The following is a 144,179-nucleotide window of genomic DNA, read 5'->3' as shown; positions in this document are numbered from 1 at the left end:
TTTTGTTATGTTATAATTTGCATTGTATTTCATTAACTACGTTATACACCAATAGATGTCTGATGAATTTTTCATGAAAAGACGTATAAAACGACATTTCTGATAAATGAAACCTAGCTAGATCGACTTATCGCCCCAAAAAACCCCTACATACTCATTTTCATGAAAATCGTTGGAGCCATTTCCAAGATCGTTGATATATATATATATATATATATATATATATATATATATATATATATATATATATATATATATATATATATATATATATATATATATATATACAAGAATTGCTCGTTTAAATATATAAGATATGATTCAGTTTTATAACTAAAGAATGTAATTAATTGTTAATTTAACAAACAGAAATTCGTTTGATTTACTAGCGATCATCACGCGTTCTTCAACATGGAAAAAAATAGTCAGAAATTAGTCTTAAAATTCATTATCAAAAATTTTTCCGGCTTTCGTACTTCGATGTAGATGATGTTGTGGGTCATAAGTAGTTTTTACTAACTGTAATAGTGAGAAATTATCATATAGACTCCAGAATTATCCAAAATTACAAAAAGAGGCAATTTAACTATTTTTATCATATTATGCCTTCAAAAATTATGATTTAATAAAATCACTTTAATGGGTTAGCCAAAATATCAGTGGAAAGGAGAAAAATGGTTAATTTAAAATCTTGGACTGGAATGAATGATACATGCAGAGCGCCGGAAAAACGAAAAAAAATCGAAATACGTAGTCTCCAATATCTCATAACGCGATATCGCCCATGACTAAAATAAAGTTAAGCATTTAGAGCAAAGATTAAACCATTGGAGAAAATAAAGAAAATCATTAAATCAATTGCCTTTGTAGGAGTCTTGTTCAGTAAGTGAAATTGACCTCTCCTACCAAGGTAGTGCCTATTAGTAGTATAATATAAATACATATTTATTATTTATGCCTATTAGTACCTATGTGGTTCTACTACCTAAGAAAATAGCCTTTTAAAAGATGAAACTATAACTGTTAAAGCATTTGGAATTCGTCGAAACTTAACATATTAAAGTAATGTAAAAAAGACAACGAACTAATCCTTCCCGATTTTTAATCACCTGTATTATATTCCATTGAATTCAAATGATTGAAAATAATATTATTTCAATTATTATTGTATCATACGAACGTAAGACGCTTGATTTATGAAGATTGTATGTATTTTTTTTTAATTAAATAAAATTAATTAGTCAAAAATTAATAATATTTTGTTTATAATGAGGTGTTAAAATCACAACCAAATGTTAACATGAAAATTATATATTACTTATTAATAATGAAATATATTATTAAATAAATTTAATAACTAAGTATAACTGCTTTAGCTATAATAAAATATATTTTATGCGTAAGTTATTTTAACAAATATTTATTGGATTAAATAATAACTTTTTGAATTTTATTTTCAGAATATACTTCAATAAAAAATTAATCAAAATTTTAACCTATTTATTTTATGACTATGATTTCATCAACAGTAGATTGATTTCAACAGTGCATGTACAGAATTAACAAATTTTAAGCAACGAAACAAAAAAAAAACTACACTTAAATAAATCTGCACTTAAAAAACTACTTAGTGAATAAGGACTAGACAAGTGAAATTTACAAAATTTAAAAAACCCTCGACAAATGCGATTTTTTTAAACCGATTTTTGGAAACTTAGCTATAAAAGGATCTCAATCAAGTCACATCAACCGTTTAAGGGCTACGATGTCACTCAGAAACACACGAGCGTACAAATAAACACTTTAAACACTCCTTCTATAATCAATATCAAAGTGATGGTCAAGGACATCAGATGAAATGAAAAGGATACTTAGAGAGCTATCATTTTTTGGGACAAATTTTTGGAAATATTTTAATTGAAATTGAAATATTTGAGCTGACTTTGTTCTTTTGAATTATTATTTTGAATTACCTAATTATTTTACCATTTCACTTTTCGAAATGAATTGAGTCATGTTTATTTACCCATTCATTTCTATAGTAATTATTTCATGCCTTTTCCAAACTGAATCGATTTTGAAGATCATGGCCAATTTTTTAGTTTTTTTCCGGTACGAAACTCTAGGCTCGCACATAAAACATAGCTAAGAACATTACCTTTCAGAAGAAACCAAAAAAATTAAAATCGGCTCATCCGTTTAGCCGCTACGATGCCACAGACAGACAGAAACACACAGACAGGCACACATAGCGGTCAAACTTATAACACCCCTTGTTTTAGTTCGGGGGTTAAAAACGAGTCACTAAAATGTATATACGAGTATAACTTCCAAACGACTGCATTAAATTGTATTATTATTTCCTTTTTTACTATTATCAGAAGAAGAGGAAAAGATTTGTATTAGAGAACAAATTTTTGAAAAACTAAAAATAAAAGCTGAGTATTACATTCAAAATGTTTGTAAAAAATGGTAGCTTTGAATGAGAATAGCGAGTGCAGCGAGGTCTCGGGCCGGAAGCCTTTTAATTGACCAAGAGATAGAAGTAAAGTCTTTGTCTTAAGGGGGAGATAGTATATAGATATTAACAAATTACCGGGATATTATAGGTATTATTAAGGACGGGACCGAATACTAAAGTCGGGCGGAAAGACGTCTAATTGAGCAAGAAATAGAAATAAAGTTGTGTTTAGCGAATGGACTAAGCTTTTGATTAACTGAGCAGGTTAATTGAGGTTAATAATCGCTTTTCAAAAGTTTTTATAAAATTAATTGTAGATGAAACGAAGCTCACTGGATCTACAGGTGAAAAATAAATTATAATTGATCCAAACTGTTAGGCAGTGTAAGCAATTTTAAAGAGATGCTGAACGACCCAAGCGCAAAAATCGTCTACCACAATAGAATATGCACCATATGTATTCCATCAAAAATACAATAATTGAAATATTCGAAATATATTGTAGCAGGACACTTGGTACAATTTTTTAACGAGATAATGGGTTTTCTAAAATTTATTTTATGAAAAATTATAGATTAAGCGTTATAATGCCTGCAGATAATAAAGGAAGTTAAAGTGTAAAAAATGAATATTGAATTCAGTATCAAATACCTAAGTAAGATGACTACCACTTTTACAAGCTTTTATGAAACTTGTTAGCAATGTTTGTTTGTTTGTTTGTTTATTAAGCTATTTGTTAAAGCAAGTTGAATTATAACCACTTAATCTACAACGTAGAAATTGGCATGTTTTCTACATTTAGTAAGATAATAAGCAGGGCATATTCTACACTCTCATCCCACCGCTTCCAACACGATTGATATACATGCAATATTAAGCAAAAATTATTTTTATTGCACTAAAAAGAAGAAAATCTTGTTTTTTCGAGAGTCTGTAACTAATATAGCTATTTATAAAAGTTGGTGACGCTCAATTTAAAACATCCAGGATGATTCGCGGTTTTACAAATAGTCATATAAGAGTGATATGAATGATTTTTCACTTTTAAGTTCAATAAAAGTTTGTCGCCTTAAAAGTATTAAAATAGAAGGATGAGGCACTACTTAAAATTACGACCGTACTTTAATTAGAATTAATATTTAGAATCCTTTGTAAACTAATACTTCAAATCAAATCAATTCTTAAGACAACTTTTATTGTATAAATTTAAATCAGTTTTAAACAATCATTAGCTGTTTATAATAATACCTGAGTAAACATTATCTTTTAAAAAAGAAAAAAAATAAATAAATAAAATAAAAAATAAAAAATAAAAAAAAACGCGTAAGTTACTACTATTAAATATGAATTATATATTATTTCATCTTTGAAACATTATTAGCCTAATATATCAAGGTCTCAATAATAATGTAGACCTCATTACCTTTTAATATCAATATCAATTTAAAACTCTTATTAGAATTAACTTAAAGGTTAACAAATTAACATTAAAATTTAAGCAACGTATACTTAACGACCTACCTAAGTAAATATATATCTTTTTACTTATTTTTCATGAATATTATATTTACCTATCGCTAAAATAATCTCACTCCTTGAACGAAGGTACTACTTTAATTTCAAGGCCACCAAAATTATTAATTTTTGTATTCTTATTTTTTTCAAATTAATTTTTAATGCATACAAATAAATATTTCGAAATAGATAAAAATATAATTAAAAAATACTAATGTAGTGTAAATTATTTATTATAATTTAATTAATAAAAAAAATTATATTATTTTTTTTTACATACGGCCTGAAAATCTAAATATAATATTTTTATTAATACAGTATTTTATTATATTTATACCATGTATATATGAAATATATCATAGTATATAAGTTTGTAACGCTTAAAAATATTGATGCTACCAACAAAATTTTGGTATAGTTGTTCATAAAATCACCTAATCATTCCATATTCGGCTGTCTGTCCGTCTGCCTGTCAATACGATAGCTCAAAAAAAGATATCAAGCTGAAATTTTTATATCGTGCAGGACATAAAAAGTGAGGCCGAGTTCGTAAATTAGCAACATAGGTCAAGTGGGTCTTGGGTCCGTAGGACCCGTTTTGTAAACCGTTAGAGATAGAACAAAAGTTTAAATGTAAAAAAATGTTCCTTACAAAAAAATAAACTTTTGTTTGAAACCATTTTTTCGTAAACATCACTGTTTAACCGTGAGAGGGCAAATTTTATAGTAGGTAAGTATTATATGGGAATATCAGTTAAGTGTGTGTGACATGTATGTATGTAACAAACGATTGCGTAATCAATACAGTCTTTACATTATATTTCAACAGTTAACTCAGTCAATTGTTTGTTTTCACTTGTTTTATTTTTAATATAAGATGTTTCAATGAAACGCTTAAAATTTGTACTAAAGAAACAGCTCAACAAGTAGTGGGTAATCACTACTATCATATAATTTTGTAATTTTATGTTATTTTAAGTAATGGTAACGCAGTATAACTTCAAAGTTCTTTACTACAAAATATAGCACAATTTATATTAAAACGTTGATTTATTTTTTCAAATATATAGAAAGTATCACTCTTATTGAAAGACCCTATCTTGCTGTTTAAACAATCGGCTTAAAAAAAAAACTACTCCAAAACAAATCAATATGCACTAAAAAGTTAAAAAATAACGATAATATAATGTAACTACAATTATTGTTATTCAACCAATTATCTGGCACCGACTCCAATAATTGTAACTACTTTATAATGTCGTTATTTTTTTTACTTTATTGTGCATAATCATTTGTTTTGGAATAATTTTTTTTAGGAAGTCGATTTTTTTTTTTTTTTTTTTGTTAATAGTTTTTTTTATTTTGTGATTTCTAGTGAATCTGATGGACACTAACTAATTTTTCACTAAAAAATTTGTCCATTTGCCATGCCATTGTCAGAACGGGATCAAAAAAATCATCAAAATTGGTTTACCCAGTCGAAAGTTCCCAGGTATCAAACATTAAAAAAAATAATTTCGAATTGAGAACCTTCTTCTTTTTTGATGTCGGTTAATAAGTAATAATGCCTACAAATTAAATTATATTAACGAGATCGGTAACCAATGTGCAACACTTTAATGGAAAAAACGCTCCACAAAAGTCCCTATAGAGAATTTTAATGTCTATTTACAGGGGAGACCTCAATTGATGGCATTGAACTTTGCCAATAAAGTTGGTCCTGCATTCTTTAATCCTTGCACGCATTCCTTTCTCCTACATTGATTTTATCTCTTTATGATTGGAAGATCATCTTACAGTTGAGTAATATTTACATTTTGCAATTAATAATAAATAATAGTCAATATATCACAGGAAATAGTTTATGAGTATCATTACTTAAATATTATGTGAATATTAATTGTACATCACAGTTAAGTGTTTTATATTTTATGAGGTATCTATAATTTAAATTAAACTTAATTTAATTTATTACACATATTCGACCTTTTTTAAAACCTACATATTGTTTCATAAATTTACCGACAAGCATCTAAAGGTGGTAGGGACATTAACACAAACATTTTAAGCGCAAATACAGAAACCAAAATGCTTCGTTTGAATCAATTAGTCTATTATATACACTGACTGACTCATCACAAAATCTCCTAAACCGGTCCGATTAACTTCAAATTTCGCATACTTACCTCTTTCGTAACATAGACGTCCACTAAAACCGGATTTTACGGAATTCCTACCCCAACGGATTTTCTGTAGTTTATAAGTCTGTACATACAGTCATAGAGGTGGAAGATGCTGTTCACTATCCTGTCGAGTTTATACACACACTCAATCTACCGGGATATATACCACCTCATATTCTTCATCTAAAAATTGGTGCACCAATAATGTTGTTGCGTAATTTAAATCCCCCAAAATTGTGTAATGGCACCAGACTACGAGTAAAAACCATGCAAAGAAACGTTATCGAAGCAACAATTTTTACAGGAAAGTATGAAGGGGAAAGTGTATTCATTCCGAGAATTTCCCTGATTCCATCGGACTATCAATTTGAATTTAAGCGTTTGCAGTTTCCAGTAAAGTGTTGCTTTGCGGTGACTGTCAATAAAGCACAAGGGCAGAGTTTAAAATTAGCCGATGTAGACTTACGAAGTGACTGTTTTTCTCATGGTTCATTTTATGTGGCGTGTTCAAGAGTGAATTCACCTGAGGATCTCATCGTTCTCCAACCAGATAAACGTACGAAGAATGTTGTTTACAGAGAAGTTTTGTAAATGTAAGTAAAGTATTTTACAGGTTTATAAAAATATGGATAGATAATATGGATTTATAAGTTTCATATACATGAAATGTTATTAAATATTAAAATTAAGAGAAATAAATTAATTTAAGAGAAATAAATTAATGTGATGAAAAATGGAAATGTAGTTTTTATTTATAAAAATTGTCATACATAAAAAATAAAGGACGTAAAAATATAATTGAAAAAATTTTCAAAATTTGTCCTTAGTTTTATGGTGGCAAATTTTTTGTGGTGTAGGCCTACTGGGGATCCCGCTACAACAAATAACGGGAAAGCATCCCAATACACAGTATCTTATGTATGATGTGGAAATCTGTGTATTCATTGACTGGCACTATATTTTCCTATTTAAAATTTTACAATAAATATCAAATCGAAATTAAACATTTTGTTAATAAAAGAAGTATAGTTTCACATCCAAATGGTTAGTGTGTCCAGCGAAGCGGGTGGGAATCAGCTAGTATATAATATATATCAATTAATATATAATAGATAGTAATCAGTATTTAAAATTCTTTCAAAAATAAATACTAACTCAATCGTCTTATTAAAGGTTAAGATTCTTAGACTTGCTAAAAACAAAATAAGCAAGTAAGTTAGTCAATTATAAACTAATGATATCATAATTGTTTTTTAGCACCTGCATCCTTTATAATATTGTAGATCCTGTTTTTTTATTAATTTTTTTAAACTTTTACAAAAAACATCACACATTAATTATTTAATTACAACAGAATTTGAAAAAGATGGTGTTTCACGCATGGCCTTCAAACTACATTGTAATAAATAGTTAAAGAGACTTCTTTTTCTTTGTGGGTATTAGGATTGAAATATATTTATGAAAAATAGAAGATGATGCACTTGCTAAGAAATGAATTTAATTTATTTATGAAAATAATCCCTCGTTGAAAAATAAATATAATATAGCCAGGAAGAAAAAAGAATATAGAAAGAGAACCCAATTTCATACCGACTTTTAGAAAGAATAAGCTTCTTTTAAGAAACTACTTTTAGAGTACATTAAATAATATTTTTAAACGAAATAAGTTTTTCTTCATTTTCATCCTTTTTAAGTTTTCCTATGGTTTGATCCATAAGAAAATGAAAATATTAAAAACACAATTCGAAAAAGTAACCTTAAAATAATAACTTTCTACAACACTTGTATTATGCCGAACTTGTGTCTAACTCATCATCATATTCTGACAGAGAATATTCAGTCTGTATTAGTTCACTTAGTAAGTTTAAAGTATAGACATATTAAAATATATCGAAACACAGAGCCTGAATGCAGCTATTTATTTTCTTACGTAAGATTCAATCTCGTTTTGCCGAATAATAGAATGAGAAAAGTATCAGTTACCTTAAAACTCACAGTTTGACATAAATTAAAGATTTTTATTCTTTAGCACAGAGATAATAGTTTGCGATGTACATACATTATTTCTAATATTAAATTAGTGGGAAGAATGAGTGAGAAAATATCTTCTAGGGCACAGTTTGGACGATAAATACGTGAACAATCTGGGCCAAAAATGGCACGATTTTTGAAATACGTGACAAAAAATATCTAGAAACTAGATGAATTTAAGTTGGCTGTTTGTTCCTTAAAGTACTACAAACACGTTACAAAAATTTTCATTTAAATCGGTGCTGTTTCTCAACTTTTCCACTATCGAACCTTTTTTTGGACTTATTCGCTATATTACTAGCCGAAGGTACGTACTTTTTGATCGAGTTTAATTCCAGAAAGAACGACTTTTGTGGCTTGTTATTTTAGTAGCATAGCAACAACTTATTGACATGATCTGAGCCGGACTAACTCATCATACATTTTTTTATAGAAATAATAAAAAACGCTGTTAATACAGGAAATAATGAACAACCGTGCTTCTCCTTCGGCTTAGGGAATCCAGAAAAATTGTGTTTTTGACAAATTGACATATTTAATAGTTTTAAATTAAATATCCTAAATTCTACGTGTTTCAAATGGGTGATCTATTTCTATTTTACCAATCATAAATATGTACAAGACAGAATTACGGATATATATTTTATTGTAAACTTGAAATTAAAATGTGTAAAATAATATTTTAATTGCAAAAAACCTCTAAAGAACCGTACCATCAATCGCCTCTCCCAACAATCTTGAAATAAAATTCATCTAAAAAAAGAAGATAATATCATAATTACCTAATTCATGCATACCTATATCTTCTTTGCGTTCAAGGTCATAATGATTTTTCGAAAATATGTAAATTTTTGAAGGTTTTTTTAAAAATATAATTGGTAATGCAATATTAATAATAATATATTGATTAATTTTTTTATTAAATGCACACGACAGTAATATTCTTCAGGCGATTAAAAAAAAAGGAAATTAATAGAAAATAATAGTGGTAGGTTGTAATCAATATAAATAGTAACAATTATTAAGTATTGTTATTTAAATTCAAGGCTAGAAATGAAAATGTACAAAAATATGTTATATGTACTTAGGTGGGTTGTTGTAGATAGTTAGGAGCTTAGTTTAAATAAATTATGGTCTCGTAACTGTCAACAGCAATTAATATGCCAAACTAGTTAAAGTTTTTAAGATAGCTCAAGAAAAAGACATGAACCTAAGTTCGTATCAATAATTTGAAAAAACTCCACGGAACGACGATTCCACCTTTTGGTAACAAAATACAAACCGGACAATTAAACAAAAACATTTCATGTGACTAATAAAGAAAAAAAAAGAGTCAAATAGAAAATCATTTTGGAACTAAATTTCTTAACGCGGCTTGTCATGGTGAGCAAAATAACAGAGACCATCACGTAAAAATGTCAGATATGCTTTGTGTGTGTGCTATATCCATGACAACCACGATATGTTCCTACTTAACGACCTACTTAATATTATTTTTATTAATTATAATACCCAAAAATTGCATTTCTGCACTATTTATAAATGCGGTCACTTGCTGATAATGAAGCATTCTATTGATGAAAGAATTTTTAAAATCGGTTACGAATTGAACTCAAAACTGTCTTTTTCACTATTTAATGAATTTTTATTTTTGGTGCGGAGTTATAATTTTTTTGAAAACAAAATATAGGCCTTCTTACTTGCTGATAATGTAGCATTCTATAGGTGCAAGAATTTTTAAAATCGGTTAAGTAGTAAACTCAATTTGTTTGTATACATTTACATACAAACTTTCACCCCTTTAGGGGAAAAAATTTCCAAAAATGTTTTCTAAAATGACACCTACAATACAACATTAATATTCTCTCGAAATTTCAAACTTCTATCATTAGCAATTTAGAAAAAAAAAATCATCAAAATCGGTGCTGTTATCGGACTCCTGTGTAAAAGCATTCATTGATGGAACTATATAGTACAAAAATAGCAAAATTTGTGTACTATAACTATTTGCGTCTAGGTCAGGAAAACTGTCTACATGACATGAACCAAATAATCTATTAATATTCAGTTAGCACTCAAACGAATATTAATTTATAAACATTAATTATTTATTAGATTATTATAACTTTTTTTCAGATTCTTATTTATCAATGTTTAGCAATTGGTGAATTTTTATAAAGGTGATTTTTTCATTTTCATACAAAAACTTATAATATAATATTTCAATATTTTTGCAATTGTTTTCCAATATAACATAAAACATGAAAAGCATGAAAAATTAAACGAATAGTTCATACAAACAAAGTTGCGTACCATAACCCAAAAATATTCTTAAATATGCCTTCTTGAACATCAATTAAACTGTGGGATAAACTGAAATTATTTTTTTAGTACCAAAGATAAAAACTATTTTAATATATTCACACATATGGAGATACTAGGTGAGATGTTATCGACGTTCATAAATTGTTCTATGAGCTGACTTTTGGCTCAAAGCTTCATGAGAAATTTTGATTTTAAAATCTCCTCACTTAAATACTACGGAAAATACGTAAAGTGAAGATATTTGACATCCTAAAATGATATAATTATTTTTTGCTCAGTGTGTAAAAGCTAGCGTAAGCAACTCAGAAATTTTTATTTTCGTATACCCTCACCAATGAATTATTAATCACCTTCTCAAATTTTTCCAGCTAATTTTTGACTAAAGGCTTTATTCTTATCTTTATTTGTGAAGTATCTGATAACGAACTTGGCGAGTCAAAATGAGAGTAACCAACAGAAAAATTTCGATTTTTTGAGGTGGGTGATTTTGTGGTGAATTTGAATTTCGTAATAACATGACCCGCGAGTGGTTACAAATAATGGTTCTTTTTAACTGTGTACCTACCCGGGTATCATCAATATATGGTTAAAAATTGAAGTACATAATAAACAAATTAAGATTCTAATCTAGGTTATATTAACCTAGGCTCACATAATTCTAATCGAAACGTAGGTATTACATCAAAATTATAATATGCCATTAAATTATTTAAACATTTATATTTATTTCATTTAAATAATTTAATATTTTAAATTTTAAGGAATTTCCAAAAAAAATATATCTATTTCTATTAAGTATAATAATTATTATATTTATGCAATAAAAGTAATAATTATAATTTTTTTTAATTAATATTTTAATATGAATATTAAAATAAATAAAAAATAAATTTATTATATCCATGTAAATAAAAATAATTTTTTATTACATATTCATCCAATAGACTCATGTTTAGTATCATCATCACTGGTCTATATAACATTATTAATTTTAATTTAAAACTTTTTTAATACTATTTTATTATTGAATGGTCTATGAGTTCGATTTGTGTCAAAAATCTAAATAATACTGTTATTAATTAATTTTTTAAAATACTATAAAAATTTTTTAATAAATGCATTTTATATAAATTAAAATTTTTTAGAGAAAGTTATCACGAAAGTGTTTTTACTTTGTTTTTTTTTTTTTTTGGGATTCCAACATTATCCAATATAATGTACTTTAGTATATTATGAAATCCCGGAAAAAATTATTGTTTTGTAATAATTTTTATTAAATTATTCTTTATCTATGCGTACAAGCGCAAAATAGATTTTGTTTCACAGTAAATAATTTTTTTTTTTCATAGATATATTTCGATTACATTCCCGCTTTGTAGAAAAATTGCAATTTTACAAATACCACAAGACAATATTTTGTAACCCAGTGGTTACATCCTTTCCAACATTGACATCTACTTGAATTTCTTGATTTCCCTAAACGCTATGAAGAATACTTGATTATATGAAAGTATACTTTTATTGTTATATCCCATAAACTTTTCTACTTTATTCTGACTTAAAATTCACAATTCATTTCATCAAGGTAGGGTCTTTTGTTAGTTTTCGCAGCTTTTAAAAAAAAGGATATCAAATGCAACTTCAGCATTTTTCAACTTTTTTTTTTTTTTTTGGACGTATTGCACATATTTGAATTTGAAACTTTATCATCTCAATTTGACTTTAATAAGTACATATCTCTTAGATTCACATTTAGACTCAATAAAAATAAAGTCGATAATCGATAAAATAATTAACGAAGATAGTCGATAATTCAATAAAAATAAAGTCGATAGTCGATAATTGTTGGCTGTTTTCACGATCTTTTGCCGTTTTCAAGCACAAATTATTTCGTTTACTTACCAGTTTACTAACTTTGGCGATCTCTTTATAAAGTCTGCCAGTTGCCTAAATGTACCAGCACTTGTCATAAGACAAAAGTTTACTATATCATATAATAAAATATACAAGAAAAACGCTTTGAACATGAATATGGCGAAAAATAATTGATTGAAGAAACGAAGGAACTATTGTTGAAGTCTTACGATTTTCTTGTACAAATAAATTTTAGCTTAAGAAATTTAAAAAAAAACACGATTTATTGCTCCCTTTGCTCGCTTTGAATTTTACATTAAAATTAAAATTATAACCTACTTTTTAGTGCAATAAAGCATGTTTTTTTTAGTTTCTTAAACTATAAATTATTTCCTAAGTTTTTAGTCTAGCTAAGTTAAAAATTTTGTACTCTTTGGATAAAAAAATATAATTTCAAAAATCTATTAACGTAGCAGAGCGGACACCATTGCCACTACGCCACTACACCAATTGGCAGTTATAGTTACTATCAATATTTCAAGATAATATTATTCAAGTAATAAAGACAAGACTATCTATCGATCCTGGTGATGCTGTCTATTTAATTATATTTTCATCGGATCTTGATAGTGCGTTTGTTTACATTGTTTGTTAGTTAAAATAAGTCAAGCCTTGTAGCTCAGTTGGTTAAAGTGTAACCAATTCCATTCGCGATATGCCTAGATTAGCGTCGAGTTCGATTTCCGCCGTCCCAACAAATATCAATTTAATAATAGTTGTGTTGGGCAGGTGTAGTGCCCAATAGTATTTGCATGAAGAAGGTGCACTCAGCTGATGTATGAAATTAGCATTCATTTTTTGTATTTGTTTGCAATCAAGTCAAAAATTTGTGTAATTCTCCACTAATCTTATGAGAATTGAACCTCGTTCAAACGTTTTTGAGTTACGGATATCAACATTTTCTATTTAAAACTATACGCTTATTTTTTAAATATGAGGTAAAAATTTTTCGGTGTTGAAGTGTCAGTGTTAATATTATTTATTTGTGTGTGTGTACAAGGGTTAAAAACATCCACAATTATATCCCAACCACATAAAAGTTCATAATATATATATTTTTGAAAACTATAAGTGCTTATATCTAGGAATTTTTTATATTATATCGGTCATAACTTAAACGTTTACCTTTATAAAATCGCTTTCCTTTGAACCATCGTGCTCTAAAGATAATTTATCAAAATATCATACCGAGACTCAATTTCCATAAGAATAGTCTTCTTGACTACCTCGCCAGCTTAACATTAATGAAAACTTGCTTTTTTCCATTCTTATAGGATGACAAGCGACTCCCAAATACTTTTGACTTTAGTCCAACTCTGTAGAAAGCTAATCCTCGACACTCTTCACTTTTGCTCAACACTGTAGAAAGCGGTCTGTTGAAAAAATTGTGGGACTATGAATGCACCAGATTGTTTGGTGTCTCATCAAGGTTGGCAACTTGGCTTTTTATTAGAATAGAACAGAAATGTCGGACCTATAACTTAAAAACGCCAGGTCTCCCACTTTCTCCCTTGCTGAGTGTTGCTAGACTCCCCAAGGTTTAGGTACATGCTTAGTTCTTGAGTAGTCTAGAAACGAACTCAATAGCCCAGAATGAAGACTACGTAGTAATAATGAGGTAGTCTGACGGGTGTGGGTATAAGGACTACGCATATTCATAAAACTTTCTTAAGTTTTAGACTTAGCATTTTATTTTCTTATCGTAGTATTCGAATTGTAGTTAATTAAGAAGATAGTCAGCTCTCGGAAACTGCTAACGTTGATTTAATACTAAACAATCCAGCACATCTATACCTAGTCCGACAATTTTAAATTTTCAAAGTGTTTCTCATCATTTACTTATTTCAAATAAGTCGAAAAAATGTACGCAACCTTTATTCCTACTACAAACAAACTGACTTTCGTTAAATCTACGCCATGTATACATTGTTTGTTTTTAATTGATATAGCCGATTACTAAAATTAAGTAACTTTTAAAAACTTAGTTTTTAACTAACATTTGTTAATTTTGTAATAATAAATTTTAATATGAGATGCGTGTATTTACAAAACTTACAGTATATTATACATACAAGTACGTGTAGTATATGTAAGTTAAGTAAAGTGACTTAACAAAATTATTACTTTATCTTGTTGTTTTGTTAAAATGTTTTGTTGTATTTTGTTTCTAACATACTTAAGTAATAAATATTATTATTATTATTATTAGTAACTTACTTATCATCTTTATTTAAATCATTTAAAAATTACTATTTTATAATTGGTAGCTTAATCTTTATGTATGGAATGATTTATTTACATTTTAACAATGAATCATACATTAATAGCTGGTGACTTATTCAACATAGACCAAAGCCTAAGAGTATTTGAATAAAATACTTAAAACTTTAAACTATTCAATTTTTACCTCTTTTTGTTACTAATATTATTAATATTGGATTCTATAGCCCCGAATGTTCCTCGACTTCACTTTAAAGTTATTTCAGTTCGACACATTCTAGATTTTTCTATCCATAAAACTGGGAAATTGGTCCATAAATAACATTTTCCGTTTTAGAAATGTAAAATAATTTATTTTTTACAGCCCTCAACCTACATAGAAAGAAGTGATGGCTGAATTTTACCAATTTGTAAATAGGAATTAAGCTCTTTAATCAATGTGTTTCAAGACAACGTAAAGTATGTTGTTTTCTCGTTAATTTTTCGATAAAAAATTTCCCAAAAAATTAATCATTCGTAACGAAGAATAAGAGCTAAGTTGCCATTATATTATATTTTATTTTAGAATTTTTTTATATTTAATTTTAGAAGACAAGACCGAATTTATATTATAAGACCAATTGAAATTTTATAATTAGCAAAGTTATGGAAAATTAATTCTATACTATCATTGTTCATCTAACCCTTTTTTGTTCCAGTTTAATATTTGCAAAAATATTTAAAAAAATTTTAGTAATTTCTTTTTTTTCACATTTTTACAAAAACTAAGCTTAGAAAAGGGAATGATAAACTGTAATAATAGATGGTAGTGTGGCAAAATTTTATATTTTCTTCAACAAATTTTCTAAAAATGCTCGACAAATTATAGAAAACCTATTATGTGGATATTGTTATAGAACTTTGTTTTTCAATTTAAACGATTTTTTGGGACATACATAGTAGAGCTCTTGGAGTATTAAATTAGAGGCCAATATACGGAAAACTAGCAATTCCTGAATATCGATGTTTTGTATCATGGCACAAAGAAAATAAATAGTTTTAATACTAAAAGAAAAATATATGTATAAGTTTTAAATTATAAAAGAAAATTTTACTAGAAATGTTCTATTATATACCTCAATAACATATGCATTTAATCTATGCAGATAGTCTTTTTTATTTCTGTCTAACTAAATGTAGACTGTCTATCTAGATTTATTGAGTTTTTGAAAAGTCAGGATTTAAAATAATGCAATATTATTTCTATAGAGTTTAGATTATATAATTTGAAAACTTGGAACGCTTTAAGTTTTTAAGGTAATGGAAGTTAATTAAGAACACATCTAAAATAACTGTTTTTAATCCCCGAACTAAAAAAGGGGGTGTTATAAGTTTGACCGTGATGTGTGTATGGCTGTGTGTGTCTGATTGTGGCATTGTAGCGTCTAAACGGATGAACTGATTTTAATTTCTTTGGTCTCTCTCTTTAAAAGGTAATATAACTGAGAGTGTTCTTAGCTATGTTTCATAAGCAAATTTAGGCTTCGGTACCCGAAAAAAAAAGTTGGCGATGATCTTCAAAATGCTTTAAGGAAAAAGGAAATTTAATGGAGAGTGTTCTTATATATGTTTCAAGTGCGAGTTTAGAGTTCCGCACCGGCAAAATTTTGTCGATGGTTTTTTAAATTTTGTAAATTTAATTTCTTTAAATTATAATCACTATTAAATGGCTTTTAGTAAATTGTTTACAGAGTAGTTTTAGCATTAAATGAAATCGTTTTGTAGTATTTTGATATACTTACCTCTCAAACATCCGAAATTATAAATGAAAATTGATACATATTTCCTCTACTAATAGGTACGTACTACGTTAAAGAAGTGTCTTATATTTGCCTCGACGCTACTATGAAATAAATAAATACCTATTTGTTTTTTAGTTTTATAACCTACACATGGATGATCTTTATATACGATAACCAGTCTAAAAAAATGACAAATGACCATTACTTTTTCTTTACTAAGAATTTTCAAAGTATAAAACTTTTACTACTTACGTAATTATAGAATTCCAAAAAAAGAAAGTAAAAGTCTGAACTTTATACCCTTGAAATACGTACATAAAAAACGATATTAAAAGTTTCCCATAAAATGTTTTGTTCTAAAAAAAAAATAACACCTATTTTGTTTCTGTAATGTCATCATTAGTCATCAATTTATCATTGTAATTTATCAACATAATTCAAGAAGTAGAAATTGTGTGTGTTCCATATACGTATAATTTAAGCGTTAAATTGGTTAAAGTAGCATATAAATAAATATACGATCAAAACAGTAAAAAAAATTTCTAGATGTTAAAAAAAATAAAAATTTGTACATATTTCTAACTAGGTATTCAGGGCGGATTTCTTGTGGCTAATTGCTCGTTTTGTAGTTAAAAAAAATAACTCAGACAAAAGTTGCAGAGTTTAATGGGGGACATCGCGTTATAACATCGATTTGGGCATGGTTCTCCGGGTTGCTCTAATAGTCAATTCAAATCCTAAATGGTAAGAGATAGAATAACACCTAAATTAGAAAGTTGATTCTCATAAAAAAAACTAACATTTTTATCTAAACTATTTTTGCGAAATTCGTCAGCTGTCGGAGGAAATGATAACGACGCTTTTAAAAAAATGCTTTAGCCAAAAGCTGTCAAGGGCAATAGAGGACATTCGCCTATATCCATTGACCTACAATTATCAAAAAACTATAAGTGTATTTTCTTTCGATTAAATACGATAATGACATATTTTAAATTTTATTTTCTTCGAGAAAATGGTTTAGATGAAAAATGTTATTTTTTATAAGGACCTACTTTTTAATTTTTCTATCGACTTATTTTGTGTTTTCTATCTCTTAAGATTTAGGATCCAAATTAACTATTAGAATAACCAGGAGAACTAGGTACAATCTGATGCCAGAACATGATGTCTTCCATCCAACTCTGCAACTTTTGTTGCAACAAGCAAGAAAAATCATTTTCTTTATTCCAGTTATATTGGTAACTTATTGGGACATTGTTGGGACATTTGGACACTTATTGGGACATTTTTCCTTTATTGAACGTTTGACTTTTAGGAACATCGTAAAAAAATATATTGGATCTTTGGAATAAACGTCCTTTGGAATTCTTTCAGCTAACAATATTATTATATAATTTTCATTCCAGTTTAAGTCGAAAAAGCGATTTAACGATAAATAATATAAAATTCTATCGAAATTAGTAATTGGAGGACAGATTTTCATATATTCAAGTAGAAGTAAGACAAACTTTAAAACAAATATAGATGTAGAACTGATTGTTGGTCGTTTATAATGCTCATTTCGAATTCAAGATCAAGTAAATAACGACAGTTTTCAAGCAAATCCTAAATGGCGGTAGGATTTCAAAAATATTCATATCGAGAGTTTCATTTCGAGATAGGAGTGAAAATTATGCTATAGTGCGCTAGAATTAAGTGTTGTGTAAAAGAATTCCAACATAAAAATAATTTTTTATCCTGATATATTATAAATGTGAAATTTTGTGAGGATGAATGAATGAATCAAACTAACTATATGTACATAATCCGAATCATTCTTACCAATCCGGATTACTTTCCATATATATGTTTCTTTGTTTGTTTTTTTGTCACCCTTTCACGCGAAAACTAGCGAATGGATTTTCAAAAATGGACAACAATATAGCTCATACACCAGAATAACACATGAGCTATATAATTTATAAAGATATATATTTTTTTTTAAATAAAATTAATCTGACATTTTATATAATATGATGTATTAGGTGGTATAGATTATGAAGTTTGAAATATTCATTGCTTTTGAAATTAGTGTAATGAAAATTAGTATTAAGTTTTGTCTCTTTTTTTTTTTTTAAATCATACCCAAAAAACATAAAACGGCATATGACAGTTCGTACGAACGCTTGTGAATTAACATATGGGGTCAGAGTATGTAAAATATTTGGATGTTTGCACAATTTTCCCAACACTGAATACTTTGGTAAAACGAATTATACGCATTTTTGTTCACACATCCAATTTTTGTAAATAGCAATTATGAGTACAAATAGAATAGATATAAATTTCCCAAACTTTTTTATACAAAAATTCTTCTACATTTTATGTCAGTAAACGTAAAGTGTAATATTTAAATTTGTATGTTACTTTAGTTGAATATCAAACAAAACTAAAAACACTATAAATAAAAAGATGATTTTATTCTCAGATAAATAAAATATATTTCATTTAATTTCATATTGTAAAATACCTGGTGTCAAACGCTCCAGTGATACCTGTGTACGAGTGTAATCAAGATTATTGCGAAGGCGCTCGATATATCAACAGATGAGCAATATACAATAGCGAAAAAACTTTAGATTGCATATTTCAAGAAATAGTCGAAAACAAATTGTTGCTAGTACATTTATTTTTGCTATTATATTCTCAACAATGAGGTGGGCCCAGAACCACGGACATTTGAGACGAGCAAGATAGTTAGTTCGATCCTCGATCAAACATACTTTTCTTCATATGTAACATTCATTCAGAAATACAATGGATTTTGAAAAAAAAAATTGTTATACTTACATATCCGCTAAACAGGTATTTTATCTTTAAATTTTCGAAACATTCTATTTAGGCCTGCGGCTTACCCCAAAAAAGTACTTTAAAAATGAGTAAGCATCCAATCGTACAAAACCACTCGATAATATATGTTGTGCCTTCATACAAAATTGACATAACTTTGACAATTCAGAACTTCTCCGAAAAATCGTTTTTCAGTTTTATACATGCTAGAATGCTCGGATTTTCACCAATCGACCAGGAATAAAGTCTAATTAACAGAATAGTAAAAAATTGTATTACTCACATCTCTCAGATTACCACCCCCCAAAGTCGAGGTTTTCCGATTTTTCGTAGGATTGTAATGAAAAAAATTAAATTTCCGTGTTTTCCCGTAGGTGCCATGCGTTTCTGCGTCGAATGCGAAAAACTGCATCTTTCTAACATTTACATTGAACTGAAAAACGTAATTTTGGAGGGTTTTTCCGATTTTTTGGAGGATTGCGATGTAGGTAATTTGTCGACCTATTCTGTTAATTTAAGTTTACTTCGAGTCAATTTTTGAAAATCTCACCTTTCTAGCATGTATAAAACTGAAAAACGTAATTTTGGAGTTTTTTTCCGATTTTTTGTGGGGTTCCGAACGGTCAAAGTTGCATCAATTTTGTAGGAAGGTGTAATAGCATATATTATCAGTTGGAATTGGTTTTGTGCGGTTGCCAAAATTTCGCAGGTTCGTTGGTGAAATTGGGAGGTGCGTCACAGGCCTAATTCTTAGATCCTTGCATCTAGCTGTCAATTTGGTTTTGATATTGAGTCAGTATTAATAAATGTTAAAACACTAATTTACTGCAATTTTTAGGTCGGTATACGACCTTCCTTATTATGTTTTTTGTAGACGATTAAAAATATATTCACAATATCCTCTGTTTTAAATATTTTCTTCCAAAAAATGATATCTATTGTAAGCAAGGCGCAAATTACTGATTATATCTACAGTTGGAAGTTAAAATTAAACGCAGTGTTATTTTAACTATGTATTATACATAAACCGTATAGGTATACCGATGGAGTTTTATTTGTATGTTTTTTTATAGTTATGAGAAAATTTCATAATTAAATCTTAGATAAATAAAATTTGAAACAATAACTTGATGTGTATAAATAATATGGAGACGAGATATATATATATTTATTATTTTGATTCTTTTTTATTGTGTGTAATATGATAACGTGATAACTATCATCTAATTACATTATTTGTATATATATTGAAATAATAAAATTAACTTATATGTGGTAAAATTATAATGTCATTCATCATTCATCAACGGGTTTTTAATACCTTCTTCCTTCCAGCATGCAGAATAAGTTGAAATTGAAATTTTTTTTTTTAATTTCTCTTTCATTTGCCTATTCAAATTGTTTATTTTGATATAAACTTTAATTTATGTGCATGCTTGAAATCTATATAAAAGTTTTGATAATTGTCCTACCACGCAAAGAAGGATCATGACAAAACTAATGATTTTGATATATTAAATGGGAATTAATTGACCATTATGATAGGAGTGATCGATTAAGTTAACATAAATGTATCGAATTTGGAAAAAAGTTTTCAAGATAGGTATATGAAAATAGATAATAAACAAATTTTACCAAAATGCTTTTATTAGCTTTAGTTAAAATAGTCAAAATTACTGTCATTGTAATAAAATCTATAAAGACTCCTTTTTAAGAGATGAGAATTTTACTAATCATTTAATCGAATTGACAGATGCAATAAGAAATAGAAAGTGGTAAATTTTGGTGTAGGTAAGTGGAAGCACAGGAAAATTATACAGTTTTTACAATTAATTATTTAGCTTACAATGTATGTATGCTTGTCCGGGTGAAATCATGCTACTCAATTTTGAAGCAGTTATCCTGATTTTCCCATCGCTTCCACCATATTTTATATACATGCGTTTTTTAGTCTTAAATAAAAACTACTTTTTAAAGACAAGCTTTTATTTTACCAAAAAGTAGAAAATAATTTCTTTAGGAGTCACTCATAGATGACTATTTGTAAAAGTTTGAGGTTTCCACTATAAAAATTGAGTTGCAAGATGCCACCCGAACAAACACAGTTACATACTTGCATTAAGATGCTCCGAATCATCGTTGATTGAGTGCCTCAAGCTTTTACTTGAAAAAAATTAATTTCTATTTTTTATTACAGTAAAAGCTTGTCCTTAAAAAGTATGTTTTATTTAAATTTTTAGTATAAATTAGTTTTGTATAAAAAAAAAAGTATTTTATAGAAATAAGAACAAACACGTAATAATGTGATTTAGAAAGAGAGAAGGCATTCATTTTTCATAAAATTAGTATACAGGGTGGGGCAGAGATTGGAACGATTCTGAAAATACTGTACAAAGAAATATCATCATTTTTTTACCACCATAAACTGACCACATAAAAAAGCTTTTAAGAAAATTCAGGTAATTTAATAAATTAAATTTTAATTTTTATGAGTGGTAACTTTAATAGGATGACATCTTTCCTGAGGTAAATACTTGGGCAGATGAATGTTGAAGTAGTTCACGCACATGCTGCAGTATTTCTGGTGGAATTTGAATCACTTCTTATCGGGTCTGCTCTTTCAATGCTCCAATGATGTTTTAATAAAACGATTTCACAACTTAAGCACAAGGCTATGACATGACTGCACATACGACACAATTTGCTTTAAAACACAATAAATTTTCTACAGACGGTACTTAATTTCTTTTAATGCATTTTTATATACCGAAGTATGAAATAAAAGCGTGTTTTATTAGTTTTTCAAAAGTAAAATCTTAATATCTAACCTATATAAAAATAAATAAATGAAAAATAATTTTTATTTAAAATCTATTATTAAAAACTAAAATACAGGGATTCAACAATTTATATTATATCATACGTGTATGTATAAGTAGTATAAAGTATATTATAAATTATGTCAAGAACATTAAAAATAAAAATAAAAAAAATTATTTAAAATTATCTAACATCTAAAGATACCATCTATGTGTATTTATTTCTTCTAATATGAAGACGATTTAACTATTAACAAAAATATGTATGTATAATATGCTTAGGTCATAAGACAGCGTACATTTTTTTTGACTTATTTGAAACATGTCCAAAGTTTATGTGGATGTAGTCTTCAGGTAATTTAGCAACATTCAGCAGGGGACTAGTTGAGAGATGTACGGTTTTAAGTACGAGGCTCGGTTAATTTTTAATTGCCCAGCCAGCTTGAAAATGCTGAATTTTTGCTAATCAATAGGATAATCAATTTTCCAACATCCAACAACAAAGCACCGTGTCAATAGTATGATATTTTCAAAATATCCAGTTTTTGTACCGGATTACGAACACGTAGGTTTGTTTTAAGCTGATGGGACAGTTAAAAATTTAACAGGGCTAGAATTAATAGTAGGGAAACCCAAGAGGGGATTTTTGTAGTAACTCGAGCGCGTCAGATTAAGATATAGAGGGTTCCTTGGACCTTTGTTAGTACCTCCACCAAATATCATACCTAAATAAGGGAGGCGCGTAGGGCTGATGATCAGATTAAAAAAACCAAATTGCCATATTTGAATTAACTCGAGCGCGTCAGATTAAGCATAAGGTATGGTGGGCTAGTTACATAATAAAAAATGTATATTCCAATAATCTAACGATTTAACGAGACACAAAGAAATGGGAGGCTTGCAAAGTTTATTACCCGTAGTAACTCGAGCGTGATCAAAATATTTTCATATTATTGAAATATACATTTTTTAGCATGTAATTAACCCACCATATATTAATCTGACGCTCTCGAGTTAATTCACCTTTCACACTTTTTGTTTTTACTAATCTGACCGTCTAGCGGGTCCTCCCATATTTAGGGCTTATATTTGGTGGAGGTTCTAGGAAGGTCCAAGAAACCCCCCATATCTTAATCGACGCGCTCGAGCTACTACACAAATCCCCTCTTGGGCTCCCCTACTATAAAATAGTGGAGCTCTATCAAGGACGCCCTTGGTCAGTATTGTCGGAATAACTAAAGACTCTGCCGACACAAATTTTTGACTTGTTGCAATAAGTCGAAAAAATATACTCTAGCTTTATACCTAGTAGTAAGTACTACAGTAAATAGAGTTTTCAGAACAAAATAAGTATAATTTTGTACTTGTACCCACATGTACATGAAATGGAAATTATATCAGATTTCAAAATCATTTCTTGTAGATCATTCGCAATTAAAATTTGAATTCTCTGGTAGGAATTTATTATATAATGGGACTATACCAGACGTCGATCTCTTTAGCCAAATGACCTTTAGCCAAATCGTCGTGGAAAGGATTTTTTTAAAGAAATAGAAGCACAAAATGTGAAATTTAACGGCCAATATTACTAAAATGAAATATGTCAGTAAAAAAGTTTTCTGATGTCTTCACTTAGTTCACTACGTCTACCACTGATTGTGTTTATTTGATTCAATCAAGTACAAATAAAAATTAAAGAAGCTTCGTTGGAGTATATAAAGTGACATTTTTCCCTTAGCAATCCAATCAGTTATTTAAACATTAAAAACTTACCAAAACCTTATTTTTTTAGTAATATATCTATCACCATTTAAGGCTAACGACATGTTGGAAAGTAAGGATCTCAGAAACTTTTCTACAGCTAAAATGTAAAAGAAATTTCAAGGCTAAATGAGTTAAACGTAATTTTTTCGTTGTCTTTTCTTCTCTAAATTTAAATGGAACTTATCACCTTCTAAGTTCTAACCTTGAAGCCTAGCGTGTTGAACAAAATAATAATCATTAAAATCGGTTCGTAATCAGCGTTGATATTTCTTAACATATCAAAGACGAATTGAAAACCTCCTCCTGATCGGTTATTAAGAATCTAGCTTAAAAGAAAAAAATGTAGAATGTGCCACCGTTTTTAAAAATGGTGGGATATAATTTTCATATTCTACTCCAAGCAAATGATCGACTAAGAGGAATTTGAGATCAAACTGGAATTATAAACAGACAATCCGTTATAATCCACTCGGGGAATCTAGAACCCTTTGTTGCAGACCCAAGATTTTTCTTAATGATTTTAGTTATTTATGGTTTAATATGTTTCCTTTTAGAGGATTATAAACACTTTGTCACATCAGGGCCTTATGGATTTTGAAAATAAGATTAGTGCTTAAACTTTTTCAGTTGTACTAAAATCCTGAAAAATGTTCATAAGGGCCACCATTCTCACTCAATCGGCAATCATTATGATTGACAAACAAGATTGATGTGATAAGCGAATGATTTATCTATTTTGTGATTGACAATCTTCTTTTGTGCTTGATAATCAAGGTAATCTTATGTTCAAAAGAAGGATAGAAATTATCAAATTCATTACGGTGGTATTGCAATCAGATCAAATTAACTATGAAAATCTATCATTGAAGAGTATTCCTTTGAAAATAATTTGAAAAAAACGTTTAAAATTTTGAACGAAAATGTCTTTGATTGTCATTCATAATTGTAAATGGAAAATGTCAACTAGATAGTCCATCACAATGATTGTCAATCTTTTAAACATTTTTCTTGAATGTTATATGTGTAAGAGATGATTTCAGATTATTTAAAAACAGGATTATATTTCTTTTTTTACAAACTTTGTGAAATAAAATCAATGGATAAAATATTCTACAATTATTATTTTATTAGATTCTCTTAAAAAACTTTATTGAACAAAATTTTTATTTATTATTATTCATTTGCAGTTTAAGGTAGTAAGAGCTCCAAGGGAAGTTTAGACTTGTGGTTGAAATTATTTGTACCTTATTTTCAACTTTGATGCTGAGTTTTGTTATAACTTCATGGATGTAGACGAAAAATTAGAATTAAATTTTTCGATATCTGTAATTTAAATAGTTTTTTTTTTTTTAATTTCCACGAACTATCTATAAAAACATATCATCCATCTACCGTTTTACCATAAAACCAAAGTTAACTGTGTCTACGTTTGAAGTCATTTATTTATTTAAATAATCGGACAAACCCCCCTCCCTTAAAATTTTCAGGATTAATTTAGACTTAATCCAAGTTCATAATTTTAAAAAAATCAAGCCTTTTATCCGAAATTTCCTTGCGCTTGTACATCCTTAACTATAAAAGTTATATCTATGCCGAAAATATAAAATTCATCGCTAAGTATTGAGTAACAATAAACAAATTCAATAAACAAAATCAAAAGTAAACAATTTGAATTAAACTACTCTATGAAGAAGATCCACACAACGATGTGTCACTCACCGATGCTACTTACAATATAATAATAACTATGAAGATTTATCACTTTCACCTGCTGGAAAAAGAAGACTTTAAACAAATGGTATGGTGGTAGCTATCATACAAAGAGATTAAAATACTTAGGTAGGTAGTGTGAGTTATAGTAATATCTTGATGAACTATATAAAGACAATGATACCAGTACAATTATTATCATTTCATCTTCAAAATCTTAAGTAAAACAAACAAAAAATACTTAAGTATATACAATAATAACAATTTATATACTTAAGTCACGTAACTCCTAGTTACAATATACTAGGATTTAAAAAATAAATTAAAGGGATGTAACATTTATAAATAATTGTGATTTTTTTAAGTTTCATTGTGCCTTATATGTGATTCAGTTATCCTTGTGGTAGAAAAATATTAAGGACGTTTATTGTGAGTTAAATAGTTTCAAAATGGTACGTGATTTTCTTAAATTTTACAAACTTAATGTTTTTAATATGATTTTTTTTTATAAAACTACACTATAAAAAAGACTTCGAACTGCTAACTGTCCTACAAACTTGATCTCTCGAAATTGAGTGAAAACTGTGCAATTTTCCATACATACATTCCACTTCATATTTGATCCGTTAAAGCAAAATTGAATAGTTTTCATCTTATTTCAGTTGAATTGCTTAAGTAATGAAAAACAGAATTTTTTTTGACAGGTGATAACAGGTTCTTACGTGTATTCTTTTATGATATTTTTTATGCAATTTTTGAAAATCGTAAATTTCCTAACAAAATGGTTTTATTCTTTCTTAGCTTTAATTCATTTTTTGTAAATATTTAAAATTGTTGTGTTGAATTTTTTACATATTCTTTTATTTCTTTAAAAATTATTTCAATTAAATAAATAGAAAAATTAACGATGAAACCATAGATAAGGAAATTTATACATTTTCCGAGATTTGAATACTAGACCTCTTAAATTCACAACAAGTGGTTGAAACATTCGATTATATTTAAATGAAATTAAATTTTTCGTAATTTTTTTCAAAGTAGTTTAATTAGTTTTTTTTAGAAATTCATTAGTTTAGAATGACAACTGATGTTTGAGATGAAATTTTTTAGGATATGAAACCACTTTTAGATAAGTAATACAACAGAAGTAGTTACCTACCTGAAGACTTGAGATTCATATTCAAAAAAACTACACCTTAAATTAAATTTTTTTTACCTATCTACATTTTTTTTAATTTTTCTCTAAAATTTCGGGTTACATTTTTTATTTAATTAACAAACTAAAAATAAATTTTCAACGACAAAAATTTTAAAACAAAGAAAAACGGAAGTAGATTTAAGTAGCTCATTTTTTTATCACTTTCATTAAAAAAATGTTCATTAACATAATTATATGCACGAATTTATTTTAAATAAAAAAAAAAAATGTAATAATTTATTTATTTATTTATTACAGACGAAACTAATATTAATATGTTTATTAATATTTGGATCAACATACTCATCTAATGCCAAAGCATTTAAATCAAAACGTGAAGGTAATTTGAAATAATCATTTAATACACTTTTAAAAACATCATTTATTCATTCTGTTACACCTTGAGCCCATTATGAAACGAAATTTCTATGATTATTTCTGTCGGCTTTTTCGAATATTGCAAAAAGTAAGTTTAGTAGAAGAGGCAGTTGAAATTTATAATCGTGACCCTACTATCAAAATTTATGCAAATCAAGTTTTTCGATTTATGCCTTTTTCTTCAATTTCCGTCAGACAATACAAAATTATCGAAAAATTATATAAGTTATTCTATTAAATTGACCTCGGTTAAATCTATATTTTTAACCGACTTCAAACAAAAAAGGAGGAGGTTAACAATTCGACTGTATTTTTTTATGTGTGTTCCCTCAGAACTTGAGTGAACCGATTTTCATGATTTTTTATCTATTTGAAAGCTAGTGAAAACCATAAGGGCTTAAATTAAGTATGCACGACAAGAGGACGAATAACTCAATATCACACCAACCGAATTCGACGATTCTTTTTTTGTTGACAAATTAGTTAGTGTACTTCAGATTCACTAAAAATCACAAAGTAAAAAAAAACTTTTAACAAACAAAAAAACCGACTTCAAGAAAAAAACTTTTCCAAAACAAATTTATATGCAGTAAAATGTAAAAAAATAACGATAATATAATTTAGTTAGAATTATTGTTATTTTTGGAGTCGGTTTCAGCCAAGCTAATGTAGCAAACTGTTCTGTCAGAGTTGTTTCCTTAGCGGACACAGACTTTAAAAATAACAATAATTTTAACTACATTATATTATCGTTATTTTTTTACTTTTTAGTGTATATTAATTTGTTTTGGAAAAGTTTTTCTTTTGAAGTCGGTTTTCTTCTTGTTAAAAGTTTTTTTTTTCTATATTACCAAGCAAACTTTTTTCAAACTATCAAACAGCACACATATCACAACACAAATTTCGCTTCATTATAGGCTCACGGTCTTTGTGCTGAGGTGGATTTCTTTAACTTGGTGTATAAATTATTAACTTTCAGTAATATAAAATACTTTTATTATTATAAATATTATAATTGTATTTTTATGTTATGTTTTTTTTGTTTTATTTATATCGAAAAAAAAAAACGCAAAACAAACAAAATGAACAGACTTTCTTGTTTTGCATGGGAATTATTCTATTTATCTGGGAAATTTTTAATAGAATAATAAACCAATCAAATAAATAGAAACAATGATAAGAATTTATTTAAAAAGTTTGTTTGTATGTGAATCTATATCTGTCACTTCAAATTCAATATAAATAATAATAAAATATAATCTGAATTAATTAATTAATAATAAAGTAAAAAGATATTTTTTATCAAATGGCCCTAAAAACCAAATATTGAAAATTAATTTTCCAAAATTGTCACAATAGTGAAATTTTTTTACTATTTCTTTGACTAGTTTTTGAAATTAATCTCAGATTTTTGGATAATACTTATAGAACCCATGTAATAGTCGCCCTATTAGTTGGTTAAGGCGTAACCAATTCCGTCCGCGGTATGTTTAGGGTAGTGGGTTCGATTCCCGCCGCCGCAACAAAATTATTTTAATTAATAGTTGTGATGGGCTGGTGTAGTGCAGGTTACATGCATGAATGAGGTTCACTCAGCCTCTGTAAATGAGGAGCTGATAAATGAAATTATCAGCGGAAAGATGGTAAAACAGATATTTGGTATCACAATGGGCTCTACAGCCTAAGTGTGTCCTTCGTGGACAGCCAATATAACCTAACCTAACCTTTAGAACCCATAAACGATTTTACTTTTAATTATTTTATGCACTATTTGTAATGCCATAACGTAGCCAGAAACATATACACTCATACACTACATATTTCCTAGAGTTAATATAAAAATTATAATGTACCTTATGAGATAGCTAGTTGCTTAAGTTTTTGAATAAATAGTCCATTAATTTTTACCTGATTACGAAAAATTCATTTTAAAGTTCATTACCCATGTACATATTACTAATTATGGTAATATTAAGATAATTCTATAAAAACAATAATATCAAACGATAATTGTTGCATATAAGATAAAAACACCCTCACATTTTCATTATTTATAGGAATATCAATTTGAAATTTCCCACAACGGGGTGGTGGTTCACATTTTTTAAAATGTTTAACCGAAATCAGCAAGTCAGCTTACAACAAATTGACAAATAGGGCCGATTCTTAATAATTTGCCTAGCGTCAGAGATGGTTAGAGATATCGACAAAAACTATTACAAAATGTTGTTTAGAATATTTTTTTATACCCGTATATATTTGCATAACAAAATTCGCATATTAAAATTATTACAAGTTTATTGAAATCTCTATATATTATAAATGAGAAAGTAAGCATGTTTGTTTTTTTGTTTGTTTGTTACGGTTTCACGCTAAAATTAGAGAATGGTTTTTAATGAAACTGTACAGCAATATAGCTCATATTTCAAAATAACACATGCGATATAATTTATAAGGATATATTAATCCATACTAATATTATAAATGCGAAAGTAACTCTGTCTGTCTGTCTGTCTGTCTGTTACTCTTTCACGCCTAAACGGCTGAACGGATTTTGATGAAATTTGGTATGGTGATAGATGATAACCTAAAAATGGTCATTGTCTATAAATAATCACGCCATCGTTCTTAGGGGGTAGGCAGTAGGCAGATAACTAAATTGAGTTAGTGATTTTTAGTCGTTTTTGTTGGGACTTTTGCTCTTTCACGTCTAAACGGCTGAACAGATTTTGATGAAATTTAGTAAGGTAATAGATGGTTACCTAAAAACGGATATAAGATCAAAATGATCACGTCATCGTACTTACGGGGTAGGAAGTAGGCAGAAAACTGAATTGAGTTAGTGATTTTTTTATGGTTTTTGCTGGGAGTTTTGCTCTATCATGCCTAAACGGCTGAACGGATTTTGATGAAATTTGGTTAGGTGATAGATAGTAACCTAGAAAAGGATATGGAATATGGGGGGAGGGGTGAAAGTGGGAATGTTGCCCAGCAAAGCGGGTAGTTCACAGCTAGTAAAAAATAAAAATAAAGTTTATAAATTAATTTAATTTGACATTGGACATTACCATAAATTACATATTTCTGTAAAAATAATCAATAAAATATTTCACGGCCACCTTTTCTGATGTACTCAATGAATATTTACGACTATTATACATTTAAAAAAATAGAAAACAATACACATATTTTACCTGTGTAAAACAATACTTACCATTTTTTCGAGTGTTATAGAAAGGGGATAAGCGAAAGCAATTTTTATCAATCTTTACTTATAAACCCAGCGAAGCGGGTGGGTATCACTCTAGTATTTGAATACATAACAATATTAAAATATCAGATTGTCCAGTTTTTACATTCAATAGCACACTAATTATAAAAGTTTATTTTTTAATTTTCTACTCAAATATTTCAATATACTTGTTATGGTTATGAGTGTGGGCCAAAAGAATGAAAAAAATAAAAATACGAATTTTATAATGAAAATCGGTATGAAAAATATTCTTACCATCTCTGACGCTAGACAAAATTTTGAGAATTGGCCCTATTTGTCACTATGTAATAGGTTGAGTTTAAAATTCTGATTTTGGTAAAGAAATCTAAAAAAATGCAACTCATCACCCTGAATGATTGTGCAAAATTTCAAATCTATATCCCTATAAATAACGAAAATATGAGGATATCTTCAGCTTAAATGGGACACACTGTATGTATCTCTGCGTCACAAAATCGGTACTGAGCAAATGTAAAAAAGGTGCCATACTTTTTGCACTAAAATATATTTGGTGATATACATGTGATGTATACATTCCATAGCTATTTGGTGATATACATGTGATATACATATCAACAAAATCTTAGAGCTTTTACTGATTTAATAAATATGGATAGTTAACTTGTGCAGATTTTGTGATGCAGAGATACAATACATATCAGCGTTTACTCATACCAAATACAAACACAAAATCGAAAAATTAGTAAATATTTGTTTGGGAAATTGCAAATTTTTTAAGTGTTTAGTTCACTTTACGCCCTTGTTTAAAATGCCCCTTAATGACTAAAACCGGTCTTGTAAACTTAATTTTATCTAGTTTACAATTTTAAACATTGTAAAACACGCATTTAAGTAGTAAGTATGTACACTCTGTACATAAAAAACGCACAGATTTACATATGTAAATCTGTGCGTTTATTTATTTATTTATTTTTTTTTTTGAAACAGCTTCCATAATAAAAAAATAATTGCATAATTATTCTTGCCTCAAGCCCTTTATAAATTATACCATTATACTATATCTAAGAAAAAATTTAATCAGAAATCGCCACACGATTTTACAATTAACTAATTAAATATTTTCCGCCTTCTTAAATAATTTTAATAATAATAAATATAACTCAAATTTAAAAATTTTTAATCGATTTTAAATGAAATATTTTATATGACAAATACGTGCGCCGCACTCGCAATAAATATTTCCAAAACAAATTGTTTGATCCAATTAATCAATTAAAATTCTTAAAAGAAGCTTCAGATAAACTTTTTTTTTTAATTTTTGTTTTTATCAAGTAGGTAATTTATCATTATATATTAATTTTTATTCATAATATTTATAAATAACTAGGAAATATTACAAAATTATATACGAATAAAATATTGTACAAAAATAAAAAACACGAATAGAATTATTAATAAAACGCAAAGACTACGTAGGTACTTACTCTCTTGAGAACTTATAGAAACTACTTGATGTACTTACTCTTAGTACAGTGGCGTATCTTAAAGGTTAAAAACGTTTTATATTTACTTAAAAAAATTAAGATGATTTAACAGTTATTAATTATTGAGAATTTTTTTTAAAAATTGCAAAATGACACACGAAAATTAATGAAAATTATCTCATTAATGGTATATCGGATCCAATAACTACAACAAAATTTCTTCTTAGAATTGCATCTACTATATGATACTGCTCTTCTTATCCGATAGTTGCGGAACACTCAGTAAAATCGATAAGATGAATGTTTTTAAATAATCATACGTTTGAGCTTAGCTTTATTTTATTTAATTTTTTAAATCACGGTATGAGGCACAGATACAGACAAATGCCAAAAAACTAATATTTTTTAGAAATTTTTTAAATTATCGAGTCGTTAAATTGATCTTGGAGTGAATTAATTATAAGTGGTGAATTAAATACCATGTAAGCTTTTACGCTTCGGAACTCTGGTTCTAATTGTTAATAATCGTATTCGTTGTGTTTGTAGTCATGGTAGGGACAATAAAATCGATGCCAGCGCTTCCAGTGAATAATTTTGGCGATAAAGGAGGCTGTTATGACTAATTTTCAATACTTTACATGTTAATGTTATAGAAAATGTCAAATTATAATTATTGAAAAACATTAGTTAATTAAACTTAATGCATTAAAAATTGTGAAAATAAGAAATCAAATTGCACAAATATTATTTTTCAAATGTAAATTATCATAATTATTTATTTAAATTTAAGAGACAATAATGTTAAATTTTCAATGTAAGTCATAAATGCAATCCATACAATTATATATGCATCCATACAATTCTATAAATCAAGTAGTGTATCGTTACCATGGAAACGCCTCCTATAAAACTCACACACAGTGCGAATAATATAAGGATTGCCATTTTCAAAAATGCATTTCCACAATGTAATAATGAAAACTGTTGGTTTTGAAATCATAATAAGACAAAATTTTTAAATCATTCCTTCTTGTCCTTTTATAAATACATTATAGTTGCCAGGCAGTTTTATCGTTACTAACACCGCGCCAATTATTATTCTGTAATAATGTTATAAAACTTGCTTTGCCAGGTAGAAATTTGGTTCTTTTTTAGCGCGCATCAAGCGTTAACGTTAAAGTTCAACAAAGAAAGAAATAATCGAAATTTAACCGCCTGAAAATGAACTCTCAAAAAGCAGAACGTTTATAGCTCTCGTACATCTATTGGTACGACACTGAACAATATTATCATCTAATATATCACTGATATATGACAAAAACATTGAATGACCTATGTAAATCCTAAGATCATTATAATATTCTTCTTCTTTTTAATCTTAACACAACAAGCGTACTGTAGGAATAACAAACAACTGATAAAAACGAATAATGATCATTATTTTACAATAATTTCCTTATAAAAAGACTCGCTATGTAATTACGTATAAAATTATGAAATTTTTAGTTAAACTTTTATATGTAAAAATAATATTACTTTAACTATGAAATTATCATCATTCGTTGCATAGATAGATAATTAAATAATAAGCTCTTAGCATCTAATGGTGTGAATGTTTTTGTGGTTATTTGAATTGTTTTTGTTTTGTAAAAAGGTGACTTATGTAAACTACAAAAATGTTTGAATACTACTTCATTATACTCGTGACGTACGTCAATTTACACACGAAATAAATGTAAATTAGCCTTTAGTTTATTGAATATAAGGTGAGGTGAATATACCTACTTATTACTCTATTTAGAAAAGAACCAAGTATCTAAGGGGTGGTAGTGGACTCTATTTATAATTTTAACAAAAACTGGATTAATATTTACTATTATGATTAACATTTTTCAACTCTTGCCAATTGTTTCACGCAAGAATCTTAAGTTATTGTGTTACCGAAAGAAAAGATAATTACGAGATTAGGAAAAATAAAATTATCGAGAGACGGTAAAGATTTCTCATTTTTAATCTCGAACAAAATGGAAGTAATATGAAAAACATGATCTCATTTTATCTCATCAACAACAATTTTGGAACAAAATTTTATTATAAATGCTCATAAAATCACCTAATTAGTTCATTTCCCATTGTCTGTGCGTCTTTTTGTGGACACGATAACACAAAAACTAAAAGAAATATCGAGCTGATATTTTTATTGCGTACTCAAAAAGTAAGAACAGTTGAATTCGTAAGTGAAAGAAGATACTTTTATTACTTTGTGTGTAAGAGTGGCTATCTTTTTTTTATTTACATGACGTAATAACACAAACGATTGCTTTATCAACACTGCCTATACATAGTTCAGACAATTAATTAACTCCAACGCCAATTATTTGTTTTCATTTGTTTTTTATCGTTTTAAAACTGCCGAATTTTTCTATTCATAATAAAATTGTAAAAAACAGATACTCTAGCGAGAAATATGGTAATTTATATTGATTATCATATAAACTTCAAAATAATGCCTACTAACTTCAAGAAAATATTAATATGTAGCAAGTAAATATTTTCTGGGTCAAATAAAATCTTTAAGCAGTCAAATTTTCTGGAAATAAGTAATGAAATCATTGAAATCATCTTATTTTTGATTGATTTACTTGTTGTACGAACGTCAATAGACACATCCATTTATTGTATTATTCTAATAAGAAGATTATAGATAAATAGTTTTTTGATTTGGTCTAACGTTTATTTTTCTATTGGTTATTTGATTGCCTACTAGTCAGAATACCCTAAAATAAAGTGTTTATTAACTTTCAGATTGTGAAATGTATATTACATTTAATATATTATTACAATTTACCTCAATACACATGCAAGTATGAACATAATCATAACGAGTTTAAACATGAATAGTAATAATTTCTTTACTTTTTGATTTATATTGACTCCTGGATTTATCGATTTGTGAACAATCGAAATAAAATAGCCTTATTGATTTTCATGTATATCAAATTCAGAATTTGATATTTATAAACAATTTTCTTTTGGAGCTTGCTGAATAATTATATATATTATTAGTGTTAGCAGAGGGTATTGATTTAACAAATACCTATATTATTAATATTATACCTTAAACACAATTCGTTTGCACCCTTATGCACCCGTTTGCACCCCATATTTAAAACTTTTATTCGTTAAATTTAATCTTACTTCAACGGAACATAATTTCAAAAAAGTACCTGTAAAGTTATAATACCCGATTTTTTAAAACCAAATTGAGTAAAACTACTAAATAAATGTTTTTTTCAGCACCCATAAACAGTTATTTACCACCACCCAGTGGTCCAGTGTCCGGAAGCTATGCAGCACCACAAAGTTCTGGAGGTGGTGCTAAAACTAGTTACGATACACCACCAACCGGAGCAAATTCGTATTCAGGCCATTCTGTAAGTATTTGAAATGTATTATTATTGTGAAATAAATAAAACACTGATTGAATTATATTCACCTTATTATAGAGTGGTGGATCAGCAAGTGCTCAGTTAGGGTTCAGTGGTACAAATAGTTATCAAACAGGACCCGCTCCAGTTGGTGGGGCTGGAGGCGGACATTCATCTGGAGGTGGTGGCTATCCATCGGGGGGATCGTCAGGAGGTTACCCATCAGGCGGTGCTTCAGGAGGATATCCATCAGGTGGGTCATCAGGTGGTTATCCTTCAGGTGGTGCTTCTTCAGGGGGATATCCCTCAGGGGGTGGTTCTACGGGAGGCTATTCGTCAAGTGGTGGTTCTTCGGGAGGATATCCATCAAGTGGTGGCTCTTCGGGTGGCTACCCATCGGGTGGGTCCTCAGGAGGATACTCGTCAGGTGGATCATCAGGAGGATATCCATCAGGACCTTCTGTTGGTTTTGCATCAGGTGGAGCTTCAGCGGGAGGATATCCTTCAAGTGGGGCTTCTTCAGGTGGTTACTCTTCTGGTGGATCTTCGGGAGCCAGTTCAGGTGGATATCCATCAGCCGGTGGATCATCTGGTGGATATCCTGCTAGTGGTGCTTCTTCAGGTGGTTATTCTTCAGGTGGATCATCGGGAGGATATTCGTCCGGTGCAGCTTCAGGAGGATATCCATCAGGCCCCTCATCTAGTGGTGGCTATCCATCAAGTAGTGGCTCTTCAGGAGGTTATTCATCAGGTGGCGGTTCTTCAGGAGGATATCCATCAAGTGGTGGGTCTTCAGGAGGTTATCCATCCAGTGGGGGTTCTTCAGGTGGTTATCCGTCAAGTGGCGGTTCTTCAGGAGGATATCCATCAAGTGGTGGGTCTTCAGGAGGTTATCCATCCAGTGGGGGTTCTTCAGGGGGATATCCATCAAGTGGTGGTTCTTCAGGAGGTTATCCATCAAGTGGCGGTTCTTCAGGAGGATATTCATCAAGTGGTGGGTCTTCAGGGGGCTACCCATCGGGTGGATCGTCAGGAGGCTATTCGTCAGGTGGATCATCCGGAGGATATCCATCAGGTCCCTCTGTTGGTTTTGCATCAGGTGGTTCTTCGGCGGGAGGATATCCTTCAAGCAGTGCTTCTTCTGGTGGTTATTCTTCAGGTGGATCGTCTGGAGGTTATTCGTCAGGTGCAGCTTCAGGAGGATATCCATCAGCTGGCGGATCATCTGGAGGATATCCTAGTTCAAGTTCTTCAGGTGCATCGTCAGGAGGGTATTCATCAGGTGGTGGATCCTCTGGTGGATATCCTTCAAGTGGCGGGGCATCAGGTGGTTACTCTTCAGGTGGATCTTCTGGTGGTTATCCATCTGGCGGATCTTCAGGTGGTTTCTCGTCTGCTGGTGCAAGTGTCAGCTCTGGCTATTTACCACCTTCAAGTGCCGGAGGTTCACCACCTTCTTCAAGCTATGGAGCCCCATCACAACAATCTGGGGGATTTGGTGGAGCTGCTCCTTCGTCCAGCTACGCAGCTCCTTCTCAAGGTGGTGGTGGATCTGCTCCTTCATCAAGTTATGGTGCACCATCGAAACAATCAACTGGAGGATTTGGTGGCTCAGCACCGTCATCGAGCTATGGCGCTCCCACACAAGGTGGTGGAAGTTTTGGAGGAGCCGCACCATCTTCTAGCTATGGAGCTCCGTCAAAACAATCAAGTGGTGGATTTGGTGGTTCAGCACCATCATCTAGCTATGGTGCTCCCTCAGGAGGTTCAAGAGGAGGAGGATTTGGAGCCGCAGCACCATCTTCTAGCTATGGTGCTCCATCTAAACAATCAAGTGGTAGTTTTGGCGCACCATCATCAAGTTACGGTGCTCCAACACAAGGTAGTGCAGGATTTGGTGGAGCAGCACCGTCATCAAGCTATGGAGCTCCTTCTCAAGGCGGTGGAGGATTTTCTGGTAGTGCTCCATCATCAAGTTATGGTGCTCCTTCACAAGGTAGTGCAGGATTTGGTGGATCAGCACCGTCATCAAGCTATGGAGCTCCCTCTCAAGGCGGTGGGGGATTTTCTGGTGGTGCTCCATCATCAAGTTATGGTGCTCCCTCTCAATCTGGAGGAGGATTTGGTGGCTCAGCACCATCATCTAGTTATGGTGCACCATCAAAACAATCAAGTGCAGCTGCTCCATCGTCAAGCTATGGTGCTCCATCAAGACAATCAGGTGGTGGCTTTAGTGGATCTGCACCTTCATCTAGTTATGGTGCCCCTTCACGAGGTGGAGGATTTGGTGGCTCTGCACCATCGTCAAGCTATGGTGCTCCCTCAAAACAATCAAGTGGCGGATTTGGCGGTTCCGCACCATCATCTAGTTATGGAGCCCCTTCGGGAGGATCAAGAGGTGGAGGTTCCGCTCCGTCTTCAAGTTACGGTGCGCCATCTAAGCAATCAAGTAGTTCGTTTGGTAGCTCTTCTCCGTCTTCAAGCTATGGAGCTCCATCCAGAGGTGGAGGAGGAAGAGGGGGATCCGCACCGTCGTCAAGCTATGGTGCCCCTTCTAAACAATCAAGTGGTGGGTTTGGAGGTGCAGCACCTTCATCTAGTTATGGTACACCATCTCAATCTGGTGGTGGATTTGGTGGGTCAGCGCCATCATCGAGCTATGGGGCACCAGCCCAATCTAGTGGTGGATTTGGTGGATCAGCACCATCATCCAGCTATGGTGCACCATCCCAATCTAGTAGTGGATTTGGAGGTTCGGCACCATCATCGAGCTATGGTGCACCATCTCAATCCAGTGGTGGATTCGGGGGATCGGCTCCATCATCAAGTTATGGCGCACCATCTCAGGCTGGTGGTGGATTCGGTGGCTCGGCACCATCATCAAGCTACGGCGCTCCATCTCAAGGTAGCGGAGGATTTGGTGGAGGTTCACCATCGTCAAGTTACGGAGCTCCATCCCAATCAAGTGGAGGATTTGGCGGATCCGCACCATCGAGTAGCTATGGAGCGCCTTCTCAAGGTGGTGGAGGATTTGGTGGAGCACCTTCATCTAGTTACGGAGCACCTTCCGGTGGTGGTGGACTCGGTCCGGAATTCATGGGTCTTATTAATAGTATTGTCAACAGTGTGGGTTCGGGACCATCTAGTTCATATGGCGCACCTTCTGCTGGTGGCGGTGGTGCTCCATCGCCCAGTTATAGTGCGCCTAGCCAATCTTATGGAGCTCCTCAATCAGTGCCAGAAACAATACAACAAAAATATGACAGTAATGGTGGTTATGCTTACTAAATTATTTTAATTATTTATTTAAGTTTTCCTACGAGTATTTGTTCATAATTATGACTTTGAACGTTAATTGAAGTCTTGTAATATTTTTGTAAATATTTAAATTAAATTAATGCGTACAACAAAACGCGCTCAACAAAAGTTAATATTAATTCGATTCGTTATGTTTCATAGAAAAATTTTTTTACATTTTTTATACTTTTATAAATTATAATGTTTAGATAATAATTTTTATTTATAAAAAAAAAAATAAAAAAAATAACGTGTAAAAACACAATAAAAATTTTATATACATAAATAATCAAAATGTGTTTCTTTTTAAGAATTACTAAGACTTGTGGAATGCATCTTATGATATAGACCATTTTAACATCTTCGATCAGTTTATCTAGAAGGATTCAATTCAGAATAATAATAATAGCAGGCAGTCATCCTATAGGCAGGGTAAATACCTCGTCCATAATACACTATTCGTCCCTTTTGTGTGCTTGTCTTGTCCAACAACCACCAGGCTTTTTCTTCGTTTTTTCGCAATTATACGGTGTCCATAAAGAAGATGTATAATGTCCATCTATAATCTCTAATTCACTCAATGTGTCGCACCAATTGCCACTTAAGCCTCTTAATACTTTTTTGGCTTGTGTTTTATTGCTAATTTCGCAGAAGCAAATTTTCTCTGATCTCCATATTACTTATATTGGGCGCTCAATAGTCCTTTTTCAATTTAGAAGTTTTTTCTATATATTGTTTGCGAAGGCGCTAGTTAGTACAATTAAAAAGAAAAAATACATACCCAAAAAACTATAATACTAGCTGCTTTATAATCACGAAAATAAAGGTGCCAAAGAGGTAAGTAGAATAATTATTGACATCATGTTTCATCCTATGGGTATTTTTTTTTTAATTAGAATATAAGAAAAACCTCATACAAACGTATTCAAGTTAATGTAGGTTTGAAAAGTACTAAAATGGTTTGCTTCTGACTATATCCAACTACAGGGTAAAAGGATTTATTTATTAAGTGATATATTTGATTAGAAGTGCAAATCAAAACCTTCACATAACCACCATCCACAGCTTCAACAAGAGCGTATGTATCTACGCAGTACATTAACTATGGTTTTCAGCAGAATTGTTGGGTCTAGTTCCCGAATTTCGGTAAATATCTACTTTTGAGCTGTTTGATGTTTTTTTGAGATTCTTAAAAAGCAAACTTGGAAAATATTTCCGTTAGCCAACAATTTTTTGAAAATTGTATTCAAAGTGCTGTGTAGGTCGCTATTTATGAGACTGCGAATTACGGTCCTTTGAAGGACATAATTTTCCAGACCTCATGAAATAAATCAATAACCCAACAAATTTTTTTACCCGATAATTGACTGAAGTCAAAAGTAAAAGTAGTGCGTAAATTATGAGTCAACCTTGCGCATACTTGTCGCTGTCTACCTCATATGCAACACAGTGTGCTCACAAGTTTATCTAACACTAAAAATTTCAGCGGTTTGACGTCATATAAAATGCGGTTTTCGGGTCATGAAAGGGAGTATTCAAATGTATATTTTTTTGAAAATTTAAGTTTGCAACCCGTGCGGTGAAGAACTTACCTTTTTTTAGAAGGCACTTCAATTTTTTTTTTTTTACAAATCTGAATAGATATATCATTAATTTTAAAACAGAATTGATAAGATTACAAGTTGAATTTGTTTAAAAAAAAGTTGCTCTCTCTAAACGCCTCAAAAGCTCTCGGATGTTCCAACACTTATTTGAGGCTGTGTCAAATTATTCCTTGTCATTTGAATTTTGTTTTTTAAGCCCTGGATATCAAAATATGTATCCTAACATACAATAATTTTAAATACCCCATAAAAAGTGGAATGGGGTCAAATCAGGTGATCAAGCGGAATAATTCCATTGAAGTAACTGTGCTCTAACAATTATCACATTGTGTTTGGGTGCACTATCTTGTTGAAAATGCATATTTTCTCGAGTGGCTAGTGGAACATCCTCCAAAAGTAATATCAATTCATTATCCAGAAAATTTATATATTTTCAATCAGTTAGCGTTCTTTCCGTAATGCCCCAGACTGTCTGATTTTTATCTTCTCGAATCCAGTGTTAATTTGTGTCATCTCAATATCTGAAATATTGTTTAATCATCACGCCATTGTTGGTAAGTTCACTTTAATCAGATCACAAAATTGTAGGTTGGAACACAACTACGTTCAGCATCACCAATTCGTAAATGCTGGACAAAATCAGCCTTGTACGGGTGCATTTTATAATTCTTCAAAATCTTTGGCACTACACCAACAGAATTACCAATTCCTCGGGATACGTGCCTCAACGAAGAACTTGGAAAAGTACGCAAGTAGGCTATTTCCTGAAATTCAGATTCTTTATCAAAATTATTTTGCATACGCTGTCGCTGTTTAACCACATAACCGTGGTCGCTGTCAAAACACATAACTATGATGTTTATGATGCCTATCAGAATACCGCTCCGCGTAAGCTCGAACTGTTTGCCGAGAATTACGGTGAATTCTTCAAATTAAGTTAAACTAAGATAAGCTCCACTTGTTCACTGTAATTCATTAATTTCAAATTTCAACTTACAGTAACTTTGTCATATTCTACATTTATTTAAAATTTTTTTGTACTAAACATTTTTTTAAATTAATAAGCTATCCAAATCTGTAAAAAATAATAGGAGTGTCATTTAAAAAAAGTCAAGTTGTATCCTGATACTCATTACTATGCACCGAATTTTCATACGACGTCAAACAGCTGAAATTTGCACAAGTTGATAATCTATTTTTATTATTTCAGTAAAAATAAAAAATTATTTCAGTAAAGGTTTAAAATTTCTAAGGTTTGTTAAAAATAGTTATGACATGTATATCACATGTATTCACCAAATATATTTTAGAGGAAAAAGTATGGCACCTTTTTTATATTTTTTTTGTGCAAATTTTGTGACGCAGAAGTTCAAGCATAGTGAATCAAAGTACAGATAGGAGGTAAGTGGAATTTAAATTATAATAACAATAAATTAATTTTTCATAATTTCTTTATTCACAACAATATTTATATTTCTTTTGATTTCATTACTAGACATGTGTGGTGAATTATCGATGGATTTGTTAGACATTTGAATTATGTTTATGGTGTGAATTTTGTTTTAAAAGTACAGACGTCGTTTACAAACTGAATTAAACAGAGTTACATTACACTGTACAGTTTTTGAAACATTTTTCGCCAAACAGATCAAATTTACAATATTTTTTTACACTTAATATATCAATATCAATGAAGTTTGTTTTTTTCAATCATTTATATCAGAATTATGTTCAAATATTCTGCTTAACGTTATAACATAACAAAAATGCTTCTTGGACGAAGTTTTTTTTTCCTAAAATATATCAAGAGCATATACCTGACCAAAATTTTGCTTTGCCATATTTCATAACAAATAACTACGATAGCCATCACCCAAATCTTTTGAAACTATTTTTTAAGTTATCTCATTCAATTACGATGAAAAATAAATTTCAAAAATTAAATTTTGGCCAAATTTTTTGTTATCATTTTTGGTCCCTAAAATTCCAACTCACCCCTGAAGTCTTATTAGGTATCTTGGAAATAATATGACCAATAATACTTTGATGACGCAAGGTATTTTTGTAATATGTGATTTTTGTTGTATGAAGATGGGACTCCTTACGAAACCATCACTGTCGGGCGAACGTAATTAGGAAGTGTTGCTTTATATTAGTATGTACCTAACCTTATGCATGAATGTATTGTATGACAGATTTGCATCTATGGTTTTAATTATTTTTATTTATTTTTTATAGTAAAATTCATAATAATTATTAAATAATACATAATATAATGATCTTTGAATAAAATTTTATTTAGTTAACCAAACATTCTTTATTATGATATGGTCTTATATCTGAAAGGAAAGCAAAAATATTTTTTGAAAGGAACAAAAAAATATTTTTTCTAAGAGAAACTGGACAATATTCAAAAATTACTTATTAATTAATTTAGTTTTAAATTTATGTAGTTGTTTACATATTTTAAGCATTAATTTATTTTAAATATTTGCTCATTTTTTTTATCATATCATTTGCGCATTAATTTAAAATTACTCAATTACTTTTCAAATAAAACTGTAATTCCTTAACGTAACAAATAATATCAATAATACTCCTAACCATAACAACTTTATATCTACATTTGTATTTATTGTCAAATTATGTGGTAATTACAAATAGATCTTAGATACAAATCTGTCATTATATCGAAAAATTAATTAATTTCATTTCATATTTTTTCAATTCCTAAAAATAATACGAATATGTTAAACTGAATACTTGAACAAAATCCACTAGGAAACCTTACACAGGACTAATTTCAGATGGCAGCACCGTACCTGTACCTAAAAGTTCATGCAAGCATAATTTTGTCTTTGTTAGGCTATGTATTTTATAAGTCATAATTATTTCATTCACTAGTTCATTCCATACTAGATTTACGGAATTTAATTTGGATTCTATTTTTTTTTTCTTTAAACAACTCTGGATGTACAACTTAGATGAACCACACAGGATTCGGAATTTTAGGTTAAGTTAGGTTAGACATACCATAGGGTCTGATTCACGGTTTTAAATTCTTTAAATTCCTTTACTTAATATTGTATGTTGTTTTACAAGGCAGAATATATTATGTTTTGGACCTTATTTTTATTTTTTTAAATACTTATTTATGTGGCATTTTCATTTAAGAATACGTTGCTTTAAATTATCGTCATTACGTACAATTGTCAAAGTCTTATTAGTCAGTTTTAGATTGACTAATAAGAGTGACTAATACTGCAGATGGCGACGCTGCTTTAAGCTTACATGAATCCTATACGGTACTGCTACAGACTACTGATGAGTGATTATCGACACTGTTGAGAAATAGTGATAGTAAGGTTCCTATTTAAGTACATTACTCAAAATATGAAGAATGTACAATATATTTTCAACTTAAAATGCAAATTTTTATTCAAATAAATACATCTATTAAAATATAATATAATCTTCTACATTTACATTTTAAATGTTTTATTTTTAGGTAGTCGGTATATTTTTAATAATTCTTTTATTGTACAATTTTACAGCATATTTTTTAAAAATATTCATTAAATTAATAACGTTTTGTTCATTATTTTGACTGTCCAAACTGTACGGAGGAATTTATATGTATGAATAAAGAGAGCACCTTTTTTTTTGAAACTACCATGTATGTTTTTAATTTTATTTGAATATACCAACTGTTAATTAAAGCGTTTTTAATATTGATTTAGTTACTTTAAAGCGTTGTTGGTATTTTTTAAAAATAACTAAATTCTTTACTAAACTAAGTGTTTTTTAGTTTTTTAATATTTTTGTTTTCTATTAATTTTATACATCACATCCATTTTTTCAATGCGTTTCGTTTTTTTTATTTTTAATATACCTATACTTTTTTTCTATAAATACATCAAACAACATTTATTGAATTAGTTAACAACTAAACACTTCTAATGTTAGGTTAGGGATTCTTTATTGAAGTTACGATGAAAATTAAAAAATGAAATAACACTAACATTTTCAATTCTTAAATTCTCTCTGAAAATTTTTTAAACAGTTTTTATAACTTTTTTTTTGTTAATATATTATTATTTGTATTTTTTTATTTATATATATTATTTTATTTGCATTCAACTCACGGTTGCCAACACTGTTTTATTAAATAACATGCTTTTATAAAGTTTAATATATAAATGTATAACTATAATACATAAATAAATAAATTATTAATATTTCCATATATTTTTATTATCTATCATGATATGTTTTTAATGATATGTATTTTTTCTTATAGTTCCCTGTATTTATTAATATAATCGATACAAATATGAATAGCTATAATTACAAATTTGAGAAAGCGTTAATGAATAAGACAATATTTATAATTACTTTAGATTATTACGATTTTGATGTACTAAATAATTGCTAGCCATTTAATACCGATTATTCAATCAACCTATCACTTTCTGAAAAAAGGTAAACTTTTGATGATATTTAGAGTTTGCTTAGTAAGCTTTCAAAAATTAATCTTACAAAAAAATTTCAGAAAATTCTTTATTGAAAATATCTCGTAAACTAATTGAAATTAAAAAATAGTTGTTTTTAGTAATAATTGATTTAAATAACGTGAAATTCTCTTTAAATAAATTCCTAATGAAAATTTTCGTATTTTCACAAGATCCGAGAAAACACGCATTCAGAGACTTGTATGTGTTTTTGTAAATTTAATGATCTAAGACACAGTATAAGGTCGATCTTCACCCATTTCATAACCAGATTAGACATATTTTTTATGAAGTTTTATTGATGTTTAAACACTCCTATCATAGTTTTTCCAACGAAAAGTGTTCATGGCTATTTTTAATTAAATTAATTTCATTTTTTTCCATGAATGGTTTTTCAGGCAAGCTTATAAATAGAAAAACTATTATAGGAGTGTTTAAAAATCAATAAAATTTCATAAAAAATATGTCTCACCTGGTTTTCAAATGGATGTGGCTCGACCTTATACCATCTCTTGTACTATAAGGTTAACAAGTTTTTAAAAATATTGTGCGCTTATACCTGGAAAACGAAATATCACATGGTAATGAAATAGAAATCAAATTAAAGAAGAAAAACAAGTTTTTCTAATGAATAAACCTTTTGACATGCCACAAAATTTACTTTTAATTTTACCGTGTTTAATTGTCCAAGTCATCAAAAAATAATTTCTATCGATAAAATATCTTGAATCTTCCCGTACCAACTGTACTAAGGATTGATCACATTTGATTTTGTATAGAATATGGTACTCAATATAATTCTTAAAATCGTTTTATCTTCGTAATATACTCTACTTTAAAACCGATACAAGTGTACGTATATGTAATAATGAATAACGTCATATATAGCTGTTACATCAAGTTATATACATGTTAAATGTATAAAAAATAAAATAAATTTTTGATGATATAAATTTAAATAAAATGCAATGATAGTCTAAAAAATCAATAATTAGAGTTGAATTAACTCGAATATATGCAAAAGATAATAGTTTAGTTTTTCAAAATAAAAATAAATTAATAATTATTATTTTGTATTTGTATCGATTTCATCAACAAATTATCACTTAAATTATTTACAACCGTAATGAAAATGAATACTTTGTATACTTTTCAATTATTTTAAAAATTCAATAAAATGATATGTATGTTTCAAGTCCCGTATATTTTTCATTATTTGATAATTTTTTTTTTGGTGTGTACAATTTATTAGGTATTTTATTTATAAAAATTTTTTCTTGTCTAAATATATGCCTTAAAATCTACAATAAATTATCTGAATATAATTTGTTTAATAATTTTTTCATTGTATTTTTTTAATGATTTTTTTCTCAATTGACGGATGGGAACATGTGATTTTTTTTAAATATATTTAGTATGATCAAAAATTCAATAAAATCACAAAAAATTTAATTTTTTTTCGAACTAAAAAATCGATAATATAGATATGTTATATGTGGCACAAATAAATAGTTTTACTTTTTATTAAATCTGTATTTTGAGCTATATAGAATAATAACAATTTGATTTGTTCTTAACAAAATTTAGGCAAGTTGTTTACCTAGATTAATATTTACAAACAAAAATTAAATAATCAATATCGATTATTATTTTTATATAAAAATATTCATTTTATAACTGATGTATTTGTAAAGACTGTAAATTATTTTGATAATTTATTAATTAAAATCTATTATAGAAAGCGATTTTCTACATAGACAAGAAATTTTCATCGGAAACAATAAAATAATCCAGAATTTGTATTTTTTAACTTCCCATTATAGGAAATTATTGTATTAGGTCCGATTTTCGTTTCGTGGTTAGGACAAAGCATTGACACTTATTTTGAGAAGAAGTATGTGTGTGTGTGTGTGTGTGTGTGTGTGTGAACGTACGTACGTCCGTAGACATTATGATATACTCCGTTGAGGTGTCAATCGAATCGTATTAACGGCAATATGATCCGAAAAGAATTTCATAAAATTCAATCGAGTTTTTATTTTCAAAATTTTTTACAATTTTTTATTATGCTGGGAAGTTTTTCGTGTCGATCTCAAGGGTTGAACCAGACTCTGTCCACGGCTTGTTTAATGATAAAATACCCTGTATATAATGAATCACTAATGATAAATTAATATAAAATTCAAAATATTATAAATTTAGAGAAATTACATAAAAAGGTGCAATAAAAAAAATTCAAAAAATTTCCGGAATCATCAGCAAAGGAAAATTTTTTTTTAACTTATGGGTATATTATTATACTTTTGTGGAAGCGCAAGGAACTTATATGTTGCAGGATTAACAATATAGAGGTATACATTTTCTGATACTTCCACGTTTTGAAGATATTAGAAAAACGGCAGATAATAATTGATGTAAAAAGTTATTACAGATGCTAATCAAACGAGTGAAGTCATTTTTCTACTGTTAAATTGTTGTTGAAACCACGCAGTTTAGCATATAGAAAATTATTACATGTTCGAACATGTAATAATTTTCATATCATAAACCAACTACTTATGTAGGCAAAAGATCGAATTTTACTTTCGATTTTTTAAGTGCAACGATTCACATATTGCATGGTTAAATATTTCCAGGTTTGTAATTTATTTTTTGAGCCTGCGAATATAACAATAGAAATTAGACGGGGCTAACCGTGTTTTATATAGATTTCCCTCCTCCTTTCTAATATTGTATTGTTACAGCATTTTGAACTCACTTTTCTTTGAGAAACATTACTTTTAAAATACTAAACCAAACCATCAAAATAATTTACAGTCATCAATATGAAATACTCAAATAAATATTTATAAATATTTAGAAACAAAACATGTGTAGACAACTTAAATGTCTTGTTCGTAGTCCGAATTTAAGAATTAACTTTCATTTTTATTTTGATGAATATAATGGCTCTATAAATGTTTATCATAATATGATTCTCTTTACATTTACGTAGATTTTTCTTAAATAAAATAATATTCTAATAATCTTTAACTATAATTCTACAAAATATATATAATTGTTTTATATAATATTTACACAAAAAGTAACTATTTATTTTATATATCCTATATAATTTAATATTTTTGTTTGATATGTTTTTATAAGTAGATATTAATTTATATTAATTTTAATGATATGTATAATTCGTGAGAGTTAATTTATTTTAATAATTTTAACTAATCACGTGATATGCTCAATTTTATTATTATCTAATAATTTTTTTTTAATATTGACATAAAATTTTTAAAATTTTATATTTAAAATCAAGATTTATATAAAACATTTACAGTGGAGGTTAATACATCGATTCAATAAGAAATATTCATAAATAGTTATTGTAATCATTAATTGTTACTGTTCATTTCTTCCTTTCTTACAGAATAGAAAATTAGATAATTCCCATTTTCTTAATTTTTATAAATAGCTTGATTACGCAAAGGTCTAAATTTTTTTTAAGAAAATGGACATATCGAATTTAAACCACTAAAAATAATATACAGAATGTTCGATTTACATCTAGGCATATAAATATCATGAGTATGACAGAACACATGCGTTAAGCAATGCATCTAAGTGAGTGGTATTATATACATGTGTTGAAGCTTCGATATGATATCGATCTTAGTTGAATAGATGAACTACAACAGAAAAGCCACGATACAAGTCACTTTTGCAATTTCATATAACACCTATAAAACCTCTTACTTAGATGCATTGGTTAACACATGTACTCTGTCATACTCGTGATATTTATATGCCTAGATGTAAATCGAACATTCTGTATATCAATCGCCATGATACTAAGTTCATTAATTATTATTGTTCAAAATTAATGGCATTTTTATGCCGTTTGTGTTAAATATGATTTTTTCCTAAGAGTCCGCCTCTACCTCCAATGACGCATAATCTAGACGTCGTACTTTGACCTTTTTATCGAGTAGTTAGGGTCGTATGTCGGCAATACCACGGCAAATGTTGAATTCCAATTAGTCGATGTGTATGGTATGTCTGCTCAATCTTACGTAGGTATATTTACGATAGAATAACAAAATATATTGAGCAACAATCATCTGTCAGCTGTCAGACTTCCACTAGAAACAGTGAAATCATGTGTCTTTAACTAGTTTTACGTTTCATTGGAGTCAGATATTGCGTCTTTCAGCCCAAAATCATCTTTTTGCACAAACGACATAATAATATCTTTCCAATGACCGTCGCGATTGGTATTATTTTTACATGTGACAAAAAAAACATTCTTTCAAGAAACGAAAAAACTTTGAGGTTGTCAAAAATATTTCCTCTACATATGGGAATGGCAGCATCGTATATTTTATTAGAAAACTGTAATGTGGACATGGCATGTCTAATTTATACTTCTACTAAATAACAAATATATGGAAGTGAATAGGGAAAAAGTTCAATTAAATTTTACAACAGTTATGAATATTTCCATTAAACTGAAACCCGTTATTCTTTGCTATGTTTCGCTTCTTCTTCCGCACACTTCATACAAGGTAGTATAACTGACCAATCAAATTGGTCAAGATGCTACGGGAGATTTGTCTTGGTTTCTTCAAAAAATTTTGAATACCACTAAAATCAGTTTCTATAATTAATCAGTAGCATTAAAGTGGTATCAAATTATGTTACCACGTAAATTAAATGTATACAAATCTTAATTTAAATTATAAAACGAAAAAATATTTGTAAAATTCATTCATTTGATAGAAGAATTTTAAGAACCAAGTGCAAAAAAGGTCTTTTAAAATATCATAAAAAAATAATTATCTACATAAAGCTTTAAGCTCATCGATTATATTATGTATTATATTTTTTTTCTTTAGTATAATTAGTACTACTTAACTAGGAACTAAATTTTATGTAAAATTAAGCTGAAAGTTTACTATGTAGCACAAGCAATAGAGAAATTAATTAACTCTAACGTTTTAGGTATTTGAAAGAATGTAAAGTAACATGCCACAGTTACTGTTACGTGGAGTTTTTGAAAAATTATGAAATGGAGAATTAAAATAATTTAAAAAACAGTTTTCCCCCAACAACGCAAAGGTTTGTATTCCTTAACTTAAGGAGTTTCGGTTTGAAAACGATAGTGTTACAAAAAATCTCAAATTTTGTGTGTTAATTAATGAGTATTTAATACAAAATCTTCTGCAAAAATTTTTAGTCGATTTTCTGTATGGTTTACGAGAAAATAAATTACTAACAACAGCGCTTTTTGCAAGGTGGTATATCGAGAAGTCGTAATAAAAGTTTGTTTTTGACTAATAAGTGCTTTTAAAAATGCTACCATTACATAACAAACTTTTATCAATATTCCTCAAGGTTTAATCTATATAATCATACTAAAATTAAGAACTTTCTCAGTCTCATAATTTGATAATTTTAAAAAAAAAATTATTTTTAGTCAAAAATAAACTTAAACCATTCTAAGTATTATTACTATAGCATTACATGTGATTCACATATAATGTTATAATTATAACACTAAGAATGGTAAAACACGAGCATTTTTTTTATAAAGAGTGAAAATGATACCAATAATTTTATAATTTAATTTATCATTTAATGACACTTTTATAAGTTTTTTTTTTGTGGAAAATGCATATCGATTTTCTCTGCACGGTTTATGAGAAATAACTTTGATAGGCAATTTCTCATAAACCGTACAGAGAATTGATATTAATTTTTGACTAAAACATATGTCGAAAGAGAATTGATATTAATTTTTGACTAAAACATATGTCGAAAAGGGTGATTGATTAATTAATAAAATTTTAAATTTTTTGGATCATTTTGATTATTACTGGCTCGAAATACTTTAAAAAAGTTAAATGTAAAAAGTATCTGATATACTATTTTTTACTATAACTACTTTTTATCATTTTTTATATAAGCTCATATGCGTGACACCTGAAATTTTACTCGTTTATCGGGGATAAATCAAATGTTATTTGAGAAAAACTTTTTTTTTGTTATATTACATTTCCCAATTTTCCAAATACATTACAAAATAGAAACATTCACCAGTCATTTTACATCCTTTCCAAAATTTTTTGTGATCAAAATCTGTATTTCTTGTACTAATGAGCATTTTATTTAATATAATGGGTTTACTCATCTAATGTTTTGTCAAGCATGGCCTTCGTTGGAACAGTAGCATGATTTAATAATAAGAAATAAATCCCACATTCAAAATAATTTACATATTGCTATTTTTCTATATCGCCTAGCTTCAACCATCTATATTCACACAAAACAATGTACCTATACCCTGAGCTTTTATACATGATAAGTCCATTTTGGCCTAATATTTGCAATAAACTTCAATATACCTACTTTACCATTACAATGGGATTCCAGAAAATTCTTAGGCTATTAAAAGACATTGCGTTTGGATAAGGTAGCGCGAGGTTAAAAAAAGGAGTTAAAAATAAAAAGTTGAAATCCCAAAAGTTACATCTCAAAACAGTAATTCTCCAATATGAGAAACCCACTACACAAAACCAAATATGTTACCTTGGCTTTAATAATATTTTTAATCAAATTAAAATTAAATGTGTAGAATTTGATGATCTTTATTTTTAATCTTTTAACCCTATGGGACGTGATAAAGGTATTCAATTTTTTTTTGTTCTTGTAATGTGCTCTTGAAAAGTTTTGGTAATGCGTTTTTTAGGAACAAAATAATTTTCAAAGAAGTCATACTATTATCCATTTTGAATAATTATTTTTGCTTGTATGTCTTTTTTTTTTATTATAAAAATTTCATGATATGTCTATAAATCGAAGACGTGAAGACGGAAGGAGGATGATATCTAAATTTTTTGAACTAAAATTCTACGTTTTTTTAGGTACATTCTACGGTTTCTTTTAATAATATAGATACATAATAAATTTTATTTTTATAATTACATTTTAGGTTAGGTATTATTATTGTTTTTCAGTACATTTATATTTTTATTTATGAAAAAAAAAATTTTTTATAAATTAAAAAAAAGTTAAAACTGTGTGCACTAAATGAATGAAGTATTCATTTTGAATATAGTCGAGCCTGGTTAAGCGAGTGTTCTTAGGGTCGGGTACTTGTGGTCACTTATGAAGATTTTACCAAGTTTTCCACTTATGAAGGTGCAAGAGCAGTTTCTGTTACTTTCAGGAGGAAAACATAAAACATATGGGTCGTCAGTTTGTACAAAAATTAAGTAGGTAACGAAAGTTTTAGAATTGTTGAGCGCAGGCGATTATTTCTCCATGCATAACCTAAGTTATAGCAACTATAAAGCGATTAATGGTATAAAGATGAAGAGCAAATTTCAGTCGCACTTACAGTGATCGAGATGTGAGAAATAATTGTCTCGATATATTTTATTAATATAAGTTAAACAAAAACAAGGATAAACGAGTATTATAGAACGTTTTCATAGGAAAGTGACTCTTTTACCCAAAGCGAACTCATTAATAGGTATTACCATATTATTTGTTTTGTAATCGCGATTAACGCCCGTGATAAATGTAATATTTGTTAAACAATGTACTATATATTTTTGTTGAAACAACGATAGCGATAAAATAAAACGAATGTTGTTGAAGAAGCAGTTTTTTAACTTCCTCTCACTGTTAGCAGTTTTTTAACTTCCTACCCTTAATATTCGGATCCAGTTTCAGATCCCCTTAATATTCGACTCTAAGTTATATCCACGCCAATTTATATGAAATAAATGAATACTTCATCATTATTTACTTTACTTACATGTTTTGAACAATGTTGAATAAATTTGCAATTAATATATAAGGGTTGTTTTTCTTTTTAAAAAAAGATTTTGAAAAAAATTCTCTACAATTATTTTATAATCTTGTAACTTTTATTATGATATTAAACTTTTTGCCATACCTCTATTTATTATGTCCATTAAGAATAAATCGGATAGATAAGAGTTTCTAATGATTAATCATGAAATGTAGATAACAAAACACAAAATAGAAAATAAAATCATTATTTTTAGAATTATTGTATTTGTTTGGTTACAACTTTCATACACAATAGATTGTTTGGCAAGTCGTGATGTTATTCAAGACACCATGATAGTGCTGAGCGTTCTCGAAGTAAATTTGAAACGGTTTTTGAAAGTGTAAAATACATAATGCAAATTGTGTTTTTTTTTCTTTTAATAATACTTTTTTGGTGTAAATGAGATGTAAAGATGACGTATAAATCAATTTTTCAAAGCTAGAACAAAATCCTATTATATACATCAAGAATAAATACGTATATATTTAAAGACTTATTGTAATTAGCGCTACAAAACTAATACTGAATTTGAAATGAAAAACAATTTGGATTAACATGACCATTATCTGGCACAGTATACAATAAAATATCACCCAATTTTCTTTAGCGTAACATACTATAAATTTCTAGAGGTTGTCCTAGTTTTTACTTTGTCTCAATCATCCATCTTAATAGAATAAATTATGGAAAAACAACCTTTATATATGTTTCTTGCATAAGTAGGGGAGATCGGTGCAAATATTCCTTTTTCTTTATATCAAGTTTTAAATTATTAAGTTTAAAGAAAAAGTTTCTGTTTTAATCTTTATAAAAGATATACGTTATAGCATAGATGCGGAGAAAATTTAAAAACAAATAATGTACACGTCAAAAAATATTTTGTTTTCGAGAAAGCCACCAGGAAAATATTTTCGTAATTATTTTTAATCTTTGTTTAACGTCCACGATAGATTACATTGATTAAAAGTAATTACTAAAAGAAGTTCTGTGAAAAGTCACGTCAAATCACTTATTGTGACATATGAACATTTTAAATAAACAAATTTCATTTATTTTTCGACATCTCGCATCTCATAACCAAGTGTTGTTACAAATACTAGTTTTTATACAGTGCAATTTTTTGTACACTTTATTTGATATTAGAAATTTAATAAATTGGCATTAACATGACCAAATTCTTCTTATTTTGTTTAGTTGTAGCACGCTTTAAATTATCTTCAAGTCTTTAAGCTATGAACGTTGTCGTCAATGTGTACTCTTAGTAGATTTTATTATTATTAATTATTTATAGAAATAAAATATTTCTTTACTAAATCCTGAGCGCTTGTCTATAAATATACATGCAAGAAATTTTACAATTGAATATCTCAGTGTTTGTGCTTCTGGTATAATAAACCCTTAACGAAATATTAAACATGCGTAAACCATTTTCCGATTTTCCCTACTTTAACTATTTAAAAATTAATAAATTTAAATGAGCTTTTATTTTCTTTCTTGTAAGTTTGACACTATAATTACGTGACACTGACAATATAATTAAAACCAATCAATCAAACAAATAACAATTCATAAAAATCAATAACTAAAAATGTTAATAATTTTACATATTACATTTTATATATTTATAATGTTGTTTGTCCTTGTGGTCCTGTTCGATTACTACCAGGATATGTATCATGACTACTACCCCCACCACTACTACTAGATTGTTGTTTTCTATTTATTGAAGTATTACGACTATTATTACCTCCACCAGCTCCGGCCGCTGCAGCTTTAACGTTTATTTGTCCTAATGATTTTAAACGTTCGATTTCATGCGGATCCATATCGTCGTCAGGCTCTAAAGCTGGATTTATACGTCCATTCATTTCATCTTTACCAACCATAGTTGCTGCTCCATATAATTTTCCCATGGGACCAGCAGCCATTACAGACATTTGTTCGCCAACTTCACTTGGATCATCGACACGCTCTACATCATCTGGTATATTAACTACGCAACGGAACCAATCGTAACCAGGTGCTAAGCGGCCAGTTTCGAACACCCATCTGAAAAATTTATTTGTTTGTGATTTGTAGAATTCGTCTGTTTATCTTTAAATGTTATAGACTCTTTGGTTATAATATTGACAGTAAAATTCTTTAAAAATGTAATATTTTAAGGCCAAATAAACATTAAGTCAAACTTAACTTTCAAACTTATTATTCGTTAAAAAGTGGATAAGTTAAGTGATACAAGTAAATAATTCAAACTTAAAAGTAATAAGGCAAGTTCCAAATTATCAAAAACATTGGATTTTTATTCATTTTTTTATAGAAAAAACAAAAAGATTTTTTTAAATTGAATCACATTAAAATCATTTTCACAGCGATACAAAAAAGATTTGCACGAAAGTACGGGATATAATAGTTTTTATAATTCTCAATATCTACTTTTTGAGAGGGGCAGATAAAACCCAGTAAATATATCGAAAAAAAAACTTTGAAATTACAAGGCTCATCTGAATTCGAGAAAATTGAAAATATAATAAGGTATTGGAAAACGCATTGAAAAAATAAAAATTGAATTCCGCAAACATTTTCAAGTGGCATTAGATTTTCGAATTTTGTTTGTATATCAACTTTAAAGTAGTAGTCAACAAGTTGAAAATGGTGAAAAATAGAGATAATACTCTTAAAAATATGTGTCATTACTCATTGGATTCGGAATGATGTCTAGAAAAACGTGATAGAAGCGTTTATTAGCACATATAAATTGCAAAAGTCATTAAAGATGAAAAAAGCTATTAATATTTAAGAAACTAATAATAATAATATAAACTAATAATATAAACTAATAATATAAACTAGTAAAGAAGTTTAAAAAAAGACCCTTAAAGTGGAGAAAATTTCCTATAAAAAACTCCCACTTACGGAACTGCGAGAACGTCACACTAAATAATATTTCAATTAAAGGTATTAAATATTTATTTAAAAATTTAAAAAAATAATAGTGTATTCTGAACACTTTAAAGAATTTATGACCGTTGGAAATTTATCTTTTATATGCTCATTTATGTGCTAATAAACACTTCTGGGACATTTTTCTACACATATTTTCGAATCTAATGAGATTTTCATCCTTATTTTTAAGAGAATTATCTTTATTACTCACCATTTTCAACTTATTGGCTTAACTAAAGCAAAGCACAGTGTTGTCCAAAGTATAATTACTTTTTTACAAAAAGTAACTCTTTTTCTAAATTACAATGAAATTAAAAAAGTACAAAGTTATTAGAGGCCAAAACATCACCACTCCCCATTTGAGTAATATAACTTTCAAAGCTTTTATTATTTCTTTTTCACTATTTTCACAATAATTAATCCTTGAAAAATTATTTTTTTATATAATATTAACTAAATGAAAATATGTAGCATAAAATATCAAATCGATTTTCAGATGACCTATTTTTTAATTACACAATAGACTTATTCACCATGGAATTTCAGGGTCAATGAGTTATGACATTTACCCAATTATTCATATGATTCATTTCAAATAAGTAGGTAGCCATTAAAAAAAATTGTATTCCTATTTTTAAATCTCAATACACTGGACTGCTTTTATATTATTTACAAATATTATAAAAAACTATTGATGTGTTCAACATCGTATTTTTACCTAAAATATTGATAGATCAATTTTACGTACCTACCCTAAAACCCTATGGTTAGTAATTCACTTTCCTAATATTTTTTCTTAGAGGGTCGAACACACCTTTGTTTTTTTCGAAAACATTTAGTGCATTTTAAATACTAATAATGAAAGCTTCAATGTAGAAAGATTAAAAAATGTTTTAAAAGAGTTAAACAATTTTGAAAATTTTAAAAAGGCACCAGAAACTTAAACTCCTTAAAAAAAGCCACTACAAAAGAAAGATTTTATAATTAATCTTTAAATTTCATGAAACGCAGTACAATTTGCATTAAGCCTGTTTTTTGTTTTTATTTTAAGAAGTTACCGTTGCATAGAATTTCATGTTCATTTTTTATGAAAGCAATTCCGCGCGACTAAAAAACGTTAAACGTTGTTTTACCCTATCCGTGATCAAAGCAAACCGGTTAGGGGAGAATAAATTAAGGGAGAATAAATTATCAACTATTAAACTTCAAAAACACTTCAAAACTAATCGTTATTTCCATTTTGATGCATAAAAAGGAATTATGTACTTACTTCGTCCACCATGAAACTCCAACTAAAGTTATCAGTGACATTAACATGGCCATCGTCCGGAATGGGAATAGTTGTCGTTCATTTTCCTCATCCCATCCAGGATAATGGATTAATGCTGGTAAACCCATAATTGGTTCTCCACCAGATACTCGTACCAAAAATGCTACAATGTAGGCAGCTAAACTTCCATATGTGTTACAATGATGCTTAAAATGTACAACCATTAACAATTGTGGGAATAAAATAACGTATACTAAATCGGAGCACATTGACCTGCAAGAAGAAAATATTTAGATTAGCAAGGGATAATTTATAGTCATTTATAAAATTTTATATGTGTAAATCGTATAATTTTTGAAAAATTGCCCAAAACCATAATCTTTTTCTTTCAAATATCATGTGCCTTATTTTATTTATTCATTAAATCTTGACACAAGTAGGTCATCAAAAGAATAAATTTCTGTTTAATTTTCCATTTATATAACGTTACAATCTTGTCATTTAGTGTAATAAATGACACATTTTTATCACAATCTTATCGCATGCTCTTTTTGTATCACAGCGTATACTCTATTAACATCGCGATCTCTGTCTACTTGCACGGACTGTACCTACTACGCCAAGGCAAAAATAAAATTGGAAATATTGAACTTCAAGAAATTTTACCAGTACAGTAAGCGTACTATATTTTTTAAATGATTTCCAATTTATCTAAAGGCACAATTCCACTGAGGCAACATGTGGAGTTGTGCCTTTAACACAACGGATGGACGGATGAACGGATGGATCGGTGCAACTTGTAGCATGCGACATAGAATCTGGAAAAATTTAACTAAATTTTGAGCCAAAGGTCGCATTTATATATGCGCTCATGGTTTGAGACAAAAGTTTACTGTATCACTTTTTTATGATGATTCATTTTTAAGGAGGTCAAATAGGGGATGAAGGTTTGTAAGAAACTATATCGTTTTGGTGGTGAAAAGAGGATGATAATTTGTACGAAAATTCGTCATTTATAAATAAACTATTAAACCTATTTTAAAAATTATTTCAGTCATAGAAAGTTACATTATCAGAGAGTCTCACAGACTAAATTTATTTTCAAAAAATTAGTGAATAAAAGGGAGGACAAGTAAATATTGTGAATAAAAGAGAGGACAAGTTAGGGTTATAATGAAGTAATCTTTGTTTTTAATGTTGAAATGGCTCAGCAAAGCGGGTGGGTATCTGCTAGTTAAAAAATAAAATTCATTCCTAATAAAGTTTGTACCCAAAAGATATAAGTAATGTATTTTTTTAATGTATTAGTTATGTATTTATTGAAAATAAGTTTATGTATACATACCATAAACCATATATAGATGGAATTGTTAGTGCCATAATCGTTGCTAATACACCAACAACTAAAATTGATACTCGCATCACCCAAATAATTTCCATTTCTGAAGCTTTCTGTCGGAATATTAAACGATAAACGTTTCGCGCAAACATTGAGCTAGCCGATAATACACTAGAATCAGCTGATGACATGACCGCTGCAGATACAGCACCCAAACCAAAGAATGATACAAAATCTGGTGTTAAATATTGTAAAACCATTGGTAATATCATACTAGTTTGATCTACGGTTAATGGATATGGTCCTTTGTAATCCGTTTCGTTCCATGCAGTTGCTTTTGCAATAGCACCAATCATCACCGGGGGTATGGCCATTAATATACATCCAGCTGCCGCTACATACGATAATAATTGAGCACGTCCAGCTGTTTTCGATGATAGAACACGCTGGAAGTATACTTGCCATGGTATACCACCAAATATTAATAGTAAACCATAATCAATGTAAAACCAGAATTCTTTTGGATCTACTTCGCCAATCCAATCGACATCCATTGATCCTAATGATGCCACATGCTCATTAGCCCATGCAAATGGAATACACATCCAAAGACCAATGAATATACAAAATAATTGAATAACATCTGTGTAAGCGACACTATACAGTCCTCCAAATAATGTGTAAAATACGGCAATACATGAACTGAATATAACACTGGTACGATGATCCATGTCGATGATAACACTTAATGTGGCACCTATAAAAATGATATTCATCTAAATACAAATATACGACTATTAGATCTTTTAATCTTCTGGGGAGTCTTACGAGAAATCCATTGGAGTCTTGTATGACTTGGAGCCCTATTATAATGCCCTAGCATGACTTGAAGTCCTAATGAACTTTTTTGTAAGTGCCTGACAATATTTGTAGAAAACCTTCGATTTCCTCTAAGTGTTTAAAATATAAAAGAATCGCATCAATAATCTTAAAATGACTTTAAGTTAATGATAATCCTCACCAATTCCCAGGTTAGAACCAATTGACTAAGTACTAAGCGCTTAAGGGGGTCGTTTCGCTTACTGGGCGTAAATTGTGCATTTTTTTTTAAAATTTTAAACCTTCTTAATTCAATAAAATAAGTATTTGACTTCTTAAAAATTAAAGTATGCAAAAACAGAAACCTGAATATTTCGAAAAACTAATTTTCAGTTTTTTTAAAGTTGGTAGGGTGTTACTTTCTCATAAAAATGTTAACAAATGTTAACATTTTTGAACAAATAAAAGTGATTAGCCGCCCCGAGAAACTTTAAAACCTGGGAAGAAAAATGTTATCAATACTACTTTGGTGCCACCAGAAAAAATTTTGTTGCCACCTCTCCATATCAAATTGGGGTTGATGAAACAATTTGTGAAATCACTGCAAAATGATGGAGACTGTTTTAAATATCTATGTACAAAATTCTCGAAGCTGTCAGAAGCAAAGTTGAAAGAGGGAGTTTTCACTGGCCCTGACATAAGAAGGCCTTTAACTGACTCCCTCTCTGTGAAAAGTATGATTAAGAAGGAAATAGAAGCCTGGGTATCGTTCAAGAATGTAGTACGAAAGTTTTTGGAAAATAATAAGGATTCTGACTACAAAACCATTGTTCAACTAGCAGCATACGAAGCTCAAGGCTGCAAAATAAGCCTGAAAGTCCATTTTTTACACTCCCACATAGAATATTTTCCTGAAAACCTGGGAGCTTACAGTGAAGAACAGGGGGGGCGGTTTCACCAGGATGTCCGCGATATCAAGAGACGGCACCAAGGAAGATGGGATGTCACTATGCTTACAGGCTACCGTATAATTTTTAATAAACGAGTGCTTTTACCAATTTTTTGTGTTTGAATTTGCAAAAAAATCTTACGTGATAGAAAAAAATGGCCATCACTTCTGAAATCAGCGCATTATAAAAATTATAATTTAGTAAAAATATCCCATGCAGCTGACAAAAAAATTTTTTTTTTGCAGACCTGTGTAATGAATAGCATGAAACATTGTACGGATACTGTCAGGATGAAATACTGACGAAACTGCATGAGGGAAATGTTGTTTACTTCGAGGCATATAGTATAGAAAGCAGTGGTTAGTTCCCTGCCATAAAATTTATGCGTTCTAATACAGTAGATTATTACATTGGATGCTGAATTTTTGGATGTCTATTAAATTTTTCAATACATTTCATCAAATAGAAGAAATAGCGAAATAAAAAATCTGACTGACTTACCTAGAGCAGCTAAAATACCAGCAGCCCAAAACACTTCACCGCATAAAGCTGGTAAAAATAGCAGACCCCCCATTCGTTCTCCAAATGAATCTTGTAAAGGATCCAACATTGTTATATAACCTTGTTGACGCATTTTATTGGCGAAAAAAATACCACCTATACGGAATAATACAAATTAATTTAATTATATCTTACAATCAATTACAGTTATTATAAATAATTACCAAATACAAGACTGAGTGCATAACCAAAGGGCGCTTGACACCATACAAGCCCTTGAGTATATATAGCTTCAGCCGTGCCATTAATGTAACCACCACCAACCCAAGTAGCTATTGAATATTCATAAATTACTAACAAATTTTCATAATATTTTTTGAAAACTGGCTTTCATCGGTGTCAGAAAGTATACGTTTTAAAAACAAAAAGTTGATTTCAGAAAGTAACTGAATATAAGAAATTTACAAATAGGAATATTTCTCCAAAAATCTTCAAGACTTTATAGAAACGCTTCAATGTTGCATAATATTATTTGGTTACCTTTCATTTAAAAATTATATTAGTGGTATTTTAGCTAAATTTCAATTCTATATCTTTTCGATTATATAAAAAAAAATATAAGAAATCTAGATTACAAATATTTTAACATTATATAAATATTATAAGGATAACTTTTTTATTTAACTGAATAATGAATGACACCAAAGTTTAGTCCTAATTTGTGCTTACATGGGTCAACAGTGATGTTTAAGAAAAAATATTTCAAGCAAAAGTTGTTTATTTTTATATAAGGAATAACTTTTATATTTAAACTTTTGTTCTATATCTCACGGTTAACAAGATTGATCATTTTTCATTTGATGGAATAAGCAAAAAAAGCACCATTTGAAAATTGCCATATCTCGATCAATTTTGGAAATAGAAAGTCGAAAAAAATGTGCACAATTTCTTCAGCTAGATCTTTTATTTGATGCATAGTTTTTTTGTAATGTGTAAAAAACTACAAACTTCCTTCAAATTTCACATTTATTTTGCTCCCGAAAGGTTATCCACACCTCTTAGGATTGGGCAAACTCGAATCTCACGCATTTAGGACCAAATGAAGGCATTAAAACGATTTCCAGGTTGCTGGAGATAAATTCCTCAAAGCATGTTTTATGGATTCTATTTGATTACCCTATTCATGATAAATACCCACAAAAGTTATTGTAATGAAACCGCAAGATCCATTTTCTAGAATTATTTTTTGACAGATAAAAACTTGTCCATACAAAGTAATTAGATAGTCCAACAACACAGAGGAAAGGCGATATTGTGAGAGCTGAACTGCTTAAGATACGGGCTCCGCAAATTTAATTGCTCATTAAAACCTGGAAACTGGTGCCAGCTTAAAATTGATGAATATTTGCTTTCTTCTTATGTTAAAATGAGAAGACTCAACTTTGATGTATCTGTAATGCGACACTTTCAACTTCAACATTTTCAGTGGGCATATTTTTAGCAATGGAAAAAAAATTCTGGAAAACTTAATTCTAATTTCATGATTATTAATGTTTTTTACAAATTGATAGGTAGTATTTATTTCAAATTAATTATCAAATAAAATGGTGAAAGCGTAGGTAAGAACGAATACAATTATTTGCTTTTTACAATTTATAAAATTCCAAAGGAATAAAAATCTTCCCAATGTTTTACCTTGAGAAGCGAAGAGAATGGGGTTATTTTCTACACCGGATATGATGGGAAGTTACAAAGTATGATTGTAAACTTTAAGACAATATATAGATATTTATTTTTAAATTTTAAACAATTGCATCTTCCCATGAGAAGCACTTTTTAATATAGAACCGATATGATATAAAAAAGATAATGTAACTAAACTAAATAAATAACTAATAACTATGAACCTGACAATTGTAGATAATTATATCATTTTAAGTTTACTTTTGTAGGTCTATAGGTCAGTGATGTAGGGAATTCGTATTATAAAATATTTTGAAACTTTAGAAGATATAATATGACAGCATCTGTGTAATTGGATATACTATATAATTGTTTTTCTTATACTATGGTAGCAAGTAAACTGCACGAATTTTATCTAAAAATTTATATGTATGTATATTGCTAATATACAAGGTGTCACTAAAAGGTCTTTAAAACGCTCTACCACATAAAGCTTAGCCCAAAATAAGTCGATTTAGCTAAACATGTCCTAGTAAAAGTTACTCCATTTTTGCGCTCTTGAAATCGTTTATCTTCCATCACTTTAGAATAGATAGCGCGATTTTGATAAAATTTGTGTGGTGACATTGTTTTTCATACAAAACAACTCATATCAACTTTATAATTAATACCAATTCATAGGCGTAAAATGTAGAGCTTTGGGTAGCTAAAATCCCCCAATTATTTACGCCCATGGTGTTAAAGGATTTATAAGTGAAGTATGGAATTAAGATTAAGTTAACTGTTTACTACAAAAATATGCTCTTCATAAACATCGATTATTCTAATGGTTTACTCAAAATTTGCAATTTTATTCTTTGGTAGCAACAAGAATGACACAAAAATTAAATTTCGAAAAATTATATACATTTGATTCAGACTTAAACAACAATATTTGTTTATGTCGGCACTTTTTTATGATTTTTTTTTATTTTAAGATTTTTCGTAAGTTTTTAAGTACAATCCGTTACTCAATCCAAACTTTATTATTAAAATACGCATGTAAATACACATTTTCTAATAATCTCCGTTAATGCACCTGCACCGATTTAAGATGTTTAGCTTACAACGGAGCAACTTTCAGTAGGATATTTTTAGCCAAATCGACTTATTTTTGAGCTAAGCTATATGTGGTAAAGCGTTGTAAATACCTTTAAGGGACACTATGTATACTAAAAAAACTACTTGTTTGAATGTCTGCTCCTTTGTAGACCCTAAAATTGTCTCGAGTCGTTGTAAATTGCATTCTAACTCGTCTTTTGGTAGGTATTTATATTTTATTATCTATGATGCCATTAAACTCTCTAAAAAAATTCGTATCTCAGAAACAACTTGTTTGATTTGTATTTAAAATTCGAGCATAATTCGAAATTCTTAATTCAAAACCGTAAATATTAAATGCAAATTATCGTAGAGTAAGATGTAGTTCCTAGAGTCCAATGTAGCCTTGAATTATTATGGAAATTTCTCGGAATTATTACTAACTTCCTAGACAGCATTTTATCTGTATTTTATCAGAATGTAGGTTGAAAATTGGTGGTCAATGTTTTGTTTTCAAATAAACTAAAAATAAAATTGGTGATAGGTGAATAGATTGTTATATCATATTCTAATTTTACACATAACGTTAAATTTTGAAGTTAATAAGTTTCAAATACACAATTTAATGTGCCTTGAATCTAATAACCATTTTGACATGACTTTAAAAACTCATAAATACAAAATTTTATTAATGGTGCTACATCCTCCCCTATATATTAAAAGCAAATATCTATAAGAAACTTTTTTTCCCCAAAACTGTATCTCTTTCAAGATAAATTGCTGATTGGTTCACGTTTATTTAATACATTTTTACGACCTTCTTCGAGAATTTTCAACTTGTTTTTATTACCTTTAAAATTCACGCAATTTAGAGACTATACTACTACTATTTATACCAAAAACATATATTGTCGTCATTTAAATGCTACAGAATACTTAGAAGATGTGTTAAGGGATTTATATATACATGTTACAATATCAAACACTTATGATAAAGGGTGTAGTATTTATTTATAAACAAAACAAAACTAAACATATATTTTATTCTTTGATATCGAATACTCGTACTTTGATACACATTGTGAAAGCGTGTATTTGTGTATGTGTGTATGTATACCTATAAAACGTACGTCAAAAGGTCAAATTTACAATGAAATTTTATTGAATCTATATCGAATAACCTTGAATTTACCTATGTATAATAAATATGTATTCATAAAAAAAAAACTGTCTTTATAATTATATGCAAGGTCCGAAAGAAGGGGGAGCGAGTCAAAAAAGTGGGGCGGCAAGTCCTTAAAATATGATATAAAGTAATCTCGATAATTTGAACTAAATAAAATCAGGGTTATTCCGAAAACTGGAATTGTATGGAAAAATTCTTTATAATTTATGAATAAACTAGCATGATACCCACCCGCTCCACTGGATTTAAAAGTAAAGATTGATAAATTAATAGCCTCCACCTCTCTTGCGCTCACTGATCCCCTTTCTATCTAACACTCAAAGTAATGGTAGGGATTGTTTTACACAGGTAATATATATGTACGGTTTTCTATTTTTTTAAAATGTAAAATAGTCATAATTCATTGAGAATATCAGAAAAGATGGCCATTCTATGTTTTATATTAACTATTTTTACAGAAATCTGTAATTTATGGTAATGTCAAATTAAATTAAATTTTTTAACTTTTTATTAATATATCTTCATAAATTATAGCTCATGTGTTATTTTGATAAATGAGCTATATTATTGTTAAGTTTTATTCAAATATATTCATTAGTTTTAGCGTGAAAGCGTAACAAACAAACAAACAAACTTACTTTCACAATTATAATAATAATAGGGATTAAAACACCGAAAAAAACGCCATTGGAATTTATGTATTTAAGTGAAACTATTTATATAATACATATACCCTGTATTCAAGGTGTCTTTTTTAAGTTGGCATATCCTTGAAACTCGAAAAATAACTTTTATCGATAAAAATGCTTCAAGCGAAAAATATTTATTGCGTATTCCTACTTCTTACGCAGACATTAAAATTAATCTTGGTTTTCAAGGTTGGTTGGCATCAAGAAATCTCATTTTCAAACATGTAAATAAATCGTACTTTCTTAATTTTTTGAAACAATATTTTAAAATAATTTCTCAAAAATATCCTAACATATGTCTTCGCGTGACCTTCGCCATTGAAATTTATATTTTTTTTATCGTATTTTTGAATTACATTTAGATGATACAAAGTAGTGAAAAGAGTAAAAATTTCAGGCATAATTTTGCTTAGAATAGCTTTATTCTTTATACCATTGCACCACCCGCTTGCGGTTACTACGGTCACTATGAATCAATGAACAATTAATATAATCGACATTTTTCATTAAAGGCTGTTATTATCTACTATTTGTATTAGACAGGTATTAAATTGGTAGATGTTGATTTTCCGTTCAATAATTTAATTTTCCCAGATATTTTAACGTTTTAAAAATGATTGACACAATCAAATTGATTTTTTTTTTCAATTACATTGATTAAAAATTGTATATTGTAAAAGATATTTATCTTTTGTATATGGGGTGTTCATCAAAATTAGATACCAACGAGTACGGAGTTACACAATCTACAAGATTCGGCATTATAATTATTTTCCCTATATCAATAGTATGCCGAGCAGTGAAATTTTAAGAATTGTTTGTAATGAATACGAAAATCCTCTCCTTTCAATCTGGTAGCAGAACTTGTCAAGCATAGACATTTTCGATCTTCTAATAACGTTCATAGCAACTTGTACACGGTTAGAAATTTTTTATGAATTTCACTCATTAGCAATAGTTATGGCGGACGAGTCAATGCAGTATGTGCGTCAAACCTTACTGGTTGACGATACCCACAATACTTATGGTGGATAACCCTATATTCAATACTGTAAACCAGCATTTCATTAAACCATAAACAAGTGTTTTGGCACTTTTCTTGTAAGACAAATTTGTCCTACCATCGATCCGAATATAAAATTTGGGATTCCTTGGAAAAAGTTGTAGAGTTTGGCCACCCTTGAAATTTGTTAGAGTGATACGAATGTATTCACCCTAGGAAAAAAAAGGTTCAGGTAGAGGCGTACTCCTGTACAAACCTAAGAGAATCAAGCAACCATTTCTTGCTGAATGGTAGGTACACTCAATTCTGCGACTACAACTTTATCTACCGAGCTCCACTCGGTGTCATTCTATTAAATATGGCTTTCGTAGCAGTGTAAGGTAATGGATGAATTAAATAAAATTTCTGCCAGTTTTTTGGTTAAATAATAATAATGCATAATCACCTCCAAATTTATTTATGATCATGTCCTGCAAGATCATGAAATTTAATCTTATTTCTATGTTCAACGGATTGGCAGAAAACTGAATTAAATAAACCTAAAATAATAAACCTGCAAAGCATTGGTCATAGCCTCATATTGCTTTGAACGTTATTACAGATCGAATATGTCTACCCTGGACATATTTCGCTAAATTTGCACTTGAAACCTAGTTAAGAACACTCCTCCTAAATTAACTTTCAAACAAAACAAAAAAATTAAAATCAGTCTTTCTGCGGATAGAAGCTACGATGCCAAAGAAAAACAGGCAGAAACACATAGCGGTCAAACTTATAACACCCCTCTTTTTAAATAAGGATGAATTTTTGTTGACTTTGAGTTGAGACATAATTATTGAATAAATATTATATTACTTTATTTCGAGTAGCATGGTATTTATTTCAATAACTACCCCTCTTTTTGGTTTTAGGGTTATAGTAGGTACTTTTTGAAACTATTGTACTAAAAATTTATGTATAAATTTATTAATTATTTTTGTTTAATAGGCATAAATTTTCTCTAGCGTAATATATAGCCACAGGGGTGCGTTTGTAAAATGTTTCAAAGAAAATTTATGGTTAGGTTTATATTTTTAATTAGAAATTATTATTTATTACTAGCTTATTTCACAGGTAGGTATAAGAATTTAGTAGGGTGTTCGGGATAAGAACAGGCAAAAAATACCAATAACTCTGCATCCCAGTTTCAATCAAAATGATCCTATATAAAATCATGGTACTAGAAGAAGTAAATGTATTGCCGGCTTAAACCTTTGAAGTTGAATGAAAGCATCTTCTTTCGTTTCAAATTTATTTAAACCAAGAGGTTTTTATAACAAGAAAATTTAGATTTCAGAGAAAAAATTTAATCTGCGAGCTGGTTTCAGACATCAAACTAAAAGGAATATTTGATCGGATATATATATTAAGTTTGATTTCTATAAACCATACCTATTCAGAATTTGGCTTCAGATTTGGTTCGAGAGGTAACAATTTGGATGAAAATTTATAAATAAATCATTGATTAAAACGAACTAATGATAATAATAAATAAAACGGATACTAGTTTATGATTTGTTAAACAAAAGAAACCATCTATCGACTCATGCATGACAATCAAATGAACAATGTATATAGTTTTATTATTGTCCATATTCTATTGTTGTATATAATGGAATATTTGTAATTGATTGTCTACAGAAGTGTAGGTAATAAAATACGCGTAAAATTCAATTGATTGTAAAATGTCTTCATTTCCTGAAGTGGATGCCTAATATACTTTAATGTAAAATACTATACAATGAAAACTAATATATTTAGAAGGGGGAAATGTATTTTATAACAACTATACTAGCATATAAAATTATTTTGTTTGGAATTTTAAAGTTAAGTTTTGAGGATAGAACAATTCTAGATTCTAAAACAAGTATACACTCATCTCAAACAATTAATATAGGCAAAAATTATTTCATCCAACTGAAACTCGAAATAAACATAATCATAATTAACCTTGCATATAACGAGGATAACGAGATGTGAAAATTTAATTTCTCTGTTACAGTACTGTGACCATTTTAACCTATATTTAGTGAAAATATGACAACAGAATATTACTCAAATATAATAATACAGTAACTTTATACATTACAGTAGGCATTAAATCCGGTAGTTTTGATTTTTTGCAGACTTGTTTATAATGTTATTCCAATTAATAATACAAGTTTGTGTTACTTAAGTTTTCAATTGAAAATTTCGGAATTTGGCTATTATAACCCTAAAGGACAAGTTTTTGATAGAACTTTTTTTAAAGTAGACTAAATTTGCGCCGAAAATGGACTCTGTAGACCCAATACTTTTCGAGATAAAGCAATAGTTTTCGAGAATTACATTTAAAACGTTCTGAAAAGATTTTATCAAATAACTAGTCCTTTAAGGTTATAACCACCATATTCCGAAATTTTCACGGATTTTTCGATTTTTCAAGGCTGCGTTCGGTGTTCGAGGTCACAAACTTGGATTATTCATTGGTACAAGTCTACAAAAAATCAGAACTACCGGATTTGATGCACACTACCCCATACTTTCAAACGACAAGGTTACTGTATTATAAATAAAACATTGTTATTAACATACAAATTTTACTATATATATAAATATGTCGAATCAAAAAAACGAAACGTAAGTGATAAAATTTTCGAAAAATCTAAAACTTTAGCACTTTTTTATTGAAAAACAGGAATATTTAGAGAGAGAACTGTTTTAGCAATTCTTTTATTTATAAAATTTGGTAATTTTCGGGGAAAATTTTGTAGATAATTTTATTTTTAATGATAATCTACTTTTACCTATCGATTTCTTTTAAAGGTAGATAAAGTTTGAACGAAACAAAAACAGAGCTACTTTTTTGCTGGATATGCTTTAAAGAATACCGAACAAAAATAAAAAGAAAAGGTTGAACTATACATCTCAAAGTTCAGAAAATGTGCTATATTAGAGATGAATAATTGTTGACCATTCAAAGCCTTACACCTTTATCTTACACCCGAAAGTAATGTACTTACAAATTAGGTATAACAGTTAATGTAAAACAATTTATATTCTTTAAATCACCTCATAAATGTTAATAATACGTAATAAATCCCATTGCATTGGCACTTTTCCAACGAAATGTTCTTTTTAATGTATTCTATCGACTCGAATGAAAATCTTATTTCTAGATATAGTTTTGAATTCTGTTGTATAGTTCTGAAAAATCTGTACTATTTTCTGTACTAGAATGTTTTTATATGGAAAATGAAAATCGAATAATTTTTTATATTGTTGTGATGGGAAATAAAGTTAAATTAGAAAAGCACGGGAAGCTTAAACACGTCTCAGAAAACTATATGCATGAAATGTTTTTGTTTCTAAAAGCTTTTTGACTTTAAATTATGGAAATGAAGGAACATTCTCTTCATTCTTTTGATCAATCCCTTATAAAGCAATTAGACCCTCTCATTATAGCCTTCACTTTCCTTGTTCTCACCTATTCTCTCCTTTATCCACAATTTCATGGCTATTAATTTTTTGAGACGGAACTTTGTTACTATCAGATAATGTAGTTTTTTTTATAGCTGAAAGAATTTGAAAAATCGCTTAGGAGTTCATGAGTTAATCGCATTATAGCTTTCATCCCCAATTTTACCTCTTAAGGTGTTAAATTTCCAAAAATCTTTCCTTAGTGCTCACGTACAGTTTCAAAAAAAATCATATCAAACATTTCACGGTCCAGAAAGAAGATCCAGAAGTTTGGGCTGTTCATTGATAGTTATTATTTTATTTACATATACAAATACAATCTGAATAGCGATTTTAATCTTCTTTTCCAGAAATAATCTTCTTTTACGTTCTGCATATTTTACAGAGATTGCGTAAACCTGCGTAAAAAATTCTTTTGGAGCAGTTCTTGTTGAATTTGTAATTTTTAAAAAGTAAAGTATTTTTATTAACTTCAGTAGTAGGTATATTCATGAGCCCACATTTAGATAAAATATAATAAAATGTCGAGTAGATAATAACAATTACTGTCCCCTTGATAATCGATAAATTAAAAAAATTTCAATGTTTAGTAACAGAGTTGCATGTATTAATGTATACAAGTTGACTGAAAGTGACACATTTTAGATCATACATTAAAAATATTCCAATATTTTTTTTTTCAAAAATAACGTGTGTTTAAGAAGGGTGACTCGCCAGTAATAGAAAAAAATAAATTAGTAGATAATGCTCTGAATTTTTAGTATATTATAGTTAACGAAATGTATTATTGTATAAAACAAAAATTTGGGTATCTTATCGATCAATTAAGAGAGGAATTAATTAATTAAAAATACACTAAATGACATAGTCTGTTATGAGGATGGTTATGTTATTTAGTGTATTTTTAATTAAGAATTACTCTCTTAATTGATCGACAAGGTACCCAAATTTTTGTTTTATATAATAATATATTTCGTGAACTATAACATACTAAAAATTCGGATCCTTATCTACTAATTTATTTTTTCTATTATTGCCGAGGGAACTTCCTTAAACAATAATTTATGATACTTTTTTTGTACCAAAAAAAACAATTCTTTTCCGTTTTATTGAAAATATAAGCAAAAAAAAGAACTAATAAATTTGCAGTTGTATACCTATATTTTGTATATGTACAAAGGCTTAGTATTAAGTATCCTGATCAAACCAAATGTAGGTACGCACATATTGGGTTGACTACTAAATCAGAAAGTAGATGTTTTTTAAACTAATATTCCAAATAATTGATACAGTAAAAAGTAATAGTAGCTAAAATTAAATTGAAAGAATAAAACAAGTATTTGAATTATAAAATTAGTAAATTAAATTTTCAGAAAAATATCTTTTAAAAAAAAGCGAAACATAGTTCCTACCGGGTGTCCCACGACACATCTCGTTTATAAGGGGGCGACTTCATGATCAAAGAGTATTTTTTTTTTTAGTTGATTCTTAATCTTTGCAGTAAAAAATAAAATCTTTTTTTTTGCATATACCTCCATTTAAGAAAAAAACATTTTTTTCATAAAAAAAATCTAAAAAAATTACTGTTTTGAGAATTTGTTGTTTAAAAATTTTTTTGATGAAAACTTTTTTGCCAGAAAATACCTGATCTCGTGTGCCAAAAGTAGAAGTCTAAGAAAAAATTTTTCAATCTTGTTGCTTTCTTTACTTTAAAGAAGAAGAATCTGTTACAAAAAGTGCATAGTTCCATTTAAAAATTGTTGATCCCAGTTCGACCATGGTCAAACGTTCCCATAAAAATTCTGTATTTTCATTCCCATCAAAAATGAGACTATACATATTTTAACGTTTTATGATTGTTTAATCCGTTTTCAATATATAAGGGTGAAAACTTTTTAAAAAATCGCCCAGGTAAAACACAATAAAAAAAAAATTGTTAGCTAAAATAAAAAAGGAAAATTCTATAAAATTCGTCGATACAAGTTTTAGAAGTAATTAAAGTACCTAATTTATTAATTATCACGTAAGGTAATAATAATCAACTTTAGTTATAAATAGATAATTTATAAAATTTAATTATTTACAAGGTTAAAAATCGATAAAACGTGCAATCCTAACTTAATATTATAAATGCGAAAGTAACTCTGCATGTCTGCCTGTCTGTTACGTTTTCGCGTCTGAACCGCTTAACCAATTTTTATGAACTCCGGCATAGAAATAGATGGAACTTTGGGAAAGAACATAAAGTATTTTTGTCGTGCAAATAAAACTTGATGGAGATGAAATAGGGGACGAAAATTTGAATAGGTCATGACATATTAATGATATAATAGTTTTATTTCTTTTCATTTTGTATTCATAGGTGACACTTCATGTATATTGGATCGTACCTCTGATAATATCTTCGTTTGGTATTCATAGATTCTTATTATACGCCGACAAAGTCTCGGTCATCATTTCTCTCTCGCTGTATATTTACAACGTTCTTTTATTGACTGCAGAAACCTAGCTTCCGAAAATAAGCTCATCAATTGATACATTTGTTCATTCACTGACTATCATTCGATAACCAGTAGCCAATGATAATCAGTAGATATTAGTAAGTTTCATTTAATAAACCATACCCATTGTCGCATTGTTTGTTTGTTTACGTACAAGAATCTAATGTTTTTCAAAATAATATAATCCAACAAGTGAAAAAAAACTATTGACTGAGTTAATTGTTGAAATACCATGCATAGTCAGTGTTGATTTCTTTATCACATAACACATACAAAAATGTATAGACAGTGTTGATGCGCAATCGTTTGTTTTTTGACGTCACGTAAATAACAAAAGATATTCACTTTTAAATAGACACACACACAACTGATATTCCTATATTAATATATACTATAAAATTTGCACCTAATTAACGCCCTCGTGGTTAAACAGTGGTGTTTACAAAAAAATGTTTCAAACAAAAGTTTTTTATTTTTTTATAAGAAACATTTTTTACGTTTAAACTTTTGTTCTATCTCTAACGGTTTACAAGATGGGTCCTACGAACCCAAGACCCAATTTACCTATGATGCTCATTTACGAACTTGACCTCACTTTTTACGCCCTGAGTACGCTGTAAAAATTTCAGCTCGATATCTTTTTTCGTTTTTGAGTTATCGTGTCCACAGACGGACGGACGGACAACCGGAAATGGACTAATTAGGTGATTTTATGAACAGCTATGACAAAATTTTTTTCCTAGCATCATTATTTTTAAGCGTTACAAACTTGGGACTAAACTTAATATACTATGTATATTTCATATATGCATGGTATAAAAATAATAATTTATACTTTTTAAAAATCCCTTCCTTAGTGGAATATTATTAAATGAAACTTACTAATATCTACTGATTATCATTGGCCACTGGTTATCGAATGATAGTCAGTGAATGAACAAAGTTATCAATTTTTGTCATACCCGTATCTCCCAAATTATGCCTCAGGTTTCTGCAGTCAATAACAGAACACGTTGTATATATATATATATATGGATGCCATAAATTTATGACATCAATATTCAACAACCTTATTAGCTTATGAAAAGCGAATCGAGTGGGCTACGGTTAGTCAGAATATAAAATATAAAACAGGTCATTGACTAAACTCTATATCTATCTCAACCATATCTTTGGTGTCGACTATCAAGCATACAAAGTACTTTTTTAAATCATTTATTACGTTATGTAATAGTTTCTGTATCGAATGTTTCTCCTGTACTGTTACTGTTTATTGGTTATTTATTCTATGTTTGTTACCAACATATTCAGGCTCGATGGTAGAATTTCCGTACATACATTAAACGGAAATAGCATAAATGAATTTAGCAGTGTTAAAATTGTTTAATAGGTAAATGGGTATTTAATGAATATTGAAAAAATCAATATTCTCTAATTACTTCAGAGCGATGCACAGTGGAGTATTTATTTCAAATTTCTGGTCAAAAGTCAGAAAATTCAACTCTTTTGTTTCGCATTAAAAATTGTTTTTTGATGTAGTTAAATAACCACTCTATCACAAACAGGCTACTTGAGTTATCTCAACCTCGCCTCTCGCCTGTTTTGTAAGCCGCAATCTACCTGCGCTTACGAATGCATGTTATTATTGTTGCCGCTTTCGATTTACTGTTTCATTCAATTTATGATTACTGTGTTTGTTAGTGAAATTAAGTAAAGATTTATTTTCGATATTGAAGAGAAAAGAAATTAATAAAGATGTTCTTAACAAGTGAAAAGAAACAATTGACTCAATTGACTGAGTTAACTGCTGAAATACATGTATAACATCGTGTTGATTACACTGTCACATTGCACATACATACATGTCACATATACATAACTGATATTCCCATATAATTCATACCATACATTTTGCTCCTAATTTGCGCACTCGCAGGTAAACAGTGATGCTTACGAAAAAATGTTTCAAACAATAGTTGTTTTTGTTTTTAAATAAAAAATATTTTTTTAATAAGGGATATTTTTTACGTTTAAACTTTTGTTCTATTTCTAACGGTTTACAAAATGGATGCTACGAACCCAAGACATTGACCTATGTTGCTCATTTACAAACTCGACCTCATTTTTTACGCCCTTAGCACGCAAAATTTGAGTTATCGTGTTGTCGGTCGGGCAAACAGACAGACATACAGACAACCGAAAATGGACTAATTAGGTGATTTTATGACAATATTATAACAATATTTGGTTAGAAGCATCAATATTTTTAAGCGTTACAAATTTGGGACTAAACTTGGTATACTTTGATATATATTACATATATACATGTTATAAAATTTAAGTCAGTGTTAAATGCATGCTGCACTTCCACCATTATCTTTCATAAAATTTCAATAAAGTTTTGATTTGCGTTTTTACGTACAAAACAAATTGTACAAACCAAAAAACTTAATTTTGATTTTCAATTTATAACATAAAAGCCAGTTTTGTACTCAAATATTTGTTAATCTTTTAAAATAAATTCAATTAATGGAAATATGAATGATTACCAGTCATTGTAAATATTCCAACAAATAATCCAATGCTTCGTCCAGCGAGCATAACTTCTTCCTCGGAATCATTGCCGGCCTCTTTTTTGCGTCCAGCCCATATACCCACAGCTAATATGAGAATATAAAATAATACTATTGAAACTACACCAGCGATGTTAATCATTTTGATTCTGAAAAAAAATAGAAACATTATTTTAGAAAATGAAAAACTGATCAAAACAAATTCAATCACGAAGTTTTAACAATTACGCTACAACTAGTTGAAACTAGTTATTATTCTAAAATCAAAACAATAAAATCGATAATAATCATTAATCATTTTATAATATTATAGCGATAGCGCAAATGAAATGCAGTTGTTTGAATTATTTATGTATCTTTCTTTCAGCCATAATTAACCATTTAAAAGATAAATATCGCTAGGCGTAGCCATATTCTGCTTTGATATTCTTCTCAAAACAATAAAGTTTTTCACAAAATTTTAATTTTTATGGTGCCAATGTCATTGTGAATATGTGAATAGTGTTTTTAACTAGAGAATGATTCTTGGCTTACTGATTGCTTCTGACAATTATCTTGAAACGAAAAAATTAAAAACTCATAAGCTCGACTGAAATTAGATTTCTTAAGGTTACTGCCAAAAGTTTTCAACTAAACGCTTTATTGTTAGCTCTAACGACTCAATCTGAAAAATAAAATTCACGATATGTAAGCTAAAATAAATCAAATAGTGAACCGAATCAAACAATAAACTGTTAATTTTATTGAAATAATTTAAATGAGTTTTTCATGAATTTTGTTTTATGCTGTATAGTTTAAAATATCATCCGCTTTTGTTAGCAGATACTGAAAATACCTAATTCAAAAAATAAATAAGTCAAAACAAACAATTGACTGAGATAATTGTTGAAATACCATGTATAGACAGTGTTGATGCCGCAATCGTTTGTTTTTTTTTTTTTTACGTCACGTAAGTAAAGAAAGATATCCACTCTTAGATAGCCACACACATAACTGATTTTCCCATATTAATACATACTATAAAATTTGCACACAATTTGCATCCTCGCTAAAACAGTGATGATTATGAAAATATGTTTCAAACAACGGTTGTTTATTTTTTTATTAGGAACACTCTTTACATTTAAACTATTGTTCTATCTCTAACAGTTTACTAGATGGGTACCCAAGACCCAATTGAATTATGTTGCTCATTTACGAAATCAACTTGATATCTTCAATTTCAACATGATATCTTTTTTTGTTTTGTTGTCAGACAGAAGGATTGCCGAAAATGGATTAATTAGGTGATTATATGAACACACATTTACCAAAAATTTGTACGTTGCATCAATATTTTTGAGCATTACAAATTTGGGACTAAACTTAGTATACCTTGATATATTTCATATATACATGGTATAATAAAAAATTGATAAGAAATTTAAAATAAAACGTTTGTATTGCTCCGTTTTATAAATTTGAAATTTTTTTTGAATATCTACAAGCTGAAGAAAATTATTAACAGTTTATGGTTATTTAATTCGTAAATTATTATTTCTAAACCGTTTTGAATATGGACAAAATATAGCTAATTTAGAATTTCTCAGTATTCAATACATCCATCATCTATTAGCTCATATATTTTTATTTTTTTTCTCAAAACATCCTATGCAATTTACTAAAAACATCCTATGCTAATCTATGCAATTTACGTAATATTTATTTTAAATACAAAATACAGGTAAGCGTTCTATAACACGATTTGTTGAAAGGTTAAAATTACGACAAAAATTTAGGATTATATGTTGTGACTACCAGAAGAAGCTCAAAGATAAAAAAATATCTTTAAAAGTTACTTATCTCGATACCAGAAACAAATAACGGGCTTGAAGAAAAAATAATAGCAGACCTTTTAATATATGAAATAGGCAAATAGAAAAAAGTTTGAACAGTAAAGAGCCTCAAAAAGCATTCATTAGAATACTATATTTTATTTAACATGGGAATAATTTTGTAAAAAATTTAATAAACTTAATTGAGATTTTTTTTAAATTTACATCATTTTTCAAATCATGGTAGAGCTCTTTATTCTACAATAAGTTCTAATTACAATTATTAATATATGATTTCGCAAAGCACGGCTTTTTCCAGGCATGTAGGCTACTACCTACCTTTAAAGAATAACAAGTAAAAAAAATATAATTAATACTTTTGACAAAGAAAAATATTAAAGTCTGTAAATTTAAGGATGAGTAAAGTGGAGATTATACATTATATAATATCCTATATCTATATAATTTCGAATACACTATATAATTTCGAGTACAATAAATCAAAAAGTTAAAAAGAAAATATGACAGGGAACAAATTTTTCAGACCCCTTAAAAATAATTTTTATTGATAGTTTCTTCAGATCTGCTATATCAACCATTTTTAATCAAATAGAATCGATTAAATGATCTTTAAAAGCTTAAAGTTTTTCAATTTAAATATTCACTAATTTCTATGATTACGATAAATATTAGAATAACTAACAATCTAAAACTAATTTCACAAGCTAACTTGATTTATTATAAATTTTAGATTCTAAACTACTACTTCTCAAAATCGACAATCAATCTCTGAATCAGTTTTTAATATTCATTGTTGGGCTTCAATAAAAAAAATGTTATCCAATGTTTTTCGAATTTATTTTATTTGACTTTCCTACTTTGATGACGGTCGGCAGGCGAGTTACATACACTATTTTTAGAGCAGGGGAAAGTGCTATATTATGATCCCTCAGGGTAAAATGATCCCTCGTTGTTTTAAGTGAACCATTAAAGCCATTTAGTATATTTATCGATAGATGGCTTCCACGTGAACAAATTAATCGTTCAACAAAGACTTATGGCGTTTATATTTTGTGTTTCCTAGCAAAAATATTAATTTTACTGCTTATGATCTATGGTAAGACAAATTTCAACGTAAAGTTTCCTTTTTTTGCATTAGTTTTCGCCGGCATGTTGTTTTACTCTTGGCTTCTGTTGGCTATTAATAATATTATAACTCATTTTCGTACGCGTATAATTTTTAAGGTCAGTTTTGATGACGTTTTTCAAATATGTCTTTACGGGTAAAATGATCCCCTTTATATACGTTAAAATGATCCGTATTTTGTGTGTAAAATTATAACAGGTAAAATAATTGATTTAGATGATTTTACCAGTGATTTTTGTTTTCATACTAATCGTTGATGCAATGTAAAAGAATAATATATATTTTATGTGAACTGTTTTGCAAAAAATGTAATTGGATCATTTTACCCACCTATTCTTACAAGGTCAGTAAAACGATCCCTTTTAAGAAATATTGAATAGTTCTAAAAATTTGAACAAATTAAAAGAAATTGGCATGCCAATATTGAAACACCTGAATAAAGAAACCAAAATTATTTGGATATTATACATATCTTGACTAGTTTTACTATAAATTACCTACATTTTTTTCTTAGGGGGGTCATTTTAGGACACCTTCTCCTAATTGCAATTACTAATTCATACCGATGATGACTATATGGTAGTCGAAATCCGTATTTATATAATTCAAAATTGATCTTAGAAATTGGAGAAAAAAAATTTCGATATCCTAGAAATACTTCGTAGATTGTTGTTGGTGATCTGAACTGTATTATATTTAGGTGTAAGATTTCGAAACGGACTCGCCTAATAATAACAATTGATTGAATTAAATCCAAATTTTATTTCTATTATTTTATTTAGTCTAAATGGGTTATTATATAACTCAAAAAGGAAAAGAGATATCAAGTTGAAATTTTTCAGCGTGCTTACGACGTAAACAGTAAGGTTGAGTTTGTAATTTAGCAACATAGGTCAATTGGGTCTTGGGTCCTTAGCACCCATCTTGTAAACCATTAGAGATAGAACAAAAGTTTAAAGTAAACATCACTATATCGTAAACATATTTTTTCGTAAACATCACTGTTTACCCGCAAGGGCGCAAATTAGGTGCAAATTTTTAGTATATATTATATGGGAATATTAACTGTGTGGCTATCTAAGAGTAGATATCTTTTTTTATTTACATGACGTAAAAAAAAAACGATTGGGTTATCAACACTGTCAATACATGGTATTTCAACAATTAACACAGTCAATTGTTTGTTTTCACTTGTTTTAAGACTCTTCTTAAATGTTAATTGGTGGAAAAAATATATATAAAGAAAAGCGGTTTTCCAGATAAGAATGCTTAAAGTTACAATTGAATTTCAAGCACTGCGATTACACTTTACTCTATCGATTTGAAATTTGAATATATAGGTGTTCATATTTTACCTGTCCTGGTTATTTTTCGAAAATCCTGTTAATTTTCACAATTTTCATTCATTTTCACACTTATACTTACACACGGTACTTTTTCGTATTCTATTACCTGGATGTGAACAATGGAAATTGAGAAAATTAACATGATTTTCGAAAAATGAAGGTAACCAGGACAGGTAAAATATGAATACCTATAACATGTCCAAATTTCAAATCAATACAGAAAAAGGTATAAGCGCAATGCTTGAAATTCAAATGTAACTTTAACCATTTTTATCTGGAAAACCGCTTTCCTTTATAAATATTTTTTTCCACCAATGAATATTTAAGAGGAGTTTTAAAAAAATTAGATAGTTTCACGCCAATCAAATAATGGTTTCACGCCAAAATGTGTATAGAACTTTCTTAATCAGAATACAAATTACATACCTAATTATTTGCTGAAACTAAAATTATTTGTTTTATAAAGTATAAGTTATTTAATTAAAATTTTGTGATAAAATAAAAACTAATTAATTCCTTAATATTCATATTCAATACAGATTCTACTTATTGAAATTAAAATATCTAGCGGCCAACAAAGCTACTATTGAGGTATTATTTAATAATCTAACGTATACTCAATGTCAGAAAAAATGCTCGTTTTAAAACATTCTAAGTGTTACTATTATAACATAACATATGATGAGTACGCTTAGAATGTTTTAACTGTGGCATTTCTTCTGACAGTGAGATACGTTAACTAACGTAGCTACATGTTCAACAAAATAGAAAGGTCACCACCGTTTATTATAAGTAAGTATTACTAGTTTACTACAATCTTCCAGTTCAGGTCACAACGTGAGTGTAGCAGCTAGTTACAGTTAGAATAGTAAAATCATTTAGAAGTTTTATAGCCAGGTGGTAGTCAGTCACAACTTGAATAATCTATTTTAAATTACTAATATACCTACCTACATCAAATTGCAATTTTTATTTCTTCAATGAAGCATTATTTATTGAGCTAATAATTATTTTATGGAAATCATACATTTAAAAAAAATCTTTTTACATGAAAATAATGAATGCACTTTTAAATTATAGATCTAGGCTACAAGTTTAAATTTTTAATGATATTATTCTACAAAAATTGATTAATATAAATAATGTTTACATTCTTTTACAATTCGATTTCGTATTTTAAAAATTGATCTTTCCTAGAATGAATTTATTATGATTTTGGGAACTGATGTAGTGGAGTGATTTAATTCCATGCTCGAAAACAGATTGCACTTTTATATACAGGCTAGGCCATTTGAAGCTATACACTTAAAAAGCGCGGTTTGTTGTTAACCAATCAAAAAAGGTGCAGAGTTTGATGGGGGCATCTTGTTCTGACATCAGATTGAACCTAGTTCTTCGGTTTTCGTTTATAGCCAATTTAGATCCTAAAGATATAGAATAACACTATAAATTAGAAACTTGATCTTCATAAAATAAACTAACATTTTTCATCTAAAGCCTTTTTTAGATAATCGTCAACTTTTGAAGGAAAGGCCCTAATTACGGAAAAATGATTTAGCAAAAGTGGTCAAGGGCAAGAATGGATATTCACCTGTGCCCATGACTTTGACCTACAATTATCGATAAACTTTAAGTGTACTTTTTCTCGATTAAATGCAATAATGATATATTTTTAAGCCGCATTTCCTTCGAAAGCTAAGTTAGTTTTTTTATGAAGATCAACTTTTTAATTTAAGGATCTGATCTGATGTCAGAACATGCTGTCCCCCATCAAACTCTGCAACTTTTGTTTAAGTGGCATGTGCGATGAGGACGGGAGTTTTGTCAGAGCTTAATCTGATAATTTACCGAATGAGTTGATCAAAATAGTGGCGAATTTTTTTTTTTAATTAATTCAGAAAATTTCAATATTGCCATGAGAGGTGTCAAAGCTTCAAGGTAAATATACATTGTCAATATTAATTGCAGTTAGAAATCATACTCTGAATTAATGTTGTCGAACATTATCAATACGACCTAAATGTGTAGGGCTCGATAAAATTTATTTACTTTGGCAATGTCAATTCCAAACGTAAACATGCTTATATTATACAGGTTGAATCATTTTAATCTAAAACCAATGGGTTTCATCCTACTATAATTTTGTTTGGTCTCAATAATTATCAACCCTAGTCTATTGTGACATGATATAAATATTTCATCTAGGTAACTTGTACGTAGTCTTTCCAAAATTGCAAATATCTGTTCGACTTCGAACTTAGGCCGTTTTTAACAATTCGTTTGCCTCGCGATTCATATAAACTAATCGGTGAGTGAAACATTTATGTTAGATTGGCAGACCTTTATTTTGACGTTCAAAAATGATAGTGCGTTTTTTTTAAATAATTTCAATTCTGTTAAATGGAATATCAGCAAAAATATCTTCTTGAAGTTTTATTTATATACTTTCATTTTGCAGCAACAGCAGGTTGTATATGTCATTCCAATCTATTATTGCTATTATTTCCTTATAACTAATGAATAGGATAATATTTAATATTTGATACTTGTAGGCAAAGTAAAAAGGAATATTAAAATAATGTTGGTGTATGATTTATGAAATACCATGCACTCTATCATAACATATAAGCTATGTAAGTTGCATATCTTTTTAAGATACTATCGTAAATAACTAAATACTATGATACTATCATAGACTTTGTTATATTATCCAATAAATTTGAGAGCAACTGAAAACTATTTGATAAAACTGTTGGATGAATTAGAGATCAAATAATTTAAAATTATAGATAAAAATTTTAATTACATGCTATAAATCTACGGTACTAAAAATTCAATTCTACTGTCCCCACAATAACTTATTCAATTAATTAGTTAATCGAATAGATATATAACCGGTCATTAATTTATTCTGAGAAAATATATTCCAAAATAACTCCTCTTCCCAACCTGTTGCAATTAACAATCAAACTAAACTGTCATAATAGTTTAACTAATTTCAAGTAGGATTAATTTTCAAAGTAAATATATAAAAAGATATATAAAATTGCCATTTATTAAACTACACCTATCAGAAACAAATGCATCATTTCGGTCCAAGCTCTTGTTATAATTTTCTAATATAATCCGAAATCAAATAAACGATTTGCAGTCAAACAAAATAAAAAAAAAAAAAAACATAATCTCGAATGATTCCTGAACGTGATAAGTGAAGATAAATAAATAAAAAATAACTATGGGTTATCTAATGATTTTGTGGCATGTTCTTAGGTGATTGATTATGATTAATGGCTAACAATTATTTGATTGGAAGTAAAATAACTTCTTACCGTTTGTTTTTCTTTTCTTTTATAATACTAAAATCAATATTACAGATGACAGGTAATATAGTTAGGTCCAGGTAAACCTAATAAAAAATATCAATAAACTTAGGTACACTTTAACAAATTAATTAATTATTGGTACACTTTGATAGTTATTAAATTGAATATACCTTCGTTATTTTATGTTTAAGTAGTTTTGATATTAAATTATTATTAACATTTTTTTTAATTAAGTAAAAATCTACCAATAAATATAGTTTATTTTTATATTAATAATTTTTCGTTATATTTATATTTAGGCAACAATATTTTTTATTTATTTAAAATATTTCTATAAAATATATAACATTTTTAACAACATATTAATTTTAACAATAAGAAATTATATAAATGAATTTACAACAATCGCCCCAACGTAATGATGTTTTTTGAGAGGGACTGTTTCTGGTTCTAAACGCTAGACCACACATGGGCGGCGTATGATGATGGATTCATCAAAATTCGTTAATAAATTACTATTTATTTCGAAAACAAAAAAAAAATTCACACTCTTTATTAATTTTAATAAAATCAATTAATTTGTAACACAAATGAAAATTAAAATTTTTCGCCACAAAATCAATAATAGTTTGAATATTTTATTTATTTACGGTGTAAATTGGATCTGTGTGACGTATTTTCGTGAACACGGTTTAATAGTCGTCACACACAATGTAAGTGCAGTTGTTGGATTTTCTATACTTTCAATCCATACATACACCGTTTCTCAATGGAACGAAGAAAATCTAAATCGTTTGTTGGAAGTCGTAGATGGTCGTGGTGACGTGGTACACAGTGGTGGGTCACATCAAAAGAGATATACCTAGAATATTGATCCTTTCTATACATGATGACGTCACAGGTACAGAGCTATATAGAAAGTTCTACCATTGGAGGAGCTATTCGAATATCTATACCATGCCTTAAACAAGGATACATGATTGTATTAAATAAAGATGAGGATATTCTCAATACCAAATATTATTATTTTAGTTTATATACAACTATCTACGATTGGTAGACATTTTATTGTTTTACACCCCCCACCATCATTAATATACTGCCCACGTGATTATATATATGTATAAATATATATAAATGAATAGAACACCTACGATTTTAATATTCTTCTATTATTGATTCTATCTCTATTCAATTAGAAATTTCGATATTGTCCTTGTTTAATGATAAAAAGAAAAGTATAGTTAGCTTAGCATGGACTATAAAGTCCAAAATGTTAAAGTTTAATCATTAAATAAAATGTTAAAGTTTAACATAATTTTGTTAAATTTTAATTACCTACCAAAAATAGTGGCTAATTTCTACAAAATTAATTGCTATTATCATATTACATATTATTCAATTAGTATACAATTATTCTTTTTAAGTTTTTCGTACGGCTAAATGTTGTAAAAAGTTTGAAACGGATTTTTAAGGGTAATCGAAAACTATTTATAATAAATATATGCATTCTCATCAATTTCGAAATACTTCTCTTTTTACCCAATTATTTATGAAATATTTTCCATAATCCTGTTTTCTCGTAATAGGTATACAGAGTCACCTAGCTTCTTTATAATATGTATAAGGAAGTCTTGTGCCTCATATTTCACATTGTGATGAAAACATTTTATACTTTAAAATATTGTGCAGAGATGTATATTTTATTACTCTAAAATGGAAAATGAAAAAATAGCGTCGCTAGTTGCCGCTAACACCAGTGCCATCTGTTATTAAGTAATGAAAATCTTATAATATAAAGCACTGTAAAGCACGATATAAATGATAATGTATGATAATTTTGGCCATCTAGTGTACTATCATCGCACATTTTCGTTTTTTTGTTAGAAGAGATGTTTTTTTTCTTTAAAATGAGAATCGCATGTCTGTTTTGTTCTTAGGAAGACAAATTAAAATTTTTGCGGGGATGCCAACGATAATATTTTCTTCAGTTGTTGGAACTATGAGAAATTATTTGATTACACATAAAAATGATGATAACATCTGACTGAACGCAGATTCTCAGTAGCTAATATTTTAGTCTAAGAAACGAATAGATGGCACAATTACTTTAAGAGCTGTAAGTCTGGTTCATTTTACTTGTTAGGACCTTTTTGCGCTTTTTATTGTTAAATTTAAAATGTAAATAAAAATATGTATAAAATAAAATTTAAATAAACAATACTTTTTTTAGTATATAACTTTTATCAAACAAACTAAAAAGGTCTAAAGCCCAAGTTTAAAAACTCTCGAAATACATCACCACTGAAACTTTCTTTAGACAATTTCTTACTTAGGAAAATTTTCAGTAGCTCTCTTTCACGAGGTCTGATTTTCAGTTGGGTGGACAGGACTAGAATTGATGGATACCTTCTTTTTTTATTATTCTTACATGAAGATCACCGTCACTTTTTCCCATTGGTCCGGACTATTAAAAAAAAGGGTACCTAATTGTTCATTTATTACAAAAAACAAATAGAGTTTGTATATTTTATTAACAGTACTGTTTTATATCGTATACTTTGTGCAATATTGTAGAATATATGCAATTATTACAACATATAAGATATGTGACTTGCCATAACAATTGTAAAGCGATTACATTATATTGTTGCGTTTATTGTTTTTACATTATATTATTAACGAAACAAAAATTTGTTTACGAAAAAGGTAGAGAGGTACACGACACAAAATTTATAAATAATAATATATATATAACATTTCACATTGTTTATCAAAAATATCTACTCTAAAATGGTAATTGTTTGTTTGTTTCATATATCAAATCTAATGTTTTACAAAAACCACGATAATCAACTTCATCACGTAAACCACGCTCAAAACTAAAACATTTACATATAACTTCAAACTCTTGCATGCTGATCGATTTCATCATATCACGAGTGGATAGGACTTTCATTAATTGGTTTTTGGAGACAGTTCCACAATTCATTCGATCATAATCCTAAAGAAAACAAACAATTGACTGAGTTAACTGTTAAAAATCCTGTATGGAAAGTGTTGAATTTCAGTGCTTGCATTATCTTTATTAAATTAGAAGAGTTTAAAAAGCCAACACAATTATGGCGGCCTTTCGGTCGACATTTGTTTTGGTTTTCGAAAATTTTACTATTCGAAGTATTTTCGAGAAATTTTTATAAGACTACTAGTTTAAGCTACCTGCTTTTCGACTCCCTACCTTTTAATGTTTTGGAGAAAATGGATACCAAAGTTTTGTTCTATAAAAATAATGTTACGAAAAAATGTTTCAAAATAAAAATACAAAAAAGTACAAAAATTGAATTTTTTCAAAATAACAAAATATTTTTTGATTGGTTTTAAGCCAAAAAATACTCTTATGATTTTTCTCTAAACGCTTAGTTTTCGAAATAAAAATTCTTGAAAAATTAAAAATGAAATATTCGATTTTAAGAAAAATGTGTTATTTTTTCTCGGAAGAAATTCGATTAGCTAACGCAGCTCCAGCGCTAAGAATTTTTTTATATATACGAGGTATAAGAAAGCATTTTGTTTTTAGAATGAGGTTGTTCAGCATATAACACCACATTCTCCGCCTTTGCTGATTTAGTAATCATTGTATATTTTTTCCGGTAGTAAAACATAATGTATGGAGAGGAAAATATTACAAAAAAATGCGACCGCGCTTTTACAAAACGCACGTCACTATTACTGAACAAGTCCAATGATATTTTTATTTATTTGGAAGAGCGAGAATTTAAAATAAGTTATTCGATTTCCATCACTATATACGGCATACACCGCGTGTTGGTAAAATGTGGTGGAAACGATCAAATAAATAGCTGAGACAAATACAGAAAAATTGTAAATTTAAGAAAATTTACCCTAAATAATTCCAATAAATTCGATTTAATATCACATGCTTTCGATAATTTCTGCATTGCCACAGACAAAATGCGCCGTTCTTCGAAATTTAAAAAGTTTCGCACAGAGTCTCGAGTTGGTAAATGTTGTACTGGTACAATCAAAGGTGCTCGTTCTAAACCAGATTGCGTCAAACCTTCTTCGATAACATCGGTCAACTTTTTATATTCGACATAATTTGGACGACCTGGACTTGAAAACCTACATTCAATAAAAGCTTAGATTAAAAAAATAATTGTATTAATTAATAAAGAAACCAATAAAATTTTCGCCTTTCCCGGTAATCGCGGTGAGAGTTGCTGGCATATTTATAGTTTTCATTAATAATAAACCCTCTCAAAATATTGTAACTTCTGAAGAACTTAGAACTTTCGGTGATTTAAATTATTATCATCCTTTAGGCAGTTGCACTGCATCCGATAGAAAATAGGGGGTTGCACTTGTTAATTGCACAAGATCTGTGAGTCTGCAAGAAGTTTATGATGAGTGATAGAAGGTGGAATACATCATCAAAGAGGCGCAATTAGCAACATGAGCTACTAGTGATTCCTGGATGTGGGTTGGAAAAACATCAATATGATCGTCCGCTTAGGAACGGGCCACAACTCGTTAACCGCTCATCTACATCGAAAATTTTTGCATGTTTTGTTTTGTAATGTTTCGGCTCTTAATCAGATTTTGAAAAAAACCGTTGATACTATTCGAAAGTACATAAAAAACTTGCTATTTAAAAAAAATATTAAAATCCGATGATTTGCCAGAACTGTACCTACGAGCTGTTGAAATTTTTCAGACAAATTCGTTTTTCTCAAAATTTAGGTTATGTATTGGGCTAAAATTAAATTCCAACACTTTTTTATGATCGTATTGTTTCCAGAATTTTAACTCAATCCCTTCATTTTTCGAAAAGTTATCAGAAAAAATTGAAAATATGAAGTTACTGCGGTTTTGTTGAGATTTTAAGATTATTTTGTTATATATATGGTTTGATAGCAGGCAAGGTCGATGCAAAAATTCATAACCAACAATTTTTATTTTTACTCTCCTCAATCCGAGAAATAGAAGCAGAGAAATTCAAGAAAACGTCACCAATGAAAACAATTGTAGAGGTAAATTGTCCCAAAACCTCGTGCGGATTGTTCCGGAACCGGAAAACTCCTTTCCTCTGTTTTTTTTACAACGAAAGAATTCTTTTTTTTTTTTAATTAATCTTCTCCCAAATATAGATATACAAACAAAAAAATTGGTTTTTTCTTTTTCTGGCAAAATATTCGTCTGAGAAAACAATTTACTGAATTATATTCTGTTTTAACATGCAAAACACTACCCTAACCAAATTTCCCGTGACAAAATATTTCCCCAGTTTCCAATTTGGATATAAGAAAATTTTGCTAAAAAGTTATTTGTTATATTTTCTTAAATATATAAAAATACAAAAAAAAATTTAAAGCAGATGGACCAGAAATATAGTTGCAATCCCACTTGGAGGATAGAGAACACGAGACACTATCTGTCTCAATTTGTTGGAACAGCTTCCACATACAGAAACTTACCATATATGAGTATTATACATATACATATTAGTATTTTAAAGCAAGCTAATTCTACAATTAGACCAAATGGTGTTGCGAACCTATAACCAGAATTTTTGTAATTTTTTCTCATATATTATTTTGTTTTTTTCTTCTCTAAAACATATTGAACATAGGTACTTACACCGCCATTAAAGTATTATATTCAGTTTCAGTTAAGTCAAAGCGACATACATCCAAGGCTCTTTTGAAATCATTTTTTGTTACAACCAATTCATTATGCTTATCAAAGGTTTGAAGGAATTCTAATGGACGTATACGTTCGCGAATTACTTTTGATTTAATTTTTGCTAATATTTGAACAATATCAGTTTCAATTTTGTCAGGTTTTTTTTCTGCTGGCTTTTTATTTATTCGTTCTAATACGTCCACATATTTATTATACTGAATAAAAAACATAATAAAAATAAAAAACTATCATAATAAAAATAACTTTTGAGATATATACCACGTGACCAATAGACCACTTTTTGAACGAAACGGGAGACATTCAATCCCGATGACCGTAGAAAAACCGCGGGTAGTAGAATTGCCCAATCTTAAAAATTATAATGTTTAAGGTTAGATAATTAGAAAGTAGCGCCCTGGAGAGTGATTTAACATTTTCGTAATGTAAATACACTTTTAATGTTTATTTAAAAGTAAAATTTCATAAAGCAACGACTCCCACGGGTCTTAGCTGCGAAAAATGTATACAGATCATAGCGCTACCATAGTGACATACAAGAGCATTTAAAATCGGAAAAACAAAAATATTAATCGTGTGGCTACTTTGAGCTCAAGAAATCAGAAACGCCAACCTTAAATGAATGCAGACCGCAACAACAGTTTTGAGTAAAATGGTCACGTTAGATATACTCAGTAATTCTATTCGTTTAGACTAAAGTTAACACCTATCGTCATTCATAAAACCAAATTTGGAAAGCTCATCGATAGCCGTGTGTATAATTATAAAGAAAACATTGCCAAATCTTCTTTTTCAGAAATCTAATTTTTACAAAGAAAAAGGACTACTCAAAATGCATACCAACGGTTCTTCAACTTTTCTAGAATCGATTTCTGATAAGAACCAACTAAAATTGAATCCGACGTCATCTATGTAACGTTGTTCAAGTGCATATAATTCTTCTGCAGATAGTAAAATACCATTTGATAGTAAAACTTGCCGCATTTGTGATCGAGAACAGTGTCCATTACTATGCCTATGGAAGTTAAAAATTTATATGCATCTAATATCTGTATATAGAACAGCAGAATTAATTTAAATTTCAAGCGCGGAAGAAATAGATCATTCCAAAAAGTAAAGAAGTAAACTAATCTAAGTAATTCGTAAATAGAATTTTTAACAAAAGATTTATCAGATTATTTGGATTTTTTCAAAGAGGTAGAAATATTAAATCGTATACGAGCTATGATATGCTGGAGAAAAGTTAACCAGTTTTTCTAGTCTATGGATTATTAAGAGTAATTAGGACCCAAAAAACATGAAATTTCCGATCTATTTGTTATAGTCGAACAGATAGACAGATAGAGGAGGGTGTCTTAAATATCTAAGTCCTCACAAAGAATGTTTTAAAAGTATGGATTCGGTTAAATAATTCATTAAGATATTGAGATATCGAAAAATGAATATTCTGGTGGAAAAAATATTTGAAGAAAGAATTCTTAATAAGTCTTAGAAAACTCTGAAAAAGTCTTAGAAACTTTGGAAAAGTATTAAGAACTCTGAATAACTGTGAATAAGACTGGTTCAAAAACTTCTTCGACTTAGAACTATTCTTTCTTCAAATATTTTTTCCACCAGGGTAGATATAAAAGGAATTGGAGTTATTAAAAAGCATAAAGCATTTTAAGTGCTAAAAATAGCACCTAGCAAATTTTTTAAAAATTAGAAACTATTGCTTTACGCACTGAAAATAAAATCTTTACCCCGACTTTACGAATAATTTTCAAATATTTAAAAAATATATTAAAATAGCTTACAAATCATAATCCCTAAAAGCTGGTTTCAGTAGAATTCGCCTAGAGGTAGTTTTACGCTTCACTTTATCCAATGCTACTTCACATAATTCTTTACGTTCTTCCAGAACATTACCCCAATCAGTGCCTCCTTTTCGTGGCAATTCAAATACTTCTCGTTGGGGTCCAATTTTTGATAAACTTGGATACTTCTCTAATTCACGAGTTGTAAATACAGATTCGATATCCGACTCAAATGTATCATAGCATATACGATTTGGATCGATTGGATCACGATATTGTAGTGATAATGCTTCAAATTCTTCGGGCGTAATATATAATCGACCCAATTTACTAATTCCCATTGCATCAATCCCACGTCGAAACTGGCTTATTGTACAACGTCCAGTATTTAATGGATCAAAATTCTAAAATTATATTTTTCTTTAAATAAATTGATTTTAATCTAGATTCTAAGTTTATATTTTATTTTATTGAGCCGGTTATAGAGGGATGATGAAGGATCAATAATGGCTCTTCACAAATCTCAATTTTGTATAGATTTTATGACTCTAATTAAACGGCTAGGGCTTTAGATAGTTAGCATATAACTAGCAGTCCTTATAGCCATAATACATCTATAATAAAGTCGAAAAGCTCGTAATTAAAAATGAATACCTACGAAAAAAAATTTGTGTCGGAGAAAAATTTCAGTTTCCGATTTGGTAAAATATCTTTTTTTATTTTAAGTTTATTTTGACTCAAAAAAAAAAAAAAAAAAAAAAAAAAAAACTAACAAAAAAAAACATAATTAGGTAGGTCTCCTTGAGGAATGATTTTTGAGTTATCGACTAAAATCGAGACGTTATATCCCAGAACAATTTCTTCAATTGATACAGAAACTTGTGATCAATAGGAAAATCAACCAGACTTTCATGGCTATGGATAACAATGGATAATTAAGATACAAAAGCCATACAAATCCAGTTTGTGATGATCATATAAACATTTTTTGAGACATATGCAAAAACCGTGGCTCTGCAACTACCTCTTTCAGAAAATTAAGGATAGTAATTCGTAGCATCACATAGGTATACTTTCGCTTTTATAATATTATAGTACTATGAACATTTATATTAGATTTATTTATTCACTTCAATCTTCAAAATAAATAATTTGTGTCCAACTAAATCATAATAATAGAAAATACTTTATTTTTCAAAAATAAATAGAATAATATTATTCATATTATTGTCCAGATTATTTTTAAATTATAAATGTGAACCTTTGAAGACACGTCATAAAATAATTTCTTTTATATTTATTGTAACGGATGAAATTCATCAGGTAAAAAATAACCTATCTTAACTCCCTAATAACAGTAGGAATCTATTTCATTATATTAGAACGGGAGCTGGGGGAAGTCAAGGTAGTGGAATATATATAATATTTGAAAAATATTTTTTCTACAAAATCTGTTGACCTTAATTCAGAAATTTTTGGGAGAAATACTCATGGCCTGCCAGAACTCAAGTTCATTTTTAGAGATTCTACGAATAAATCGGCTAATTATTTTATCAAATACTCAGCATATTTACGGCCATAGTGCGATTTACATTTTAGCAGTAATTAACATTTTTGAGGGGAAGGTAAATTAACTTTTATATTTAAAATTTTAGACTTTTCTAGCACAGAATTGTAAGAAACAAAAATAAAATTATGTCATCTACAAAATTTATAAAATGAATGAAAGGAGTAGGAGCGCTATGCACTTTTCTGCAATCGAAACGATTTTTAGCGACTGATCTACGTGTACTAAATTAAATTTATCTCTTTTAAGCGAGATTTAAATAAATAAAAACTTTTAGTCATATGCAAAATATTAAGGTATTGTATGGCGAATTATCCACAATTAGTGTAAAAATTTCTGGTAATTTAAATTTTAGAAATTACAATTTTTTAGAAACCATGCTGTTTGATATTTATCAAATAAATTCATATTTTTTGGATAAGTTTCTTCTCTCAAAGGTGAAAAGTAAACGACTTATTTTGATACAGTATTTCTACCTGCTAATGGTTGATCTGTACCTATATATAAAAATGAACCCTTATTTTACAGGTAAATACATAAATTGTAGGTGAAACGAAGTTCACCGGGTTATCTAGCATCTAGCGATGTCGATAAATAAATCGCAAGAGTAGTGCTAAGTGTTTATGGCATCGAAATCTTGAAAATTCATGTTTTTCACATGGTCTATTGTAACTATATTGCCTGTTCCCGTTTGTTTTATATTCTATAAAACGTAGAATATTGTGTATCGTAGAGTTATAGTTAAGACAGGATAATGTCTGTCGAGTAAACTAGTGAGAATAAATTTTATTTTGTCCAATCCGATAAATTATTTTCTTACATAATAGCATACACGGAATGCAATGTTTATGTTACCATAATATTTTTGAATTAAGTTGGAGTCTGGAGAAACTTACAAGCTATGTTATTTTCACGGATTGAAAAGACACCAGCATTGGCTTTTGGATGTCACACCAGCTTGCTGACTAGGATAGAAATGTCCGCTGATTGATTAAAAGACCACGCCACCATTATACTGTAAGCTCTCGGGTTTAGACAAACAAAACAATAATTTTAAATCGTCGGCATTTAAAATTATTAAAATTTTAATGGTTTTGAATTGTTTTAAATCTTATCTCTAAAGCCATGGACTAACCAGCATGCCGGATTGAATTTTAGAAGACACATTTTATAACGCCCAAAAGACGAAGAGGAGTCTCTGATACTAAAATCTGTCTCTGAAAACTTTGAGTATTTTTTAGGCTTCCTTAAAAAGGGTTTTTTTCTGGCTTTCCTTATTAGATTCCGATAATTTACGTCAGAGAACTTAATATAGTTAATACGCTAAGCTTACTTGAAAAAAGTATTTAGGTCGTATCATATTTTGATAAACATGACGTTGAATTCTAAGGATAACATTCATTAAAGCTTCCTGTTCCGGTTTAGGTACTAATACAGGATGAAATACATTTTGAATTCCAAATACACTTGCTGGACTCTTCTTATCTATTTCTGGTCGAGGTAATTTGGGTAATTCTGCATTTAGTATTTTGCCAGGGAATAAAGTATGTAAATCCTATAAAAGAAAATGTGTAATTCTTTAGATGTCGACCTATTTTTATAGGATTTTTAAATTTACTCCTCCGATATCCAACATTCCATTTTGGTCCATATAATTAACAGCTTCATCGATGTCTTTTAAAAATGCTACATAATTTATTGTATAGCTATCTTTAATATATTTTTTAACAAGTAAATTAAAATCTGCTGGTGACACAAGAAGGTTTAAAAATGATAAAATTCTTGCAAAATGTGCAATTGTAACACAACCAATATTTTTTGCAACCTAGAATGTATAAGGAGATTGATGTAATAATAAATAGAAAATCAAATTCTAATTTTAAATATTTTATTTACGAGTTCATAATCTTGAAAATATGGTCGCAATACTAAACGTCGCATATTTATAGCCGTAGCTATTTTAGAAATGAGTAAACATAAACGTCGTTGTTCAGTCTGACTGAGACGATTCACATGTAAAGGATCATCCCATTCTAAGCCACTTACAATATCTTCATTTTTCTCGAAATCTGGCTCTGTTTAAAAATAATTTAAAATTTATCATCTCGAAATATGCGTTTAATAAAAAATGTAAGAACTCGAATTATGAAAAATAACATTGTAACAAATTTTTTAATAGAATTTAATTTAAACGATGACGTCTTTTATTTTTGGGTATCAGTTAATTTGGATTTAGAATTTAGATATATATGTTAATCGTCATAAATAGTCTGATTTCGAGTCATAAAAACACTTTTTTCTTTTAAAATATTAAAATTAAAAATCGTAATTTTTAAACTGTATATCACGTGACCTAAAACGCGGGTAAGCCCTGCTGTGATGTCATAGCGGTATGAGTCATAGACCATCAGTTAGTTCAGTGTAGACAGCTGGGTATAATATATACATAGATTTATTATAATAAAGTATTTATATTTATTATAATCAGATGTCTATGAATATATCTGTCAAATTTATTTGTGTTATTTTGTATAGTGATAACCATATTACGTCATCAAATTGGATGCCCGCATTTTTGACAGTTTAGAAAAGATTTAAAATTTAATTTAAGTTTTTGGCAAGAAAGCGTGTGTATTTTTCCGAAATAAACTTTTGGTGGCTTTTTATTAGCAAAATCAACAGTTTGAAGTACTTTTTCAAAACTAGTGGAATACCCTATTGCACACATAGAATAATATACCCTAACTAGCCCAGGAGCCAGCAATCCTGAAAGCTCCGTGATCACGGATTTTAATATTTTTAATAAAAAATAAAAGTAATTGTTCAGACGAACAAGATTTGCTTGGTCAGCGTGGATTTAATTAGCCGGAAATATTTTAAAAAAAATCATTAATTATTAAATTTCCGGAAATTTTTTCCGTCATCACGGATTTTGATCAATCTTATAGAATTTTGTGCGAAATATTATAGTCAACAAGAAAAAACCCGGCCGACCAAAGATTTTTAGCCGGAAAGGTCCCGCAGACTTATTTGAATGGTATGATAAGGGGTAAAATTTATCCATTATCACGGAAACCTTTTTTTTTTTTTTTAATTGAAGCGTTTCAATGTTACATTTATTAATTTCTTGGTATGCGGGCTTACAAACGGCCGGAAGTATCGCGCATACCAAATTTTAACGTGTAAATGAGGATTATACTATTGAAGATTTTACTTACTTAAGGACAACTCTTTTAAGATCTTTTTTTTATCTCTGATTTCTTCCTTAAATTTTTAACTATTTATTCTATTAATTAACTCAAATAAGAGGAAAATGAGGAGGATTTTTATTCAACTTGATCATATGACAAATTATTGTCAAAATTTTAATTTTTTTTCCTCTTTGAATGTTCGCTTTCTAACGGTTTCTGTACGCCTGCAAAGAGTGAGCGAGGCAGATTTTTGGTCTAAGTTGAAACCTTGCATGAGTTCGTCTCTTTCTATTCCACATGAATTTCATATTTACCTGCCTTAAAGATACGTCATACACAATACCGTGGAGTGTGGTTGTTCTACGACAGGGCTGCATAGTGTTAACTCTCTTACTCCGGTTTCTGTTTAAGTCCACAGAACTGCTCTAAGAGTAAGTGAGAGTAATATTGAATTTATGTTAACTTCCCATAGGTCTTTCTCTCTTACTCCGAAAAGGTCACAGCATACCGTTTTCATTTATTTCATACGGTTTTCATTTGTTACACAATTTAGGACCAGCTGTGCCTCAGGCTTTCGGCAAGATCGCAGAATTTATTTTGAAAAAAATATGTAACACCACTGCTCCAGAAGTTCACTTAATTTTTGATAGATATCTATCACCATCCATCAAAGATTCAGAAAGATCAACTCGTAAAGAAGACGAGATACCATTTGCTATTACCGGGTCGTTACAAAGCAGACCTACAGATTTTAATAAAAGTTTGAATAATCCAAAATTCAAAGACGCCATCGTTACCTTTTTACATAATCATTGGACGGATAATACATGTAGCTCAATTATTAAGGACAAAAAAGTTTTTTTAACAGTAGAAGACAAGTGTTTTGTATATACTCACAGTGATGGGGTGATAACTAGAATACTAGATGAAAATTACATGTGTCACCATGAAGAAGCTGATACGAGAATATTTTTCCACTTAAACAAATGTTTGCCTCAACAAAAAATACTTATAAAATCATTAGATACCGACGTGTTAATTATTTGTCTTGGAAACATACATAAATTCAAAGAGCAAGAGATATGGATTACAACCAAAATTAATAACGAAATCAATTATGTTAACTGTACACAACTCGCAGAGAAGCTAGGTCCATCGGTCTGTCGAGCTTTACCGGGTTTCCACGCTTTTACAGGTTGTGATTATACGGCAGCTTTTGTCCGTAAAGGAAAAATTAAAGCCTACAACCTACTGTTAGAAAATGAAGAATATCAGAACATGTTCGAGCATTTGACGAATCCGGAAGACATAAATAATAAAGAAAAGACAGATTTAGTACAGCGATTCACAAATGAAATATATAACTTAAAAAATAATGATGTAAACGGTGCAAGATTTGAGTTATTTTTAAGATTTTTCGCCAGTACAAACGACAAAGAAGCATTTTACAAAGGTATGATAAATTTTAATTCAAGTAATATTCCACCATGTTGGAAATCTTTAATGCAAAAAATATTTCGCACCATTTTTGTCAATGCAATGTGGCAAAATGCTACTGAACCTACTTGTATATTATACGATCCAACAGAATGTGGGTGGCAAGTTAATGAATCTGGTAAACTTGAACCATTGTGGTACGTTGGCCCATCAGCACCGTTAAAAGTTGAAGAAATATTAAGTTGCCAACAGAATGAGGAAGAAAGTGATGAATCAGAAGAAGAAAGAAATGATAACTTCGATGATAACGATGTAGATGATTATTGATCAATAAACTAGTATAAAATATATTCTTCGTCCGAACCTTCATTTATTATATGATCAAGTTGAATAAAAATCCTCCTCATTTTCCTCTTATTTGAGTTAATTAATAGAATAAATAGTTAAAAATTTAAGGAAGAAATCAGAGATAAAAAAAAGATCTTAAAAGAGTTGTCCTTAAGTAAGTAAAATCTTCAATAGTATAATCCTCATTTACACGTTAAAATTTGGTATGCGCGATACTTCCGGCCGTTTGTAAGCCCGCATACCAAGAAATTAATAAATGTAACATTGAAACGCTTCAATTAAAAAAAAAAAAAAAGGTTTCCGTGATAATGGATAAATTTTACCCCTTATCATACCATTCAAATAAGTCTGCGGGACCTTTCCGGCTAAAAATCTTTGGTCGGCCGGGTTTTTTCTTGTTGACTATAATATTTCGCACAAAATTCTATAAGATTGATCAAAATCCGTGATGACGGAAAAAATTTCCGGAAATTTAATAATTAATGATTTTTTTTAAAATATTTCCGGCTAATTAAATCCACGCTGACCAAGCAAATCTTGTTCGTCTGAACAATTACTTTTATTTTTTATTAAAAATATTAAAATCCGTGATCACGGAGCTTTCAGGATTGCTGGCTCCTCGCCTAAACAGAATCGCATGCAGAGCAGAGAAATAAACCACCTTGTGGTATTCTAATTTATATACTGATCACTAGATGTCAGGAGCTTGGACTATACGTCGATAAATGTAAATAAAACTCAAAATCTGAGATTTCCTTGAAAAAAAAATATATAGTCCAAAAATCCTTTTAAATTCAAAATTTCAAGAAATTTTCGAAATCGAAGAAAATTTCTTCGATTTTGAGTTTTATTTACATTTGTCGACGCGTAGTCCAAGCCGATGGTCTCTAGTGATCAATATATAAATTAATAGTTAAAAAATTATAATATTAAAAAGTCAATGATTAGTATATCACAAGGTTGTTTATTTCTCTGCTCTATGAGCGATTTATGGCGATTAAAAATGAAAAATGGATAACTATTAATAAATATTTCAAATTTAACCGTATACTTCGAAATTTCATATTCGCTTTATAGAATTTCAGTGTTAGAGTATTGTCGTTCATTGAAATAGAACTAAGCTCTACTTAAAACAATGAATTGCTAAAACACGACAAAGACATGTTTGACGCCTCATGCGACCTTTGCTCTTTATTCCAAAGCTAAATATTGCAATTTAATTTTTAATGTGATACCTTTAGTATGAATTACATCACATAATTGAGTGTATAATATTCGCCCATCTTGTATCCGAAAATAATCAGCCAAATCAATAATTTCTTGATCTGATAAACCAATTGCATTCTTCAATTGATTTGCAAATATACTAATAAATTCAGATTCTGTAATCAAATTTTAGTATATATTTAACTATGTTTCAATAATTCAAGAGGAAAAATTTTATTAAGCTAAGCCAAGCTACCTTTTACTACACAATTTCCTTTCGGATCAAAAGCACGAAAATAGTCATACAAATTTAAACCTTTTGTACGAAATATAGCGGCTCTTATTTTATTACATGTTCGCCATACATCACGTAGCACTATTTTCTATAACAAAAATAAAGTTAAAAAGAAGAAAATTCATAATATCCAAATTATAATATAAAGAGGGTGGTGTACTCATATCAGTCTCATGAACAATCCTCTAGTACGAATTTAGCTTATTAACTATGATAGTACCTAAGTTGCTTTCCCACAATCCACATACGATAGGAGTGAATGACCGCGATTCTGCTAGGAAAATCATGTTTTGTATGCTTACCTTAAAATGGACCATTTCTTGAAAAATATAATTGATAATTTATACAAAAATAATTACAATAATTTAATTTTATTAACCTGAATGAACTATCTTATTTTGATTGAAAAATTCTAGACAATCATAAACAAATGAAATTTGTTACATAAACAGATTTCTGTAAAATTTTTGTTGACATTTGAAAGAAAAGAGCGGGAAATAGTTCCCAAATATTTATTAGTTTACAAACAAATAAATTTATTGATTTAGCGGGATTTATTATATCTAAAGACATAAGAGCCATTATCTTTTGCTATAATATGCGTTTAAAATGTGTTTTGCAACGCATCATAAACGTTACGAACATTCAAATAGAGAACAACGCATACATAACAAATATATACAACACGATGATTGGTTGAAAATGGTATCCGCTTACCCATAATACATTGTAAATGGTACAGAGCGTACAGCGGTGAAGCCGGTGTTGCGTCTTTCCGGCATTCTCTTTACATCAAGCTCTTGTAGTGTGTGGATGTATAAAGTGTGTTATTTTAAAAATAAAATACAAAAGTAAATATAATATAAATTAATTAGTTAAGAATGGCTGATCAAAATCAAGAATATGAGATGAATAATGGTGAAGATTTTTCTCAAGATGTTTCCACACAAGGTGAACAATTAAATGGAACTAATGGTGAAAATGGAAGTGGCGATGCTCCGGCCGATAGTGGAAGTGCCGAAGCACCAGGCCGCGACGATGATAGGTACGTTAATTTTATTCTAATTCTCAATAAAGTTCAACAAATTTTTTAATTAAAATTTTGCAAATATATAATTTTACTTAAGTATTTCTATATTTATTTTGGCGGCCAAGTGGGCTTCGTGTTATCTTGAATCATCTTTGATATTAAATGCAATTTATTATATTTTGAATATCAATTGAACGCTAAAAAATGAAATAAATTAATTATTTTTAATATTTTTTGTCAATTTCACAGCAATTATTTTAATTTGTATTCTCAATTAATATATTTCTATGTATGCTGAATATATAAATAAAATGGCGGCCCACGCTTGGGGCACCGGCGCCATTATATTGATTTTTGCAGTATTTGGGTGTAAATTCAATTTGTTTCAAAAAGGCCTCCAATAAATCGGAAATCAACCTCAACTGCTTTATTTACTTCAAAAATTCGATTTAAGCTAAGCGACTCTGCAAACCAAACGATGCTTTTGTTTATTATTTTAGTACCAGAAGTGGGGTTGAGTTTCTTGTATTTGGCTGCTATATAAGGGCATTATGTATGCTAAAATGTATTTGAAATATAATTTTCTTCTATAATCTGGATTTTTAGATTTTCTTGTTACAGATCTGCATGATTTTATAATTAATATTTTGTGTTTTGGTCAATCAGTAGCTATAATTTTTTGTTTTTATATTCACACAGCGTCATTATCCTGATATTTGTTTTTGAGATGAGTAGAGTATCCAGAACCTTTTTAAAACTGAAATACATGATACCCTTAAATACGAGAGCCTTAATGAGTTTTAAAAAAAAATTTTCGTTTCAAATGTAAATGTAGTTTTGTTTCGAGGTTGGGTTGTTCAGAGTTTGCATCAAAATTCGTTCGCAGCATATAGCATACGTGTTATTTAACGAGGCCTAATAGCCCGGCCTAATGTAAACTGTAGGCTGTGTACAGGGTTAACACATGATGTATCTGAACTAACCAGACTTCATTTCCTCAGGTGTGGATCAGTCGTCCAGTAGACCTAGGGTGCAAGCAATCGGCGAGATACGGATGTGATATGCAGTATTCTCCGTCAACCCATGGTAAACCTTGGGTAGCACTTTCATCATCTAAGATTTTAATAAAATTTAAACATAAAAACTACATTTTTGGGCCAAAAGAGCCATCAATTTAAATTTTAAATCGCATTAACATAATTTTAATAAATGCCCGTTTGAAAAAGGGTTTATAATTTTTTTGTTTTTTTCTAAACTATAAATTTTTTTATGTAATTTTTTTTCTTCCCATTTTAAACTTGCAGATAACTTTTGAAAGACAATTGTTCGAGATTTGCAGATTGTTTTCATGAAATCAATAATTAATTTTGTTTATTAATCATTTCATACTTAGATTTCTTACTATTTTGATTTTGAATTGAAATTGATTTGTTGTAAATTTAATAATTGTACTCTTTAACTTACTTTCACACTTAGTTTGGCAACCGGTAGAAATTTGATTAGGTAACTTTAGGTTGTCTCAACACTTATCGTTTAATTTTATTATTTCAGAAAACTTTTTGTTGGTGGACTTAGTTGGGAAACGACTGATAGTAAGTATTGTTGTAATCAAAATTATTTCTCGTTTTATATCATACCTCATGGATTTATAACTACCGGTGATTTAAACCAGGCTCTGAAACTCTCGAAATAGAGAAGCTTTGGGCCGATCGATAGAATACATTCCTTGTAATCTAGAAGCAGGGCTTCTGCTCAAAGTAATTGCTAATAACCGTCATTGTTTCAATTTTTAAAGTTACATTGCTTAAATGAGATATGATAAAACTCGAACGGCTTATCTTCGAATCTCGTGAAAATTATATCGAATACTATTAGGTTTCACATTTATATTTCTATCAGACCTATTTTAAGTGAATGTTAGTTTGATATGTTTATATATTGTTTAAGCGTAAAACGATACATATACCATAAGCACTGGTTTCCCCAATCTGAAAATAACAATTGAAAAAGATACTAACGAAGTGGTCATTTTTACAACAAACATGTATTTTTTCTTATCTAAGTTAATTTTACTATGATGAATCATTTTAAATGTCAGTTCTGCTACTGAAGTTATTTGACGATAACATTTTAACTGAAAAATTTTCTTAGTGTTCACGAAATTTTCATGAGATTTGCTTATAATTTTAACTTATTTTACTAAATAATAAATTTATATTTACAGAGGAATTAAGAGACCATTTTGGTGCATACGGTGAAATAGAAAGTATAAATGTCAAAACAGACCCAAACACAGGACGGTCTCGAGGTTTTGCATTCATTGTATTTAAACAATCAGATTCTATAGACAAAGTAACCGCTGCCGGCGAACATGTTATAAATAATAAGAAAGTCGATCCAAAAAAGGCAAAAGCTAGACATGGAAAAATTTTTGTTGGTGGATTATCGACAGAATTATCAGACGATGATATCAAGAATTATTTCATTCAATTTGGAACGGTACGAGTTTTTACAAGTTTATAAATTTTTTAATTTAATTATTATGATGAATCATTTTTAATGTCAGTTCTGCTACTGATGTTATTTGACGATAATATTTCACCTGAAAAATTTCCCTATATGTAAATTTTTCAATGATTTTTATTGGTAAAACTGATTAAAAAATTTTTTTCTAGATTATGGAAGTAGAAATGCCATTTGACAAAACAAAGAATCAACGAAAAGGTTTCTGTTTCATCACATTTGAATCTGAACAAGTTGTAAATGAACTTCTCAAATCGCCAAAACAGACCATTAATGGAAAAGAAGTAATTATTATTCTAATTTGTGTAATCGCTTTTCGATTTGAGGATATATTTTTTTCCCTGTTTTCAGGTTGATGTAAAAAAAGCAACACCTAAACCTGACAGTATGATAGGACCACGAGGTAGTGGTGGACGAGGAGGCCGTGGCGGACGTGGATCACGAGGTAGTAGAGGTAGTTACGGTGGTCAAGGTTGGGGTAACCAAGGCTATGGTGGATACGGAGGCTATGGGCAAGGATATGGTGGTGGTTATGATGGTTACGGTGCCGGTTACGATTATTATGGCGGTGGTTATGGTGGATATGGTGGTTATGATTATACTGGCTACGGTAATTACGGTAAATATTGGAAAAGGCATTGAGTAGAACAGTTTTTTGTATTAAGTTTTATGTCTGTTTTCATATGATTATTATTATAAAACGCGATATAGATAACGAAATAGACTTAGAAGAAATATTAAGTAAAAAATCGATTATATTAGGATCTTTGCAAAATGATCATTTTTGCAAACTGAGATTCTGTTATTTACGTTTGTTAAGTATTATAAATACGTATGACTGAAATTAGGGTTGTAAAATCGAACGTGTGTTTAAATATAAGTAGTTTTAAGGTAAAGTAGTTGAAATTTTGTTTAAATAAAACTTTAAAACATTTAAACAAAATTTCAACAATCCGAATGAAAACATCGATTATCCATCGTTAGTTTTGCGTACGTGTACAAAGAATGTAGTTTTAAAATAAAGACAATTATATTTAAGAAATAATAAATATAAGTAAAACTCGTTCTTCCAAACCGGTAACATTTTCTTATATAAAAAATTACCTCATATTTCTTCTTTTTGTTCTGTTTCGCATAGATCATTAATATTTAAACAATTGTTATCTAATTAATAGATAGCTGAGCTACCATTAGCTGGCCTTATATTTTATCGAAAATGATGGCTAGTATATGACAAAGGGCTGTGATTTACTTTGCTCTTAATCATTAATTAATATTAATATTAGCTTGAATCATAATTAATATTTAGCAAGAATGTAAAATATAATTACGATTGTTGTCAGGTCAGGTGCTTTACACTTAAATCGTCCAAATATTTTTTAAGTGTTCATAGTTTAAATATTAATTTAATGTATATATTATTTGTAAAAGCATTCGAATATGTACTATGATATTCGAATTTTTAAATAATGAACAAAGTATAATTACTTTCTTCTTAATTTTAATTTTCATGAAATCAGACATTTTCAAAAAAAAAAAAATTCACGAACTAGGCTCTTTTTTGTTTTGTAAAAATTATAATTTTAGACCATTGAATAAAGAATAATAGAGTGTTATTTCCTGAATTTCGTTTCTTAATCAAGCCTTTTTCGAATAATTATTATTTTTATCGTTTTACAAATTTAATTTTTGATTTAGTGTTTTATTCAATGGTGCCTTTAAAAAAAAGTATAACTTTAATAAAATGTTCATAGTAAATGTGAAATTGGCTTGAAACTCATTGATTAAAAATTAAATTATTCTGGGGTCTAACAACTTATGACCTCAATTAACATCGCGGAAAATTTTGATTATTAATTTATAATATTTTATGTTATTTTAAATGTGAGTTCTTGATTGCAGTAAAAGATGAAAATAAATAAATCAACAATCAACTTTATAAACAACATACACTGTATCAAGAAATTTCTTAAAATATATACATCATTTTTCAGAATATATATTTTCATCAGTTTAAAGCCAGTTTCACAATGCAAAAAATGGAATTATTGAACATTTTATTAAAAAAAAAAAAACAGATTAAATCAATATGGGTGGTCTATATTAAATAAACTCACTAAATAAATAACTCTTAATGTTTTAAATTAAAGTGGTGTCTATGTAATATAGCAATCGATGAAAGTTCATTTAAAATGGACCACACTCTGTTATACAAAACGGGTCGATGGATATGCATCGAGTTTTGAAGCGTATTTTACACATAAAATAATTCTATAGTAATTACAACAAAAAGTAAGCTGTTCAATTGATACAAGGCAAATCATAATAAAAAAAAACATCTCTTTTGGTAAAATTTAATTAAAGAATATATTATGTGTAAAATATACTACCGAAGCCTGGTGTGTTCCTTCTGATTCTAGCTATATATTATTTATATATAAATATAAGTATACGTATATTTAAAGAAATAATTAAAAATATATTTAAGAAATATATTTATATATAAAGATATAAAATACACAACACTTCAAACAAAAATGTTCCTTAAAATATATAAAAAATGCATGTTTGAAAAAAAACAATACTTTGATTAAAAATCCATGTAAATCAAAAATTATGGAAGATACATTGTGAAATGATGTTAAATAGCTTTAAATCAATAAAGCAACATTTATTTTAAAAAATAATTTCATAATGTGTTATTCCATATATCATACAATCAATTGTGTCAAAAGGAAAGGGAACTGTGGCGTTTAAGGCATTAAAAGTAACACTTGAAGGAACAAACAACATACACATTCACTCTTCGTTTGATCGTTTTAATTGTATGATATCAAGACCTTTCACAAATTCCTATCATCAATTTTTTTTGGCTTCTTTGATATTTTCTTTTTGTTGCACTACCAAAAATTATACAAATCAAAATGAAGATATTTGCTTTTCTTATTAATTTTGATGCTTGGCTAGACTCTCAAATTTCATCAAAATAAAATCTTCAATTCAATCAAATTTGACCTAAAGTGCTTATAAATATCTGCTTTTTAAATCTTAGTTGACCATAGTTTGAATTGCTTTCAATATTATGAATTGCTGTTAGATTGTACTTTTTTTCTTAAACTATCTCACCACTTTTCAGTTTATATTGCATGTAAAACAAACAAAAATTTTTTTTTTAAATCCTTGAACAATCATAGACACACGATCTAAATATTTTTTTTATATCATGTATCTAATGATTGCTGTCGATTTTATTGCGTGAAGTGTAAGGTGGGTTCAAGAATGATAATCTTTAAAAAAAATTATCACTCAATACCCTTACAATTAGTTCTCTTATCAAATTTGTTTGTTAATTGACTGAAATGGTTTTTTTTGCTGCATCGTCACAGACTATGGTAACTACGGTAACTACGATGGTAGCTACTCCGGCGGAAGGAGTGGTTCACGTGGGAAAGGTACATAACACCTTTTAATCAATCACACTTTTTGTTTAAATAAAAAAAGAATACAAAATCAAATTATTTCTGAACTTTTTTTTTAATTTGAAACTATTTTTCTCAATAACTTTTGACTAACTCATTAACCACTTTAGTTGATAAAAAAAAACCAATGACCTCTGACATCCTATTCATTAAACCCCATCACCTCATGAAATCTAATTTTGCTTTTTTATATACATTTTTACATTTATTTGTTGTGGCCACGTTTACTTCTAAATTATTTGGTAGTGGATACGTTAAGTTAGTTTGCTTGCACTTTGTTGGGTTATTTTTATTATAAAAACATGTTATTCATGGGACTTAAAATATGTAGCATGCAAAAATATACTCCTTTATACGTAAAAATAAGGTTTAAATGTTGTAAACCGGAATATAAGATTTTTGATATGTTCAAACCATGTAAAAAAATAATTAAGTGCAAGCAGGCCAACAATCCAATGTTTCAATTAATTACAGGGAATTCTGGTTACACAGGTGGCAAACAACGCGGTGGCGGTGGAAGAAATCAACGGCATCAACCTTATTAGAGATAAGATAATATATATCTAGTCTAGCTATAAAAATTAGCTAGTCTAGTATCTGTGTGTTTGTGACATTTTGGTAAGTTTATTTTCATCAACTTAATAGGATCTAAATTTTGTTTTTTCAATTAATAAGGGAACTTAAAACCCAACAAACATAAATTACATTGAAAAAGTTCGAGGAAAATTTAATAGATACCTTTTATAAATCGTTACGAGAAGAACAAGTCTAGTAAGGTCACGATTTCTGATAATTTGTCCCTTATCAATAATGTACAGATTTTTCGAAATCATTGTAAAAAAATTTAAAAATATGCTTTTTCAACTGTAACAGAGAAAAAAAAGTTTTTTTGTTAAAACAAGCAACTTGATCTCAGTAAATTGAACACAATTTCGATGCAAAATATTTAAAAAAATATCGCTGTAATCATGAAATTTTATTGAGAAAAATATGAAAATATTTTCTTAATTTTTATGTGAATTTTTCTGAGATAAAAACTTTCAATAAAAAGAAGTTTAAAAAAAAATTTGTATTTATATAGACTCTTTTACGTTTTAAAATATTTCGGAGGTCTATTTTTTTGATTTTCAAACATCCATTGAGAAAATTTTGTTCACTATTGGAGATCCACATTAAATTTAATTTTATTATAATATTTTTTTCAATGTAATTTATGCTTTCAAATTACAACTAGATAATTGAGCCGTTCGCAGGAAATTGATTTTATAATTTTCCATATTAAACATTACATGAATGACACTATTTTTAGCCCAACTATCCGATGAAGTTATAATTTTAGTTATAGCATGTTTAGGATTTTCAATTAAATTATAAATATACATTTTTGGATCATTCTTATGGAGCTGATCCTGTGAACATCTCAAATTTCAGCTTCAAATCAAATTGGTTTAAGTACACACCGATACGAAAGTTTGTCCAGGGATTTAACAATTCACAAATGGATAGTCGGGTGTTTTCTTAAAAGAAAAAACCAACTAAAGATATATGATGGAGGTGCTTTTGGAGACTTGTAACCACGGCCATTCGACCTATTCTTAAATGAATTTAGAAATTGAAAAATACACGTCTAATTGGTTGCCTTCCATAATGTTCAAATTACATAAGTAATATTTTCTATCGGACAATTCTGCAATTGATCTTTTTGAAGACACTACCTCACTGACAATTTTCTATAATTTTAATATAATAAATTGTTAATTAATAAAACTATATTTATTTGTCCTTAGGTTTGTGTGACAACTTTTCATGAATTCAGTTGACAAACTATTGTGTATCGGGCATATTTTCGACAGTCTGACTTATCAACTCATCATCAACTCCATAAATCCATCTCGTTCGTTAATATATTTCACAATTATCAAATCATTCCATTTAAAAAAAAAAGTAAATAAATGTAAACTTTCATGTTCTTGAAAACGCCATCACACACTCGACCATCCGAACTTAACAAATTCAACCGAAATCATCAAATTGCAATAGAAGCGATTGAAGAAAGAAGAAAAATTGTGTACAAAACTACAAATAAAAAAATAGTTATCTCTGAATATATTTGTAATATTTTATAGAGTGAACTGATTAAACTAAAAACAAAATAAACATTTGTTTCTAATTTTAAGTTAACACTTAAGGTATAAGGTGTTGTAATTTGTACAATGAAGTGAAGTTTCTTTTTATTTACAATTCACGTAAATTAATTAAAAAATTATACTATTTTATTTTTTTTATTTTTTCATTTTGTAGTCGTAATTTTAATTATGATAAAATTAAATACAAATACTAAAATCAAAAATTTATATGTTTGAAATAATTATGATCAAAGTAAATTTGAAGTATATTGCTTCATTTACGAACGCTCCACCTAGATACATTGATTTGTATATTAATTATTGTATATGTGACTCTCAATTATCTTCTACGAAGAATAAAAAATAAGGAACATATGCATTTCTCAAACTTAAAATAATAAGTTCGTGCCCAACACACAAATTTTAATAAAAAGCAATTTTAAAATAAATAATTATTAAGTACTTTGTATGAAAGTAAACAGAAAATGTAATTTAAAAATATTGAAAAGAGAAAATACTTTGCTGAATTGGGCATTGAATTTTAAATTAATCAATGTTAACTAATTTAATAAAAATACTTTTGTGTATATAAAAAATTTAGTTTTTTTTATTTAATTGCTGCCACCAGCCATCATAAATTTTTTAGTTTGTTATTGTTTTTTTTCAGCAACCATGTCTCATTGTTTATTCAATGTATAAAGTCAAGTATTATTAAAAATAAATTTTTATCATTTTTGTACAATATTTTGTTTTATTTTTTATTATACATTTTTACTAAGAAAACAAAGGAAAAAGGTATTCGAATTCAGATAAGTATTTTTTACAAAGTACGTGAAGAAGTAGATTATCTGAGAATTTGGAATACCATTATGCTGATTTTGAATTGAAAGCGGGGAATTTTATGGTTATGCGCAGTATATAAAAAAAAGAGTGAGAAAAGGTGTTTTGGGAACGAGAGTCAGAGATACCTATGAATTTCACATGCGCACGATTTTTGAATCATGCGTACATAGTCATCAAGTTGTAAGGTAAATTGAATAATGGTAGGGAATATTCATGAAATCACGTATAGACGTATAGAGCTCCGCCACACAGAGTGCGAATAGATCTATCTTATCAACAAATATTTATTGTAAACTCGTTTTATATTTCTTAATTCATATATGTAATAGTGTGTTCAATAAAACATTATATTTAATCAAGAAAAAAGACGTAATTAAGGTGAGGATGATACGTTTATTTAGTAAATATATAATTTTGTGGTAGATTGATAAACCGGGTGTTTCTCGTAAGTAATAAATTCGTACAATAAATCGTAAACTTGTATGTAAAACGAAGGTTACCATTGTCTACTTAATATTTTTGTTGATATTTCTTTGTTCAAAACTAACTATATAAATTAATTATTTTATAAATTTATAATTTATCAATAAATATTTTAAATTTAAAATAAGTAAATGCTAAAAAAATACCCAATTAATCAGTATGAACGCCCGCCAAACGCCATATCTTTCGCAGTGTGCGTCCATGTGTTTTATTAAATAAATTATAAGCAAGGTGATTTTAAAAAAATAATTTTATTATATTTTTCTAATTATTTTACAAATTTTTGTTTTTTGTTTACATATTACTAGGTTTTATAAATCCAACTAACCAGTACTTTGACTAGAAAAACTAAAAAAGTGTCAAAATTTATTAACGAATCTTATGTACGGTTAATGCAATACTATTGAAAACTTCTATATTTCAACGAAATTATTTTAATAATAACGAATGTTTTTTTTATAGTTCAATTTTTAAAGATTATTTTGCTTTTTGACTAACTATTTATATATTAATCTAGTGATCCCTCGATAAAAGTTTATAAGATCCTTTGTGTTTTTTTCTATTCTCGAGTTCTTGACCTTCAATATTGCTACGAATCTTGGCGTTTCTCGGTAAATTTCCTTTTTTCTAATTATTCCTTAAATTTACTTTCAATATTCTGCTTTATTAATTATTTTTAACTTAATTTAGTAATAATGATGATAGATTTTCGTATAAAGAAATACAGGCATTGATGTTATACTTGAACCATGTGCATATTAGTAGACCTGGTAATGCTGATGATATCATTTCACTTATCAGGGGGATTTTAAGTATGCTAAATAAACATTTGAATTTAATACCCCACAACAATTTATTATAAAATTGTTGCGAAATAAATAAATTCATACATTATCTAGATTTAAAAATAAAAAAAACATTCATATAATATTTTCTTGTGTTTTATAGAACCAATATCGGCGTTGCATATAACCACAAAATAATTATTCGAGTTCCAGTACAAAAACGTTTATTTTATAATATATTTCACATTGTCGCCGCGGCGTACTTAATATACTAGGAAATGGTCATGGAGGCTCCACCGTCTCCCCAATGTGTTGGTCGAGAATTTGTTCGACAGTATTATACACTGTTGAACAAAGCTCCAACTCATTTACATCGATTTTACAATAATAATTCATCGTTTGTACACGGTGGATTGGATGCACCCAATCGTGAAACAAGTCCAATGATCGGGCAAAAGCAGATTCACCAAAAGATTCAACAATTGAATTTCCAAGATTGTCATGCGAAAATAACGCAAGTTGATTCGCAAGCTACTTTGGGTAATGGTGTTGTTGTTCAAGTAACTGGTGAATTGAGTAATGCTGGACAACCGATGAGACGATTTACTCAGACATTTGTATTAGCTGCCCAGTCGCCAAAAAAGTATTACGTTCATAACGACATATTTCGTTATCAGGTAAATATTATTTTAATTTTATTCGAAAAGTAATTTAAATTAAAATTTTTCCATTTAAGTATATCGTGATTCTGTACTCTACACACTTTTAGTACGAAGTCCTAATAAAAATCAACGAGTTTTTTGGTCATTTTAAATAAATCGAAAACACATACTACTACAATTTCCGTAAACAATAAATTGACAAATAATGACGCTTAAAACGAAAATTGACGAAATTAAAAATTTAGGTAACAGAAATAAGAATTTTGTCGAAAACGTCAATTCAGTATCTAAAGTAGGTAGTACATTCTACTGAAATTCGATCGAGAAAATTGATGAATTTGATGTTTTTAATTTGACTATGAAAATTACATTTCTTATTATCATTGAGTACGATGTTTATTTCAGAAAAAAGATATTCCTACTATTTAGTTGTTGTAAACCATGTGCATACTAGTAGACCTGGTAATGCTGACAATCATTTCACTTATCAGGGGGATTTTAAGTATGCTAAAAAAACATTGGAATTTTATACCCCACAGCAATTTTATAATAAATTGTTGTGAAATATTAAATTCGTACATTTTTTTCTATTAAAGAAAACATCAAATTTTCATAAAATCAAAAGTTGCTTTATTATTTACTATAGAGCTACTTGTTAGGCATTAAAAGGTTTTTTTCTAAGAAACCAACTATTTATTTAATTTACTCACAGAAATTGTTTTTTATCAAATGATATCGTTTTCCAATCCTTTAACATAAGTGATATGATTTAAAATTTGTTTTCCCGACTGTTGGTTTGTATGTTAGTGTAATAAATACACGACGGAGTAAGATAATATAAAGAGAAGATATTCCAATCCTTCAAGAGGTTGCCCCGCCACGAGTGTCTTCAGCATTCTAGCTAACTGTTAACTAATATACTTACTTACATGCTAACTCCCATAATAATAAAGAATACTTTTTAAAAATTAATAAGCGACTAAAAAAGTTAACATTAGATTGATAAAATATATTTTAATATTCAAATATACAATTTGTAAACTATATCGTTAGACATTTATATTATATGAAGGAAGAAGAGTTTTTACGTACGTCCTTATGTATAAAACAAGGAAGGTTTGTATATGTGTATGCATGAGCACAGCCTAACCGGCCAGATTCATCACTTGTTGTACACATACAATAAAAATCACACACACTAACACATAACCATGACACTCAGCACACTCGCTCTTTGTTTTATAAATAAGAATGTTCTTAAAAACTCTTCTTACTTCATATATTTTATATGGCTAACGAGATAGCTTACAATCGGTATATAATAATGATATATTCAAATTTTTGGGTAAAAAAATTAAAGAGCTTCATTGTTAATTTGATGAAACACCATATACCATCGAAATGTATGCCTGATAATTGTGAATAACAGAAATTCAACAATACGGACTGTATTATCTTTGTGGTTGGGTAGTATTTGTTTCGTCCTCTGATTGCAAAGTATGTGAAAGAGCAATTAATTCTCAAGTACCTTTATAAAATGCAAGCTCTGACTGGACAGGTGCAATAAATCCTAGTAAGGCAGTATATCAACTTCTGAAAAAAGCCGAAGAAGTTGTCACTAAGGAAAATTATTATTGCATCTGTAAAATTTTAATGAGTTTTTAACAAGAAGTGTTATGAAATCTGTTAAATACTCACTTATCTTTTCTGAATGCCACAAAATATACGATAAAGTTTTGGTGAAATACGGCTTCACATTCTTGCTAAAGATACAACGGTGCAATCAGAGAACTAAAATACTTAGTAATAATATTATAAAATTATAACAACTTGTTTTTTAAATGATATTACTAATTTACTTGTTCTTAGTATTAAGAATACTTGAGATGTCTATAAAATATAATAAAAATAGTTTTTATTATTATGGGAGTTAGCATCAAAGTACTTTATTTCCTCCCATCATGCATTGCAGGATTGGAATACCTTCTTTTTTACATTGTCTTGCGACGGAGTTTACAAATTTTAATGAGAGTCCTGTTTCTGCCAAATTTTTAATCTAAGAATTTGGGTAGATTTGAAAATTTCAAATATCTAGTGACATCAATGTTTGTCTTTGGTAATTTAAACCAGATAATTAACCACTTAAATAAAATAACGCTGGGTAAAATTCATTCAATTCAAAAAAAAAAAAAAGTTTCAGAATGTAATATTTTAAAACTTTCAATATTTCCTGTTTATTCGCCTTTTAAAACCTTTTTCAGTACTATCAAAAGTATACGCTTGTAATGCCAGATAAACGCTTGGTTATAGAGTAGATATTTCACATATAAAAAAGAGACAGATACTTTAGCTTATTTAATATGTAAGAAAATTTTGATAAACATTTTATACTGATTATTTTAGGACGAAATTTTTACGGATGAGGAATGCGATCAAGAATCTGGTCGATCTGAAGCTGATGATGATTTAGTTCAAGAACCATCAGTTCAAGATATTCCACAACCAATATCGCAACAACAAATGGCATATTTTGCAAACAACGCTGTACCTCCAAACACTCCAATGACTGCTCAACCACCAACTGTTGTACCACCAACCATGACTGTGCCGCCTCATCATCCAGGTGCTGCTCAATTAACACCACAAGTGATAACAGCAGCGGCAACTGGTGCTCAATCAGTGGTACAAGTAAATGGTAGTGTTCATCCTGATGATGTCATACTACCATCAGTACCCAGTGTTCCACCAGCAGCCGCAGCAGCTGTTACTCTTCAATCGTCGACCAATGTTGTAAATGTGGCACCAACAACATTACAAAACATACAGAGTGGTCAACAACAAAATGTACAGCAAGCGAATCAATTACCAATTGTACCACCCAACGTTGGAATGGTATCTCAATTGAATAATCAACAACAGACAGATGATGTTATAACACATTCAACGTCACAGCATCATGTTGAAACTTCACATCATGATTTAATTGTTGAAAATAATATTGAACAAAATGAGCAAAAATCACCTGAACCGGAACCTGCGGATGAATCATTAAATCACGATCCAGGTAAGATTGTTTTTCAAAACGAAATAATATTGAATGAAAGTACATTCAAGCTTATTTAAAGAGTAGATAGGTAGGTAATTAACTAAAAAGTAATGAAATTAGACAATTTAACGTTTATTTCATATGCACACTTGACAGAAGCTTTATTTTGTCATATAAAAAGAGCGAAATTAAGTGATGCTAAAACAAACTTTATTTGCAAATGTCTTATGCAGTTCTTTTAATAGCTACGTAAGATGAACAAATCAAACATTTTAATTAAATATTGTATGAAAAAATATCTATATATCACTCCAAACCATTTTCACAAACTAAACCAAAAAATAAGTTGGTTACAGCCCTTTGTCTGGGTAGCGGAGACCCTTGGTTCAATTATATGTAGGAATGCGATGTGTTGGTTTTTTTTTTTTCATGCAACATTTAATGTTAAACTTACAAGATTTCACTCTAATCGAATCTTCGTTGTGAGGATGACAGATATTTAGTTTACTTTTTTGAAAAATGAGATTTTTCCACAGTAAACCGTTCTGTAAAAAGTGGTTTTGTAGACACCTCATTTTCCCTGAAAATTATACTTAACTCATTTTGACCCCCGCCAGTGAACTGTCTAGAATCCCACGATAATTTGTCAAAAGATATTGTTTTCTGTTAAATTGTAAATCTCTGTAAAAACGTATTATTTTTTATTGATAAACATAATTATTACATTTTAAAGTAGTACTAGAAAAGATAGTTAAGAAGACATTACTGTGGCGTGTTATTTTGATGAAAATTTTGGTTTTGGAAGTTACTAGGTTTATTAAAATAATTCCAATATCTCAGAATTTCATAAAAACATAAATTGTAATAACTTTTTTATTTAATTTTAGCACCAATCTCAAATGAACCGAAAACTTATGCCACTTTATTAAAATCTGGTGGTACAGGTGGAGGTCAAGTATCATTTGCATCAGCGGCTATGTCAACTAGCCCCAATCAACCGATATCCAAACCAATCTCGTCACCGGTATGTATCAATTACTTATTTTATTAAATCAACCTTGTGTAATATAAAGTTTTTAAAGTGTCTTTGTAAAGTCTTAAATTTCCTATTGGTTTTCGATTTTTTAAAAAGGTTTCATATCACTCGCTTTAACGTCTTTTTATCCTGTGTATAATTCACATACTAGTGCCAATTTATCGAATATTATTTGAAAAACAATATGGTAGACATTTCCGAAATGGCGATTTACCATCTTCCTCACAAACCAACTTAATTTTGGTATTAAATGAATGAATTATGAGTATAATACGGAAGTATTGTACTCATGACATCATTTTTAATCAAAAATAAAGAATGCGCATATTGGGTAAATTAAAATTGATTTTTCTGTCTTAAAATTTTGAAGTATGAAATACTTAAATTAGTTCTAATTTTGTATGATAAAACAAGTCTACGCATGCAATGTATTGTATGCATTCAATTGAAAACTTTTCTTTGAACAGAGCATTTCGTTTAGCGGGGTGATGTTGCGCAAAGCGTAAATAAACGCGAATTTTAAAACGGTTTTGGGAGTATTATTTACTAGGTTGAGGTAGTACGCACTGCATTAACTGAGTGTGGGATAGAATGCATTTCTGTATCGTGGACCTGCAACATACTCGAAATGAGGTGCATTACCATAACTTTAGAGGGACAATCAACTAAAGACTGTGGTAGAGGGTACTACTGGACTCAAGGAATTAGAGATATTTGCTCAAGGCTACGCTGATGGCATAATTTCGATACTTGTCAAAGACAATGACGATAGCACTATCTATGATTTGATGCAACGTGGAGCGTTGGTGCATAGACAAAGAACTCTACCAAGCCGGAAAAAACGAGATGTGTAATGTTTACAATGAGGCGAAGAGTTGCTCAAGGAATGATCAGCATATTTGGCATTCAAGTTGCATAAACCAGAACGTATTAAGCATCTGGGAGTCATCTTGGACGCAAAACTGAACTGAGTTGATCAATTGAATTGGAGTCTAACCAAGGCAAATATAGGTGTTTACTGGAAATGCAGGAGAACATTTGGACAGTCTTGAGGACTCCAACCTCATATGGTGCACTGGTTATTTACAATAATCGCAAAACCAATGCTCAGATTTGGTTGTGTAGTATGGTAGACAAAAACCTCTCTGGTCATAGCCAGGAAAAAATTGAACCATCTGCTTTGGGTTGTATGCCTTAGTTTAAATGGAGCCATGCAAACACCTACCTCTGCACAGGGCGCGCTTCTAGGTATTTCACCGATTCACTTAATGATTGAAGCGGAAGTCATGACAGCTGCCTATTCCCTTAATAGTTGCAGGTGGAGCACTTGTAAAAGGGTTGCATGAATCCACAGTTTTGATTTACCGTTTTGATCGCAAAATTAGGGTAATCGTTTCTTCCCGTGAAGAATGGGATCGAAATGTACATAACTTTTCATCCTCTTCCGAACCATATCTTTATACGGATAGGTCTAGAACCGGAAATATATCTGTGAGCGAGGATTTATGAACGTAGAATAAAGGAATCAGTTCCTATTCTTGATCAATATTCGACGGCTTTTAAAGGAAAGCTTTGCCATGCTGAGAGGTGATCTGATCTGTAATATGAAAGGATGCAGTGGAACACATATTCTTGAGCCATCAAGATTCCAATAGAGGATAGCCTGAATGTTTGAAGAGGATAGTCTGAACTCAATCAAATTGATCTGGGTACCGGGCCGCTGTGACATTAAACGGAATGAAGCAGCGAAGTCGTTGGCACGAGGAGGATCGCCTCAAACGCCTCTGTAATCTGAATTTGTCATCTTGTCATTCCCATAACAAGATGTTTCGTAATTTACCGAATCAAGGAATGGCTATAACATGCTTATCTTGATTACTGGGACTTAGCGCAGGGCGTAAGGTTCAAAATGTTTGTGCACGAAACTTTGCATCCAGAACATTATTTTTTAATTTTTGTCCCAATTATTTGTTTAAAAAAAGTAGTTTAAATATAATCCTATTGGGTTACCCACCGGCAACCTGCACTTTTACGTCCATGTTTTAATGGTGATTCTGAAAAAATGTGAAAAACTATAAATGAAAACGATAATCGTCTAAAAGTAATAAAAAAGTATAATGGACTTCCACAATTTAACGCTCGATACAATTAATTAATGTAAGCTATGAAGTTAGCTACAACAGTTTTTTTTAAAACCAAACGAAACATCATTATTTAACATTGCATACTTTCGCTTTACTTTTTGGTAAATTATATCATTTAAGTTTTGTTGTATGCTAGATAAATATTTATTTGTTATAAACTTACGCAGTTCATTAATAACTTAGTATGATAGCCAAATCAGACATTCAATTTTAATAATAAACTTTATAAATAAACAAGGATTAACAATTGATTCTTTCATGAATTAATTGCATTTTGTTTAAAATTCGTAGCCACCATCATTAAATCGAGGAGATGGTCGTGAACACACTCCATTATCATCAAGTGGTTTTAATTCAAATTCCTCAGGACCATTAGGACAGCGTAGTGCAGGGCCAAATAGATCTAACAGGTCTTCTGGTGGCCCACCAGGAGCGGTTCGTGGACCTATACGACAAGATTCTCGTCAAGGTCCAGGGCGAAATAGTTTCAATGACGACAGCAATGGTAAGAAATATTTCAATTTGTGATTTTTAAACTTTTTATCCTAATTTGGTTTGCTATCTGCAATAAACAGAAAAAATTTAAATACAAAGGTTATAGAAGTTTTATATTCAAGAGTACCCATGCTTAATAACTAATTACTGAATAATACTAGTAAATCGCGTTAAAAAATCGTTAAGAATTTTTTTGCTTACACTATATCTCTTCGGTGCAAGTCGATTTAGCCCCAGATAGAGGTTAGGACTCTGATCTTGACGTAGTATCAATTGTTGAAGTTTCTGAAAATAGTCCTTCTAACCTTCTTTAATTTTCATTCCCAATTACTCCAAGAAATGGCTATTAAATATTTTTTAATTTTACAAAATGGATCTGATCACCGCTTATATTAACATTATAGAACGGCGTATGGATTTGTATATATTTTTGAGAGATTGTTGAGTCTTTTAAAAAAATTTGTTTGATATTCACGGTAAAGTGAAGACAATTAGTGACGTCCAGTTCGATGCCTTGGCTCATTTTCTGCCTATTTTGTCTTAAACACTGACTTAACATATCACCTAATCTCGTATTATTTACGACAATAATAAACTGGACAAAGACATAATAAGTTTGTTATTCATTTTATCGCATTGGTTTTTTGACATTATGCCCAAAAGCAAAAATTATTTTTTAAATACAAGGTTTTTGGATTGTTATGTTTAGGTTTTGTATTATACTTATAATCGAAGACGAAGTATAGTCTTTTCAGAAAAGTTATTAGCACTCTTCAGTTGTGATAATCCATGTGCATACTAGTAGACCTGGTAATGCTAACAATCATTTCATTTATCAGGGGGATTTTAAGTATGCTAAATAAACATTGGAATTTTATATCCCACAGCAATTTTATAATAAATTATTGTGAAATATTAAATTCATACATTTCTCCACATTAAAATTATTTTTATGAATCTATATTATTTTTATGAATCTATATATTATATAATCTCTATTATTGATTTTCAAATAATAAAAATTTAGAATCCAATATTTATTGTGATTAATTAATATGCAGTTGTTATCTTCCCGATCGTTGATCTGTATTTGTGTGTGATTACTCACATAAACTCCTAGATGCAATTATTGATGAATTTTAGTAATCCTTTTTTCGACAGTTTGTTTAACATTACTATATCAAATCTGTTATTGTATTTAATAGACGACCGGAGAAGAAGTACGGGTGGTCCTGGTTCACAATATGGAGACAGTCATCAGTTGTTTTTAGGTAATTTACCTCATTCAGCAACTGAAGATGATTTGCGTGATATCTTTAGTAAGTTTGGAAGTATTGTTGATTTACGGATCCATAGTAAACCAACTGGTAAAGGTATGCCTGGTACACGAGTTCCAAATTACGGGTTTATCACATATGAAGATCAACAATCCGTACAAAATTGTTTAAATGCCCGGGTAAGTTTTTTTCATACATAAATTTTATTTTTCAATTCAATTTTTTTAAAATTTTGATTCCTAATAAAGGCATATTTAATACACATTTGACTCGTAAATATATTCAAGTTAAGTGATATAAAATATGCAAGATTATTTGATTTTGAATATACCTACTTGGCTTTTTAATACCTGGCTAGGATAAACAAATCAAACATTCGACTTTTTATAATTTTATGTTGTTTTTCAATAAAGAATTTGATAATTTATTAATAACTAATCTAATTTCTCTATTTACTTTAGCCATTATATTTCCCTCCATCATCGGAAAACAGACAGAAATTAAATGTAGAAGAGAAGAAAGTACGATCAAAAGCAATGGATGGTGGTAGAATTGGCGGAAATAATCAACAAGAAAACAACATGGGTGGTGGCAGACCTGGAAATGGACCAGGTGGTGGACCTAGAAACAATGGTGGAGGTGGTGGTCCAGGTGGCAACTTAATGCGATCACGTGGTGGTCGACCCGGTGGTGGATTTAATAGATCCGAAGGAGGTGGCAGCGGTGGAGGTGGTGGTCCAGTAAATAGGGGAAATAATAATTTTAATCGTCGCTAACAACCCCATCTACTGAGTCACAAACCAACATCAAATTTCATGAAATCACAGCAGCTTTACAGATTTGTCGTCAACACAACTCTTCTGTTCACTGTTTATGATAAATACAGGGTGGGGGGTTTACACACCACCAAAAAATCTAGCAACGTTAATTATTACACGTAACTACTAAAATGCCCTGTGATTGGTTTTCTCATATAATTTGAACTAATTATAAAAACAAGTAATAAAATAAGTTGAGCTAATTTATATAAAAAACAAAATAAGTAAAAAAAAACTCTCGTTTGTAATTAAAAGTAAAATAAGAGTACCTTCTATATAGTGATGATGAGAAATAGAACGAATAAGACGAGGATTAATAAAAAAAAAAATACAAGAAAAAATTGTGAACAGAAACACTACAGTTTTTAAAAATAACAAAACAAAAAAGAAAATAATTATTAAATATAAGGACACGATGATCTTAATTTTTTGTGTTATTCCCTTTGTTCGTTCGTTATTATAGTTCGTTGTCGTTAATCATCGTCGCGAGTGACACTGATGCCGCTAAAAATAATAATCTATGGATTAAAAAAACGAAGGCGCATGATTTTATTATCAAAATGGTGTTTATGGACAATCTTATGTGTTGTACAGGTTTTTCTACATGTCCGATGATCATCAAACCAACAGACACAGCCACAGCAGACTGACTGATCCAATTAAAAATCAATCAGTTTGTTTTTGCTGTTTTATACTTTAGTGCCAAGTTTTTAATTTAAAAGAGATTTAAAATAATTTAAAAAATATTTAAAAGAAAAATTTAAATAAACTGTCAAAACGTGAGTGGTTTGGAGTATAACAAATATGGCTGGCTGGCTAGCTAACTAACTGCAAAACTACCGTACCATGTGGTACATCATTTTACCTAATACATTTTTAAGTACACTCTTGTTTGTGATTTAATTTTTTTTAATGATCTCAATCTATTTTAGCTTAGCACACACACATCATGTCATTTTCAGTTCAAAAAAACCAACACAAAAATAACTAATAAATATACATATATACATACATCTTTCAACTTTTTTTTTGAGTATTTCATTCCTTGTGTTGTCAGTCTGATCATGAAAACACCACCCTTCCTTGATTTAGAATTACCCAGCACAAAAAACATTGTTCTGCCTTCCTCTTAATTTTCTTGTAACGTATTTTTGTATTTAGATAAATTTTATATTAAAATACTAATATTAAAAAAAGGAAGCACGTAATTATTTTTTTTTATAGAAATAATCTTATAGATTTTTTTTTTTCAAAATGGTTCGAGTACTTAATTTAATAACAAAAATTTTTGAAAAAGTAGATTTGTTCAAATCAATCGTAAAAAAACACTTAAGTGCACTTAATATCAATACAAAATAATTCATTTTTAAACGATTTTAGTTAATAAATAATATATAATAAACTAACGATTTGAATTAACTAAAAACATTTTACCGTTCACATTTAGAGTTAGTTCATGAAATCGTTGAATGGTAAAATGCGCAATTTTATAACCTACATAGAAACCGAAGATTATTTGATTTCAGAAAACGATAATGAACCGTAAATTTACTAATAATTAAGTCTTTACCTTTTGTTATAATGTATATATAATTATATTTTTAAGTTGAATACATCGCAAGATTATTTCTACAAAAAAATTAGGGGCAGTAAAACAATAGTATGTAAACATGTAGAAATATTAATTGGTGGGGTGGTCGCTGTGGTTAGTGGGACAGTAGGAAAGCCAAGCCGTTTTAGTTATATTGTTTATTTGTGGGATATACAATCCTTGTAAAAGGTGTTATATTTTGAATGTAATTTACTTATGAATGGAAAAATCATGGCCTTTTTAAAGATAAAACTAACCATGTATATTAATTAATTATTATTAATTTATATTAAAACTTAAGGTGCTTTTGTTTAAAATGAATCAGTTTTACACAATCAAACAAATCTTTGTTTTCTTTTTTTATTTATAATTTATTGTATTTTTTTTAAATTTTCATTACATGTTTCAAATTTTTTTTAAATGAAATGAAATTTTTTTTTTTCTTTTGTAATACCTATCATGCATTTTTTAGGATGTATGCTTATTTTTACAACGTTCGAAATGTTTTTTCGATATTTTTTTTTTTAAACTGTCAATAAAAGTTCCTAATATTCTATACGAATGCTTTGGATTTTATTTAGTGTCAATTGATAACTTGGAGATTATTTCAATGGAAAATTGAAGTTGTAATATGTTGAGAAATAAAAACATTGGTAACTAACAGGAAACACAGAGCAATTATTGAAGGATGGCTAACAATATTACAGTTTTGAAAATTGCTTTATTACCATTAAGCTTCATTAAAAGGATCCTGAAGGAATTTAGTCATAACTTGGTTGTTTTTTTTACAATCATCATCAATTTCATATCACCAATCTTTTCATAACTTTGCGTCAGTTCTATAAAATTTGATTAATTTATAAAAATTATATATACCATTTCGGAACAATTTAAAAAAATTTTGAAGAATTTCTATTTATTTAAAACAAATTAGATTTCGAATAAATTTTTTCTAAATAGTATTTTAAAGAGTTCTAAGTGCTTATGTGTGAAATGTGATTTCATTTAGGTTGTAAGCAAATATAGACAACATTTGGCTGTAAACTTAATACTTAGCTGTCTGTTAGTAATAGATTATTAAAGTATGTTATTAGTTGCTTGTTTCAAAACTGCAACTCTTAAACGAGAGCGCCTTAAGTTTCCAGAGTGATTCCGTGTGTTTTAGTATTTAACTATACATAAATACATATTATATATGAAAATATATTTAAAATAAAGGCTGAAACTTGTTCGTTTCTTATAAATCGCAGCAAATTATAAAAAAAATCGATATACATTAATTATTTGTGTACATTTTTAGACAAAATCCATATTGAAATTTGACATCTAAACCAGCGCTTGTGTTCTTCGATCCAAATTATGAATGTAAACAGTTTATGCCCGCACAAATTGTGTTTACTATGACATTAAAAGCATTTTTCGTTGGCGTATGCGAACTTATTTGAATTAACTCTATTTGGACCACTTTTGAACTCAAAAGACACAGCTCAGGATCCAACACAAATTATATTAAGGAAGTACTAAATAGCTGTGCGCAGTTTTATGTCCTCATAACAAGAACGAATCATAGAAACTATTTTTTCTCGAAAACTAATTGGCGGATCTTTAAAAATTATAACGCCTATTACTCAACCAGCCAACAAGGTATTCATTTTTAAAATAAATTGCTTTATGAGTGAAATTTTTCGTAAATTTATAAACTAGAATGTCTCATTATAAACGGTAATATCGTATCTATCCACCTTTTCTAGGTATAAATATGTCCCACAGCACAAAGAAAAATACAGTTGGGGAGAATTGGGAAATATTTTCATTTAGTACCTCCTTAAGAATCGTTAAAATTTCTCCCATAATGGAATAAGAGCTAGGCAACATAACGAAAAATATGATTTTTCGGCAATGAAGTACGCCTATCACTTAAGACCGATTGCGTCTACTGCGTTGACTAGTGTGCATTCCCGAAATTAAAGATGCGGAAATAGATGCATTTCAAAATCTTTTTTCATGTTAGAAAGGTTTGTCTTTGTTAATTTAATAAGAATTAGTTTTGTAATTAAAGAAATTAAGTTGCTTTATTAGCGCGCATCCAGCGTTAGTTAACTAAATCGTCCTCAAGTGCAAGACGTAGTTTATCCTTACTTAAATTCAATAAGCCAACTTAAAAACTAGAAAATGTTTCAAGCTCTCGTAGCATAATGAGTCCACGAGAATTTTTCCGGACAAAAAAAGAATCTGCCATTTTTTTTACATAAACTATGTAAAAAGTTAGATGTGTATTATAACCATGTTCATGAATTTTAAAAAAATTTTGTCATTAAATGTACAACAAATAATTTTTTTCACTTAAAAAAAAACTTTTCCTATGTTTTAATACTTTTGTTCTGTTTTGTTGCCATTTTTCAATCGTTCAAGTTTTTTCTGAACTCTATTACAATATTATTTTAAAAATTGAACGATTGTTAAATCAATTTTAAAAGAAAATTTGGAAATAAAAATGTCTGTTCAAAAATTTACTAAAACTTTGTGTAAACTGTATGAATAGTGGTACTGAATATTTTTTAATTAATTGTGCCCCCACATTACTAAAAAAACTATTGAACTATATAAAATTGGGTTTTATAAAAAGTAATATCATTATGCAGAATCTTTTGTTTATTTTATAAATTATTTTAATAAATAATGAATGGCCTTTTTTAATTCCCTGTGATAGAAGCTTTCTTCTTAATATTTTTTTCAAAACCTAATAAAAAGTTTTTAAATTACAATTTTCAAATTTCTTTTACGATTAAATTTATTTTTCTCCTAACACTTACCCCCCTAGTCAACAAATTGAAAGCAATTATTCAGTTAAAAAAGATTTAAGTTAACATCTCAAATCACAAAATTTACAATAAAAATTCTAGCAAATTAATTTTGTATAAAAAAAACTGAAAAAATGGTTGTTTGTATTTACGGATTTTAGTAAATAATTCAAAAAATGAAAAACAATAAAAATGCAATAAAAATGAAATAACAGATGTGTTATATTTAAAATGCAGATGCAATACAAATAAAAAGTAAGTAATTGAATAAGTAATGACAATTATATTCCAATTTTGATTAAAATAAATTTAATATCCTATCAAAAGTAATTTATTGATTTTTATATCCAAATCTTCAAATTATTACAACACAAATAGGTAAGTATTTGCTTTATTTTTGAAGTTATACTTCTTATATGAGGTCTGTTAGTAATTTGTTAAGGAAATGATGTGGCATAATACTATTCGCTATTAAAATAGAAGAGAAGCTAAAATCAGAATGGGCGTATTAAACATATACATTGGCAGGAGCATAATAGGTGCAGTGCCCAATCCAAGGGGAGGCAGCCCGGTGCGGCAAAAATGTGGGGCGGCAAATCCTTAAAATATTATATACAGTAATCTCGATAATCGGGACATAATGAGACCAGGGCTATTACGAAAACTGGAATTGTATGGAAAAATTCATTATAATTTTTAAATAAAATAAAACACTATTAGAATTATTATATTTAAGTGAAAATGTATACATATAATAAATTACACTGTATACAGGGTGTCTTTTTTAAGTTGACACATGCTTAAAATTCGAAAAATAACTTTTATTGATAAAAATGCTTCAAACGAAAATGTTGGGTGTGTAGATACAAATCTTACGCAGATATTAAAGTTGATCTAGGTTTTGAAGCTCACTCTACTCCATAAATGGTAAAAGATAGACGAACACTTTAAATTAGAAAGTTGTTAGTGATTAAAAAATTAACATTTTTCATATTTTTCCGCAAACCGTACAGTGTAGAAAAAAACTGACTAAAGAGTTTTACCCAACTGACTAAAGAGTTGCATTAGAAATTGTGAAAATAAGAATCGAAATTGCATTTAAATTTGTTAGAAAATAGTATTAAATTATCAAGACCCATCTTATATTAGCTCGACACCGATAATTTGGGAAAACATAGGTGTAAATAATATTTTAATTTAACACATGTAAATTATTCTATACATGGTGGAAACGCAAATAAATTATGCAATATCATATTATGTATTAAAATCTTATTATGTACGTTGCATTTATTTGCTCTCCCACCATATTTAATTTATTATTTGCTTTAAAGATGAAAACTATAAACTTAGCAATATACGTAACACAACGCTGAAAATCGCATGGAAGTTGATTTGATAGATGATAAAACTTAAGTTATAAACAAGTGAAAACAAACAATTGACTGAGTTAATTGTTGAAATACCATGTATAGACCTTTGAAAATTCACTACATAGACAGTGTTGATGCGCAATCGTTTGTTTTTTTTGACGTCACGTAAATAACAAAAGATATCCACTTTTAAATAGCCACACATACAACTGATATTCCTATATTAATACAAACTACATATAAAATTTGCACCTAATTAACGCCCTCCTGGGTACACAGTGATGTTTACAAAAAAATGTTTCAAACAAAAGTTTTTTATTTTTTTATAAGGAACATTTTTTACTTTTAATTTTTTGTTCTATCTCTAACGGTTTACAAGACCCAATTGACCTATATTGCTCATTTACGAACTCGACCTCACTTTTTACCCTCTGAGTACGCTATAAAAAATTCAGATTGATATCTCTTTTCGTTTTTGAGTTATCGTGTTGACAGACAGACGGACAGACAACCGGAAATGGACTATTTAGGTGATTCTATGAACACCTATACCAAAATTTTTTTCGTAGCATCAATATTTTGAAGCGTTACAAACTTGGGACTACACTTAATATACTATGTATATTTCATATATACATGGTATATTAAACAAACCATATAATCAGCTCCAAAGTTCCTACCCTCTCATGTTGAAACGGAAATGGAAACTTACTCGTTGTAATCTTGAATAGTATTCGTTGTCTACGCAGTCATGGTACGGACGATAAAATCGATGCCAGCGCTTCCAGTGAAAAATTTTGGCGATAAAGGAGGCTGTTATGACTAATTTGCAATTCTTTATATGTTAATCTTATAGAAAATGTCAAATTAAAATTATTGAAAAACACTAATTAATTAAAATGCATTAAAAATTATATATATATACTAGCTGTTACCCGCCCGCTTTGCTGGGCAACATCCCCACTTGCACCCCTCCCTCCACATTTCCTTGCGTTGGATAACAGTTTTGTAATGTACACGTCATGCTCTTTTATTTGATATCCCACTTAAGTATATTTGTAAATATTCGATAATTCCTTCCCACTTTCTCGCTACACCTTTCTACCCTCCGAAGGTTAAAAAAATCTTCTAAATGTAATTTAAAACATTCTGACCAAGTTTTGAACTATTAAAAGCCATAATTGCAAAATATGAATTTTTTATTCATGAACACCCCCGCAACCCCCCTTGTGGGTGGAATTTCGTAAAATCCGTTCTTAGCTGACCTCTACTTGGCAAAAGGAATATTCCTGCCAAATTTCAAGTCTCTAGGTCTTATAGTTCCAGAGATATCGTGATGAGTGACTATCTATCTATATCTATAGAAAGTCTCCTATATATATAAGAAGAAGATTATTATTAAAAATTGTTTATTCAAATTTGAGAGACAATAATATTAAATTTTCAATGTAAGTCATAAATGCAATCCATACAATTATATATGCATCCATACAATTCTATAACTAAAGTAGTGTATCGTTACCATGGAAAAGTCTGCAATAAAACTCACGCACGGTGCGAATACCATACTATTCGTAGTAAATTGTCAAATTCTAATTGTGCAAATGGGATTTTTGAAAATGGGATAAAATTATTACTTAAAAAACTTGATGACGGAGAAAACAAATACATCCAATTTGCGACAAAATTCTGTAAAATTTTTATGCTCTTTCACAACGGCAGCTTAATAGCTTTCCATTTAATAAAACTAACCTCACGGCCCCCCACTTTGCAAAAGATATTCTATGACAATACCTTTCGTATCCTGCTTCCAAAATCCTTGATTTCAAACGGAATTTGAAAATTTCACTCCATTTTGGAGATTTTAAAGGTGGAAAAGGATTTTTATTTCAGATACATAATTATAAAGATTTAAGACTAGTAATTAAATTGGGTGCAGGTAATTATTTCACCAGAAATTTCTATTCACAAAACAAAGACTTACAATAAATTTATTGTAAGTCTTCTATTAATTATATAGTATAAAAGACATGCTTTAATTTGACTTATGTTCAAAACTAGCTAGGAAAATAAGTTTAGTGAAAAATATGCTTCAAACAAAAATAAATTTCGTACAAAGGGGCACATTAAATTCAACCTACGCTTTTAGTTTAAATCAAAGGCTCACGTTGACTCATAACCGACAAGAGTTAGAATTACAAAGTTATTCCTTTAAAAAAAAAAAAAAATTTAAAAAATAAAAAATTAAAAGAATCAAACATTTCCAGTGCCCATTTCATAGTGACTTCAACAGTCGAGATCCATTATTAGGAAGACTTGAGCCGGTCTTGATTTTAATGGGTTCCAACTGTTAAAGTCGCTATGTCAATTACTGGATTTGTGTTTTTTTTTCAGTTTTTGAGTTACGATTTTCAATACCTAGTCAATGGGATACCCCACTTAACATAGATTGTCGACTTTAATATTCAGCTCATGTGGCGCTCTTATAGGGAAAATTTGGCGACTGCTAGAAAAATTTCCTTACTGCCATGTCTTCTATGACCCTCTCAAGTTTATAACACAAATTGATTGACCGTAATAATCATCAAACTTAGCCCCCACGCGTTTGGTCTATAGTCTGCCACAAAGTAACACACATACATACATACATACACGCATGCATACATCTACTCCTTTGCATCGCGCAGTCGGGTAAAAAAGGCCAATATTTTTGGTTCAAAAAGCGCTTAGATTTTGTAGAAGTTACGCAAGAAAATTCAATTCTGACACACTGGGGTTTTTGAAAAATTATTTCGAACAACAATTGTTACTTTTTATACCATGTATATATGAAATATACTAGTATATTAAGTTTAGGCCCAAGTTTGTAACGCTTAAAAATATTGATGCTACGAAAACAAATTTGGTATAGGTGTTCGTAGAATCATCTAATTAGTCCATTTTCGGTTGTCCATGCGTCCGTCCGTCTGTGAACACGATCACTTAAAAACAAAAAAAGATATCCAGCTGAAATTTTTACAGCGCACTCAGGACGTAAAAAGTGAGTCGAGTTCGTAAATGAGCAACATAGGTCAATTGGGTCTTGGATCCGTAGGATCCATCTTGTAAACCGTTAGAGATAGAACAAAAGGTTATTAAATGTAAAAAATGTTTCTTATAAAAAAATAAACAACTTTTGTTTGAAACATTTTTTTGTAAACATCCCTGTTTACTCTCGAGGGCACAGATTAGATGTAAATTTTATAGTATGTATTAATATGGGATTATCAGTTATGTATGTGTGACATGTATAGGTAGATGTGTAATGTGATAGAGTAATCAACACTGTCTATACATGGTATTTCAACAATTAACTCAATCAATTGTTTGTTTTCACTTGTTTAATAAGAAATATCTGTCTAAAAGTTTTCTTTTGTCTTTTACCAGAAACAAATTCTTTTTAAAAACATTTTTCTGTATAAAACTTAATTTTCGAGTTTCGAGCATATTATGTCTAGTTAAAAAAGTGGCATGTATATTTAAGGTTTAATTTATTAATTACAAATATTATATGTAAAATAAAATTAGTAATGATTTATTCAATAACATTATCCAACCATGATGTACCTACTGGAATAATATCTCCCACTTAAAACATCTTAGAGTCATGCAGCCTCCCAACTCTCATCTGTTTGTGCTGGAGCTATCATGTATACTACATATATTTAGTTTTAGATTATGCACTTATTACATCACGGTATAAATACAAGACTTAACACTTGATCAAGAGTAGTCGTTATACCACCGGTTACTTATCTCCTTTTAGTTCAACTTGGTGATTTGTCTTGGTAAGAAGTGTAACTTCTTTAACTTATAAAGAAGTTGTAACTTTGTTAAATTGGATTTGTCATTCGGTAAGTTCGATATTTTTAAGTAATTTAAAATAAATATGTATTACTTTTGCAATACAATCAAATTAATACTGTTTAAAATTTCTCTATTGTTGAGTGGCAAGCAGTCATTATTTGCAACAATATATATTACTTATATATTTTTTTTAAATATTTGGGATTTATGGATTTAATGAATAATAGTTAGCATTTTTCATATCGGAAAGATGTGAGAAATATTTAATTGCTTTACAAAACTAATTATTTTAACAAATGCATTTTAATATTAAAAATTACGTCATTCGTCAAGTAAATCGAATCGATTAAGTCATCGCTACATATGGTTTAAGTAATAAAAATATTAAATATTACTCAAAACATTCATTAAATAAAAGACATTTCATTGAACAAAATATAGTTGATTATGTAAATAATAATTGTGGATGTATGTGATATATTTTTGTTTATCATACAAACGGAAAAGCTGACATGAATAAAAAAGAATGATACAATATATTTGATGCCCACATGTTTGATGAAACCTACACTATATTTATTTAATTGAAAACAGCAATGCAAATAAAAATTTATAAATCTTATCTGTCGTTTATTTTTTATCGTAATAAGATGCCATACTTATTGGTTTGAGTTCTAAGAAATTTTGTACTAATTAAAGTGCATTCTCAATTCAATTCATTTAATAAAAATAAATCAATTTAAATTAAATCGCTTTTGGTAATCAATTTGTCCTATATTTTCTGTAATAATTAAATTAAGATTTGTTTGAATCATAAAAGGCGATAAGGTCACGGATTGTTTAAAAAAATTATAATATATAATTTAATGATATCAACAGACAAAATAAAAAAATATTTTTATTTCGTAATTTTAAAAATGGCACGTTATTGAACACGTGACCTTTAGAACCCGTAGATAAATTTCAAATTATTTTTGGGAGTCCTATTTATGAAATGTGTGCCTAGTTAGCTAATATAATAGATAGAGGTGGCTTGATGGCAGTTTTCTTCACTTTACACCCTGCTTTAAAATAGAAAACTTTACTCAAGCAGAATTCTAGGTACTCAGATCTTTTTTTGACAGAGGAAATTTTGGCAAATTAAATAAACCTGGAAATTGTTAAAATTATGAATGCTATTCTTTAGCTGAAAAAAATTAATGATTTTCATCAACTTTTCGCAAATTACTCGAAAACTATATATTTTATCGAAAATGCAATTTCACTTAATAAAGATAATAAAAAAGCTTAGAGATTGGTTGGTTTTTCAGTCCTGTAAAAGCGCTTTTTTCTTTCTATGAATGTTGAATTTTGTTCGCCGTAAATTTACGCCAATGCATAACACAATAAAAAACACAACAGTGTTATTACACTCTTGCATTTTCCAGGCTAATATTTTACTCATCACTAATCAGAATACATCTGTATTCAATTGTAAATTGGAGCAAACCACTCATATATTTTCTAAATAGCTATGCAAAAATTGTCTGTGATAAATTGATGAAGCAATACAGGATTTAATTCGCAAAGTTTTATAATTTTGGTGCGGAGCACTAAAACTAGTATTCCTTAATAAAATGAAATTCATTTCCTGGTCTGTGTACTATGCATACTTTACACCCTGATTAAATTAAAGATCCATCCATATTAGTCATTATGGCTCTAAAAAATTTCCGATTAAAATTTTTATCAAAATAATTTTTTTTTTCATTAATAAAATGATTAGAGGCAAAATAATAATATTGGCGACAAATTTATCAGAGATGATGTGCAATATACTTTTTAAAATAAAATCAACAAATAAATGCTATTATGATTACGGTTGATGTTAAGTGTTTGTATGTACTGCGCCCTCTCGCCGCTTTTTCTTCGAAAATACTCAATGCCCTTTCTTATGATTATGGATTGTCTTATTTATACCTACATAAAAATAGGACCATCCATACGTAGGTTGGACGGGGTGTTTAAATTTATTTTAATAAAATGGTGGAAGCGATGGGAAATTAAGGAAGTATGTAGTATATTTATTAATTAAATTTGTACTGTACTAGTAATGCTCAGAGCATAAAGTAAATAATGCAATGGTGAAATAAAGAAAAATCAAGATATTTTTAGTATATGTATTTACTTTTTTAAATTACGCTTTGGACATAAACTAAGTAATGCTGCTCGTTTGTTTTTGTCAAACAGAATGTGTTGGTAGATAGTTGAGAGTTTGTAGTGAAAATTTATTGTTCACACTTTGCCTTAAGTTGTGTATGAGAAGCTTCAAACTGTCTAGGAATATTTTAGAATAGTTAAGCACTAATTAAAACTCGGAATGTTTCTTGAAGTTTCTTGAAATCTGCAGCTGTTTAAGAAATGTTTTTTTTCTAGTTATATTCGATATCGAATAGTATCAACACATTTTTCCCCTTTTTTTGCAAAAATTTGCAACAATTGAACAACACGTACAATCCGTAACTCTATTGGCCTATCGTTTCTCATCTTCAAAAGCTCGATTTTTGAATTTTTAAGTCAAAATTACTCTAGAAAACGATTTTTATCCAAACCGGAGACTAAGAAAGGAGAAACTTTCCAAAAATGTATCATGGCTAGGGGCTACAAGCTATATTTTTTTTAAATTCTTTACTTTTCGGAGAGGACAATTGCACCGACTATCTCTTCCCCTCTTTCTGGGTCTTCACTTAAAAAGTATAGTATCTTTAATTTAGTTTTTGACTTTTTTTACTAGTGTAAATTTTTGTTTTATCGCAAGTGATTCATGACAGTGCCTGTTTTGAGTTACATAATGAATTTAAAAGTGATGCCACCGTCGATATAGCTAGTTATTTTATTATAAAATACTAGACCTTTTCAGACCTTTGGCATTCTTCTATCATAAATCGATTTTAAAATATAAGAAATTTTTTAAAATAATTTTGAGTATTTTTGAAGTAGGTTATTATTCTAGATACAATACAAGATGATTACGTAATGTGTTAGTTAATTCAATTAAAAAGGATATAATTTTATCATCATTTATATATATATATAAAATTATTTTTATAGTTATGTTTAAATAATTAAAATAATTTTGATTATTCATATATTATAATTAGCAATAAAAATAAATGAATATACAATTTTTTATTATTTGGGGGATTTGAGTTACAAAAGCGAATTTTAGCTAATCAATTAATTATCTATCTATTAGTTGTTATCCAATCCTCTTCGCTGGACGGCAACTTTCTTCTATAATAAAAATTGACAAAATAAAATGGGTTTTGCCCTCTGTTTCTATACAGAGTTGTCCATTTTATTACAGCAAAATTTCAGCAAGTGGTTAAAAACGTTAAAATAATGATAATTTTTCAATAAACCGGGGAAGCCTTCTTTTCTAGATACAAGATGTTGTAATTTTTGATTAAAATTATCTTTTTGGGAATATTATCCAATCGGCGGCTTAGATAAATTTAGGCACACGCAGTATATTATCTAAGGATCTTTTATGATTTATATTTCGAAAAAAATCTATTACGCCGTAGTTTTCATTGAAAATTATTGATTACACCTTTCATACAAACTCGCTCGTGTTATAAGTGGCAAATTTCTTTTCACTATCACTGCGGTAACCATAATATTTTCAAAATCAAGCATAATTAGGTTTTGCTTTTCATGACCTCTATGTTGATGTTAAACAAAGCATTTTCTATTCCAGTACATGAACTACATCCATGTGCAATTTTCATCCCAATCTATTACTAGTTTCGGAATGATAGAATCACAAACATCCATGCAAATAAATATACTTTTAAAAATATAAAATTACTAACTTTTATCCACGGCTTCGTCGCGTTTTCGTCATCAAATAACTGGCAAAGGTCATTAAAAAGTAAATAAAATAATATGAAACAAACAGGGTGAAAGAGATAAAATTTATGGATATATGTTCAACTAAGGTTATCAGACATACTTCTTACAAAAAAAGATCAAGACAAAAGTCATGGGGGCTGTCGATGAAAGTGAAAACTTAAAACTTAGAAAAAATGTGTTTTTTTATTTATTTTTTATTTTTTAATTAATTATAGTATAAATAATTAAAATTTCATAATTTATAAGTTGAAATTATTAACGTGTGTATCAAAAACTATTATAAATAGTTTAAAAAAACAACAACACACAGTGGTTTCAAGCGGTCACCCATCCTAGAACTAAGTGTGCTCTATGCCTCTATGTTTATTAACTTCATTGATTGGTATGTATGAAGCGTGACGCGTGACAATGACGAGTTCCATGATTTTTGTTCACCCAAAAAAGTGTTCAACGGGCCTAAACAAAATTTCACTTCAAAAATAAATTTGTTTAGAAACATATTAACTATTGCTTAAAAAAATGGAACAAAATAAAGAGTAAAAAAACTAACCGTTAAACAAACAATTTTTTTGTATTATGTAAAAAATGTTATTTCTTTTAAACTTTTCAATGAATATGCAATTATCAAAAGTACACTCGTTCGGTTGTTGTATCAAATAATCAGTTTTCATTTTTTTTAAATGTAATATGTATATGTGATGACCGGTTGAACAGATGTCCATAAATTGTATCTCTTTCATCCTGTTTTATGAAATGTAAAAACAATAAATATAATTTTTTTATATATATTCTTATAAATTATAGCTCATGTGTTATTTTGATGTTTGAACTATATTATTGTCAAGTTCCATTCAAATCCATTGAGTAGTTTTTGCGTGAAATCGTAACAAACAAACAAACAAACATCCTTACTTTTACATTTATAATATATAGGAATAGAGATTAAAAATTAAGATTAAGTAAGATATTCGTAACGAGTATAACGATCTAAAACTAGAAATAAAGAAATAAATTAAATAATAATCTTGTGTAAAAATTTCAGATAAAATGAAGTATCAATTTCTGATAGTATTAATTATTGGGGCATTAATTTTCGATGAAGTTTCAGCAGAGAAGGTAAGAATAATAATAAAGTTATACTTTAATTTTCTCGAATAAAAATCTTACATAGTTGTTATCACAAAGCTTCTCAGTCCTTAAAATAATTTTTATTTAAATTGAATTTTTGTTCTTTAATTGTGCAATACCAATATACCTGTATTGCTGCATTTGACGTAATAATGTATGTGAAGCCTATTTTCACTGATCTCTATATAACTAGATAGAGGATCTATATCGCGTAAAATAAAATTTATGACGTAAAACAGCGCCTCATAATGAGTGGCAGGGTACTAAATAAAACCATTCAACGCTTGTGCTATTTTAATATAGAGATCTCTTTTTTAGTTCTAACCACTCATTTGGCGGCGCTAGTATATATCTATATATCTCAAATTCAGGAAAATTTCAATACATGTGATCATTTATCTAAATGTTATATATTAATGCCTATTTTATTCAGTCTTTTAACATAATTTAGAAACCAATACAGCATGGCAAAACCTTAAGAAAAGTTGAGCAATTTTTGCACAAAAGCTTTTTGATGTTAGACCTCGCGATTCCTGTCCTGGTTCTATATTCTCTAACGATATAATTTCTTAATAATTCCAGCATAAACATAATAAATTAAAGCATAAAAAATACCATCCACATGAAAAAAAACTACAAGAAGATGAACAAAAATGGCACGATGCCGATTTAATACATTTAAATGAGCATGCATTAAAAGAAGCAGAATTATCCGAAGCTGAACATTATGAACAACAAATAAATGATAATGCATTTTATCAATTTGATCCGTGTGCGAATGTAAAATGTAGTGCTGGACAAGTCTGTGATATTAATGAGGAAAATAAACCACATTGTGTATGTGTGCCAGTATGTCCTGAAGAGGATGATCCACGTCGTAAAGTTTGTACAAATTACAATGAAACGATGGGTTCTGATTGTGCAGTACATCAACAACGTTGTTATTGTAACACCGGTGATGAACGTTGTGTCAGCGATGATTATAAACACGTTCATATTGTTTATTACGGAGAATGTCGTGAAATGCCTGTAAGTATTTTATTCTTAAATCATTTTAGGTTTCCTCCACTCAATCCATATTACTGCTACAAAAGTTATAAATACTGAGCCTTCGCGTGAAATCTTGTGCCTTTTATTTAATCATCGGTCCACTTACCGGAACGTTTTTGTTACGAAGTTGCTTGACACACACACATACAAAGAGTAGATTTTGGCACATTAAATTTGACACAGACTTCATCGCGTATCTTCCTACTTTCGTAAACTGATTTTAACTTCAGTTTTTCACGTACTGATAACGATTTGAGCCTTCGTTTCGGCATTTTCAAATAAACATCCACATGCTGGTAAAGCAAAACTAAAAGTGAAGGTCATTGAGGCTTAAAATTAGTTGCGGAATTTGTGTGCGGAATTTGCGGGTAGAATCAGATTAAGTAAGTAAACAAACAAAAACGATGTTATTTCAGTTCTCAGTTACAGAGGTTAATGTATATAAAATTCACTCGCTGTCTCAGTTATAGATCGAAACAACGAATCCCAGATATAGAGGTTTGTTTCGTCCTACTAACAGAGATAATTCAGTGCCAAAGTGTTGGGGCCTCAGCATGAGTTCCAGTTATGGAGGTTTCTCACTTACCCATTAAAGTGAAAATTATCTCTAGTTCCAATTAATATTTTATCTTGTTAATTAATATTTGTAGGAATGTACCGCTGATGAAATGGCAGATTTTCCAAGGCGTATGCGTGATTGGTTATTTAACATTATGATTGATTTAGCTGAACGTAAAGAGTTAAATCGCCACTACTTAAAAATGAAACGTGAAGCTGAAACAAATCATACTCGTAAATGGGCAAATGCTGCTATTTGGAAATGGTGTGATTTGGATCGTGATGGAGACAAGTTTGTATTTCTTTTTTTTATTAACATTCAATTCAAATTAAAAAACTGAGAACTTTTTCTTAGTTGGTTTTGAGTGCTTTCCAGGGAAAATATAAACAAGCGTTTTCAAACATGGAATATTATAAAACTATATGAGAAAAAATCAAAAAATATATTATTGGAATATTACAGGCTAGCGTTCTCTATCTGTCATATCTAATGGAATTATCATACTAAATATCAGGGTATTTGATGACACAGCCAATTGACGTCATGACCACAAAGCAATACAGCCTTCACAGCTTAAATACATTTTTATGGCACTTATTGATAACAGAAAAACTAACTACTTCCACTTGAAATGAAATAACTTTTCTGAAAACTTTTTTTAGACATAATTTCGACTGTTTTTTAATTTAAATTTATCTTATCTTTTTTAGAGCCGTTTCACGCCATGAATTATTCCCAATACGTGCACCCTTACTTAGCTTAGAGCACTGTATTGCACCATTTTTGGATAATTGTGATAATGACAACAATCATAGAATAACATTGGATGAATGGGGAAAATGTTTACAACTTGAAGCAGTAAGAAATTTAATTAATTTTACAAAACGTCTCAAAAGTCATGGATAAACAAAAACGGCGTGGATAGGGAATCATACCGCAAAACTAAAAGTCCTTAGACGTTCTTTGATCCGACATTTCATTCATGCACTAATTAGTAAAAGGCTTAAGCCTTTGTTAATCCTATTAAGTAATATTTTCAGTTCGATAATTTCTCGCGTATAATCGAAATTTTACAAATCTAAGTGTGGAAAATAAAATTTGCCAAAATTTATTTTTAACCATCTTTCTCGGGAGTTTTATTACAGATATTTTTATTTTTAATGATTCTACATTACAAAGTTTGTATTTTGAAGGTAAATGTTTCTGTAAACTAATTGTTAAGAGAAAAATAGTCTTCTGACTATTTTTACTACCTACCTTTTTTACATTGTTCATGACTTTTCCAATATCCTTTATATTAAAAAACAAAAAACTAAAATATTTGCTTAATTTATAATTAAATTTTTTAGGGAGATTTGGAGGAAAGATGTAAAAACTTCAACAATGATCCTGACGAAGACGATGATGACTAGATAATAATTCATTAATTATAATAAATGTAATTTCTAAAAATATGTATAAGATTTTTAAGTATGCCGAATGAATGGTGCTAATTAACGGCTAAAATAATAATTACAATGCTAACACTGCCAAATTTATAATTGTAAATTGTAAATTTTTAGTTTATAAACACATAGATTTTTTAAAATAGAGAGTTTATGTAAATAATATTTTTTAATAAAATTTTTAAGTTGAAATATACATTTGTTTTACTCTATACAAAATTGTATAATCAAATTATGTCATTTTATGCTCTTAAATAAGGTGAAAGTTTGAAAAAAAGTAACGTTTAAAAAACTGGTCATTACTGCATCCTTCCAATTATCTAGTTGCCTCGTAGGAGCATGTAATTCCGTAAATACATCAGAATATACCTCATGTATTTAAAAAAAATTCAGTTTTTTAACGGGATAATAAGGAGAAAAAATAGTTTTAAAAAAATATACTTTAGAAAAAAATAAAAGTGTAGAAAAATTAAAAAAAAAAAAAATCAAAAACATTAGACTCACTAAAGTCAAATCCGTTCGAAACTTTACTAAAAAACAATATTTTATCGCCAAAATATCGCGTTTTTCACCATTTATTTTCTCGGCCTGTGTGACGCACAAGAAATTCGTTCTAATTTCAAATTTTAGCTTTAAATGGTATCTATGTGTAAAAAACTTCGATGCAAAATAATATAGATTTCTCCAAAATTTGTGAAAATGGAAAAGTAAGTCTTTCGGTAAAGCCGTGCGCGATCGGTCGCGAAACATTCTACGATAATTAAAAAAAAGCATTTTCTTCGTTAAGAGTTGTTCTAAACCCTCTACATAAAAAAGGGACCATACTTTTTTCTCTAAAATATATTTGTTTAAAATGTGATAATACAATAGTTTATCATAACTATTTGGTGATATATATGTGGCAACCTTTCAACAAAACTTTAGAATTTTTAGTGATTTAATAAATATGGATAATCAACTAGTGCAGATTTTGTGACACAGAGATATGTTGAAACAGTGAAAACCCAAAGAAAAACGGGAATTAACAAACCATAATGTATAATACCTACATTGCCCAGTATTGTGTCGATCAACTGTTACAGTTTGTAAATCTTAACAAAAAAAAGATTTTTTTAAAAATTGTCGTAAGATATTTTCCGAAGCACCCATTTTTGCGTTTTCGCAAATTGTACGGAGGCTTAATATTATTTTGAGCCCAGAACGAATTTCCTCAGAACGAGTTATACAAGCCGAGAAAATAAATGACAAAATACGATTTTTTCCCTATAAAATCGTTTTTTTCAGAGTCTTTTCGTAAAGTTTCAAACGAATTTGACTTTAAGCAGTCTCGTATTTTTTTTTTTTTGTTAGCTCGCTTCAACCTTCTACTTTTGAATCTTCATCTTTTTTTAAACAACTTCCTACACTTCGATTTGATCCAAAGTATATTTTCTTAAAAACTACTATAATCAATTTTAAATTCACTTTCAAATTTTGTCATGGTAATCCAGTCTAGTTTTAAATTTTTATGAGTAATATGGCCAATTCGACATCAGAATAATCCCAAATTTAGGGGAATAATCCCCTAAATTTGAATTAACAATATGGTCCATAATATTAGAACTATAAAGGGTAGAGATAAGGAGAATGATCTCTGTATACAAAAAGTGTCCACGTAATGCAGAAACTTGTTGGCGCTGGTGTAGCAAATTTGTAAGTTTTAAAAGAAAAGATATAAGAGTAAAGATCGATAAACAAGTTGTTAGAGTGTTAGAGAAGGCCCGGGTAAGAAGTTCTCATAAAACACCTTTTGCTACACAAGCGCCATTCTAATCAATTTTAGAACTGTTATTTTAGACACTTTTTTAATTTGATCTCTATTTAATATTGTCCTCCTTACCTCTACCCTGCATAATTAGAACCAACAATATGCATCCATAATATTTAAAATGTGGTAATTGCAGCCATTTGTGAAACACATATTCACTGGCTAACCAGTTGTTCAAGCTGTTTCGAATTTGTTGACATTTATTGATTTTTGATCTTGATGACTGTTGACCATGGATATTTGACACGTTTTGTGTAAAAACACACATTTCAGGCAATTATACTGAAAATGTGAGAATCGGGATGCTGTTTGAAATGTGACAACTTGTGACAAGGGCGGGAGGGGGGTGTTAAAAAGTCCTGAAATTTGTGTGACGTAATTTATGGATGTTCCCTTATTCATTAGAATCTTTTATCCAACCGATTTATTCTTAGTGGACAAAAGCCTATTTTGATGTAAGTAGATCTCCATGGATGAACAAGTGTACATCTACTATAAAATATAAGTAAGTATAGATCTATTATGAACTCATTTTTACATTTTTTTGATCAAAGAAAGCATTGGAATCCTTCTGATATATAATTCAGTTTTCCCGGGATTCCTGTAAAAGAGCGGTATAAGTTTGTTTTTTGTCCGTTTTTACATAGAAAATATATAATTAAAAAAAAAAAAACTAAAACACATAATTTCATAATTCATAATTTTAAGGCAACTGATTAAAATTAAACATATAAAAATTTTAATTTGGGAATGGAATTTTTTATAGATGAGACAGGAAAATGGCATGGGTCGGGTAATATAGAAATATATATCGAATGATCACTTTGATACTTAAATCATTTCCGCAACTTTTCTCTACACTTTCTATCAAATTTTTAACTGCCGTTAAAAAAGACATAATATACACGAATGCTTTAATGTTTTGGTAGTAGTTTTCTGAGGTTAAGGAAGGCTATCTTAATTTTATATTAATATCGACGTTACAGCCTTACACGCAAGCATCTATGAAAAATTATGAAAATATATTTAATTAAAAAACTTTCAGAGCTTTTAAAGAGTGTTTATTCACCATAAAATTACAGATTGTTTTTTCTGGTAAATCCTACAACGGTTAACAAGATATCAATATTTCTACGGTACACCCTGTATATGTATCTTATTTTTTAAATATCAACTTCTATTTAACCGTTTTTAACGGTAATCTATGTCATTTTTTTTATACTTATTAGAATTTACAATGGAATGGATTGAAAAATCGAATTATAAAGTTATTTTTTGATCTAAACTCACTGAGTTTCAAAAATAATTGGTTTTCTTAAAATATTTTATTCGTAAATCGAAAAAATATACTTTTTGCTAGACATTAGGATTTTCAGATAGTTAAATTTTTTTGGTGTGAGTTGATCTACATTCAATAAATTAATTTTTAATCGATTTTTGTTAAATTTAGAATAAATTATTAGTAAATGCTAAAAATGTAATAATGATAATAATAATTGAACTTTGTGTAGTTTATTAAATTATTAATTATTATTAGTTCGTTTAGCTTTATATGGCTGTATCTATCTAATTGTCATGCTATGAAATCGAAGGTGGCCAACAAAAACAATATTCCTTTTCTGACAAATTAATAATCAATAAACCATATAATAATTTGTGAGAATTTCATATTTAATTTTTAAAAATAAATATAAATTATAGTATTTAACATCTTATTTGGATTTTAAATAAATTATTTTTTGAAATTGATATATTAGTTGTGGTTGAAAATAATATCGTATTTGAGATAAATATTAGTTGTTTTTAGTTATTTAAATATAAAAAAATTGTTAAATTAAATTAATGGACGCTAGAATTTAATGAAGCCAAGCCGGTAGTATTCTAGTTCAATTTTAAAATCAATAGATGTCGCTCTGAAGTATTTACCAATTTATGAAACGAGACTATTGATTGGTTGGTCGTGGTCACATGGTAGTGCGTATGTCCGTTACTCGTTATTAGTTTGGCGGGCACGCTATAGTCTGTGAGTTTCAGTGGTATTAACTTGAACACGTATTAAAATGGTAAGTTTTTTAAATGTTTTTTGTGGTAAATTTATATTTAATATTAATTTTAAAATGTTGAATGCATTTTTTAATGTTTCAACTATGCACTCACCAATTTTCATGTATGTGAATAATTTTTTTCATAATGTTTTTCCAATTTTTAGGCTGGTGGTAAAGCAGGTAAAGATTCCGGGAAAGCGAAGGCCAAAGCTGTATCTCGTTCAGCCCGTGCTGGATTACAGGTTTGTTTGTTATTATACTTTTTTTTTTTAATACATATTAATTTTTTCATACAATTTGTGTATATTTATCAAATGTCATTTTATGATATTCATATAATGCGAATGTCTGTTTTAAAATCTAGGTTATATTTATGTTTTTAATTTATATGTTTGATTTTAGTTTCCAGTAGGAAGAATACATAGACATTTGAAAAATAGAACAACAAGCCATGGACGTGTTGGAGCTACAGCCGCAGTTTATTCAGCTGCTATTTTGGAATATTTGACTGCTGAGGTAAGATATTCGTCATTTCAAAATGGCGCTGATCATAATAAATTATATGTTTCTATAATTCTATTATTTGAATTTCTAATATATATTTATTATTCGGATACTAATTAATAGCGTTCAATTAATTTTTTGTCATATTTTTTCTACAATTAACATCGGTGCTATAAAATTTTAGTTTATTTGTTTCTCTTAATTTGTTTTTGGCGCCAAAATATTGTTTACATGCATATTTATACCACCCAAAAGCTTTAAAACTTTGCTTAAAATAGTGAAATTTTCTAACACTCAACATTTTAAATATCTTCAATTAATAATTTTTTTATATTTGTTGTAAACAAGATTTTTGAAATTTGACAGTTCATTATTGTTTTGTTTTAAACAGGTACTCGAATTGGCGGGTAATGCCTCAAAAGATTTAAAAGTAAAACGTATCACACCACGTCATTTACAATTAGCCATCCGTGGTGATGAAGAATTGGACAGTTTAATAAAAGCCACTATTGCGGGTGGTGGTGTTATACCTCACATCCACAAATCACTTATTGGAAAGAAAGGGGCTCACACGCAACCTGCTTAAACAATTAAGACTAAAAATAATTACAACAAATAAATCAACGCTTATGGATTCAAAATATAATCAAAAAAACATGAAATAAAAATTAAATTTAATTAAACTTATTTAAGGAATGCCATTATTTTTCATCAAACATTTAATTAATGAATAGATGAATATATTGTGTATCATTTTAATAATTTAGAACGGTGTTCAACAAATGTCGATCGAATGATGTATCGTTATCTTATAATCGTTAAAAAACAAACAAAAAATCAAAATGTATGCCAATAATCTGTTTTAATATTATTGACGTACATAATCACCCCACCATATAATTATCATACCTACCAATTTATTGTATCAGGCACGTACAAAGAATATTTTCTCAAAAGGGGGGTATTTTCATATTCAAATTGTAATTCCGTTTATTATCTATAAGCCATTACTGGAATTGTATTTTCCATATTCTGAATACGTGCCATGATGATTCTTTTATTTGATAAAAACCTTTTATTATTACTTTTTCGTTTATACTCGAAAAAACTTTTTAATTTGTATTGTGTGATGATTAATAAAAATAATAAATGAATTATAATATTTTTGTCAATATTAAATTTTTTTTCTTTTTATGTTTGTGTGTATAGTTTAATTAGCAATTGAAAAGTTTTTAACGAGGTAATTTAATCTAATTAAATTTAATAGTTTCTGCACACCATGAGATATAGCCCAGCAATATCAAGCATTTGTCATAAATTCACACCTGTTCAGAAACTTTAAATTCATTTTTATACCAATGATTTTCAAATAAATAAATTTAGTAAATCAGTTTTTTTAATTTTTAGTAAAAATGATCTTATTGAGAACAGTTATTTAGGTAGAATTTATCGTACATAATTTTAGGTTGATTTCATTTCTCTTTCATTTTAAATTCATATACCTATGTTTTTTTACTTAATGTTCTAATTGATGTAAGAATTTTCAAAACTTAAAAAAATAAAGCTGATGTTTTTTCTGTTTCGAATTAATAAAATATGAATAAATGAATAAAAAAAAATTCATTTAGAATTTTAATTATTAAAAAAAAAAAAATTACAAACGTAAATGTTAAAATATTGTAATAATAATATTATTCTTAATAAAAATACAATTTATACAAAAACTTGTTTTTTAATTAACCAATATATTGTGAAATAAAAACCGAATCGTTGGAAATGATTTAATTTAACTAATAGGTATTGTACGTTTTGCCAATAACTTGGAATTCAAGTCAAATTATTGCTGAAATAAGAGGACCATCTCACGGAGAGTCAGAGAAATTTGTATTTAGTACAATGATTTCAGATTGTATTGGTTGACTTGGACTTAATTTAACTCAAAACATAATTTTTTCGATACCATATATTAATATTTTTGTCATAAAAAAGGAGTTAAGGTGTTCGATACCAAAACGAAAAACTGAAATTTTGTGTGTCAATGAGTATTTAATAGGCCTTCTGTATAAATTTCAAGTCGGTTCTCCGCACGGTTTACAATAAATTAATTATTACCTTTTTACATGGAGAAATCGTAATAGATGTTGGTTTTTTAGTCAATAATTGCTTTTTAAAAACGTTTTATCATTTATATAAAAAAAAACTATTAATATTCCTCGGGTTTTAAGCTTTAAAATCATACCAAAATTAAGAACTGTGCATACAAATGAGAAACCTTTTCTTTGGTAAAAACATTGACTTTGATTGTTAATTTCTCCTGAACCGTACAAAGAATATATATGAATTTTTCTTAAAGGACGTATTTAAAAGGATGATTAATTGATAAATAAAATTTCAAACCTTTGGTATCATTTTCAATTTATGGCATCGAAATACCTTTAAGAGTTGAAATGAAAATGATAACAAAAATTTTATTTATCAATTAATCACCCTTGTATAGATCTTTAGTGAAAAATTCATACCGATTCTCTGTACGGTTTATGAAAAATATGCCCTTTTTTCAAAGCACAAAACTGATTTTGATAGTTAATATCCTAAACCGTTCAGAGAATCGATATGAATTTATCACAAAAGACGTATAAAGGAATGAGTAATTGATAAATAAAATTTCAAATTTTTTGAATCATTTTCATTTTTTGGTATCGAAATACCTTAACTTATTCTAATGAAAGTAATTTGTAGAACTAATTTAATAATCGCTTGAATTTTGAATCTTGAATTCCCACCGAATTTTCTCCTCTAATTTTAATGCACAGACCAAAATGCTCCCTTGAAAATTGAGATCTATCTAATATAGAAAGATTTAGAAAGTTTTTAATACTATTACTTTTTAAGATCAATCTGCTGTAAATTGCATTTTAAAACATTTGTAAATTTGATTGTTTTCAATATTGATTTCTAATTTGAATCTTGAGAGTTTCTACGAAGATTATATAGTATACATATATCTGTATGCCTATATAAGAGTGTCGTTAGGATCTTCATATTTTTTAAAATCCGAAAAAATATGGCGGACAGCATCTGGAACACAAAATATCATGTTTCCGGAGTTTACATTAATCGGCAGCTCGGTATCCAATTTGAAGATTAAAATCGTAAATTTGATATTTTTTGTTTCTGATCACTTAATTTCAGGAAATTCTATAAAAAATCATCAAGCCAAACCAAAGAACACAGATACATACAAACATTCCATTAGAATTGAATTTTAAACGATTTCACTTTGAATCAAAACCGGAATTCAGGCTGCATTGTCTGAGAGAGAACTTTAGAGTATATAAATTGGTAATAGTTATAAGGAAAATGTTTTAAGAAAATTAATCATCAGAGCCATACTAATGACAAATCTTTTAAAACGAGAATTCAAACATTTTTGAATTAATTTTTATTAAACGAACATGGAATTACTAGGGACATCTGTTGTAATATTATTTATTACTTGCTTTTGAGAATAAATTTTATACAATTTTTATTACAATATTGTTGATCACTTCGTAAAATTTGTAAATTAAAGTTGTCTATTTTCATTATTGTTTAAATTATAATCGCGCACAAAATTTTCTGAAA

At 28.9% G+C, this 144,179-nt stretch overlaps 7 protein-coding genes and 2 non-coding genes across 18 annotated transcripts; 7 read left to right on the top strand and 2 right to left on the bottom strand.

Moving 5' to 3' along the window:
- Positions 1-25,943: 25,943 nt before the first annotated feature.
- LOC123297735 (uncharacterized transmembrane protein DDB_G0289901-like) lies at positions 25,944-38,689 on the top strand. The gene is made up of 4 exons (XM_044879499.1): positions 25,944-26,004; positions 27,009-27,090; positions 35,145-35,281; positions 35,354-38,689. The coding sequence occupies exons 1-4, from the start codon at positions 26,002-26,004 to the stop codon at positions 38,561-38,563; spliced, it is 3,432 nt and encodes a 1,143-aa protein (XP_044735434.1). The 5' UTR covers positions 25,944-26,001; the 3' UTR covers positions 38,564-38,689.
- A 15,467-nt stretch (positions 38,690-54,156) lies between these two features.
- On the bottom strand, positions 54,157-82,270 carry LOC123305108 (high-affinity choline transporter 1). The gene is made up of 7 exons (XM_044886724.1): positions 82,211-82,270; positions 74,551-74,723; positions 60,586-60,693; positions 60,362-60,517; positions 58,098-58,848; positions 56,753-57,025; positions 54,157-54,588 (listed from the first exon to the last, which is right to left on the bottom strand). The coding sequence occupies exons 2-7, from the start codon at positions 74,714-74,716 to the stop codon at positions 54,162-54,164; spliced, it is 1,881 nt and encodes a 626-aa protein (XP_044742659.1). The 5' UTR covers positions 74,717-74,723; positions 82,211-82,270; the 3' UTR covers positions 54,157-54,161.
- Positions 82,271-84,992: 2,722 nt separating this feature from the next.
- Positions 84,993-98,104, bottom strand: LOC123304997. Its single transcript, XM_044886583.1, has 11 exons — positions 98,068-98,104; positions 97,727-97,853; positions 97,500-97,646; positions 93,185-93,363; positions 92,907-93,113; positions 92,622-92,843; positions 89,722-90,125; positions 88,766-88,940; positions 87,863-88,122; positions 86,107-86,347; positions 84,993-85,208 (listed from the first exon to the last, which is right to left on the bottom strand). Exons 1-11 carry the CDS (start codon positions 98,080-98,082, stop codon positions 84,993-84,995), a joined length of 2,193 nt encoding a protein of 730 aa, XP_044742518.1. The 5' UTR covers positions 98,083-98,104.
- A 433-nt stretch (positions 98,105-98,537) lies between these two features.
- On the top strand, positions 98,538-107,061 carry LOC123290699 (RNA-binding protein squid). Of its 10 annotated transcripts, none has more exons than XM_044870970.1 (8): positions 98,538-98,810; positions 100,347-100,387; positions 101,020-101,294; positions 101,471-101,602; positions 101,670-101,928; positions 104,705-104,770; positions 105,290-105,415; positions 106,585-107,061. In XM_044870970.1, the coding sequence occupies exons 1-7, from the start codon at positions 98,647-98,649 to the stop codon at positions 105,340-105,342; spliced, it is 990 nt and encodes a 329-aa protein (XP_044726905.1). In that variant the 5' UTR covers positions 98,538-98,646; the 3' UTR covers positions 105,343-105,415; positions 106,585-107,061. The 10 variants fall into 10 exon arrangements, with proteins under 10 accessions (XP_044726905.1, XP_044726903.1, XP_044726904.1 ...); XM_044870968.1 differs by having other exon boundaries at positions 105,272-105,415; XM_044870969.1 differs by having other exon boundaries at positions 101,670-101,937.
- On the top strand, positions 100,865-100,936 carry LOC123291162. Its single transcript, XR_006534946.1, has one exon. It is a non-coding gene; the product is annotated as a small nucleolar RNA snR61/Z1/Z11 (small nucleolar RNA).
- Positions 101,333-101,404, top strand: LOC123291163. Its single transcript, XR_006534947.1, has one exon. It is a non-coding gene; the product is annotated as a small nucleolar RNA snR61/Z1/Z11 (small nucleolar RNA).
- Positions 107,062-107,970: 909 nt separating the features above from the next.
- On the top strand, positions 107,971-119,523 carry LOC123304443 (ras GTPase-activating protein-binding protein 2). Its single transcript, XM_044886359.1, has 7 exons — positions 107,971-108,144; positions 109,198-109,711; positions 112,100-112,760; positions 113,630-113,766; positions 116,214-116,427; positions 117,623-117,873; positions 118,156-119,523. The coding sequence occupies exons 2-7, from the start codon at positions 109,313-109,315 to the stop codon at positions 118,468-118,470; spliced, it is 1,977 nt and encodes a 658-aa protein (XP_044742294.1). The 5' UTR covers positions 107,971-108,144; positions 109,198-109,312; the 3' UTR covers positions 118,471-119,523.
- An 8,501-nt stretch (positions 119,524-128,024) lies between these two features.
- On the top strand, positions 128,025-136,302 carry LOC123300859 (SPARC). The gene is made up of 6 exons (XM_044883516.1): positions 128,025-128,170; positions 133,060-133,133; positions 133,728-134,174; positions 134,846-135,045; positions 135,465-135,612; positions 136,104-136,302. Exons 2-6 carry the CDS (start codon positions 133,065-133,067, stop codon positions 136,164-136,166), a joined length of 927 nt encoding a protein of 308 aa, XP_044739451.1. The 5' UTR covers positions 128,025-128,170; positions 133,060-133,064; the 3' UTR covers positions 136,167-136,302.
- A 3,612-nt stretch (positions 136,303-139,914) lies between these two features.
- Positions 139,915-141,660, top strand: LOC123291063 (histone H2A.V). The gene is made up of 4 exons (XM_044871502.1): positions 139,915-140,069; positions 140,216-140,293; positions 140,454-140,567; positions 140,947-141,660. Exons 1-4 carry the CDS (start codon positions 140,067-140,069, stop codon positions 141,139-141,141), a joined length of 390 nt encoding a protein of 129 aa, XP_044727437.1. The 5' UTR covers positions 139,915-140,066; the 3' UTR covers positions 141,142-141,660.
- The last annotated feature ends 2,519 nt before the right edge of the window (positions 141,661-144,179 follow it).

This window comes from Chrysoperla carnea, chromosome 1 (assembly GCF_905475395.1).
Source record: "Chrysoperla carnea chromosome 1, inChrCarn1.1, whole genome shotgun sequence".
NCBI lineage: Eukaryota > Metazoa > Arthropoda > Insecta > Neuroptera > Chrysopidae > Chrysoperla > Chrysoperla carnea.
Note: the sequence above shows the minus strand (reverse complement) of the source record. Positions and strands in the feature narration are given on the sequence as shown.

Bases quoted from the DNA above. Each gene is read 5' to 3' on its own strand.
- LOC123304443 (XM_044886359.1), top strand. From the start codon at position 109,313: ATGGTCATGGAGGCTCCACCGTCTCCCCAATGTGTTGGTCGAGAATTT. The intron at 113,767-116,213 runs GTATGTATCAAT...TAAAATTCGTAG, and splicing joins CCAAACCAATCTCGTCACCG to CCACCATCATTAAATCGAGG. The intron at 117,874-118,155 runs GTAAGTTTTTTT...TATTTACTTTAG, and splicing joins AAAATTGTTTAAATGCCCGG to CCATTATATTTCCCTCCATC.
- LOC123290699 (XM_044870967.1), top strand. From the start codon at position 98,647: ATGGCTGATCAAAATCAAGAATATGAGATGAATAATGGTGAAGATTTT. The intron at 100,388-101,019 runs GTAAGTATTGTT...TTATATTTACAG, and splicing joins TAGTTGGGAAACGACTGATA to AGGAATTAAGAGACCATTTT. The intron at 104,771-105,271 runs GTACATAACACC...AATTAATTACAG, and splicing joins GAGTGGTTCACGTGGGAAAG to GGAATTCTGGTTACACAGGT.
- LOC123297735 (XM_044879499.1), top strand. The intron at 27,091-35,144 runs GTAATTTGAAAT...TGTTTTTTTCAG, and splicing joins ATTTAAATCAAAACGTGAAG to CACCCATAAACAGTTATTTA. The intron at 35,282-35,353 runs GTAAGTATTTGA...ACCTTATTATAG, and splicing joins ATTCGTATTCAGGCCATTCT to AGTGGTGGATCAGCAAGTGC.
- LOC123300859 (XM_044883516.1), top strand. From the start codon at position 133,065: ATGAAGTATCAATTTCTGATAGTATTAATTATTGGGGCATTAATTTTC. The intron at 135,046-135,464 runs GTTTGTATTTCT...TATCTTTTTTAG, and splicing joins TTGGATCGTGATGGAGACAA to AGCCGTTTCACGCCATGAAT. The intron at 135,613-136,103 runs GTAAGAAATTTA...TAAATTTTTTAG, and splicing joins AATGTTTACAACTTGAAGCA to GGAGATTTGGAGGAAAGATG.
- LOC123304997 (XM_044886583.1), bottom strand. The intron at 97,647-97,726 runs GTAGCTTGGCTT...ATTTGATTACAG, and splicing joins AGGAAATTGTGTAGTAAAAG to AATCTGAATTTATTAGTATA. The intron at 88,941-89,721 runs GTAAGCTATTTT...TAACTTCCATAG, and splicing joins GCTTTTAGGGATTATGATTT to GCATAGTAATGGACACTGTT.
- LOC123305108 (XM_044886724.1), bottom strand. From the start codon at position 74,716: ATGATTAACATCGCTGGTGTAGTTTCAATAGTATTATTTTATATTCTC. The intron at 60,518-60,585 runs GTAATTATTTAT...TATTCCGTATAG, and splicing joins TGCACTCAGTCTTGTATTTG to GTGGTATTTTTTTCGCCAAT. The intron at 58,849-60,361 runs GTAAGTCAGTCA...TCATTTTTATAG, and splicing joins TGGTATTTTAGCTGCTCTAG to GTGCCACATTAAGTGTTATC.
- LOC123291063 (XM_044871502.1), top strand. The intron at 140,294-140,453 runs GTTTGTTTGTTA...GTTTGATTTTAG, and splicing joins CAGCCCGTGCTGGATTACAG to TTTCCAGTAGGAAGAATACA. The intron at 140,568-140,946 runs GTAAGATATTCG...TGTTTTAAACAG, and splicing joins TGGAATATTTGACTGCTGAG to GTACTCGAATTGGCGGGTAA.